General features: G+C 32.7%; 4 protein-coding genes and 1 non-coding gene across 10 annotated transcripts; 4 read left to right on the top strand and 1 right to left on the bottom strand.

The window, feature by feature from the left end:
- The first annotated feature begins 12,742 nt into the window (after nt 1-12,742).
- Nucleotides 12,743-113,642, top strand: LOC123701514 (ras association domain-containing protein 10). 6 transcript variants are annotated; one of them, XM_045649014.1, is made up of 7 exons: nt 12,743-12,901; nt 74,892-74,946; nt 98,008-98,063; nt 110,491-110,632; nt 111,388-111,512; nt 111,909-112,120; nt 112,523-113,642. In XM_045649014.1, the coding sequence occupies exons 4-7, from the start codon at nt 110,497-110,499 to the stop codon at nt 113,313-113,315; spliced, it is 1,266 nt and encodes a 421-aa protein (XP_045504970.1). In that variant the 5' UTR covers nt 12,743-12,901; nt 74,892-74,946; nt 98,008-98,063; nt 110,491-110,496; the 3' UTR covers nt 113,316-113,642. The 6 variants fall into 6 exon arrangements, with proteins under 6 accessions (XP_045504970.1, XP_045504972.1, XP_045504971.1 ...); XM_045649016.1 differs by having other exon boundaries at nt 74,892-74,959; XM_045649015.1 differs by lacking the exon at nt 74,892-74,946.
- Nucleotides 45,321-46,943, top strand: LOC123701548. The gene has a single exon (XM_045649052.1). The coding sequence runs from the start codon at nt 45,321-45,323 to the stop codon at nt 46,941-46,943; it is 1,623 nt and encodes a 540-aa protein (XP_045505008.1).
- A 1,973-nt stretch (nt 113,643-115,615) lies between the features above and the next one.
- Nucleotides 115,616-123,124, bottom strand: LOC123701513 (proteasome subunit alpha type-1). Its single transcript, XM_045649013.1, has 6 exons — nt 123,001-123,124; nt 122,456-122,706; nt 122,059-122,218; nt 121,200-121,409; nt 120,389-120,565; nt 115,616-115,792 (listed from the first exon to the last, which is right to left on the bottom strand). The coding sequence occupies exons 1-6, from the start codon at nt 123,001-123,003 to the stop codon at nt 115,772-115,774; spliced, it is 822 nt and encodes a 273-aa protein (XP_045504969.1). The 5' UTR covers nt 123,004-123,124; the 3' UTR covers nt 115,616-115,771.
- On the top strand, nt 116,354-116,425 carry Trnaw-cca. The gene has a single exon. It is a non-coding gene; the product is annotated as a tRNA-Trp (tRNA).
- On the top strand, nt 116,682-119,175 carry LOC123701512 (alpha-N-acetylglucosaminidase). The gene has a single exon (XM_045649011.1). It carries the CDS (start codon nt 116,726-116,728, stop codon nt 119,057-119,059), a length of 2,334 nt encoding a protein of 777 aa, XP_045504967.1. The 5' UTR covers nt 116,682-116,725; the 3' UTR covers nt 119,060-119,175.
- Nucleotides 123,125-133,181: the final 10,057 nt, after the last annotated feature.

Genomic DNA, 133,181 nt, shown 5'->3' with positions numbered 1-133,181 from the left:
AGTAAAAAAATCGAATATATCGATTAATACGAATGAATGTCTATATTTTATTTTTAATTTTATTGAATTCAAATGCTTTATAAATCAGAAGCAAAACTTAACTTATTTTTAACACATATCTTAATTTATTTAGATCATTCTATAAAATAAAAACATGTTTTACTTAATCAATAATAATTATAACATTTTTATTTAGGTAGCTGGCCATTAATAAAATGTCAAATTATTAATCATAATTGTGTCAGTGATGAGTGATTTGTTTATGTTTGTTGTTTGACATTTGAGTGAAGTTTTAGGCCCTTCTCCCATTACGATACGCATAGGCGATTCAAGTATCCTGCAAGTCTCGGCGACTAGTCGCCGCGGAGTATCTCACATACATTTTTATGTAGGCTCGCACACTACGCTACTGGTATCCTACACGTCCGCGACTAGTATAGCACTACTCACCGTGTCGGTCGCTTTTGCATCGCGTCTCGACTCTCGCGCGTATCTCTTCGTTAGAAAGATAAAAATATCTAATCATTATGTTGTAGTTCTCGATCGGCTACAAAAACTCTACAATTTATGTTTCTTTCAATATATGGATCAATCCAGTACTTCTTACACTTACGTTGGCGTTTTCTATTTCTATAAAAAAGAAAAACTGCAAGAGCTTCTTCGTCACTGGAATTGCTGATTGCTCGACATAACGACGTAACTGTTGTTGCAATAAATAAATGAATTATTATTATTATAACGTCGGTCCACAAAAACGAGGCACAATAATGATGAATTTAGTCATTTTTCAGTCGCATAATCAAATCTAAGTAGTATTCTACGCGAGTATCGTATTCTAGAAGTATCGTACCTAATGGCAGAAGGGCCTTAGTAAGGTTATATTCAAAATTGATCTTAATCAATATCCCAATATCTCTGCTATCCCATAGAAAAGATCTATAATTATTATATTCATAGAGTCTGTATATTTTTATCTATTTAATCACCCATAAATCATCAGTGTAACGATCAGGCCCAGAGTCCTATGGGAGTTTGCCATTCTCCTTTCTGTCCAAAAAGTAATGATATCCCACAAAAAACATTAATGTAAAAACTGAACTCGGCTCCAATTTTTACATTTATGTTTTTGGTGGGATATCAATTAGTATCAATAGCGGATTCTATTCTCTAGCGTTTCTGCCACTTGTCTACAGGCCCAGAGATTAAAGTTTTGTCACAACGCCCATATTAAAAGCTATTCTGTAAACTTAAACTTGTTATTAATTTTCATAATTCCGAAAATAATTCAAGTAAATGTCTGATAAGTTAATTATAATGGTATTCGAATAAATCTGAAAATGATCTGACGTTCTGGCAACGAGAAAAGTGTATTGCTTTTAATAAAATATTTTGAGATATATGTGAGAAAAATTGTCTCCAAAAATCTCCTCCAGGGGGGCCCCCAGACGATGGGGGGCCCTGGGCACTGGCCCCCTGTGCCCCTATGGTAAAGACGGCAATGAATAGAGCCCCATGACAAATGTTACACAAATTCTTTTATCCCCTTACGCACGATTTCTTTTACTTGAATATCGATATTTCTATGTATTTCGTTCGTAACGTAACTTCATAACGCTCTCACTGCCATCACACTCCGAGGATTTTCGTAAGAAATATCAGTATAAATCTAATTCTTATGCGAGACAATAAGCTCTAGCGTGTAACGTTTTATTGACGATTTCTTCTATTGTATGTATATTTAATGCGATCGTCAGATGTGAGAACTATTTCCTTTGTTGTTTCGATTATCCATTCGGGAGCTAAGTGATCCATCTGAATGACGTAACAATACATTTTGCGTCAGATAAAAAGGTATGAGTTACAATGTGTAGTGATTGTTTGATAGTCAAAACTAAAATGTGTAATATACTTAAGACATCCTAAGTTAACCACTGAAAATCAGTGTATTGCACTGAGTGGCAGGCCTATTGTGGCATACATCTATTATCTATTACCTACATAATATAATAAATCTGTAGAAGGGTCAATTCTGTACATTGAAAATATTGAAAAAATAAATAGCAGGGGGTGTTACTGGATCGATACCAAACCCAAATATGTGATTAAAAAAATTTTTGTCTGTCTGTCTGTCTGTCTGTCTGTCTGTCTGTATGTATGTTCAGGCATCACGTGAAAACAAACGGTTCGATTTCGATGAAACTTGGTATAATTATACTTTATTATCCTGGGCATAAAATAGGATACTTTTTATCCCGGAAAAATACGTAGGAAAAAATAAATCTTAACTTTTCTTAATTTTTCCGCGTGGACGGAGTCGCGGGCGGAAGCTAGTAGATAATATATTTAAGTTAGGTACTTGTTGAATTTTATTTGTATCTTTTTTATGCATCCATAATAAACGTACATTTTTCATTTCATTGCATTTCATATTACCTACCTATATGTACTGATTTGATAGTCTATAAAATGGTATAGAATGTATGTATAGTATGTACATAAGTAGAGGAAATTCCTTCATTTAGCATCTGCTCAACTATTTAGAAACCATTAGCGAGTTTATTCTGTTTGACATTGATTCTCGTACATAGATAATAATTAAACGATTGAACATAATATCACACATCATCACACACATCATCAACACGTTAATACGAGAATAAATACCTCTTCTATTCTTGTAAAACACAACAGAATAGCAATAGATTATAATAAAACTAACCAACTTTTTTGAAGTGTTATTAACTGACCTGGAACAGTTATATCAGTAAAGAATAAAGGTTTGGACTAACATAAAAACAACTAATGACCTACTCGGTAACTTTCCCAGAAAATCGATCAATAAAACAGTCGTCAATAAAGCCTCGAACTCTATATTTCTAAAACCGGGATTTTAATATATCAAGTATCATTAAAATCAGTAGGTATTTATAAACAAATATAACATTATAATAATTAATATAGTTTGTTAAGGTTAATATTATTTTAATTATCTTCGACATGAAAACCTCAGTTATTTCCGGAACGTCCGCGTCGGTTAAAAAACATTAATCATATTAAGGAATTAATCTTTTAGCATTATTTGTACAGCCTTGATGGAGTGTCTTTGAACAAACTGGTACAATTGTGAGGAAAAGCAATTTATTTATTGCTCGAAGCCGCAATCTGTGATGATTTGCACAACGATTATTAAATGTATTACGGTATATTTGTAGAAAACTGTTAATTTCTCTTTGATTTAGTTATATGGCTTCAGTTTTTTTTCCTATCAAAGGTTGTTAAATCGGTTTTCCATAAGCTTTGTTACTTTTTACTATATTATCTCCAGTTTTGAAACAATTGAACTTAGAATATATACTCAGGTGTATCCGTATAAATGTCCAAAAAGTAGTTTTGCTATTTCTAAAGTATTTTTCTGTTGTTATAGTATCTAAGCAATTTTTATAACATTATAGTTTAGTATTATTAATGTATTTACAATAGAAATGTGCTAACTGACTGCACATAATGAATGAGTTAGCGTAAGAGCTAACTTTACTTTTTTAAATAAAATCCGCAACTGTAAATTATGTGATGAATAGTATTTATTTGGTTTCTAGAAGAAATATTGGTCTTGTTTGTATAGCTAAATAATGAATATTATTTACAAGTTTTCTGCTTCTAACCTAGCATTTATGTAAGGTACGATATTTTATCCAACTAATGAGCGTTTTATACCAACTTACATTTGAAGATAAATTTTCAAAAATATACCTACTTACTTCAACGGTATCTCCAACACCAAAGGTCTCATTGGTGTCACGCCTTCGTAGGTTTTGAAATATAGCTATAATTTTTGTGATAATGTGTCCTGCATTATCTTTGAATGAACTTAATAATATCTTTAAACCTACTCACCACATAATATGTAATACATAATTTATAAACATATTTATCTTTAGAAATTTTATTACATACGCCGCCGATCCACCCTGACTTTGCTCATGTTACATGTACTACCCACAGCAAACAGGGATCACGTACGTATCCAACTCCAGTTCTTGATATTAGCGCGTTCAAACATACAAACTATATTTCTATTACCTATGCTATACGTATTATAAGTTATTATTTATCTTATCAGAGAATTATCAATTAAACTTATACCTATAAACATTAAATAAATCCTTCGCCAGCTCTTAACCTAAAAGGATCTACGCTAGGGCACGCGCAGTGACAGGTGCGCGCGCGCATCTGTCTAACCTAACGAGGTGAAGCCATTGACGCAGGTCCCGTCATAGTCGAATACATTCGAACCTTCCTACTAAATAGTTTTTGTTTAGTCACCTGATAGATAGACCGGCTATGTGAGGAACAAGATGATTGTACTTCATTTGTTCAAGTATAAATTAAGGACTAGCTGCGCTCCGCGATTTCACCCGCGTGGCTCCCCTCCTGTTGGTCTTTGCTTGATGATATATAGCCTAAAGCCTTCATTGATAAATGAGCTATCTAACAGCGAAATAATTTTTCAAATCAGACCAGTAGTTCCTGAGATTAGCGCGTTCAAACAAACAAACTCTTCAGCTTTATAATATTAAGTATAGATTTTCGTACTAGTATAGCTGACAATACAATCTTAGGGGCTTTAACCTGAAATATCTAGTGTTGTAGACACCAGTACCATATCCACCAGACCCCAAAATAAGTCCGTCATTATATGCTCCGTCGGCGATTTCAGCCAGCCAAGCGGTAACTTCCTATGTTGCAACTATGGTAGAAGATATCTGTCTATGTACCTTATTCGACAATCATGTATACTGATTTGTACCTTATGATTATGGGAGTAGGGTATACTCTTGAGTGTCTGATGTTTTATGGTATTAAACGTAACGACGATCGAATGAAATGTTTTATAGCACACTAGTGTGAGTATGTACAGTATTAAGATATTCACTTATAATACCACAAGAGCTTCAAAATTATCGGGTATTTTCCGATAGGTTCGTTGCAAACAAATGAAGGAGTCAAGTTTTTAGTCAAGGTTAAAAATCACGAGCGCGAAGCGCGAGTGATTTTTCCTGAAAAACTTGACGACTTTATTTGTTTGCAGGGAACCTTGAGGGAAATGCCAGATAATTTTGAAGCTCGTGTGGTATTCGGGGGATTATTTTTCCGTCCCAAATGTCGGCCAATAATTTCACAATTGAATTCAACCTGTCAGTTTGACGTCAACGACCAGAGAAAATTTTCAAAAAATTATCAGTATAATACCTACCATGTAGGTTGTACCACGTGACGTCGAATGGTGCAATTCTATTGGTCGACATTTGGGTCGGAAAAATAATCATATTTAAATGTGTTTATTTGCCTCCGATATTGATGGTAATCAGTATCGTTCAAACTTACTAACTACACAAATTCAAATGCTTGCTTCTGCGAACATTGTTTATTGTACGTAAATTGTACCTACCTTTGATTTCCGAAAATGTAAGAATTGATTTGAATTCGGACGGACATGACCGACATCTTAAAGATATAAAGGAATTCTACAGTTGAGTAAAATATATTTTTTGAAGCCGTGTCTTCGACATAAAGTGAAATATAGAGAAAAACGTATTTATTTAAAAGTGACAACATTTTTAAAACACGCATGTATAAATCACTTATTTTAATAAAAATGAAACATAACTTGACGCCTAATCACTTCAGAACTCTTGTATACAAACTAATTGCATGAGCAACAACATAAATATGATACATACGCATTATTTACATTACTGTACAAATGTAAATAAATAAATCACGCGTCAACCATTAAAGCGTATCGTTTCAAAGTGTTGAAGTGTCGGGATGACACGAAGTGTGCATTAAGTGAAAATTGGAGAATTACAGCACACGCAACACTTTCCACCATTATCAATTTTCAAACACACGGACGGTTGTTAAAGTTACATTAACCTACTTTAAATAGTTCCTATAGTGATTCTTGTGGAAATATAAGTATGTTTGTTTACTTAATAAGTCAATTGAGCATTATTTGTGATTTGTTTGATTTTATTGTAAGTAAATAGAGGCATCATTGATTTAAAAAAAAATTAACGATCCCTTGGTTATTGACCTCTTGAATGTAACCGACGCGGACGTTCAAATCTATACTTAGGTTATTATTATAAAACTAAACAAAATACTCATAATAATATAACAAATTGATCAAATAAGAGTTCCTCTTTCTTTATCTATTCTAGCTTAGCTTATGTAGTTACTTAGGCTAGTTAGACTTGAGATAAAATCAGCACTCACGCATTTAAAAATAAAATAATTGGCAATGCAATTTCCTCAAATTGAATTCATTAAATCTTAAAAAAATTACTTATTTCACTTTTTTTTCCAAGTTTATAAATGGCTTCTGCAGTTGACCCAATGCATAAATAGCGTGGTTCCAAGCCGAATACAATGCATATCCTAGCGCAGTTAACACAATGTATTTTAAAACATTCATTCACAAAAATTCGACGCTCGTTCGCGTGACTATTAATTTCTTTAAAAATATGTTGAGTCGCGTGTCCAAAGAAATGTTTCTAAATAACAGTGATTATTGTCCACGTCTAAAGCACTCAAAAATGATTTATTGTTTATACAGGTCCTTCGAAAGAAGTGGGAGGGTTAATAAATGTGTATGTATATCAGATTTTATTAGGTCAAGATAAGGCGGTTTGTTATAAGGCGGCAAAAAAAGGAAAAATCGAGGTGAAAGTCCTGGAGGATAAATCTGGAAGTCGGTGTGAATAAAGCATTAATAATAGCTTTATTTTGTATTTAGGAATAGTAATAACACAATATGAGGAATTCAAATCAGAACAGTTAGATTATATTAAGTATGCTTTCAGTATTCACATACTAGATAATGAGGAAAGTCAGCAGATTTTTATTAATACAAATAAATTAATTATTAAGATTAGTCGTGAATATACGTAAATTATTTACAATTCAAACACATTAAGGCTGCGGCGTTTTATATTCTCGTGTGTAGTAAACCTTAATCAGATTTATTTTATAAGTCACAACACGCAAGTTCTATTGCTTGACCAAACGACGGGAAGTTACATTTTAGGGTTAGCATCTTATGAATAAACAGTTCTTATTAAGAAAATTACATATTCATTTTCCTCTTGGAGGTTAACAAAAATCAAACTGAACAAGGAAAGTTAAATACTACTGAAGATAAACACACAAACTAAATGTAAAATTTAGATGGGCTTCTTGAGATTATCTCGAGACTAATAAAATATATAGACCGTATAATATTTTAGAGAATGCGTTAATTCGTTTAGGAGCAATTGTGACCCTTTAAATTTAATCCATACTAATATTATAAATGCGAAAGTAACTCTGTCTGTCTGTCTGTTACTCAATCACGCCTAAGCTACTGAACCAATTTTCATGAAATTTGGTATGGAAATATTTTGATACCCGAGAAAGGACATAGGCTACTTTTTATCCCGGGAAAATGACGCAATCCCGGAAATCCCACGGGAACGGGAACTATGCGGTTTTTTCTTTGACTGCGCAGTGCGCGGGCGAAGCTGCGGGGGGAAAGCTAGTAATATAAGATTTTGTAAAATAATATGTAACATGTTCACTGCATAAAATAGTCGCACAAATCTATTTAACCAAATGAGCAATGACAAACTTAAGAAGCTCAACATGATCTAAGTATAACTTAAGTAAACATTACACAAACCGCGGTCAAGTTGCGTAACTCACAGTCACTAACCGTAGATTAATTGTCATCCTAATATTATTTCAACATTCACAAAATTACATCGGCGTAATTTATTAACGCGAGTTAAAACAATATAAGACAATTCATCACTTTATTTTATGTAGTTGGTTGAATTCGCCATTATTGATAATGTCCAAATTGTAAAACATCTTCAGTTTTGACTCTTTATGGCAGAATGTTGTTCCATCGTTGCATAAATACACGCCATCAATTTTTACGAGGAAATTAATTACAATCTGTTCGACTTTAGGATTCACAGCGCGTACAGCATGACAAAAAAAATACTCATTACTCCTTAATAGTTTGGTAAAATGCTGTTCTTATGAAACAAAACTTTTCTCCACCGACCATGCGCCCCATGCAAAAGCATCGTAATGCGGTAACTGAAGTTGCTGTAAAAAAGAACAATAATATTTAAACTATTATATAATTTAATGCTATAGCTAAAAAGTATTTACTATCAATAAATCAAAAGATAAAGTTATTGAAAGTTAGGAAAAAAGCACTTGAATATCATTGTTGTCTGTTGATTTCAACATTGTCTACAAGATTAATTCCGGACAGTTTTTATACTACCTTACTTATTACTTTAACTGCTACATGAAAGTTCATGTCAAATATGTTATCACTTATATCTTTGAAGAATTAAAGATTTAATATTTTTTATTGATTTGGATTAATTGCTAATTGCACACAGTGGCAGCAAATTAACTACGACTTTGTATTTAATATTAAAGTCTATAGATATCATTTTGTTCGTCTGTTTGGTAACCATATTATGTGCACCGTCATCGGTAACATTTACATAGTATTCATATTAAATAAACACATCTATGGCGATGTTAATCGATCTTTTAGTTAGTGGATATATTCTAAATAATTCAGGATGAGTAAATAATAATATAACGAAGTTGATGCGATTGCGTCGGATGAAGTAGGTACACTGTCATATCCCAGAGAGTACATGACGCTGTCGATTGCAGCTAGTAAACACAGCTTTCCACATATCTGAAAATAACAACAATAATAATAAATAATAATAAATATTTCAGGACAATTTTCACACACGGCACGATCTGATGACTGATCCCATACTAAGCTTTCGCTTGTGTTATGGAAACCTGGCTGATAAACATACATATATATAATTTTAAATAAATACTTATATAGATAATTAACACCCAGACACAGAGCAAACATCTATATTCATCACACAAATATTTGCCCCGGGTGGGGATCGAACCCACGACCTTTGGCTTGGAAGGCAGGGCCACTACCAACCAAGCCGACCGGCCAGTCAACAATAAAAGAAATGTTAATATTTTTATTTACAATTTTACATATTGTTTGCTTTAAGCTGAAAGTATTAAGCAACCGATTTGATTATATCATTTTATAGTGAATTTTTAAAAATTATTGAAGAGAAATAATTATACAGAAATACACATAAAGTTAAAGAGAATCTAGATTCTCATTCATTCATTTCTAATTTTAAATATTATAATAAAGCAAAAACAAGTTTTAATTCAAGAAGCTTTTGATGTAATACAGAAGTAATTAATAGAGTTAGAGCGAAAAAATGTTATTAATAATTAATTACTATACTAACGAAATAGCTCGTAATTACTTATTTTGTAATTATTTTTAAATAATTTATTGTATTTGTGACGAATAGGTAGAGTCGAGATGTATTTCACATACTTTATTTTTCATGCAATTACAGGACTTTTTTAACATAAGAGGCCAAAATTATGAGGAATCTATCAACATTGAAAATTCTAGATGAATTAACTTTTGCTACGTTGTCATTCAAACTCAAACATTTATTTATTCAAATAGTCTTCTTCTAGAAGCACTTTTGAATCGTCATTACCATTGAGGCACAATATTGTAATTGTATAGCGTGGCATCTTAGCTTTGTCTGTGTGATATGACCCTAATTCTTAATCATTGTCAAAATTAAGAGGAAATACCAGTAGCGGCTATATGACGCTTTTAAGTTTTTATACGATATATCCGGTTCTAAGCCATTATACTAAATATTCATTGGAACTAATTTGTCTGTTTGTATGACAGTATCATGCATGTATAATTAAATGGAAGAAAACATTATATTGTTTTATTTTATACATTTATTATCATGTTGTAATTTATGCAATGAATTCTCGTGATCGAGTTTAATATATATTATATGGATGGTAATTTTCATGAGAATTAGTTTAAAATTCGTTTATCTATTTTGTGGTAGAGTACAATATACTTAGTTTTTCAATAATTTTGGAAATAATGTGATAGTAGGTTGTAAAACTGAGGTACCTAACCAAAATTTCTGAAGAAAAAGGAAAGAAAAATAATGTTTGATGATATCATTGGATAAAGCCTTAGTATTAAACAATTTTGAAATTTTAGGACAGATCTTTCAAGCTGCGCTTTTCGTGTCGTAGTATTGTATTATATTATTATCTGAGGTCGTAGGAAGAAAATGTAGATACATAATAATATTATGATTTTCGAACTACTGTCCATATTTTCCTGACAATTCGTATGCCATTATAACCTCTAAGCTTTTCTAATTACTCAAAACCGTTACAGTACTTCCGGAGCTTATTCCTATTAAAGTTCATTAAAACCGGTCGTATATTATACAAAAACACCAATATAGAGTGTTCAATTGGGTGTAAGTAATGTGATTAAATATTTTACCACATATGACATAATAGCTTTAAGAAACTATTAAACCGCAAATTGTTTTTTTTTTATTTTTATAAAAGTATGTACTTATACTTTATTGTAATTTTGTTGTTGCTCTTTAATTATCAAGTTTACTTACCGATTTTTTAAGTACATTTCTATCTTAAGTCATACACCACGAGATTTTTATCAATAAATAAAAATTGCATGCAAATAAAAAATACTGTTGATTGACACACACATACACACGTACTGTATATATCATTTAACACATAAACACGTTCAAATACAAGTACATGCATACCATAAAACACATAATTCGTATACAACACAATGGTCTATTATTTCATCTAATAGCGGTACCACATTGAGTGAGTCAGATTCATATATCTGAATCAGTACATTAACCCCTGGATAATCTTATTGACACTTAGTTGTAGTGATTTTGGAAGGCTGTATGTTATGAGTTAATAGTATCTATAATATTATAAAGCTGAAGAGTTTGTTTGAACGCGCTAATCTCAGGAACTACTGTTCCGATTGGAAAAATTCTTTCGGTGTTAGATAGCCCATTTATCGAGGCTTATAGGCTATATATCATTACGCTAAGGCCAACAGGAGCGGAGCAATGCGGGTGAAACCGCGGAGCACAGCCTGTTATATTTTGAGTGGGTTTTCCATTAGAGGTATCTATATACTGCTTTCCGAATCGGTGGTAAATGTTAAAACTGTTATGACGATTCATAAGTGCTTTTAGAAGAAGTAAGTATAATTGAAAAACGAAATTTTTGAGTTTCGTTTGTTTTGTTATTTGATGGAGTTTCGCGTTCGCTTCGCTCGCGTCGTGGACTCTATCGATATAAAATTAACTATAGGAAAGGTATATTTTTATAATCATTATTGAATAGATACATTTCCTCTGTCGTGTTAAAGTATGTAGAGATCACATTGACATTTTTGACTCTACAGTACGTTTATGGTACAATGCTTAAATGCAGCCTGTAGACTTAAATTTAGATTAAGACCAAACATGTTTTTTTTCTTTGACCAGGATTAGGAAAATTCGAGATTATTATTTCTTTAAATATGATCTCCTTTTCACTTGAACTGTTAATTCCACATAGTTAATTTATAAGAACCAAGCTTTTTGTTATCACTACATGGTATAAAACAAAGTAAGTAGCTTTTTCTGTCCCTATGTCCCTTTGGATTTTGATGCAGTTTTTTTAATAGATAGAGTGATTCAAGAGGAAGGTTTTAGTATATAATTTATTAGGTTTTAGACAAAGCGGGCGAAGCCGCAGGCGTTAAACTAGTTTTTCTATATTCACTATTATTTACTTACGACTATGTCTAACAAGAGTCTAATAAGGATCTTGAAGAATATTTCTAGATTATTCATTAAAATTGCAAACTACATTTAATTACAATTTAGTTTTGATGTAGAGTTCTATTAATGGTTAAAATTTATAATAAATAAATAAAAAACACTTTATTGCACACACAAAACAAAATCAAACAAAAATAATACACAAACAATGAAGCGGTACAAATAGGCGGCCTTATCGCTAAGAAGCGATATCTTCCAGGCAACCTTAGGATATAGGAAAAGTATGAAGAAAAAATTTATTTCACTAAAGCCTTAAATTTAGCCATAAATTATTTTGAAGTTAAGCTCTTGATACACATTTGATACATATTAATTATAATTAGTTATTTATAATCAATATATTCAATAATAAAGTAAAAAGACTGATTATGTATTTATTTATTTTAATTTATTCCCTAAATTGGACATAGCTCTTCACAGTATCAATGTGAATTAATTTATCTTATCAATCTTTTTATAAGCATTTAATAAGTGTGCCTATATGTTCATAATGTTTACTCTACAATTTCTAAGTTCCTTACAAAAATATTAACTTCATAATATTATAGATTGCTTTTACTATTATAGAGTATTTTAATTTATAAACTGAACACATTTTTCAAGAGCATTATCTCAAGAATATAATATCTCACCTACTTCTGCAAAACGAGGGTTCCCTTCATATTATGTTTTCATATTATTGATAAACTTACGTAGGTTGTGTCGCTCTTAGAGCCTCTATATATCCTCTACGCACCATAAAACAAAAATATAAATCCAAAGTGATATCTCTTGTAAGAGAAACTCAAACATTACGACAGAAATGTTCAAGCATCACATTAAACTTGGCTATTACTCAGCTACTATGGATTTTAGTGTTTGCTATTGTTTTTTATTAGTGGCAGGATGACAGGTGGCTAGCCGCGCCAGTCACCGACCGACCTGCGTAGGAGACGGTTGCGCCCGCGCATGTATCGATTTTTTTACGTTAAGTGTGTGACACCGTGATTTTAGTGTTCTGTGATTCAACTATACTGTGTGTGTGTGTTACAGACGTACAGATATACGGATGAACAACGGTTAGTTCTGGGTAATTTGGATAAGTTATAATTTTTATTGTTATGCCATTATAGTCACGATGGACCTTGCTTGGTTTTTTATTGTTAACCATTTCGGTTTTTGTTCTATAAATCCGAAATGCCTAGTGATTAATTGTGGTGTTAATTTTATTTTATAGTGTCGAAACTGCTTTGTTAGGTTATGTTTAATTGAAACTTAAATGCGTAGTTTTTTGTTGGTGCCTGCGTTGTAAATTTTAATAATTAATAAAAAACATTGACTTAAATAAATGTTCATATAATTTAAGATAGAATAATAAGAAAATAAGTATTTAAAATAATGTGCCGAATAGTAAATATATCACATATTTACTATTCGGCACATTATTTTATGTAAATATAAAGTGTATAGCAATACTTAATTTAAAGTTAGTTTTAATCCATGGTAGAGCAGTCTATAAAAATGTTTATAATCTATGGCAGATTTACGTCAGAATTAAGTGATATGCGAATGAGTGTTATGGTTTAAAGATTAAACCAAACATTTTCTGTTAATTGAAGTATTTACTTTGTCACAGAAATTAAATAATAAAACTCTATCAAGTCCTCAAATTGCTATCGGAAATTTACGTGTTATCATGTACGTAAAAATGTTTTTTGTTGTTGTATCGGTCCTATTATAAATATACTATCCAAACTTCACAACGACCAAAATAAAAAAAAATAATTACAAAATTTTCCAAAAATTTTTTTGTATCAAACCCGCAACGTCTAATACTTTAATTGGCTTCTTACCATTAAGCTTATCTTCTTTATGATACACATAAAAGTTTCCTTTTAGAGAGCTTGATCATATCTAACAGTTAAAATGGGTATAAAAATTACTATGTTGGTGGATGTTTGAAGAAAATTACATTAAAAATACCCAAAAAGTACAAATCAATAATAATATACAGGAGCCTAGTTCTCTCGAAGTAATTTTTTTTAATGTATTTCGCTCTATATAGTACAGAGTATATTGTAGCGTCGCGTCGTAAATCAATGCTTAGCTATACAGGGTGTCCCACTGTTGGTATACTAAGCGCGAAGGCACTTGTAGTTTTGCATGCACTGATCACGTAAAAAATACTTATACAACAAAATTACGTCAAAAAATGTTTGCTAAATTTTTCCTAAAAATCCATGTTTTCTTCTAGCTTCGCGCAGCCGGCATATACCGCTTCGCTAATGTGAGCATATTGTCTATGAAAACATAATCTTGTACGATAGGTCACGTGCTAGTAGCAAAGCTGGGCGGGTTGCTTGTTATGGTTGTACACATAGTTTTAAGAATTCATCTATTTGAAAAAAAAACTGCGTCTGGAATTTTATAAGTATTTTTTACGTACTCAGCGTATGCAAAACAATAACCTCCTTTGAGCTTAGTATACCAACAGTGGGACACCCTGTATATCAATTAATCATTTAATGAATTATGTTTTAGTATTCTGTAATTTATGAATTATTGTTCTAAAATTGACTAAGCCCTCTTAGTAAATAAATACTCTAGATATATATAGTTTGAACACTTTAGAATACACTTAATACTAATACCATTTTAAAGAAATTACATCGAGTATTTTATAATAAATCAAGTCATCACAAAGTGAATGAAATAGACACTAGAAAGGAAATAGAGCGGAACAATATTTGTCTTTAATATTAAATATAGTGTTTCAATCGCATTGTCTCTACATCGCATTTTATTGATTTTTCCTGTTGTCCATTGAATAATACTTTCGAATTAAATTAAATTATATATTGTGATTATTTTTTATCTATTAAAATGAGGTTTCCAGTTTCGTTTTAAGCATTATTATATTTTACATAAGAATATTTTTTGTATGATTCCCATTTTAAATTAAAGTGTGCTGTGTGTGTGTTTTGGCTACGTAAGTTTCTGCAATCAAATGTTTATTAAAATTATTTTTACTAAAGTTCAATACAATAGCTATTTAACAGCTATTTAACAATAACATAACCATGATTGTATCGCTTTTCTATTAATATTAAACTATGTGTGGCGCAATAACTTTCCCAGAAGGTCGTGACAAGTTTCATTTTAATTTTCTTGTTTTTAACAACACCACAATGTCACTGTGTCCTTTGATTTTTTGCGCATTGCTTAACTTGCGATGACAAATAATAACCTGTCTATATTCAATTTATGATAAGATTAAAATAAATATAATGAGTGACTACCTGACGACACACGGTTACTTCTCTTAGGACGAAATGTCAAACGCATGAAATATCAAAAACTGTATTGATTTTATTCATTTCATCACTACATATTAGTATAAAACAAAGTCGCTTTCTCTGTCCCTATGTCCCTTTGTATGCTTAAATCTTTAAAACTACGCAACGGATTTTGATGCGGTTTTTTTAATAGATAGAGTGATTCAAGAGGTTTAAGACAAAGCGGGCGAAGCCGCGGGCGGTAAGCTAGTACACAAATATAAAGCTACATCTTTACGTATCTTTACCGAGCAAGTGTAATTGCGAAAAACGAAGGTAGTTCTCAATTTAATTTGAATTTTTTTCGCTTTTGTTACTCGCTAACTGTCGGTCCAACGATTAACGTGATTCTTTAGTTTTCGATACGATTGTTGACATTTGGTCTAATTAAAGAATCTAATAAGGCATAAGGAACGTTGGTGAGCTTATATTTTCTCTTGGGTCAACCTACGCGAAGCAAGGCAAATAATTTCTTATTTAATAAGCAAAATTATAGTACATAAAACAGCATAATATAAACGTCAAAGGAATCTAGCGAACTCCAAAGCTGAAAGCATCCTATTTATCTCTGACCATAAAACTGAAGTCAATAATTGTCATCCGGGAAGTACAGTTAGGAAGTACAAAAGGTTTTACTGCTGCCACAGAAAATATATAATAGTATGGCTGCTACTGAAAATGTTTGTGTGATTGCTTAGTGGGACGTTATAATTGCAATACATATTCTTAGTATGTAAGGACAAATGAATATTTGCATATACAGAAAACCTGAATTTATTTAGCATTGATTTTTAAATAAAGCCAGTGCTAAGGTATGCCTTGGTTTTAATTGGATCAATGCTTGACACGTTTTTTTAAATAAAATGCTTTTTCTCAGGATGAAAATACGGAAAGTCGTGTAAAAATATTACTCGTATAATAGATGTTTTTTTCCAAACAGTCCTATATAAAGTAAAATAGAAAAACACGATAGCATCGAAAATATTAAAAGGAGAATGCCCATTTTTGGTACTGGTTTTTCTCATGCATCAAGACAACAATATATTAAAAAAATCTCGGCAATTTAGAGGCCTTCTTACTATCGGAAAATATATTTTGACCAGCGAATGTTTTGTAAAATCTAATAAGACATGTAATTGTTTAGATCCGTTACCATAGATTTAGTATCCATTACCGGTTACCACGGTAACCAAGCGATTATATTATTATGACATTTACTATGGTAAATAGCTAATATTGTTTTCATTGAATTACAAAAAAAACAATTAACATAAAATCACTCTGTAAGGTATTCTTTATACACTGTAGGTTGTTTTTACATATATAGTGAAGTAAAATAATATAAATATATATATAAAAAAATATTATTATGACATAGCTTGAAAGATAGCTTGGAAGGTAACCAGTTATTTCTTATTTGTTTCTTTCTTCGAATATGTAGTGAAAAAATGATTCAAACAACAACAACAATATGTAAACCGAATAAAAACTCTATTGGTATTTTTTAAATATATATTTAGGTTTTCTTGAAATCCGTCCCGGAAGATTTCTGGTGCCTACCTACACTAGCCGATGAACAGATAGACTTTGTCTGAAAGCATAAGCTCTACGCATAGATTAAATATTATGTTAAACGAAAAATAGCCTTCAGACGATAAAATACTACCTAAATCACACATAAACCTAACTAAATCGGGTTTATTTAAGTTTTGAGGTTAATTCACATTTTTCTCAATATCTTGAAAACCCCTGTTTTTATCACAAAAAAAATGTATTGGTAAAAATCTTTTGAATATCGAAGAACCCTCCAAAACCACTCTGGCATTGACGCAACACTATACTGTGGTCCATACTTTCATGGGCATTCTCCTTTGTCATAAAACAAGTGAACAAGAGACTTTGTTTGACCTGTTTGTCGTTCTTTTTTGTACAAATTGACCGAAAACCCATATAAAATAAAATGTGAAGTATTTATATGACAAAAGAACATGGCGCTACAAATATTGAAATTTGATTTTTATTTCTGGCCTAATGTTTGGTGTTTTGTGTTTATTTTATAACTCATAAATTAGTTCGATTTTCCTCGAAAGTTTGCGTTTGTGCGTTAATGATTACACCTAAGTACATGTCTTTTAAGTCAAATTAATATAATAAAAATATGGGAACAACTATTTTTTGTATGTTTGAAATGGATGAATGTAAAAATTACTTAATTATTTTTTCACCAGCAGGAAGCTGGCTATGGCTGCTTTTATAGTAAGGGCTTAATTTGAAAAGCATGCAATTTTTTTTCGCCAAATTATTAATTTTTTTAATGAAAAATATGTATAGTATTGTTATATTGAAAGATAGGTAATATTAGAATAAGCTACGATACTTTTCTATTCATAGTTTTCAACAACCTAAAAAAAAACGTTAGTATTTTCCTTCAAAAGCCAATGGTGACAAATAATATAAATATGTACTCATATAAGTGAAACTAGAAACGAATAGAGACCAAGAAAGTGAAATTTATATTAACAATTTAAATCTTATTACGTACGTTTAAATATTCATTCAAATCATCGAGGGAGTTTATGCAATGCTATTTGCAATAAACAGTTGCATTATCGATTGACGTATTTCAAATCAAATAAAACAGAAGATTGTTTTAAACGTTTTGCGTTTTTTTTTTAATTTTACTAAACATTAAAAAAATTGGAGCTTTTGATCGCTTTTCGAATTTTGATGTCTAGCTAGAGTTTTTACATAAAATAATTAAGTATACCAGTACATACATAGCACTGTTAAATAACTGATAATTTTAACACAGGTACAAGATAGATTTAAATATATATAAAAAATATATATATTTTTTTCATTTATATGCGGAGAGTCAACGATTACTTGCTGAATCCAGGAGCACCAAAATAAAAACGAGCTTTTTTAAAATAATCATGCTACTTTACGTATGAACCTCTGGAACAGCTAAACCGATTTTAATGAGACTTTAAATAGAAAATTGAACAATTTATAAAGAGGTATTATAAATTCTCATAGGACTAAGAATAACGAGGCTTCTATTCCTAGACGTAAGAAGTCACTTGCATACTAACTAAAATCATTAAATCTTGCAATATAAGATACTGCACCCATAACTTCACCAGATTATTAAATGTCAATGGAATCAGCGCGTTAATCAATTAACTAATAAAATAAACATCAATAATTCATATTGATGACAAATTATTTCAATAACATGGGCTTTAGGAGATGTTTATTGATATCTTCGCCATTACTCAACTGCGTGGTGAATAAATGCATGAGATTGCAGGATTGGGGTCATTTGCTTATATCGGGTATCTACACTAATATTATAAAGAGGAAAACTTTGTAACAGTTTGTTTGATTGTAATGAATAGGCTCATAAACTACCGGACCGATTTTAAAAATTCTTTCACCATTCGAAAGCTACATTATCCAAGAGTAATATAGGATAGGTTTTATCCCGGAACATTCGGAAATTGCTAGTTTTTCTTTGAAACCGCGGGCGGAGCCGCCGGTGGAAAGCTAGTCATTTAGAAATCTTGGCTTTTTATTTTACTGATTGTCCAGTAGTCAACTAACTATCATCAAGCAGTTTGAATAATTTTGAAATTGTCAAAGGTATTTTAATTTTTGAAGTGCAACTTCTTTATCGGGGTTGAAAAAATTTTTAGTGTTACATTTTTTCGTTACGCGTGACATTTTTCCGTTACGCGCCATCTTTTTCTTATCCCTACCTTAATAAATTATTTTTTGAAAAATAAGGTCATAAAGAAGTTTCACTTACGTGTGTACACGCACACATTTTTTTCTTGATAGAGTATTAGGAGAGTATTTTTTTTTTCAAGTTTAGAGGGAGAAACTTATTTATTTTATCACCGAATACTTTACTTTTGGTGACGGAGGCCAAGATCCTCTTTGGTTCGTTGCACCGTTGAAGTAAAGTAAGTATTAACGAATATTGACGCTAAAGGTTTAAAATTACATTATTAATTAATTGCGTATAATGTAAACTTTAATTAAAAATGACTACGAATTGATTATAGTATTTATTTAGATTACACCTTGATATTCTCCCTATAATCTACTTATAATTGAACCAAAAAACATCTACTACTAACCCTTAAACACTATACCGACTAGATAATCAATTAGACCTTAAAAACCACCCAAGTAATTTAAGAGGGGTTAGGCGGTCAACAAAAATTCAGCTATTCGCGCCTGAGGTGAGGGGTGAGGGGTCCGCGTTTAGTATGGAATCAACGTGCTCGAAACTAAAAATCGTAAGCGCCATTCACATTTTTATCAAAAAGCGAATGAAAATGTTTAGCATTTTCTAAATCTAAAACAGTCACGAAATCGAGAACGGAAAATACGGTTGTAATGAGCATTTATATGATATTTTATTGGTAACTTCAGGATTTTTTTTATCGAGCAAAATTTTTCCAATCATGTTTTGGAAAAAGTCATCTCACTTACGTTCTGTAATACATATTAGAAATTGCAGTGCGTAATAACTTAAATATTTTCAATTATAGCTCATAGATAACAGTCCAATTTGCCGTTTTCACCTACTAAGGGCCCTTAAAGGTCACAAGTAAAAGCACAGTATAAGCTACGTAATAATTTCAACACCTGTCCTCACAATTCCACAACAGATAGCTAAAATCTAGATTCTAGATAGACTTAAATGAGCTCTATCAGTACTTGTTACCGACAGACTAACAGACTTAATTTGATTTATAACCTGTACAAGTCGTATTCTATACTAATATAATGAAGATTTGTATGTATGTTTGTAACGAGGTTCAAAAAGTACTGGACGGATTTGGATGAGACTTCACAGGAATAAAGGTGCGTCCGTCCGTCCGTGGCTTCGCCCGCTTTGTCAAAAACGTAATAAATTATATACTAAAACTTTCCTTAGGAATCACCCTATCTATTAAATCGCATCAAAATCCGTTGCGTAGTTTTAAAGAGAGCATACATACGGACAGGCAGCGACAGCGACTTTGTTTTATACTATGCAGTGATACGTATCTGAATAATATCGGTTTGTCCGCGGGTAAAACCACGCGGCACGGCTAGTTTATAATACAATATTTTATTATGTATAGTGAATCTATCATGTAACATTTTATTAACCGTTTTTGTGACCTATAGGAGTTAAGACCTAGGTGATAAATGATCGCAGAGTGGGTGGTAGCCTGGGGGGCGGGCAAATTATGTTTTAATATTAAAGGAAAGCTGTTAGAGCGAGTGTGGTCTCTTAAAAATATCGTGGATTTTGATAAGGATTCAATCATTATAAACCAAAGGTAAACTATACATAGTAAATGTAGATTATTATTATTCAAAAAGTAGGTAGGTACTGTGCAGTTATTTTATTACAACCTAATAAAACTGAAGGTGGTGGTAAAACTAGCCTCATCAAATTATGGGGTTCAATAGGTCATTAGTTGTTTCCTTTGTGAAAATAATTATATTATTCAAATTTAAAAAGTTATATTTTGGAATAAACATTGTTCTCTAAGGGAAAATAAAACAATTTTTCAGTCAACCTAAGAACTTAATACATCTTTGTAAATAAATTTCTGGACTGTCTGCAGAACTTGGCACACATTTAGATCTCATTTCTTTTTTTGGCAAATTAAGTCAACGATTGAACTCGGCTCCAAATTTTAATGTGTCGTGTAAGTGCACGTTTGTCTGTAACATAGCTTATAATAGACTAGGTTTCCGCCCGCGGCTTCGCCCGCGCAGTCAAAGAAAAACCCGCATAGTTCCCGTTCCCGTGGGATTTCCGGGATTGCGTCATTTTCCCGGCATAAAAAGTAGCCTATGTCCATTCTCGGATATCAAAATATATCCATACCAAATTTTATGAAAATTAGTTCAGTAGTTTAGGCGAGAGTGAGTAACAGACAGACAGACATTTACTTTCGCATTTATAATATTAGTATTGATAGTGTGGATGTCAACGTATTTTTAATTCAATGTCTAAATTATGCAGTATCGAGATGGATGGCTTTGTGTAGTGGAAGTCTAGATCTCCACCAATGTTGAAGTGGTACAAAAGATATTTTTATTCCAATCGTGTGAGACTCTTATTTGATTTATAATTTAATATTGTTAATCACTCACTTACTCATATTTCACTTGATAATTAAACAGATAATTAAACTTGACTTGACTGTTTATTGAAGCTCATCTAAAATATTAAACAAACATCTTTGTATGGGAAGCTGATTAAATAAGGCTTAAATGATATGTAAATATACTATGTATTTCCGTAAGAGTTTGTGTGCAAACAAATAATTTACGCTACGATTTCATGTTAAGACTGCATCATGTGAACGTCGAGGCTATCCAGCTCCTTGACAACACGGACATAGTGAGAAGACTGAAAAGGACAAAACCTTTTGAGTTAGTTTAGTGAAGTGTTAATGTAATATAGTGAGTGCTATTCATAAAGAACACATGAACGAAGTGTCTTCGTAATGGACACGTTCTTAGACATACTTTACCTAGCAAATTAAGTTAGATTTATATTACTCATTAGCCTATTATATAGTGTAAGGCTAGATCGTAATTTTCAATAATGATACCCTAGTTAGGTTCATTATATTAGGTAAAAAAAAAAATGTTAAGACTAGCTGTTGCCCGTTGCTTCGTCTGCATGGAAAGGATAAATTTTCATCCTTCATTCCCTATTTTATCCATGGGGGTAGAATTGATTAAAATCGTTTCTTAGCGGATGCCTACGTCCTAACATCTACTTGCATGCCAAATTTCAGCCCTATCCGTCCAGTGGTTTGGGCTGTGCGTTGATAGATCACTATTGTCAGTCAGTCAGTCATACTTTGAGTTTTTTATATTATGTAGAAGTCGTAAAAATGTGTTAAAAGCTCCATAAAATGTACCTTCATAAAATAATTTTAATTAAAAGCGTGTTTATGTAAAACTATGTTTAACTTTATCAATTTCGATTGAGAGGTTCTCTCATGGAGAGAAAACGTAAACATGTACCACGGGCGAATCCGGGGCGGACCGCTGGTCTATCCATACTAATATTATAAATGCGAAAGTAACTCTGTCTGTCTGTTACTCAATCACGCCTAAACTACTGAACCAATAAGCATGAAATTTGGTATGGGGATATTTTGATACCCGAGAAAGGACATAGGCTACTTTTTATTGCGAAATATGTACCACGGGCGAAGCCGGGGCGGACCTCTAGTACTTATCTATACTGATATTATAAAGCTGAAGAGTTTGTTTGTTTGAACGTGCTAATATCAGGAACTACTGGTCCGATTTTAAAAATTATTTCGGTGTTAATTAGCCCATTTATTGAGGAAGGCTATAGGCTATATATTATCTCGCTAAGACCAACAGGAACGGAGCACAGCTGTACATTATAAATGGTAAACTATTTGCAACACAAAATCGATAGCTTGTCACGTGACGTAACATAATCACAAAAGAATTAATTTCCTTTCAGACTCGCGTAATATGACGAGTAACATGGCGTTTACGTAATTCATTCAGTTGATAGTCAGTCGCAAAATCAATTTCTACAAAGGCGATAATTTATAGTGACAGTTCAATCAAGGATTTCTTACATGTAGGTGCAGCTGACATCGATTAAAATAGCCTTAAGTGTTCAAAGATTTAAGGCGCTGTTTTTATGTGTTATCAATTATTGATTATTTTACCATTAAGTACTTAGGATGTGAAATGATTTCAGTGGGTAGTTAATAATTAATCAGTTAAGTAGTTTCCTACCTTTTCCTACCTAACTAATTAATGATTTATTGTACTAAAATAAATCATATCAAGTCATTAACCAGATAACTAAACATCACCAGTCGTTATGAAGTTTAAAATTTTAGATTATTTATTTAATTATATTTTCACACTATGCACACAATTATCTTTCGCTTTATATAAATTTCCTATATTATATGCATTAGAAATTTGTTCAAAATATGAAGTGCTACACTCTCTTAATAAATGAACCTACGATATATTTTAATTTTCAACTGTATACGTTACGTTACAGGTACAAAAATAATTTACAACTGGGATTTAATTATACACCACATTCGCTATTATCAGTGGCAACATAGTACCAAATACGTTAATATAATAGAGCCTTCAGATAAATCGTTATAATTGGAATTCAATGTATATTGTGAATACATCCCACGCGTTGATGTTATGTCGACGAACCGTGAAAATTTTTAGAATGCAACTGTTTTTAATCTTTGATCTGTTAACTGTTATTATACTATTCTTTTATGTTAATGTCGACACAAGGTTTTACATGAATAAAATGAGAATTTACAATAAATGTTGCAAAATATTTGTGTGCGAATTTTGAGTAATATTAATACAATATGTGGGTACTAAAACCACAGTTCATAAAGAATGTGTCTATGGGATATAATGCTGTAGCTAAATATTATATGCGCAAAATTATAAAAAAATAATACTTATTTTTCTCTCAAATGCTTTTGCACCGAACGCTATCAAGAATCTTATTTCTTTATTTACATAAATGTTGAGTAAACATCGCGGCAAGTGTTTATAAATGCTCATAAACTCAGTGTTATGAACGACTGAATACATACTTAATAAGCACATCACATACACATACTTATTTTCTGGCTAATTCCACACAAAATTCAATAAAACATTTCTCGAATAAAACGCTCTTGATATTACCAAAATCTAAAATTTACGGTGTTATTTTTTGTGCGCCGTCCATCGCTTCTCACATTCGAGGAAAAAATGATCCGACCTTAATTCTATGTACATAACGATCAATGTATTACCCCGAATGCTTCACGGTCACGTCTGGGCGGCATTCGATGCGCGTGCGCAGCATTGTAATCGGTAATGCATGACAGTGTGACGTCACAAGCTAGTGGGTAACGCGAGCGTTCGTGACTCACGCTGATTTAACATGACAGCGTAGGCTTACGTTCAATCGTGTATTCAAATAGACAAGGGAAGCAACTGTTAATAGACAATAATTCTGAATTGTTTAAATTATGACAGGAGATAATTTAAGGTCTACGAATTACCTACTACATACACTACACAGTATAAAACAAAGTCGCTTTCTCTGTCCCTATGTCCCTTTGTATGCTTAAATCTTTAAAACTACGCAACGGATTTTAATGCGGTTTTTTAATATAATATAGTGATTCAAGAGGAATGGTTTAGTATACATAATTTATTAGGTTTTAGACAAAACGGGCGAAGCCGCGGGCGGTAAGCTAGTGTAAAAAAAAATTATATCTTATTGACAATACCTTATTCATTTTATTATTCACAGTCGAAGTCACATACTATTACTACATAGTCTTTGATCAAGGGACGATCAGTAATTTAAATAAAGTTCATATTTCGTAAATCTTAATGGATTGCCAAAACAAAATTGAAATACTCTGACAAATTGAGAAGTTACGTCGTTTAAAGAAGAAGTTAAACGACAGTAAGCAAAAAGTTAAACGTAGGTAACGTACATCGAGGCTAAAGTAAAATATTTCGATTGCCCAATGTAAATACTAAATGACGAAATTAAACTTGACTAACACATGTTTGGTTTTGCATAAGTTAACAACTAAACCGTAATTGGCAATAGTTGATATATACCTACCTGACATTGTGAAAGAATGATGTTCGAAGAAAATGTTAAAGGGTATCATTTAAACTATCACCAATTTAATTAGTTTTGTGTTTCTTAAATAATAGGGTTTGTCCTCAAAATAGTATAGATCTGTCACCAAAATGTAGTCACCAAACAATGCAAAATCAGTTCCACAATAAATCACCTAAAATCCTGAGATATAAGGTCTAGTACCATATAAATGTTTTTGTATGTATTATAATAGGTGTGTCCTAATAAGTATTTAAGCAAAATAATTTAAAGAGATCACCAATAAATCATATTATGTTACTAAAAGTTAAAAATATAATCAATATTTATTCTTAAAAATAATAACCACTGAATCTGGTTTAATAGCTGACTAATGGTTAGCATAATTGTATATAAAACACTTAATTAAAGTTAAAATAATAAATGTTTATTGTTAAAAAACAATAATCACTGAATAATCAGCGCTGGTTTGAATTTCGAAGGGCGCCCCCTTTTTCTTTTCTGGCCGATAAGCACATTTTTTGCTTCTGGTGGGGGGTTGGCCAGCTTTAAGCGTATGGCTAATCCGTTAATGTTTGCACATGTCAATTTTTAAAGCGCGCCAATTTGTCTCCGCCCCTTTGATCATTTTTTCATTAAAATTATAAATTGATGTATTAAATTGATAACGAATACTATTAACTTATTATCTGAACGAAATAAAATGTTACTACTGTATAGGTGACAAAATATCAAATAAAAAGGAGTCGCAGTCAGGGATCGATAATCGATTTATTTGGTGACAGATCTACCATTCTGAGCACAGAGCTATTATTTAAGTAACAAAACTGTTATAATAAGAACGAAGTTTATATTCATGTAATGCAATATAATTTTATTGGTTATCGACCTCTTATTTTACACATATATTAACATAAATTTGATAATTCATATCTGGGAACAATTTTTGTTTATCTGAGAACGAAAATATTTCGTGGTGATAGATCTATTTATTAGGTGATACAACTTGATGACAAATATAAATTTTGGTGATAGAAAATATAGTTCCCAATGTTAAATCCTAGAAATATCATAATATTATTATGTTTAAAATCGAGATTTTTGTCTAATTTCTCACGTCATTATTCAATCGTCGTTATCCTATCCTACAAATCCTACTTCCTACTTGCTACAAATATTATAAATGCGAAAGTTTGTGAGGATGGATTTACGTGTATGTACGCAAATACTACTGAAACGATTACAATGAAATTTAGCACATATATAAAAGGTAACTTGGATTAACATACCTATAGGATAGGATTTATCCCGGAAATTCCACGGAAACGGAAACTATGCGGGTTTTTCTTTGAAATCGCGGGAGCCGGCGGCGGAAAGCTAGTTAAAATATAAAGCAAATATTAATATTTCAGTTATTTTCATGTCCTGTGGAATTTTTCCGCGTCCATCGAAAATCTATTGTGTCGTGGTCTCATACTCTCATTGGGCCGCTCGGTGGTCAATGGGTAAAATCACACGGAGTCTACAAAAACATTAACTTATTGCATTCATATGATTGAGACAAAACAACCAATAATTAATGATCAAAACCAGAAGCTTGAAAACAAGTATTAAAACACACCGCTCTAAATTATATTTTATTTAATAAAATAAGTTGTCTAATATAAACTGCCATGAATATTCATATCTCGTGACAAAACTATAAACACATGCTGTGAATATTGTCAACTTATTCAGTTTTAATTAAACGTTATTTATGTGTTTATTTATTTATTCATTGAATTTTCGACATGACGGTAACAAAAGAAAAAAAAAATTAAACGCATACAAGATGCTTACAATTTTATATTTATATAACGATCTTTCATTTATCCGTAATAAATAAAAATATACTTACCTGTTACAAAAAGAAAACTTGCGATTTTGCCTCGTTTTTGTTTGTTCCTTCAAAATATTTCAGCTATGCATTCCCGCCATTTTCTGTCTAGAAGCACGCAAATTATTCTGGAAAAGAAAATTTACACTATTTCACACAGTAGGTATACCTACATTTCTTTAATAAAGCAGTATTAATTATTGTATTAGAAATAAATATTGCTATTTGATTTAAATCAATTACTTCAAATGTAAACGAAAAAATGAAAAAAAAAAATCACGTTCGGAAATGTCACAGACTAAAAAACAAATTACTTTTATATGTATACACAGATAATAAATTCTGTTGACAAAACCCATCTCAATTTTACCTCGGCACAGATAAAGAAACAACCAGAATAATTCTACATTTATTATTTTCAACATGAACAGCAACAACTTTATTTTTTGAGTCTGGTAACTCAATTTTAAAGTCTTACATAGTTTAATGGAATGGCATGATATGTCTGTTTGTCCCCAAAAAACGTCATACATATTCATTTATACCATAAAGTGCGCTAAATTTGGTTTTCTATAATTATTATAATTCACGCATTGGTATGGCGCCATTCATGCCTTTAAAAACTTGTCGAGACTTTACTACGCGATATGGTTGTAGTGTAGACCATGTTTTATTATCTGCATTAAATGTCAAAAAATTGTATTGAAAAAAAAACCAAGAAGGCCATAGACAAGAAGTCTCGTTCTAGTTTTTTTTTCTGAAGGAGAAGAAAAAAATTCTTAATTTAAAATGTAGTAAGAACCTATTGACAACTTTTAAAATTATTTTTATTTTAATTACTGACGAACGAAGGAAATTAAGTGTGCTTCGGAGTAATTACGCGTGAAGTGCGTTTTAGAAAATCGTCGGACTGTAAGTAGATATCGTATACGACATTATGAAAATGATTACCTTCATTATAAAGTTTATAATAATCAGTACATACTACACGTAACACGAGTGCATCCGCGGGCTGATACATGTCAATATTTATAAATGTTTTAAGAATAATTGTTTCGTTCACTTTAACTCAATCCAGTTCAAAACAGGTGTTACAGTTTTTATTCACAAACTGGTCTATATTATATACGAGGGCTAATTTTAATGAAATAATCTTGAAAATTAAAAATAGAACCGTGTAAAAACGATAACTGGAAAGTTATTTCTTTGTCAAGTTCTTGTAGGTGTAAGCTGGGTAATAAAACAAAATTATTGTCCTCGAATATTCTAGAAATATTTAAAATTAAAAATGTACGTCTGTCTTTTATTAAAACGTTACTGCTACTGAGATGTAGGTACTTATTAGTATATTTGTGATGGATGATTAATTAATAAAGATGGTTCAACATAGGTTTAACGTAAGTAGATACTTAACAAAATTAATGTCTATTATTTACTTTTAAAAACAGATTCGTTAAATATATAATATAAAAATTGTGAGTTCACCGATTTCACTTATTATGATAAAAAACTTTTTCATGAATCCGATCTTAGTCTTTTTAGTCTTATTCCGAGCCATATAATTTATTTTAATTTAAGTCCGTATCAGAAAACACTTTAAGTGGAACTTGTATGATACAAAGTATTCAAAAACAATTTGTTGCGATTAGTGTCTCGAGACCATGTGAGGTGTCACATGTTTTTTGTAAATATAAATTGTATCAATTAAATTTGGGAATTTATTTGATACCTGCTTGAGGGAGTTGTTTTGAGTTAACTGTTTTAACAATTTAAATAAACGCAAAACGAATGAAGTAGTTAATATTATATTTAAATTATTATTTTTCAACTACGTCGTTTTCAAATTTCAAAATGACGATATTCCTGATTCCATGATGTGCGATTCCTATTAGTCGTAGTGAAATCTTATGTAGCCTCTTTTTCGTTAAATGAGATAAAGAACATACAATTATGTCCCTGATAACTAGTTCAGCGAAAGAGCTAGCAAATAAAACAGTTGTACATTTTTTTTATATTTGTATAATTTGTATATTTGGCTTGGCGTAAACATTTCAAAGTATATAGAGTAAAACAATAAAAATATAATTGAATTAAAGTTACGCAAAAAGGGCAAAATAAATAATAATATATCCAAATGAAGCTATGTAATATTATCTGCTGTGATAATGCATCTTTATAAAAATTGAACGGTGTTTCGTAATGACATTATTTATTATGAAAACTTTATTTTCAATAAAATGCTAAATAAATTAGTAATAAATATCTGTTTTTTCATGCTTATTGACCGAATTTTATGTTTATTTGGAAATTCAAAACTTTCAAAGAGATACGAAAATAAAGTCATAATCGGTAATATATTTAAATATGTAATTTTTTGTCAATATGTTAAGGTTGGATTTCAAAGTACAAACATGGATTTACACTCTTTTTTATTGTTTTGAGGTATAGGTTAAAAAAGGAGTTACATTGAATACGAATATGTATTATTCGTACCTATACATATATTGGTATAAAAAAAATTGAAAAATTACAAAACTGATTTAAATTTTTCAATTTTCCTTTTAACTTATATGAATGCAATGCACCCTATAGCCTTCTTGATTATCCAAGAAAAGGCAAAACCAAAACTCGTATTACTGTGTGTATGTGACTGTCTTTTACATTTTAATTCGTGGATATAAATAATCCAAACTATTGTTTACGTCTTGTTTAATAAACAATTGTTACAATTGCGCGCGTGTTTTTTATCACAAAAAGCACATTTAATTGACTATTATCTGGTAATAGATGTAAACCAGTTAACATAACACACCTTATAGTAAAATGAGTGGGCGTTGTGACTCAGCGTGGTTTATGTGTAACTCTTTGTTTTGAAGGTGAAAGTTCTATTAAGTTTTATAGATACCTACTCAATTAGAATGTGTAAGGAATTTTTGGGTCACGGATTTGGAGGTTTTTCCTTAAAGAAAGATGCTATGAATTATGATTGATATTTGGAGGTAAATTTCGATTATAACTTGAAGTATATAGTCATAAATCATAATGTATTGTAGGATGTTTGCATTTACTCACAAAAAAAAAAACTAATGTAAGTACTTACATTGTAGGCGCAGGCGCATGCTACGTGTATTTATGGATAGAATAAATTGTTCATAAGTTTCTATTCATACAAATTTCATAGTTTACATAGACTTATAAGTTGAAAAGTTGCTTTTAATAATAATATTGGTCTAGTAGTTTTCATATACGTAATTGAAAATTATGATATCACATTTATTTATTTACTAGCTTTCCACCCGCGGCTTCGCCCGCGCAGTCAAAGAAAAACCCGCATAGTTCCCGTTCCCGTGGGATTTCCAGGATAAAACCTATCCTATGTCCTTTCTCGGGTATCAAAATATCTCTATACCAAATTTCATGCAAATTGGTTCAGTAGTTAAGGCGTAACATTGATAACAGACAGACAGAGTTACTTTCGCATTTATAATACTAAGTATGGATTTATTGAAACAGAATTATTCTTTGTACTTACAGTAATAATACCAAAGCGTACATAGAATTTAGTAACAATATGTTAACAAAAATAAAAAAAAAACGGAGTTACATATTACGTGCCGCTACATGCATCCTAGTACCTGATACAGAGGCCTAGGACAGTATTTGTACTGCTAGCAAAAATATCAATTGTGGCATCGGAGGCCAGCACACGTAATAAAATGATTCTTATTAGTACTTTAAGGCCATGTTAAATTATCATCAAGTTCTACTAAAATTAAACGAGCGCTGATCTTTGATCTCTTTGCTGATTATACCTTAAAATCTTCATAAAATATACCCCGCGTTCACGATCATCGATTTAATAAGAAAAAGAGATGAAAAACAGACTCTCATTGCTTGAGGCGTGATCGAGAAAGTACTGTCAACAATAAATTCGTTTAAAAATCTGAATTAGCTCCGAGCTATCGCCGTGTTTACGACGCTTGAATTTTAATGTAAAGAATAAAGAACGAATATAGAGGCTTTGAATTTTAAATAGTGGATTCGATGGTATTTAGTTCTGTTGTACCTATTGTTTTAGCTTTTTGGAAATCATTGATACAGTTATGAGCTTCTAGACTCATTCGTGAATGATGATAATGCTTCGTCATAAAATTAAATACTGCTTACGATTTTGATTGATATAAAATTATCACAGTCGAAGGGTCCTATTATGTTTTAAATATATAGAACATGTACAAAAATTTATCAATTACAGAAACAACAAGAGGTAAACGTAAAGTACCATACTAATAAGATTCTTATAAGACATTCTTAAGTCTTTAAAAAAACCATAAATAATAATAATGTTAAATCTAAATTAAAATTGCATTTTGTAAACAACCTGTATAATGTGGCATAATTATTGTATCTAACTTGTCGCGAGCACACGAGCACGCTGTGCATTGAATTTTGTCGTGGATGGATTGCTTTGCATGCCGGACAAATCTTCGTGGTTTTTGGCATGTTCAATTATAATGTATTTTTCTTTTATTGATAAATAAAAAAAAATAAAAAAAACGTATATGAATAGCCTAGAGCAACTGTGAAAAGGCATAATTTGATTCATTCTTTTTATATGTTAATAGAGCTATAAAACAAAATCTTGTCAAAACATTAAAATAGCTAAATAAATGCAACATTTTGTTAGCATAAATACATCAATCATAGTGCCGATAAAAATACAACATTCAGGCAAGTTGGTGTAAGAGATTTATTAACGAACATTTAAAAGTCTCAGTTGATACTTGTAAATAAATCATACTTAGATTAATTACATAAATTATAAATGAAAGGGTGACAGTCTCGCAAAATTAATGTTGTCTATTTCGTTTGAAGAAATTGTTTACATTTTCCTATAGGAAGAAATTGCTTCAATCAGAAGGACATTTAATAAAGTTATATTATTTTGGTAAAAGTCGACATTAAAATATAATTATATTCGTTTACTTAAAAAATATCCCATCGGTCGATGTGTTTAAACCACATTGCTATATCTATTCGAAAACTTCAAATATGTATGATTTTCATGCAAATATGTTAACTCGGTTCAACATGCAGGAACAAAAATACCAAGAACAAAAACTTTCCTAAGTTTAATATTTATGCAACAAGACGACTTTGGTTAACAAATTGAATTATACATTGATTTCTAATATTTTATCTTATTTCAAATCCTTGTGGGTGTAAAATGAATAATTAATATATTTTATTTCCAATAGTTAGTGTTTCCTTGTGTTTTATTAGAATATTAAGCAATAAAACACTTTCATTTTATTATATTCAAAACTTTTAAATAAAGAAATGAAAGCTTCGAAGTCCTTATGTATTAAATTTTATACAATTAATGCTTAGAGCATTAAACCAACCGGAGACGACACGCGCAATTCTTTCATAGTCAAAAAGTCTGTCATTTCCTGCGGGGGGAACGAGTAAACACATTTAAATAGTGTTAACACAAACGCATTTTGAGATTACGTCGCTACAACACGCACACGACAAAATAATCAAACACCAGCATGACTATACACATACAAGTACAAACCTTGGTACAAACACACACATAGACACCGTGTCTGTATTCAACGTCAATGTAAACATCGATAGTGCGATAACGCGTCGATAATTTAAGTCGATAATAATTATAATACTTATCGATACTTTATGCTCAATGAATTTAGAATTTTAATTTTAATGATAAATTAAATATTTGTGATTTGTGACATCTAAGTATTCATAACGAATAACAAGTTGAGAGGTCGTCGTGACGTCGATTTGACACTTTCAAAACAATGAATATGCGTAACAAAAATAAAGATGTAGTCGTAGACCTCTATAGTAATTTTCTAGTTTTCAAAAATTCATATCTCAAAAACTAAAAGTTTCCGTCAATTGCAAATTTTAGATTTAGGTTCCGTAGGACAACAGCTAACCCCAAAAAAATTTACGCCTCTCAACTGGACGTCCCATAAAGTTTAGCCCAATACCATTTTTTTGTGAATGTCACAATTTACATATAAAACAAGAAATAGTGAACAAAAAGACAGCTTCGTCGTTCATTTACATCATTTATTTACAAATATTTACATTTATTTTAACGCAGAAACACTAGTTAGTGCTAGTCCGTTTAGGAGTCCATGAAACATGATTCGCTTTCGGAGATCGAATCCAAACATCCCGAATCACAGCAGCTTTTAGAAATCTGAAAAAAAAATGAGAATGAAACAAACTGATAAAATTTATCATCATCAGCCATAAGACGCCCACGGCAGGATAATATTTATATCGATATTATTCTTTTACCGTCCCATCCCTAATTTTTATGCAGTGATACCAGAATAACGAATTAAAAATGCCTTTTTACGTACATGTTACGAACGTAAGTAATTGCATTATAATTAATAAAATACAAACTTAAACTTAGTATACTATAAAATATTAAAGAAAAACATGTGTTGGAGATAAACAATAAATGAATTTGCAAACGGTATTTATCATTAATAATTCATAAAGTTTATACAAATTATACTTAACGTTATTTATGGTTTCTTTGGCTAAATTTTATTACTCTATAATAACAAATATGAACGGTGATAAAAGTTATAATTAAATATTAAAACAGTCTACGTACTTTAAAATTTACCCAAAAGTGGATGTAGTACCATTATGTGGCAACACTTTTACATTGACAATATATTTCAGTATTTTGCAAATTTGCTGCAATATTTCACAATATTTTGATGTAAAAGTAATTACAGATGAAAAGTAACATTATCCTTAATTACATTCCACGTTTCTGACCACTTCTTACACGTAAATTCACTTCAATTTGGCATATTTCGCTCCGGTTTTTTCACGTTCACTGACATTAGCAAAATGGCGTTGGGCGCGCGTCAACTAGTTTTATTTATCAGGTATGTAACGCGTACTCAAACCTTTGGCGAGCGGGGAACGCCTGCCAATGGCCACTCCGGTTGGTTTAATGCTCTAAGAATTAATGAGTCTTTTCTAGTGTTTTTATTTTTCACGAGTATTATAACATTTATAAATTAAAGACATATTAACTTGTAACGTCCGGAAAATATTTTAATAATCGCGTTTGAAATCCGTCAAAGATCTTTAAATTCTTAAAAAAAAAGTCTTAAAAATATTTGAAAATTGTAGTTAAACCTCAGTGAGGCAAGGTAAAGGTATAAAGTATAGTCTACATTTTTAACAGGTTATTCTTTGGCAAGAGGTCAGTGGGTCGGCCAAAGGCAATTTCTTATCATTTATCGCTTCCTCCAAATCTCACTTGGGGTGGTTAATTCAACGCTGCCACGCTATGTAGGGCTGTATTTTGTATTATATTTCGACAATAAAAACTTTATCGACGGCTGGATATTAAGGGAAATTGTTTGCATAATAATACATACTTTTGAGTGTGTTGTGCTTGAAATGATATAGGTGATGTTATGCTTGTGTGCGTCACGTGTGACCTATATGAGGTCTTATATACTTACTTATAGACTACTACTTACTTATAGAGACTTTTTTCCATCTATACCTACCTACACGAAAAATATAGAAAAATGTTTACAATTCGAGAGAAAAATCACAAACAACCTGTGTGAATTATGTTTAAATCTAACTGAATGAAAGCTATTAGTTGTGCTTAATTATCGACAACAGCTTACAACTAAATTAGAATTTACTACACCATATCTATATATATATAAAACTCAAAGGTGACTGATATAGTGATCTATCAACGCACAGCCCAAACCACTGGACGTATCGGGCTGAAATTTGGCATGCAGGTAGATGTTAGGACGTAGGCATCCGCTAAGAAAGGATTTCCCGAAATTCTTGCGAGAACGGGGAAAAACGGGGATGCACGTACAAAGTCGTGGCCGGAAGCTAGTCTTACATAATTCGCTATTCAATAATAAAACACCAAATAAAACAAGTAATTATTTTGAAAAAATTATGATTTATCTACTTCAACGTATACATCAATTATTTAAACATATTTGGCAGAAATATGAAATGATTTACTCGCTTGTCGGTATTTCGCAGTATTTCCAAGGAAATGCGAGTGATTAGAGCTGTATGTGGGCCGCAAGCGTAATTAGTTAAGTAATGGTGGCATAACCTACGATGTTTAAAATGTTTTGAGATTGATTTTTGTTGAGGCGTTTAATTTGATATTTCTAGAAAGAATGCTACTTAATTCGTGGCTTTTTACAGTAGGCTTTGTTGTACTTGATAGAAAGGTTAGCTTAGTAGTAAAACGCTCAATTTATTCGTGTTTTATAATTATTATTGAATGCTCCAGATGACAGTGGAGAATAAATAAGTCGGTTGCAGAGGACAAATAGACCTCCTGTTTGGTCACTATAAAATTGATTACTTGGATATATATTGTGAAATCGTTTGCCACATCTAATTAGGGAACATGTGAGAAAACAATAATTATTAATTACTAATACATGTATATTTGATCAAATATTTAATAAGTAAAAAAAAAAAGACGTGTGGCACTCGGGGACTGCCGCGGTAAAGCTATTGCAAACCATGCCTTCAAGCCATACCTCTGCCCGTCGGAGTGGGGAGCGTGAGGTTTTTTCGTTACGGAATTTCTGGATTCGGTCCCCGCGCTCAAGGCCCGCGATATAAGCTATGCAATAGCTTAAAAATATATCAACAACATACCTACAATGTTTGTACTTAAGTAATAAAAAATCATAAACATATTCCAGTCACCTAATTCTCTCACGTTAATTAATTATTCATAGATTTTAACGACTAATCTAAATAGGTGTGACGTTAACTTCCTTTAAAATTCTTTGACCCCACATCGTAAAAAAATGAAAATAATGTCTACCAGCTTTTATTTTCGTTCAAGTATGTAAGTCACGATTGAAGAACATTTGGTATTCATTTGTAAAACTTTTAAGCTTATTCGAATTAACGTGGGTCATTCATTGACCCGTGAGTCAGAGCTACTGATATTGTGTAATGTTAGTTTGAGAGATGACGAACAATTTCATGCATGTTTTAAATGTAAGAAATTATGCATGTGCTTCTAAATTTGTTTGTCATTGTTGCTAAGTCACATGACTGTTAATTAGTGACTATATAAATATGGCCGTTTTTGATTTATTATTTCTGAATATTTAGAGGATATAAAATTAAAAACTTTAAATTTTATTATATTGGGTTGACATAAAATATATATTAATATTATATACAATTATTTCTAAAATATTTTATTTAGCTTTATTTATGTTCCATATAATATAATACATTTTATTCCTTTTTTACGAATCTATTTTAATGAACTAAGTGAATAAAAGATCGATTTTTAATTCTTAATCCCCAAGGAAATGTCTATCATGTAATATTCTCCAGCATCTCTTAGACTTAACCTTCAATGCGCAAGCGCATACCTCATTGTTATGTACGGAACGCGTGTGAAAATATTCGCCAATGGATACCTGGCCAATTATTAAGTACTTGCTAAATCTACTAAAATTCAGTTCTGCAAGTCGAAAGTTTGAATATATAATATGGGTCATTATTTTACGTATTTCTAGGTGTTCCTTGTGTAGAAGATGCAGTTGTAGTATATTAAGTAAAAGTAGGTACTTAAATTTCACATACTTGATTTATGTTAAGGATTGCTACTTATGCATTAAATATAGGTACCTACTTTAAAGTATGTATGGCTCGTATTAAGGTTATAACATAAGTGATCCTCAATATCAAAAAGTTGTCTACCTTTGATTATTTACTTTTAGTTTCGCTGTAATGCTGCATATTTCCATCATTTAAACGTATAATGTGCGCATGCGCGTTGAATTCTTTCTTATCTCGACTGTGAACTATTAAAAGTTTCTTATAAAAGGACTACCTATACAATAATTACAAAATGAAAAGGGATGCTTAATTTAATTACAATATTTAATTTATCGGATCTACAACGTGAAAAATTGACATATCCAAAAATCTTAGCTGATTTTTTGATCTGCCAATTCACTATGCCAGCTCTACAACCTTAGGAGACCTATATCCTAGCGGCTAGCACATAATATAATAAATATAACTGCGTTAAAAACAACCGACTTCAAATTTGCACTTGCAACATTTACAAATACAGACAAAAATGCTCATAAAATAAAAACTACTGGGCCTATCCGAATAATTTTTTTATGGGACTAATTCGACACCATCCCGCATCGAACCAAAAAAGAATCACGTAAATCGGTTCAGAAACCTCGGAGTAATCGGTGTACATACATAAAAAAAACATACCGGCCGAATTGATAACCTCCTCCTTTTTTTTGAAGTCGGTTAAAAGAACAGACTGGTGACATGAATATCTCAAAATTCCTAAAAGCCTTCATTACACATCATTTGCAGAATATAATATCGAATCTCGAGGTCGATGCAGTTAGTCGATCATTGCTAGTCACGATTCATATTTACATAAACAAACAAACGTGATTGTTATATATTGTTCTGTTACAATACCATTTTGTTACTAATAATTAGGTTTATTACCTTGTTTTGTAATCTATTTAGTTGAAACAATATGGCGCTTGTACTAAGCAAATTAGGAACGTGAAAGGTTATTTTACTTGATGAAATAAATCAGAGTACCAAATAATGAGTGACTCAGTTTATTGAAGTGTGTTACCCTTTGGAAAAATATTTTATAAGTAATTAAAAAAAGGTTATTTATTCAAAATAGTGTTTTAGGTCGCATTCGATATTTGTTTAATGAATATGAATAAAAACATATTACAATTTTATTACCAAATAAAGTTCTTAACATTTACATATTTTGTTTATGTAAAAAGAAAATTTACGATATTATTCACAATACGGTGATAAAACCACAGAATCACTCGCTTATGTCAATTCTAAAGAACGAATGATTGAATGACCAACAACAGATAATATAATTTTTATTACAACATTTACATATCAAATAAAAGGAGAAATGAAAGATTGGTATAATTAAATACGGCACCATTAATGTCGAGCAGGGATATAAAATTAATATAAGCTGTGCTTTATGGATTTAGTTTTATTGGTATTTAGAAAGAACGATGAATGTAAGGAGTGAGTAATAAACTAAATCGGTCACCACTCGGTTTGTACAGGTTGCAGCGTAAGTTTTGTATATTTGAAAAATGAACGAAAAACTTTGTTCTATTTATTCTAAGTTGCCTCTTGCTCGCAAAACAGTTAATATAAACTACTTTTTGCTACTTGTTCGTAAATTAAATCTATGAAAACAAAGTTGTCTTGTATAAATTGCGACTTTATACGAATGTTTGAGCTTTTGAAAGAATTTTTTATTGTTTTTTTTGTTAAAATGTTGTTTATGTATGTAAATATAACAAAACATATTTATTCAATGTCCTGTGAAACGCAGAAGAAATTTGGTTTGTTTATCATAGATTTTTATTATACAAACTGTTATGAAATTTTGAAATATATTATCACCGTAAATAGTTATATTAATATATTCGATTATGTTAATATGTAAAATAGAAAAGCATACATTTTTCGTATTTCAGAATCACATATTTTGTACAAAACGTGAAATCTGTGATAACTAGATTATATTATTTTACTTATCACAAGCATGAATTGTAATTTACGTACCTGCGTATATTTAGTGGCACATGACTTGCTTTTAAATATTTAGAAACAAAGTGTTACTAAAAATACAACGTCATGAACATAAAATAGCCATCTTAAGACAATGTTGCGTTGTTGTGACCACAATTTGAGATTTTCGAAGTAAAAAAGGTTTTTTTACGATTGAAATTACTACATTGTAAGAATTATATATTATAGAATAACTTAAGTAGTATCTATACCTATTGTAATGAATAAATTCCTTAGAAAATATCCAAGGAAAATAGTTACATAAGGTATATGGAAAATTCCACAGCTAGATAAGGAACTGTTTTAATGTTATTTGTATTTCGTAATAATTTTTTAAATGATTTTTTTAATGCAATATGTTGATGTAGTTTGATTAATTATTATTGGTGTATGCCTATCTACTTATATATTTTTTGATTTAGGTATATTTTCTTAGTGTCTCTTTACATAGGTATACAATTTAGTATTACTTGGGAAATATCCTGAAAAGTCCGAAGCACGTGGTCACCACTTGTCAACAGCTTAAAACTGACGACATCATATTACACGCAATGCTTTTAGAAGTACTCAAGTAGTTATTTGAGATTTATACACCATAACTAATGGAAACCGCTACGTAATGGTGGAAGACATTTTTTACATTTACTTCTTAGTGGGATCGCTCATGTTATTTTTTATCGTTTATCGTCGGTGTTAATGTCGTACGATAATCGTGATTCGTGACGTGTTTGTTTAACCGTGTTTTTCACTTCAAAATTATAATGTGTTACGTGGTATGTAAAATTTCTGAACGATGAACGAAAGAATGGTTTGGGAGTTGTATCTTTGACATAGTAACATTCACATGTAACGCTATAACAACTCATTTCTATAGATATATATTTCATAATTCATTAAAATTAAAAAAAAACTCCAAAAGAAACATACACATAATCGCTACAATACTTTTTACAACATATTTAAAAATGTATGTAGGTTTAAAACCCTGAACATTGTTAAAGACTTTAATAAATATATCTGTCTATAAACAGAGATTGTCATAACTTTATGAAGTGAGAACTGCATAATTCAGCAATTTACTGCAAGCTATTATATAACTCGATATTTTATTTCTGCGATATAAATTCATAATTTATATTAATGGAGGCACATAAACGCTTATTCGTATAACAACTTCATATTGTTAATGGACATTCAATTCGTTTGTTTGTATTCATGTAAAGCATTAATCATAACTCATTCATCTTTGCTTTTATTTCTGATATAAATTAGGAGTTAATTTAGTTTCTGAAATAACTAACATTATTCTTTACTAGGTTGTTATAAAATAATATTATGTAGTACTTAGTAGTTATTAGTTTAAAAGTTTGTTTGATAGAAGAAATCTTTGGAATTACATAATTGACTTTGATAAGAGTTGTATAGAGCACATAGAGTACGTTGCGTAACTATAATTGACTTAAACATAGGTTTGTTATTCCTTTTTAATACCTTAACTTTCTATAAAAAAATAATTTAATCTCAATATTTCTATAGAATCTGTCAAAGCGGATTCGGATTAAATAAATGCCAGTTAAAATTTAACTCAATGAATTGCCTTAAAGGCCTTTTCATAAGTCAATGCATTATGTTCTAAATATATTTATGTATATGTCAAAGATACAAGTTTTTGTTACTTCAAGATATTCAAGGTAATATAATCGCATATGGCACACTTAACTGCGAGCGCTTGTCGTTACAAAACACTGGTTATAATAAACTAGTTTTAACGAGAGTTTTACTATTTTATTTTACGCTTACTTTTATTTGCTGTGTCGTTTTGGAGTTTTGGAGTTTGATTTCTGTCCTGATTCGTTAAAGAGATAAGATTAAATTATGTAGCAGATTTTGAGTAGTTAGAATTGTTTACAATCTTACATAGATGGTTATGCCTACGCGTAATTATAATTTTCCTGGAGAATAGTTTTCATGAAAAAAAGTTAAAAATTAATGGTTAGCAGAGCATTGACATTGACAGGCACGTATTGGTGTCGCGGAAGAATTCTAATCAATACCCGCGGCCCCATCATTAAAGCGGCTCGACGGAACACAGTGGGGTTTTAGTCGGTAAGAATCCGACATAACCCACGGCTCCTTCCCCGGGGGCCGTGGGTATCTTTGGAAGATTTCCCCACTATAAAAAAAAAGGCACGTATTGGCGTGTTAGGTAATAAATAGGGAAAGGCATCTGATTTTGTATTATAAATTCTTAAATAATTAACTTGCATTACAAAGCTAATTAGAGACAAATGACACAAGCAAGTCCATGGGCGTAGCCACGGTGGGGCAGGGTGGGGCGCTTGCCTCACCCTGGCTTTGACCTGGAAGGTACCTAACCACTAAGCATAATATCCGTAAGAAAATTCACACTCGATTCTCGAAAGTCGACAGTCGACATAGAAAATGCGACCTTTTTAAATTAGTATTATTTACCTCTAAATTGACTGACTAAAAAATTGTCATACGTCCAGCGACCAAACGGCTGAAGATAACACACTTTTGGATCTATTTCGTGGTGTTGTAGGTGAATAATTAGGTGCTTTGAATAAGAATAATTCGAATAACGAATTACACACAAAAAAAAGAAAATAGTTGAGGCTTCTATGTTACATGAACTGTAAGAAAAATGATTGTAGTAGTTACCCCACTATATTATCCAATTTCACTTATGTTGTGTTACACGTTCTACAACTCACTTATATACTTTTTACTTTTTACAATACACTTTTTTTTCTAGTGCCCACACTAGAAAAAAAGTTTAAAAAAATATTAGACAGAATAAAGTAAGTGTTATAAAAAAGTTTTCAAGGCAAAGAAGATGCGAAATTTTACCTTCGCAAATGCCTTCGCAAATGCCATCGCAAATGCCTTCGCAAATGCCTTCGCAAATGACTTCGCAAATGCCTTCGCAAATGCCTTCGCAAATGCCTTCGCAAATGCCTTCGCAAATGACTTCGCAAATGCCTTCGCAAATGCCTTCGCAAATGCCTTCGCAAATGCCTTCGCATATGCCTTCGCAAATGCCTTCGCAAATGCCTTCGCAAATGCCTTCGCAAATGACTTCGCAAATGCCTTCGCAAATGCCACCGGCATTTGAGGTTCGAAGACCTGGATATGACTTTGGGTACATACAGTTGCTAGTAACATATTATTACTTTTTATTGTTGCCCCACCTTGCAATATAAAACATACAAATTGCGTATTATTTGTCTCCAGCACAAGGAATTCACCTCGAAAGGAGTGAAATGTGATAATTAAGGGCGCTAAATGTTTAACATCGTCGCGAGAAGACATAACTGTTAAAATAATATCACATGCACTCTACACTCTGTGGTTTTGGCGGGAAATATTTGTTTGTTATGTTATGTGTTCTAGAACTTTTATCTTTTTGTTTCGGCAAAAAATGGGAGAAAATTGAGGGATTTTTATCGTTTATAATGGACAATAAAGTCAATAACATATAATAATAATTCTTAATGCGATTTTCGTTTGTTCTAAGTCGTTGTCGTTTGGGATAAAGTTACCTATTTATATAACGCGTTTCGTTGGAAATATCATCATTAACGTAATTTAATATTAAAGAAATGTTTTCGAGTTCATAATTACCTTCGATATGATTGTTCATATAATTCTATGCATATTGTTATGCATGATTGATGTTTAGGGCAAATGCCTTAATAAAATATTCATAATTCAACTGACCGGCAGTTTTTTGTGATGAGTAAGAAGAATACTCATTTACATCAATCATTAGAGGTTAATTCATACCTTGTAAGGACAGGTTATTGATAGAAAAACTAAAGGTTCTTGCTTTTTTAAACAATGGGTAACTTTGCGGTTATATATAACGTATTTATATTAATAAGTTTACGTATGTAAGACACTTCGTTTATATATTTTGTTGAATAGTATGTTGTCAAATAAATTATGCATTTCGATCCTGGAATTAATTATATTGCTTTAAAACAGCACATATTTTAATATTATCAATAAGTTGTACGCAGAAACAAATACATAAAATATACAAATTCAAACACAAACAATAATTATAGTCATCAGCCATCTGGTTTCCATAACACAAGGGAAACCTTAGTATGGGATCAGATCGTTCCGTGTATGAAAATTGTCCTGAAATATTTATTTATTTAATAAAAAATACTCCGAATACAATAATAAAAATTGCCGAAGGATAAATTGATTATCAACCAAATAAGATCTAAGTTTGTAGAAAACTTAGAGCAACAAAAGTAAATGCTAATCCTAGGTAAACAGTTATTCTGAAGTCATGTGAAGTAACAATATATAAAATATACATATTGTAATTTAATAAATAAGAGGATATATGATTATGAAATGTATTTCCATTCGACTTTTATTGTGCTTGTTAATACGATGTTAAGTTTCTCTATTTAACCATATAATATGATAGTTTTGTATCTCTCTAATATACCGTATAATATATATTTTATTATATTCTCAGCTATATAATAGTAGGCTACTATGTTGCCACATCTTGATTATGCAGAATTTGCGGTATATTTCATACTAGCGGTCCGCCCCCGCTTTGCCCGTGGTACATATTTCCCAAAATAGGTAGCCTATGTTCTTTCTGAGGTTCTTAAGATTGTCTGTGCCAAATGTCATCAAGCTTAACAGACAGACAGACATACAAAGTTACTTTTGCATTTATAGTATTAGTAGGGATTAGCTGTAGCCCCGCGGTTTCACCCGCATTGCTCCGCTCCTGTTGGTCTAAGCGTGATGATATAGCTTTCCTCGATAAATGGGCTATCTAACACCGAAATAATTTTTAAAATCGGACCAGTAGTTCCTGAGATTAGCGCGTTCAAACAAACAAACTCTTCAGCTTTATAATATTAGTATAGATAGCTGATATTCTAAACTAGGTATATAACGGTAGGCTACTATGTTGCCGCATCTTGATTATGCAGTATTGGCGGTAATTTTAATATTACTTACATGTTGATATCAAAAATACCGAACGATAAGTTTATTAGGGAAATACATGTTAATTTGTATAGATACATTTATTATAAATATGCTTTTTTATGAGTTAATTAAAGACGTTTTTGAATCAATTTCTATACCTCTATACTATAAGTTAGACAAATGAAGAATTAAACGTCATATCTAAATAAAATATTATTGTCACTAAGGGCCGATTTTTCAATGCCCAGATAAACAGTCTAATAACTACCCCTCGAATAGATTTATTCAATTGCTTATCTAACTCATAACGGCTCGCCTATTTTTCAATCGTGATTTATTTGATGAATAACTATCTGACCAAATATTTCCATATTGGCAGCTCTGCTCTTGGAGTGGCGAAACAAACATATTAAATTAGTCAGGTTAGAGCGGGATAGAGTCAACTTGCAATATGTCAACAACCGTCATTATGACTCACGTCAGGAGTGCATTTTAAGTTTATCTTGTGTTCTATGATTGTTGATTATTGTTTTGCTCCGAGTAAAGAGTTTTGATTAAATTTGTGTTAAAATTTATATATTTTACGATGGAAACGACATAAAGGCAGCGTCCGGCAAATTTTCAATGGCATGATCATCAGTAGGTACTATCAAAAACATCAATTTTAATATGATTTTAATTGATAATTATTTTATAGAAAGAGGCTTTATTGTAAAAATTCTACGCTCTATGTTATTACATACGAAAATATCCCAAATTTGACGCGTCAGTTGTCAACTCAAACGTCTAATCGTCGAATAGCACGCTATCTGACCGTTGGAGCAGCAGATAGATTTATTCCTCAAATAACGTAGTTATTCGATAGATAAGTCCTATTCGTCTATTGAAAAATTGAATATTTTGTTAACTGAAGAATAAAGTCTATCTAGCTGTTTATCTGGGCATTGAAAAATCGGCCCTTATAATACCACAAGAGCTTCAAAATTATCGGGTATTTTCCGATAGGTTCGTTGCAAACAAATGAAGGAGTCAAGTTTTTAGTCAAGGCTAAAAACTGATTGATTTTTCCTGAAAAACTTGACGACTTTATTTGTTTGCAGGGAACCTTGAGGGAAATGCCAGATAATTTTGAAGCTCGTGTGGTATTCGGGAGATTATTTTTCCGTCCCAAATGTCGGCCAATAATTTCACAATTGAATTAAACCTGTCAGTTTGACGTCAACGACCAGAGAAAATTTTCAAAAAATTATCAGTATAATACCATGTAGGTTGTACCACGTGACGTCGAATGGTGCAATTCTATTGGTCGATATTTGGGTCGGCAAAATAATCATTGTTATTTTTATAATTATTTCAGTAAAAGTGTTGCAACCCTGAGATTAAAAATGATACTTACAAAGTAAATAATTAACTGTTGGTTAAATTATGGAAAAAATTACGTATTCACTATGAATAAACATGTGGGATTTTATTCAATTTATTCAAGAAGCAATTGTAATAAATTGTTTAATAAATTGCATATGTGTGGTCTCCGCTTAGGATAATCTTATGAATTTTGGATTAGCTTTCAACATATTGCTGAGATAAAATGAAAATTTATACTATTTCTTGTTTGCTTTGCGAAAATTATGAGAAAATAAATGCAACGTTAGAACGGTAAGGTTTAAAAGTGAGCTTTCGACAGCGCCTGGTGGCCAGCCATAAAGGTGCGGTTGGCCGAAGTTGGGTGTCCGGTGAACTTGAGGCGGGTGATTAGCAGCTACCTGAGTGAAAGGGGAGTGAATGTAAGGTATGCAGGTGTGGAAGTGAGTAGGGAAACCAACAAGGGGTGCGTACAGGGGTCCATAGGTGGACCGCTCCTGTGGGACCTCTTGTTGGATCCCCTGCTGTGGATGTTAGAGGAGATGAAAGTGTTCTGTCAGGCGTTTGCCGACGACATAGTGTTAGTGTTTGATGGAGATACGGGTTTAGAAATAGAGGTCAAGGCAAACCGCATATTAGGAATAATTGACGAATGGGGTATCAGAAATAAGCTGAAATTCGCGCCACATAAGACATGTGCCCTGCTCTCGACACGAAAACTTAAATATGACAAGCCACGACTTACAATGGGTAGTGTGGACATCCAGTATTTCGATAATATTAAAATACTGGGTCTTATTATTGACGGCGGCCTGACATTCAACGACCATGTTGGGAACGTTTGCAAGAAGGCAATCGCCCGCTACAAGCTATTAGCGAGAGCAGCCAGAGTAAGTTGGGGGCTTAACCCCCAAGTAGTTAAGACTATATATATCGCAGTTATAGAACCGACTATCTTGTATGCATCAGCAGCGTGGGCACCCACAGCGGAAAAGATGGGGGTCCAAAAGAGGCTTAACACCGTTCAACGGGGTTTTGCCCAGAAGATCTGCAGAGCATATCGGACTGTCTCCCTGAACTCTGCGATGCTGTTGGCTGGGATTCTCCCTCTTGATCTCAGGATACTCGAAGCTTCGAGGCTTTATGAGATCGGGAGGGGTGTGTCGCACCCGGCGGTGTTGAGGGACAGGGAGGTGGAACGAATGGCACCCGCGATTGAGGATCCACATCCGGCAGAGCAGGTAGAGCTGGGGTTCGGCTTGGTAGATGAGGACACCTATGCCGACGTGGTTGATAGCCACGTCCACAGGGTCTATACGGACGGCAGCAAGATTGAGGGTCGCGTCGGAGCCGCCCTTTCCGTATGGAAAGGTGAGGCCGAGACAAAGGCCGTTAAGCTTGCGTTGCCACCGTATTGTACCGTCTATCAGGCTGAGCTCCTAGCGCTCAAAAGAGCAGTAGATATAGCCTGCAAGAGCGGAGCGGCAAAGGTCGGTGTCTTCAGCGACTCCAGATCGGCGCTCCAGGCGGTTACCCTGAGTTCCCGTCATCCCCTGGCTGTGCAAACACGGGCGGCCCTCCGAAACGCTGCATTGCAGAGGCGGGAGGTCTCCCTGTTTTGGATTAAGGCGCACGCAGGGCTTAAGGGGAACGAACGGGCAGACGAGTTAGCCAAGGAGGCCGCTCTGGGGTTGAGGAGGAAACCGGATTACGATCTGTGTCCTGTTTCATTCGTCAAGCGTATTTTGAGACAGGATACGATCAGCGAATGGGATAGGAGATACGATGTAGGAGGAACGGCCGGAGTCACGAAGCTCTTTTTCCCAAGCGCTGCTGCTGCATACAAGGTAGTCGGGAAAATAGACATCACACACCACACCACACAAGTACTGACTGGTCACGGTGGATTCGCCTTCTACTTGAACAGATTCAAGCTGAAGGATAATCCGTCGTGTCTATGTCAGCCTGGAGTTGAGGAGACGGTTCCTCACCTGTTACTCGAGTGCCCAATTTTTGCAAGCAATAGATATGCTATTGAGCAAAAATTGGGCATGGCGATGACGGGTGAGAATCTGCCTTCTGCCCTGGGGGACAAGTGTAGGGATGCGTTCCTTCAATATTGTAGAAATATTGTTGTCGTAGTCAACCAAAGGAATAGTGTGTGATATTAGTTAGCTCTTTACTGTGATATAGGATTAAGTTGAGTGTTTTTGTGCCGTGTTTTTACCGAATTTTTATAATAATTTTAATTTTATAGCATTTTAAGCAATTATGGTACATTTTAGTCATTTTATTTGTAATTTAATCCAGTATTTTTTATTTTTTTTTATCTTGTTTAAAGTAGTATGTTATATTGTATTTTTTTTATTGTATTTTATTGTATTTTAATATTATCCATACAAAAAAATAATTAAAAGCAAAAAATGTCTCTGGACTATAATCCAGAGGTGGCGCGAACACCCTGTGATGACGGGTGCCTTTTTAAAAAAAAAAAAAAAAAAAAAAAAAAAAAAAAGGTTTAAAAGTGGGTATTTAGTATTTACAGTTATACATTTTACTGAAACCTTAGAAAGGTTTACATTCCTATCATATAAAAAGGTTGATTTCTGATAGGACCTCATAGTGAACGTTCGCATATTTGAATATAAGGACGGTTGTATCCGTGTAAAATAATAAAACTGTTGTTATGCTCTCACTTCAGTTTAATTCAATCTTTTCTTGCCTTAAAGGTACATACTCAACAATATTTTTATTAAATTTACCTACATGAGATTAAAACGCGGAATTCGTATCACATCCTAGTTTTTGTCAAGACTCTTATCCTGCTATGTTTTATTATAGCATCTCTAATGCTTCCCTTTTTACGTTCTTTTTAATGTTTATAAAAACACCAACGATCTATATTCCGCACCTGACCAAAAGAGGCAGTTAAAAACGGTTTGCATAGCATATGTTAACGGTTTTGTAGGGATAAATTTGAGGGTTCCGTATCCAAGGGTAAAACGAGACCCTATTACCACATGAGTAAACAACTATTACAGACAGTGGACACAAAGCTTCAAAAAACCGCGCAACCACTACTACAAGCACATGACACGTACACACGCGTCTGTCTGTCACCAGCTTGTATCTCATGAACCGTGAACGTTTGAAATTTCAAAAGAGATGTATTTCTGTTGCTACTATTAAATAAAAAATAATAACAAAAATTAAATAAAAAATCTAGTTGAAGCAACAGTTGGTATTTTACTTTACGAATTAGGTCATAAAATTGATAGCTGACCTAATTGCAGATGCTTAGCATATTTGTACGGAACCGAGTGTCGTGAACCCACTCGCACTTGGCTGATTTTTTTAACAACGAAAGAGATTACTTTGACGTTGAGAATCAGATAAAGCTCTTTGTAAGGTTTGCGTGAAATTATAAAAATATTTAAAATATTTTGCACGCGAATACGAGAGGTCAATGTTACGGAAACAAAGGTGAATATGAACAATTGTACTGTTTGTTACATGAAACTGTAGAGTTCAATGACAGTCGTTATAAGTCACACTGGTTTTGGTGAGAATATTTCACTAGTAGATATGAAAGCTTTATATAGGTGTTAGGAGTAGTCTGTGGTATTTCAATATTAAGTTAATAATAGTTATACTTTACAGTAATTTACATAAGAAAATTTTTGAAATTATCCTTCTACTGATATTAAAAATTAAAATCATAAAGTTTAAAGTTTATCTGTTGTGACTAACACGAGATTTTTTCATTCTTACAAATTTTATCCAACTATCGACACTAACGTTACCCACGCCTTATGTAGTGTCTGTAACCAAAAAGGTACAAAGGTTTTAACCCTTTATCAATCTTAAACCAATCCATCGCATTAAAAGGGAAATCCTGTGTACAATTTAAATAATTACACAGTACTGCGATAATGTAACGGATGCAATAGTTGACGCGCTTTATCGTGAAATAAATTAAGTCCAATTACACTTATTAGTTACCGTTATTTAGTAGAAATGGGCTGACTTATGGTAATCAAGGAAGCATGGGAAAATACTGGTTTATTGGATATAAGGGACAGAATACAAATGAAAGTGTCTTTTAGCGAATCTCGGATGAGTAGAGAATTTCAATTTGTTTTATTATAGTTCGATAGCGATTAGGCAAAGTTAAATTTATATCTTTCTTTTGAAGAGTGAAATAGTTTCCTTATAAAGTCTCCCCAGAGTACCTATATCTTGCGTAGAATGTTAATTATTTCAGGAAGTAATAACTATTTAATAGTATACGCTGATTGATTGATTAGGGCGCGCGTCCGGGAAGAACTACGTTTATCACGTGGCCGAGGGTCAGCTAGTTCTGAAAATTACTGCTTTCCCAATCGGTGGTATATGTCAAAAATATGTAATGACGATTCAAAAGTGCTTCTAGAAGAACTCATTGATTAAATAAATGTTTGAGTTTTAACTCGTTTCAAATACCTACCAATCCTCTACCCAAAAAGAGGAAACCACAGCATTATCCTATACCTAGATTAGTTCTTTATACGTCAATCTTACCATCTTATCAGTAAATTTAGTAACAGACCATTGTCCGAAGATTCCTTGTACGCATTGCGTGTTCCAATCAAACACTTATACTATAATTTATAGTTCTATAACGAATGGCGGAACGTTCGGTACCCGTTAAATTAACGATGTTATTTGAGACGAATCTTTAAACGTTATCTACAATTACGCTGTTACAGCTGGCGTGACCCATTGATTTTAAAAGACTTGAGTTGCCATCGGACGATGTTTTTTGGTAAACGCCGCTGTCATAGTAGGTATAAAGAGATTATACTATGCCGCTGTGCTATGGTCGATTGACGGTAAAATGCCAGGATACCAATGTTTAAATCCCTAGATGAAATGTAAGCATGACATGTGTTAACGGTAATTATCATGCTACAGGAGCCTAGGTATAAGAATATCAAATCATACACTTTAAACAGTACGCGTCCAACGTGAGTACGTTGGTGAGTACATTGCATGACAGCAACCAATGTAAGCGATCATTCATGCATGACACCACGTAGCGCATGTCATGCTGTTTAACTGTCTAATTCATAGGTTACACGCTCAGTCTGGCGTCAGTTCAGTCCATCAGTTTGATCCGGCTTAGACTGATGCCAGAATGATGGATGAAAAACACGGGTATTCTGAACCATCAGTCCGTCAGTCAACAGGTTAGACGATAATTCTCTCGTCATTCTGAGCAGACTAATGGACTGAACTGACGCCAGACTGAGCGTGTAACCTATGTCTAAGGATGACATTGTAGTAGGGATAATATTTCCAATGTGGGAAATAATACTGCTATAAGACATCATGCCTGATGGTTGAGCTAAACTGTCATACAAGGACGAAATAACTGATGATATTTTAGTAGATTATTTTAACGATTTTGCTTAAACTTCTATATAGGTACATATAGTGTAAAAAAGAGTTATGAAATTTCTAATTGAGTAATGGTAAAAAAACCGTAGAAAATGTCTATAGTATCAGTAGATATGCACTAACATACCCCTTTATTGAGGTTTAATAAAGGAACTTGCTCATTAATGTTTATATTATTGTTGCTGTAGAATAATAATGGAAGTGACATTTTAAAGGTCCCGTACTAATAAATTACTGGAAGTTCTTTTGCTTCTTTATATTATGTAAAAGTAGTATCTATAGTATCTCTAGATATCTAGTTATCGCGTTCTATCCAAATTGATCGTGCCGTTTATTTTGTTTACGTTTTAGGAATAAATTATTCATTATTAGGTTCTTATATTAGAAAAACAGTTTCCGAATAAAAATGACTATACTCAAAACAGTTAAAATACATAAAAACAAAATCACACACACAGATCTCAGATCTTTTAATAAAATTATCATTTTTATGTATCGTAAAACGGCTAACAATATATTTGACCGACATTTAATCCATAAATCGAAACCATTACACCTTAATTAACACTTGGTTAACCAACTGCTGTCTATCCTCAAAACCGTTACGCTGGGAAAAAATATAAAATATAGTAGACAGGTGGTAGGCTTAGAGCTGGCGACTAATATTCAACTATAGTCCACTATGAATATTTTAATTGTATTTTGAGCTTATAACTTGTTTCTATTCATATCATTATCATTTGAAATTTGTGATAGGTAGGTATGCGATAATTATTAAGATTTAATCGTCTCTTCATATTTATCGATTTCCTGATACTTTAACAATCAAAATCAAACCAAATACAGTTAGTTCATGATTCGAAATTTGAATTTAACTTAAGTTCTTATAACTTTGTTGACATAATTCTACTCGTCCGCGTCGTATTAAAGCAAAACTATATATTCTTAAATCTTTAAGGGCTGATTTTTCAATCGTTGGTAGGTATAAGTTTTACTTATTCATCGAACAACGTACTAAACTACCAATTCAAAATTGTATTCTAGTTATCCGTATTTGACAGTTTTCAGGTGACATTTTAAAATGTTCGTGTAATACTTTATTGGACGGATAAATTTTAACCAAGGATTGAAAAATCGGCCCTAATTTACGTAAATCTATCAGTCGGTAAAATATCGTGAATAGTAAAATTTTCTACTTATTAGTTCACAACTCTCTCATTTTATATTATATTTTGTTAACCCTTTAATACTGTTTATTTCAAGCCTTAAAATATTATCCAGCTCTTACACTAAAACAGGTATAGGGCTTTACGGTCCGGCGCGCGCGCAGTGACGTCACTTCCGCTCCCGCCTGCTTCCTGCGGACATTCACCATACATCTTGCGTTGAATGCGCAATAAATACTAATCTTGTATTGTTTATTTTATTGTGTGTTATGAATTTTATTTGCAAATAAAATATTTTTTTAATGTGGAAAGTTAATTTTCAATTCTACTTTCGAAAGCTCTTTTCTATCTATTTACGCTATTGAGTTTGCATCAAGGATATTTTATATCTATACTTGTTGCAAAATTTTTAAATGTACCTAAATATAGAAACCTTTATTATTTGAATAAATATTAAGTTTCCTTAGTTGAACATTAGGTATATACCTACTTATATAAAAAATAAAAAATAAAATAAAAAAAGCCTTTCATTTCTAGACAGTGCTAAACAGTAACAAAAATAAATGTAAATTAAAAATAAAAGTATCTTAAAGCAAAATATGATTAAAAGTACAATCTACTGTGTATCTAAGTTTGTTCAGCTGCTAGAACCCCTCTGCGGGTGAAGGCCTCCTCCAAGGCTGTCCAGTCTTCTCTAGATTTGGCTAATTCCAACCGATCCACACCGGCTACTTTAACTAAGTCATCTTTCCATCTTGCGCAAGGTCTTCCTCCTTTTCTTTTTTGCATTTTCGGTTGGTGCATAAACTTGCATAAACGATAGGTGGGTGCACCCACCTACTTATATATAATGAACTATTAAAATTGTTATGCTACACTATGGTAACTACTAGACTTAAATGTATATATTATGTACATTGTAGGATACTATTACCTAATTGTAATCCAATTCTGTTGATTATTTGATTCCAGAATCGTATAGATATAGAACGAAAATATAGCTTTCATGTTTATTACAATAACCACCAGCTGCGTTAATTCTATACATTTCTTTTTATCAAACAACAGTGAAATTATTAATGTTAATTACTCTACAATATCAGAAATAACAAAGACATTTGTTTTTTTTGCTTATTTTTTACATTTTATAGCATTAATACTTTAATGCAATTTATTATATACTGGCTGTGCTCCGCGGTTTCACCCGCATTGCTCCTCTCCTGTTGGTCTTAGCGTGATGATAGCCTATACATTCCTCGATAAATGGGCTATATAACACGGAAAGAATTTTTCAAATCGGACCAGTAGTTCCTGAAATTAGCGCATTCAAACAAACAAACAAACTCCTCAGCTTTATAATATTAGTATAGATAGAGATTAGAATATTAAGCAGATAGAAAGATTTTTTGTTTCTATTTTTGTATTTTATTCAAATACATATTATCTTCTTTCTTCTCTTCTATTTGGCTAGTTTCCACTCAAAATTTCCGTGCCATGAGTACCTATATGCCTCTGCCAACAAACAGATTGGCCATATAAATTGTTTTTATTACGTTTTATATGATTATCTTCCATCTATGAGTCATTTTCTCATTAAAATGCAAATTTAGCTCGTGCTGTCGCCATATATAACAAGAGCACGCGAGCGGACAAATATTTTTTCTTTTATTTCATAATACCAAATACAATGAAGAATTTTTTTTATATTTATTAGTTTATTAAGCCATTTTATTCTAGAGAGAGAATCTTATTAGAATCAAGTAGATGTATGTGATGATGTTTTATCATTCATGCTATTTTATTGTCTTTCCAAAAATCAATTTTATTTTATTATATAACATTGTATAACAAAATTATTTTATTATATAACTATGTATTACCTATATTTGTATTATTTGCTTTATTTATTGTAAATTGTGTATTATCTATATTCTTACTTTCTTGGTATTACTATATTATTAATGTTGTATTTTGCCTGTGTATTTAAATTGCTTTGGTATGCACCACCTACCAGTATTCGTTCTTTGTTACTGTTTTCATTGGTTGGGTTACCTGGAAGAGATGGCTCTGTAGCCATAAGGTCGCCTATTGTGCAATTTATGTATACTAAATGTTATTTCACTATTTTGGTGTGTACAATAAAGCTTTCATTCATTCATTCATTCATTCAATCAATAGGCAATATTTTATACTTGGTTCTATTAATAGAATTTGTTTACGATTAGAACAAAATAATGTTGTATTTTCTTGATTTTTAAATGAATTAAATACTTATATCAAATACATATAGGTGCTATAAATAAAATGAGAAGGATTAGGACTAGAAAAGGATTAATTCCATAGAGTTTATCCCATGTCCATTTAATAAAACCATGTAGATACTTTAAATATAATGAATATGAAAAAGTACTGTTCCATAAATTCTATCCCACTTTGATAAACCATTAAAAATGGACTGGGAAAAATCAATAAATTGCAATTAGAAGCCTTTGATAACCCAACGCTAATCGTGCTAAAATATATTATTAGCTAAGTAGACATTTGTTGCTGCTTTACAATATATTCCTTCTCAGGTAAAATTAGATAACCTATATGAACCAGGTTATATTATGAGTGTTGAGTATGTCTCGACTTTTTTTTTTAATTTATTATTTATTTAATACTTCATTGTGCCAGCAAACAAACTGTACATAAAGGTAACTTATGAAATTTAATAAAAACACAAACGGCCTTATCACTGTGCAGTGATCTCTGCCAGGCAACCTTTTTATATAACTTTTGTGTAACTTCACACTCATTTCAAACGAACATTAAAATTTAATTTACGTTTAAAATTTAGTGCATTTGAATGTTTTTCCCAATGAATGGTGTGTTCTACCAAGCGTCACAAAAGAAAGGCCATTAACGAAATTTCCCACCATTTGCAATTTACAAATTGCGGTTTCATGGCTACGCTTTTGTCACTTCAAAGCGGTTGTTTGTCGTTGTGAATAATGAAAGGAGTGAGTTGTCGGATTTTATTGTTACATACATTTTATTTCACACTAATATTTTAAAATGGACACGATTTTTCGTGTGTCTGTTCGTAAATAAGCTCCGAAACTAGATAGCTCCGAAGCTACATCATTCATTATCTTATTTCATTTAAAATTTCGGTGTTAGATAGCCCATTCATCGAGGAAGGCTATAGACTATATAAAATCTGCGAGTAAAACCGTGGAGCACAGCTAGTTGTCTATATAGGATCTCTTTAGGATACATTTTTTGTTTTATAACGAGCAGAGCCGGGGCGAGCGCTTAGTTTTTTATACAGTACCTAAGCTCGTATAGTATTGAAGACGTAATCCTTTCTGACTAAAAAGTACTAAAATACACTAAAACAAAATGCTAATATGAAATTTTTTCGTCACATTGAACTCACGTATCGATATTTGTCCTCGTAACCATGGTAACGCGGAATACCGTTACACAAAGTTAAAAGTGAACTCGACAAATTCACGCTCTAATAGTTACTGACTAATTAGTTTACCTTTACTGTTAAATAGATAAAAATTTGCCAATGTTTCGCTGTTTACTTTAAAGTAACGTTAGAGGACCGTTCGTTCAATAAAATAAATTGATTTTACTGAAAATTAATGTGAAGGGGCAAACAAAATTTATATTAGTTACTTGATTTATGTGAAACAGAAGTCTTGTCGTGAAGCAAGGAATAAATAGTTAATTTGGGTGTTATATTTATTTTTATGAGACTTACTATTCTATTTATTTAAAAGATGATTTACTTAGTTCTGCTATATGAATTTTACTGAAGGTTAAGAATACATTATCACTACATAGTATAAAACAAAGTCGCTTTCTCTGTCCCTATGTCCCTTTGTATGCTTAAATCTTTAAAACTACACGCAACGGATTTTCATGCGGTTTTTTTTAATAGATAGAATGATGCAAGAGGAAGGTTTTAGTATATAATTTATTAGGTTTTAGACAAAGCGGGCGAAGCCGAGGGCGGTAAGCTAGTTTAATATTAAACTTCACATAAGTATAATGTCCACGGGAAGAGTAGAGTTATATATATATATATATATATATATATATACATCCTAAAGGTAACTCAAAAAAGAAAATTAACTATCTGAAATAACGCAAAATCAACATAAGAAAATTCCAAAACTGGAATATTATACATATTATATTATATTAATAATAGTGATATTATATGAAGCATTCTGCATTCCGCCTAGCGACTGGATTGAATATTCCTCAAATAACACTTCAATATTTATTTAATAAGGCGCGTGTTTAAATTATATGTGAGGTGTAAAATAAATAGCTAAACAATTATAACAGGTTTATTTTCATATATACGCTTTATATAATGAAAATATAGCATAGATTTATTAAACAAATACCATATAATATATTGCTTATAGCGTCACCACTCGTAACTCAAATACTAGACCTTACTAGTTGAGTTTATCACATAAAAATTGAATTAATATACCTACATGTACAAATGAATAAAAATAATATACATTTAACAAAAGTAACTTCAACATAAATGTGGGGCTTTTTTCTTATTATTAATCAAAATTATATATCACTTCATAGTATAAAACAAAGTCGCTTTTTCGGTCCCTATGCTTAAATCTTTAAAACTAGGTACGTAACGGATTTTGATGCTATTTGGTTTTAGACAAAGCGGGCGAAGCCGTGGGCGGAAAGCTCGTATATGATATTTTGTAATTTCTTTCTGTTGTGATATAAAACGGTGGGCTGAGATTAAATACATAAATAAATATCGTAGCAGCCCTAACTTTTACACTTAAGGCCACGAATCGACAAATTAATAATTACATTCATGATTTACACTTCATACAATTTGTGAAGCAGATAACATTAACTGAATGCAATAGTTAATTCGTTAAAACGATAGTTATCTTTCGCAATTTCTCAATTGTTCACATAGTACAGTTATTCCCTAAAGGTTTAGGTCAGGTGAGAGTAGATTTTGCATTTACAAGCTGGCAAACTACAATTATTTGCGCGATTAGACTGCTTATCTTATCTGGAGTATATATAGATGTTATAAACAGGGTTTCCAACATAAAATTTTATTAATATATCTGCGAATAAAACAATATAATATAAATACTAAGTAAATCGTGCCCTTCTAGGTGTGATGATGTTTCTACAGTCACCATATTTTTTTTGGTATTTTTGGTATTCTGATAAATAATTTATGTAATAAATTTATAAAGAGTAGAAAAAATTCGATCACGAGGTGGGACACGAACCCGCATCCTTTCGCGCCATTCGGGGGCGGATGCCTGACCAACTCGGCCACTCATGACCCGCCAGAGCGATCGAATTTATTCTATTCTTTCAGTTTTATGTGTCTAAGGGACACACCGCGTAACTGCACAACCATAATAATTTATGTTATTCAAAAAATATGGATTATCAGCGCCTTAGAATAATTATAATCTTCTAGTAAATCTTCTTAAATAAAAATTCCTGTCTATCGTAAAAGCTCTAGCTACTGTATAAACAAGTTACTTTTACTTCAAGTTTAAGGACGCTATAACGTATTTTTACAAAAACACGCTGTTTTTCGGTACCATTTTAACTTAAAGCAATTACACGTGAGAACATAGTAATATCTTAATTTAAAGATAATATATTCAGCTCTACGTTCATCTTATAAAAATTGTACGACGTCATACAAAATTGTCGCTGAAATACGTTTTTTCCATCACAATAAACGCATAAAATGCAAAAAAATGGGGTCTAAACCGGTACCATTTTAGGAAAATTAAGAGCCTAATCTATCTTCTTAACTATATCTTATTGAGGGATATATAGTCCTTTATATATGGTGTAATTTTTATGAATCTAAATCAAAATTTTATTTCAATAATGAGCTAAATTAAAAATACTTGTCGATTTCTTCATACATTTTGTTCTCGCGGTTCGTCAGACCGCGCTCAGAAGCGCTCTTGGAAGGACGGGTGTATCGCTCCTCGTGCCAAAAATAATTTAACGAAATAAAAAAGATTATTGTGCGTGCACTGTCTTTTTCGTGATTTGAAATATTTGATACTTTTTATGAGTAAACTGTATAAGTTTCATATTCCAATTATTTGTAATTTAAAATTATGTTTTTAAAATTACCTTGCCTGAGATCCTCTTTTTTATGGGTTGTTGAATAGATTGGTGGGGTAAAACAATTCAAGATGGCGTCGATGAAAATTTGGCTTTTTTTCGTGATGGGTGTCATTTTCATAGTTTTTGGGGTAGCTATTACCGAATATGAGGTCAAAACTGAAATCCAAGATGGCGCCGACGAAAATTTTACATCTTTTCGTCATGGGTGTCATTTTCATGGTTTTTGGGGTAGCTATTAACGAATATGAGGTCAAAACTATAATCCAAGATGGCGCCGACAAAAATTTTACAACTTTTCGTCATGGGTGTCATTTTCATGGTTTTTGGGGTAGCTATTAACCAATATGAGGTCAAAACTGAAATCCAAGATGGCGCCGACGAAAATTTTACATCTTTTCGTCATGGGTGTCATTTTCATGGTTTTTGGGGTAGCTATTAACGAATATGAGGTCAAAACTATAATCCAAGATGGCGCCGACAAAAATTTTACATCTTTTCGTCATGGGTGTCATTTTCATGGTTTTTGGGGTAGCTATTAACCAATATGAGGTCAAAACTGAAATCCAAGATGGCGCCGACGAAAATTTTACATCTTTTCGTCATGGGTGTCATTTTCATGGTTTTTGGGGTAGCTATTATCGAATATGAGGTCAAAACTATAATCCAAGATGGCGCCGACGAAAAATTTGACATCTTTTCATCATGGGTGTCATTTTCATGGTTTTTGGGATAGCTATTAACGAATATGAGGTCAAAACTATAATCCAAGATGGCGCTGACGAAAATTTGACATTTTTCGTGATGGGTGTCATTTTCATGGTTTTTGGGGTAGCTATTAACGAATATGAGGTCAAAACTAAAATCCAAGATGGTCGTCGAATTTCAAGATCGCGTCATGGTAATACTGTCGCGTTATGGAGCAAGGCGGCGATTTTGGTATCTATGAATCTCGCCAAAGAAGTTTCACTCCTGACACGTTTTCTCGGCACACATGTTCTTTTTTATTTTATTCTCTTCGTTTAAATGTTTTAGATAAACTTTATTTTAAATAAAGTTTAGCGAAGAATATATTTAAAGTTACTAATATCTGTCAGAATATTAACATGATTGCCACAGAGTTGCGTTTTATATTAAATTTCTAAATATGCATTTCAATGTTCTTTAAAATTGTTTTTTTTAAGACTTTCTACAAAACTGTGGTTGTTAACGTTTTTGTTATTTTATTTAAGTTTACTTTAAAGGAGTAAGAAAAATATACCTAATTATCGACGGTTACATTGGGGATTTGGTAATAGCTGTCTCAAAAACCTTGAAAATGACACCCATGCCGAAAAGATGTAAAGTTTCGTCGACACCATCTTGGATTTTAGTTTTGACCTCATATTCGTTAATAGCTACCCCAATAACCATGAAAATGACACCCGTGACGAAATGATGTAAAATTTTCGTCGGCGCCATCTTCGATTTTAGTTTTGACCTCATATTGGTTAATAGCTACCCCAAAAACCATGAAAATGACACCCATGTCGAAAAGATGTAAAATTTTCGTCGGCGCTATCTTGGATTTTAGTTTTGACCTCATATTCGTTAATAGCTACCCCAATAACCATGAAAATGACACCCATGAAGAAAATATATAAAATTTTTGTCGGCGCCATCTTGGATTTTAGTTTTGACCTCATATTGGTTAATAGCTACCCCAAAAACCATGAAAATGACACCCGTGACGAAATGATGTCAAATTGTCGTCGGCGCCATTTTGGATTTTAGATTTGACCTCATATTGATTAATACTTATTTAATAGCTACTCCAACTCCTTGAAAATGACACCCATGACGAAAAGATTTCAAATTTTCGTCGGTGCCATCTTGGATTTTAGTTTTGACCTCATATTGGTTAATAGCTACCCCAAAAACCACCCACATTTGCAAATGTGTTTGCTACTTAGGAAAAGTTCATATTTAAAGATATAATGAATGAATGAATGAAAAATTCTTTATTGTACACCATATAGGACAAATTAAAACACATAATAACTTAATTAACAATGTACAGAGGGCGGCCTTATCGCTGACAGCGATCTCTGCCAGGCAACCCAATCGACTAGGACAAATGCTGAGTATGGTGGACAGTGGTGCATAATAAATTAAAAATTAAAGACTTTATTATAATAATTTGTACTACAAATATAAACATTCCTCATGGCTTATACATATATTAATAAACATTTATATATACTAATAAATACATATATGTAAACAGATATCGTGGATAAATAAAATAAATACATAATAATATATACATACATATAATAAATACACACATAAATACAATGTACATACATACGTATACATATTATGAGCACGTAAGTAGCAAAACTAACAGCGAGCTTGAGACAGTGTTAAATAATGTGTTTTAACTTTATTTTTGAAAATGAAAATCGATTCAGCACGTCTTATCTCTTCGGGTAACGAATTCCAGAGATTAATGGCAGTGATAGTAAAGGAGGAGTGGAAGAAGTTAGTCCGGTGAGGAGGAATGCTTAAAGTTAGAAGATTAGAGGAACGGAGAGTGACACCATGTTCGTTCAGATATTTAAAATTTTCTTTAAGATAGGAAGGAGTCTTAGGATCAAATAAAACACCGTACAATAAATGCAGCATGTGAGCGTACCGACGGAAGCGGATAGGGAGCCATTTGAGTTTATTACGGAATTTGGAAACATGATCGTATTTGCGGAGACCAAATACAAATCGAATACAGAGATTTTGGAGGCGATCTAGAGAATCGAGCTGTAACTCGGTTAAATCGGGATAGCAGGAGTCGGCGTAATCAAGGATAGGGAAGAGAAGGGTCTCTGCAAGCGAGATCCTAGTGGGGATAGGCAAGAAATTGCGTAGTCTGCGTATCGAGCCTGCAGCTCCGAACAACTTCTTACGGACCATTTCCAGCTGGACCTTCCAATTCATGTTACTATCAAAGTAAATACCAAGGTTCTTGACAGAGGTACTAAAGGGAATCAAGGTTCCATCCAGACTAATACTCGGTAAGGCGTTCCAGTCGATCTTAGCTGTCAATTTAGAGCTCCCAATTATAATCGTTTGTGTTTTAACGGGGTTAACCAACAGACCGAAGTTTTTAGACCACTGATTGATATTGGCCAGATTGGTGTTAGTCTGTTCAATAGCTTCTGGAAGTAGGGGAAGTGAAGCGTGAGTATAAATCTGCAAATCGTCTGCATACATGTGGTAGGGAGAAGATAAATTGTCTGAGATAGAGTTGATAAAGATAGAAAATAGGATTGGAGACAACACGCTACCTTGAGGGACGCCAACAGTGATATTACACCACGAAGACAAGTGGTCATCAATTTTGATCCTCTGTCGACGTCCATGGAGATAGCTCCGAAACCAGTCAATTACTGCTGGAGATATGTTAAGAGAACCAAGCAAACTCAATAATATGTCGTGATCGACGGTATTAAATGCGTTGCTGAAATCTAACAACGTGAGTACAGTGAGTTGCTTGTCATCCATTGCAGAACGAATATCATCAGTAATTTTAATTAGAGCAGAGGTCGTGCTATGACCAGGACGGAAACCGGATTGAAATGGGTTAAACAAGTCATGTTTATTCAAGAATAAACATAATTGTTGTTGGACAAGACGTTCGAGGACCTTGGAAAGGAAGGGTAGGACACAGATGGGACGAAAATCGGAGAACAGAGATGGACTGACTTTTTTGGGGAGAGGAATAACAAAAGCCTCTTTCCAGGACATAGGAAACTCATGAGAGGATAAGGACATGTTGAAAATATGAGTTAAGACAGGAGCTATTATATCTAGGATGGGGATAATCATGTCACGACCAATGTTGTAGGTAATGTGAATGTGTGGTAACGAATTTAATTTATTTCATTCCGACTGTTTCTCGGAATAACATACATTTACTAAGAATTGCTTACAATGCCGGGTTTAATATATTGCCGGTAACATATAATATTATGTATGATAATAATTCTTAAAAAAGTATTTTATACATTTCTTAAAAAGCTTCGATATTGTATACAATAATACAATTCATATTCAAATTGTTGTAAAATAGTCACACTTTTTTTAGGTTGGTTGAATACACTAAAATACTTATAAGGATCGTACCTACTAATAATAGTAACAAAATGAATTTTTAAAGTTCCCAGTAATCTTCTGGAATCAATTTCAATAAAAATATAAAAAAAAATAATATCAAGTATGAAGATGGTCTATAAAATGGAATGCGCTATGTTTACGTGAGCGCGATGTTCCACGTAACCACGTGGCGACGTTAGATACCTAAATTTGAGTAACGCAGATTTGTGACAGCGTCCTTAAGTAAAAATCTTATATTCTAACAGTTTGCAACTTTATCATTGCGGTGTTGGAGAAACGCTAGCGTGTGTGATAACCTTTACGCAGATTTTATCAAAGTAGATCTAAACTTGTTTTTTACTGACTTTGAAAAAGATTATAAATTGAACAAGAAAACACGTGTAAATAAATGTATTAAGTGGATTATATTCAGGTGTTTTAGGGACAAAAACAGAGAAAACACCACTCTGTCTTGGTTATGTTATTAGTTAATCATTTTTGTTATTATTTTAAGAATAGCTCGTATATCAAAATCTTTATTAAGACAAAAGAGATAATAAAAACATACTTTTTATTAGTTGCATTTCCCATAGTAAAATTATAACGAGAAAGTAACTGTAGACTGTTATAACGTTTTAAGCTCTAAATAAATTTGTATGAATTTTCATTGATTCAACAATCCTTTGACAAGCAACAGTTTCTGTTACGTAAATAATACAAGAAGAACTAAAATAAAACATGAATTTTGTATATACCTACTAATATACATAAACTCCGCGAACAGAGCCACGGGAGCAAAGCTACTATAAAAATGATTCATCTCAATTTTTCATAGAGCAGATTATCTCATTGACATTGACGCGGCCAGTAGCTTACGAAGATATAATCTGTGAAGCCTACATGCTGAATCAAACCTTATCTTAATAAGCTTATGCATCATAATCCTTTGTAATTACTTTAAGGCTCTGTACTCACTGAATTACACGGTGATGACGTCACTATTTTGTAGTTTTGAAATTGGAATTTCTATATTTTTTAGCAGATGATCCGTTTGTTGAAGATGTTTGTTTTATCGCTGTCTGCAACTAAAGTAAATCTTAGAAGTAAATATTATAACAGTAAAGTGGTCGCTAAATAATGAAAATTTATGGCTAAGAGTAATTACATATTTCAAACTATTTTTCAACAATTGCTAAAAGTTAGATCAGCATGATGCGTTAATTTCAGACGAGATTTAAAAATACTAATCGTTGAAATGCAAAGTAAGTTTTTTTGGTATGTTCTATTTCTCTTCATAAATGAATTTAAATAGCAAATTCTGATAAAAAAAACGTTTGCGTACATTTATAAGTAAAGTTTTTTTTATACATTTCAATGCATTTAATTCATACGTGTGTACTAAGCTTAGCCCAAACTTCATAGAGAATCATAAGTCTGGGGTCATTCACCCCAGTGCTAACGACTCATGAATAGTGTATTAAGTACTTTACACACTTTTGGACCCTTGACTTCTAAGAATTACATTTATATAGCGAATTAGGTAAATATGGTTTTGTTTTATTATATTTTATATGACTTTGTATTTAAATGGTCTATTTATTTTTAAAATTAAAGTATTAAAACACCTACAAAGTTTTCACTTCATCTTGCTTATGGTGAAAATTCTAGTAAAGTTAATTCTGTTACAATTTGTTATTTATTTTATTTATTTTTTTATTTATTTTATTAAAGGGTACTTAAGTTTGAACTATATTCGTATTATATGCATTCTGTTATATTTTAACCTGGAATAATTATTGTACAATTTTTAGTGTGAAAAATATTACCATCAAGAGAAAGAACACTTTTTATATTATAGAGTAAAAATCCATATAAACGTTTTAAGTAAATAATGATATTTTGGGATTAATTCAAAATTATTCTGAGAATCAAAAATATCATGATTTTCTTATGTCACACATTACACAATACACAAGCTTCAAGAAAGCTTTCGTATTTACCATGAGAAACCGGGGCGAATTACTAGTGAAACATAAAACAAATATTGATTTGATTGTCGATTACGATAAAATAAAATCTTGTTCATTAAACTTATCCAATTTCGTGGGAACCGAGTGGTAGTTTGCGAGAAATCGGTAAAATGAGCATGCAAAATCCCATATTTACCTACAGTATGGATACACAACTTTTTGTTTCAATATTCATTTTTTAATATTGAGTTATATCTAAATGTATGGGCTTTCTTGTAATATGGGCTTTGGGTAGAAATATTATGATGAATGAAATGAAATTAAATGAAATTAAATGAATGAAATGAATGTATTTAATGAATGAAATATCACTCTTTCATTATAAATTACATATTTACATGTTATTTTCTAAATTTATTCGCCTTGTAACAGTATGCTGATCCGTATTGTTAATTTAATTAGACTGTTACGAACTTGAATAAAAAATATATTAATTGTTACTTCTATCTTTTCAGGTAAGACGACTACAGATTTTAAAATGCAGTGCATATGGGAAAATTTCATCTGGAATGGATCATAAACCAACCAAAAACCATCTGTAATCTTGGTAACTTTTATGGAGCTTCCAACTCTAATACTAAGAATTTTATATTGATTATTGTCAGTTAATGTTTTGTGGTTTTACTAACGTAATAATTATCTTTGGTAATCTGTGTTTTACGAGTTAAGCAGCCATAAGTGCGGTCAATTAATGGGTGATAGTGTAGTTGCTGCTTCTGAACTGCGTTGGTGCTAATTGATTCAGTAGGACTGAATGTACCACCTTGGCTTGATTAAAATTGATAATTATATAAGTAAATGATGGAAAACGAGATACCTAAATTCACGAGACAAGTTGTATATCTTAATTCTTTTCTTGGTATATGGTATTTATAAATAAAGTAAATTAATCTGTAATATTTAGATACAACGTTCAAATTGACTGACCGGTTGGCTTGGTTGGTAATGGCCCTGCCTTCCAATCCAGAGGTCGTGGGTTCGATTCCCACCCGGGGCAAATATTTGTGTGATGAACATAGATGTTTGCTCTGTGTCTGGGTGTTAATTATCTATATAAGTATTTGTTTAAAATTATATATGTATGTTTATCAGCCATCTGGTTTCCATAACACAAGCGAAAACTTAGTATGGGATCAGATCGTGCCGTGTGTGATAATTGTCCTGAAATATTAAAAAAATCATTAGTTTCGACTCCGCCCGAGTTCAATATAAAACTTATAATAATTATAACATAATTTATGAAATAAAAACTACTCTAGCAATTATTGTTCAATAAACCATAAAATAATAATTATACATTATACGATTATTCGACCACTTTCAGAAAATACATTACCACGCTTATGTAGCATCTACATACCTATACGTATTACAGACACAATAATTAATCTCCACTCATTAAAACAGTTAATTTAATAAAAACGTTACAAACAAGTTGTAATTGGAGACGATAGCCACGTCGAAACAAACACGTTTTACAAATATAAACAATTTTTCAAAATAGACATCACAAAAACAGTCGATTTCAATGACTAGACGTAGAAAAAAGGAAAAAAAACTGGTCAGCGTTATATGGGCAAGGCTTATTTTTAACAAGCTGTGCTCCGCGGTTTTACCCGCAGTGCTCCGCTCCTGTTGGTCTGAGCGAGATGATATGTATAGCCTAGCGTTCCTCGATAAATGGGCTATCTAGTACCGAAAGAATTTCTCAAATCGAACCAGTAGTTCCTGAGGTTAGCGCGTTCAAACAAACAAACATTACCGCTTACCATCGGGCGTCACGTCTGCTCTGTTGCCTCCTCTCATAAAAAAAACAAACTCTTCAGCTTTATAATAATGGTTTACCTACATAATTATGTATGTACCGGAGTAGCCCGGTTTCCCCTGACCACGGTCATGAGAACTAGGGATTACGGTAATCGTCGTTAATTGGAAGTGATCGTATATGCTTAAGTGGTTTCAGAGTAATGTGTAATTGATCATTGGTTCTGATTTTTTGTACGTGTTCGTAATTAAAATATGTGTGATGTTCTTGGTTTACAAGTTCTCTGGTTGTGTGGGGTTGGTGTAACGTTTAGTAATTGTTAATTGCTTTGTTTTGTATGAGACGGCGAATGTAATAATTTTGGAGAAAAGGTAGTTGTGTATCTTAAGTTGTGACGTTATTATGACCGCTATGTATACTATTATAAAGCCGAAAACTTATGTCATCACGCTAAGACCAACAGGATGAGCCACGCGGGTGAAACCGAGGGGCGCAGCTAGCTATGAATAATATTCAACTGTACATATTTAGTAATTAATTTTTTACATTTATATTGTGTAAGTTCACAAATTAAATAATGATTAGTATCAAACATTTTTTTTTTTTTTATTGACGATAGGGAAGAGCTTGACCACAATCTCGCCTGATGTTAAGCTGAGATGTGGTCTAAGATGGTACGCGCTTCCCTAGAAGGTACCTGTTCACTCTACGCTTGAAGACCCCCATATTGTATTCGCGGGTGAACACAGACTCAGGAAGCATTATTATTTATTTATTAGGTGCTTAATTACTTGCTGAAATAACCCTTAAAATAAACATAAGAAGGGTAACATAAATCTTTAATGTCACTATATATTTATAATCTATATTATCGCGAATAAATAAAAACACTCTTAACTTGAGTACCTAGATGCGAACATTTTAAGCACTGCAATCAAATTCGAACATGTTTTAAGGGAAGTCATTAAAAGCGAACAGGCAATGAACTGTTGTTCTTATTTAACGAATTAAACATCCAACAAAAATATGTTATATATTCAAATTGTTATAAATATGTATATAGATAAGTTTATTTCTTTATAACCAAAAAAGGTAATGGAAACTTCTATTCTTCAAATAATTATTTATATGAAAATTTTCAGTAAACTTTTTTTCTGGCATCTTGAAATGTTTGTCACAGACATATTAATGCAACTGGTTTATTTTTTTTACTATTATCTTATATCTTATATCTGTGTATAAAAAAACATCTTATTAAATCTATCTTCAGTATCATACGGTATGTTTAGTATTTTTATCGTACCTAGTATGGAGCGTATTAAAAATTACCAACTATTTTTTGCAATAATTAAATAACGTGTTTTGTGTTTGTTTATATTGTAGTTCATAAACACCGAGTAGAACAGAGTTTACTACAAGTTTACAAGGTCAATTTTATCGCATTATTTTAGCTCAATTTATCTAATACTAGCTTACCGCCCGCGGCTTCGCCCGCTTTGTCTAAAACCTAATGAATTATATACTAAAACCCTCCTCTTGAATCACTCTATCTATTAAAAGAAACCGCATCAAAATCCGTTGCGTAGTTTTAAAGATTTAAGCATACAAAGGGACATAGGGACAGAGAAAGCGACTTTGTTTTATACTATGTAGTGATTGTCGTTTGAAAAATCGGTTAAAATTCCGCTTCAATTAAATACTAAATGAAGTCTCATAATTTGTATACCTAACATTATTCTGTTCGAAAATTAAATTGTCTCTTTTTTTGTTTCAGACATGCATTATGAAAATATTTAAGAATTATAATCCCAACTACCTACTATCATAAATGCGAAAGTCTCATCACTCTGTCAGTCTTTTCTTCATGCCTAAAACACTCAAATGTTTTAAATAAAAACCTTTATATAACAGAAGTACAAGTATTTAACAAATACAAAAGAACGTGTAGCAATGTCTGTTAAAATATGCGATGGCACTTTTTTATCTGTGGACGTGATCGGAATTCAAATTTTATTGCTTTATAAAAACAATTTTAAAATGTTTTTTCAACGAGCGAGTTTTGTTTTGGCGCCCTACTTCGTAATGAAAATGTAAATAATTATTTTCTATCTAAGACTTAATAACTTTTAACCTGCATTAATATAATATTATATACCTACTTAATACTAAAAAACATTTTATGTTCATCAAAGGTTAAAAAAGAAAACTAACGGAACTTTCCCATAAAAGTAGGCAACAAAGGAACGAACAAAAACAAATCGATTTATTTTTTGAGTACAAATCGGTTTTGCTTATGAAGCGTAAGAAAAATTGGTGTCACAGTAAGAAATTTTGAACAGTCTGTTGCCAAGTGTTATTTCTAGATTTTATCTTTTAAATAGTCTTTGTCAGTTACCGCTTTGATTTGGCATACCTAATTCTAAATCAAAAGGGAAATTAAAAAATAATGAGCACTTAAAATCTATTCGAATAGTTTAATTCTAACCAATTAATTGTTGGTAAGATTATTTACGCCAAAAGCTTTGGTTATACATTGTTAGGTATATTTAGCCACGAAGGTATTTTTTGAGTTTGGCTGGCTTTCTTCATATAGCCGATATCAGCGAGTTACACGTGAATCGTGATGCATCATGGCATTGAATTTATCATAGTAGGTATAAAACAAAGTCGCTTTCTCTGTCCCTATGTCCCTTTGTATGCTTAAATCTTTAAAACTACGCAACGGATTTTGATGCGGTTTTTTTAATAGTTAGAGTGATTCAAGAGGAAGGTTTTAGTATATAATTTATTAGGTTTTTGTCAAAGCGGGCGAAGCCGCGGGCGGTAAGCTAGTCCAATAAGCTAGTAAACAATAAAATAGCTATTTTCAACTTTTCAGGGCAGACAGAAAAAAAAAGCATATGCGTATCGATAAGTTATCGTTATATTTGCTAATTAATTAAATGATTACATTATTGTATACTAACAATAGACAAAATAGAAAATGTTTTTTTCATGTAGCAACCCACGTTACGCAGCCATTCCACCGTGGCTCCGTTGTCTATTGAATATGCATGCAGCATTGTCCATTGTCTATGACAAATGGGCCTTATTCCCATCCGTCTGTCTGTCCGTCAGATTGTAAAGCGATTGTGTTAGCAAGGCCGAATTTTTGTAATTATGCCACTTTAATTGTTAATATAATGAGTAATAAACGTTTATGTAGGAGTATGTGTATGTAAAGTAGTATTTAATTTAGCGCCATCTATTGTCAAAAATTTGGAGCACCGAGCGGCCCGATCGGGCCACGACACAATAGATTTTCTATCGTGTCTGTTGTCGCCTCTACACATAGGCCAGCGCATTCGCCAGCGCGCTGGCGGTGCGCTTGCAAACGCGCTTGTGAGTAATCCACACATTGGAAGGTCGTTCAGTATGGTTTGGTTCGAGCCAATGTGCGAACGGATTCAAAATGGATGTAACAAACAAAGAAATAAACACACTTTCACATTTATAATATTAAAATAATATTAAAGTAGGATGCTCTTTGTGAAGTAAAACATTGTGAGGAAAACGGCATGTCCAAGAACCTTATTTATTTGGCACTTTTAATACATTTTTATTTTTATGGTACTTATATATTTATATACATTTTTATTTTTATGGTACTTATTTTTTGGGTTCCACAGACAGTTTTAACTCTGATAGAGCTCAATAAATTTAAATGTTTCCTCGTTACTCATATTGTTCGCCATTTTGTCAAGTTAGGTGTTAATTCGCCGCAAGAAAAAAACGTGCACTCCTGATCGCTGCTACAGTCAAACTGATCGCGCGGCCAATGTGTGGATGGTGCGCCAAGCTTGCGACAAGTGTCCTTTGATGTTTCCGACACCGCGCGGCAAGCTCGCAAGCGCGCTGGCCAACGTTCAAATACCTACCACCAGCGCGCGAACGCCCGTTCTACACATTGGACAAGTGCATGTGCCAACGCGCTTGCCAACGCGTTGGCCTATGTGTAGTGCCGGCATTAGATTCCGGGGGCTGAGTTATATTCTTTAATTGGCCATCTTAATTAATGTATTTCATTTATTTATGTAAAATAAATGGGTATAACCATAATAAAGAAGAATACATCATACAATGTTACGGTAACATTCGATAAAATTGTATGCGTCGAATTGTTCACATAGTTTTCACTTTCTTACGCATCGACGTTTGAATGGCGGCGAGAGCTAGTTTTTGTTCAACTACAACAAAAAGGGTATTGTTTTTACGATCAATATTGGGCTTTGTTGTACAAGAAGGTTAGAGAAAGTGTTGGTGGTTTTTACTCGACTAATTAATTATTTGTGGGTTTGAATTGAAAAATCTTGTTTAAATGTCGTTTTCTTAGACAAGAAACGCCTATATTATAGTCTGTAATAGTACAATTTTTTTTTATATTGATAACTAATAAGCCAATGCTCATGATACTTACTTTAATTTATACTAATAATATTATAAAGCTGAAGAGTTTATTTGTTTGAACGAGCTAATCTCAGGAACTACTGGTCCGATTTGAAAAATTGTTTCGGTGTCAGATAGCCCATTTATCGAGAAAGGCTATAGGCTATATTATCATCACGCTAAGACCAACAGGAGCTGAGCACTGCGGGTAAAACCGCGGAGCACAGCTAGTTGTAAATATTATGTTACTTTTAATTTATTTGTAATACCTATTGCATTCAATTTCATATTTAACTTTACCTTTTGAGTTTATTCAGAACTCTTGAGAAAAACATCTTTGTAGATTCATTTCGTTAACATAAAAATATCTCGAATCGTACGCAATTCCATAACGCCACAATACGAAGGTCTAAAAATAATATTTGGGTGTACAATTTGCATTTTTTATCAATATAGTGTTAATGGAATATGTCCTTAAATGTGTATGGTTTAAAGGCGTTTTTGCTGTAACGTTTAGAACATGGCAATGTCTCCCACGCTATTTACTCCATTCACGGGTAACTGCTAACGCATCTTACTAATGAATGCGACAAACTATCATGTTTATTTATCTACTACTGTACTTTATATATAAGTATATTTTTGGGAATCTTGAGGAAAAGTATACATTGTGTATAAGAATTACTATTGTTATAGTAGAGATTAATAAATCGGAAAAACAGTCTTTCGTATGCTAAAACTTTAAACAGTTTTATGTCGCTTACAACTAGAATTATAGGTCCATATTTTGCTTTCTCTGGTGCATAAAACTGCAAAAACTTTCCTTTTATTCTTTTGTGATACTGAAATTGAAACACGAATGTTATAGAAGATTATTCATGAAATATTTTTCTAGCCAAAAAAAAAATAATAATATTAGGTACCTGCTAATTAACTAACTTGCAACACATTATAAATTAAATGCTGAAAAGGCTTCTGAATTATTATTTTTCAATCTCATTCGTATAATCACTTAGAAAACGTGAACAATAATATGCATAATAACCCATTGACCACGAGCGGCCCAATGAGACCACGACACAATAGATTTTCTATTGTGTCTGTGATTCCGGGGGCTGAGGGAATAAATAATGAAAGTGATGGTGCGTATTGTATACTGTTTACCCAACAGGGTGACTAATCGATCGATTTTAATTATTTATACATATAAACGTTGGAAAGTGTAAATCTAATCAGTTTACTATCACTTCAGTAAATTAGTAGAGAAACTAGCTTGTTGCCCGTAAATTCGTTCATTTGACTACGAGTTTTTTTCCATTAGCTTTAAATATATGCAATAGATTTTTTTTAACAAAATGAAGAATGGAGATATTGATTGATTGACCTTAATGAACTTATTAATAAAAGTGAAACAGACATCTGTTTCACTTTTTTTAATAAGTTCATTGTAAGGTTTAGCCAGTAATTTTGGTTGTTATTAAGAAGCTAGGTGGTATGACCACCGTTATGAATTTCGTTATTTTAAATATTATAAGTATTAAGTACCTACAAAAGACGAAAGAATTTTAATGTCTTTTATATAAAATTCAGAGAAATAAAGACAATTAACGTTAAAATAACTCTCTCGTTAATCCAAAAAAGGCAGGTTCGAAGGAATTTTTGGAAATAAATTACAAAGTTACGATCGATACTCATTCGATAGTATTAAAATATGAGAGCGTTATCTGTTAATAAAATTTTAATGATTTTCCGTTAATGTGCCAATTTTATATTAGTAATTTTAAGATTTTATTAACCAATATCAAGAAAGGAGGTTATCATTTTTCCAAGAAAGATATTGTACGAACTGCAATATAGCCACATAATACATTATACACTACGTAATAATATTATAATATCTACATAACATTAAAAAAAAATGAAAATTATTTACATAAAACTGGTATGAAAAGAGATAAAAATCCACTGTGATCTTTTTTGGCATATTTGGCATATTTTAAATATATGTTCACGCATTTCTCCAAACTCCAGTAAAGACCTTTTTTTTTTTTTTTTATAGTGGAGAATGCATTTAAGCATACCCAGGGCACTCGAGGAAAGAGCCCTGGGTTATGTCGGACTCACCCTGCTGAGTGCAGGGACCTACCGACTAAACTCCACTGTGTTCATCAATAGCCTACATATCACAATTAATTTATAAAATTAAAGGTTTATTCACGTCTTAAAGAACAAATACGCACAATTAGTAGCTTAGGAGTTAGGTAACCAAAATCTTACACGTAGAACTGCATAACAAGACTATGATTACATAGTTCAGGATACATCGCCCATTTTTGCAAGTGACTACTATCAAGCTAATTTTCCGTTTGTAGCTTTATTTTGATGAGACGCCCAATAATTTCGTGTACGAAAGTCTCGATTGTGGTAGCTAACAGAGATAACAAGGATAAAAATTTTTGATTTGATGGTTGAGAACCATATTTATTACTAACTGAATTTTTTTTTGTTCAATCTCAAGATAATTACCTAAATTATTCGAAAAAATATTTGTCCTACAAAATCTATGGTTGGTTCAAAGAGTCCCCCTTTCCAAAGTGTATCGATAACGAGGTCATCATAAATGATTACTAACAAGCTGATTTTTTTGTTTTCACTTAGTTAATGTTTATATAATTCAACAGACATATTGTCCTACAAATTGCGTAATAAATATTTGAGAACCATCAAATCAAAAAATTTTATCCTTGTTATCTCTGTTAGCTACCACAATCGAGAGTTTCGTACACGAAATTATTCGGTGTCTCATCAAAATAAAGCTACAAACGGAAAATCAGCTTGATAGTAGTCACTTGCAAAAATGGGCGATGTATCCTGAACTAACAAAGGCTTGTTGAATAAACCAATATTATTTGACAAAACACAAATTGTCGTTACTTGTCCATATTCTCACGATATTTAGCTATCGATCCTAACCTTTAAGTAAACAATGTAACTGAAACAATTACGGGCTATTAGCTCATGAATAAGGCATCGTATTCAAAGTTCAACTTGCCAATTTTCTTGTTGACAGAAATCTTTTCTGCGATTTATCTATTTCTAACGGTGCATTTAGACCGAACGAACTTAGAGTTCTAACAGACGAACGGCAAGCCGTCGACGTTTTGACTGCTCCCGCCGACGCGTCGACGACTGTCGTCGACATGTGGCGACGGCTGAAGTAGCAGCTCTGCCGTGCACAACTTGCCGTTCGTCTGTTAGAACGCTTAGATCAAGAGAATTAAAACATTGCATAGAATCTTTTCGAAAGCACGCACTAAGAACAACGTAACTACTAACTACGCCTGAGCGCCGAGACGAATGTCAAAACGCCAAGGAATAGAATACGCTATCGATAGAAATTGACATAAGCGTACGATGTTTTGCCTAATGATTCGGTCACCCTACCAACGACAATGACGACCACGAACAAAATTTTCAACCAGTCGCAATTAAATAAAATTGTGCAAAACACCATTAAAATGACATTTAAGAATTTCCTGTCGTATTGGTGTTTGGAAACATTTTTTTTTTGAGATCAATGAATAAACAAACAGGTTTTTCATAGAAACGGTGGCTCCTAGAAAAAAATGTATTTAACATTTTTTATAGATAATTAGATGATCTACAATTTTGGTTCAGGTGATTGTATGATAAACTTATCGTCTCAGCGAAAATCGCAAAAAAACCTATTTTTTTATTAATTGACCTCGAAATTTTTTATTTCCGAGTACTAGAATGACGAGAGATTTAAATATTGATTTTGAACAAATTTCGGCAAGATTGGAATTTTGGTCGTGGTCGTCTTCGTCGTTGGTAGTGTGACCGAACCATTACCAAAATGTCATGAGCTTATGTCATAATTAGCGTTAGCAGTTTCTATTCCATGGCGTTACGTACGTTTGTCTAAAGGCCCTGTTCACACTTAAATTATTTGACATAGTGGGGTTAGAACGAGCATGCGCTCGTTTGATGTAAATGCACCGTAACGCTAATGAACTTTAACTTTACCTAGACTTAATATTATTGACTAGTTGTACCTGCGGCTTCTCTCACGTAGCATCTTAATAGAGGTCAATTTAGATTTTAGACTATAATCTATCCCTGTTCCTAATTTCATACAGATTTGATTAGCTGTTTCTCCATGAGATATGAATAGGAATAGATATAAAACAAGTGGATTAAGTTGATATTGTGAATGCCACTGAAATTGTTTTTATCTATAATAATAATCACAGAATAATAACTAGTTACTACACTTACTTATAAGCTAGCTACAATAATTAATCCATACTTATTATTATAAATGCGAAAGTAACTCTGTCTGTCTGTCTGTTACTTAATCACGCCGTAACTACTGAACCAATTTGCATGAAATTTGGTATAGAGATATTTTGATTCCCATTAGAGAACATAGGATAGGTTTTATCCCGGAAATCCCACGGGAACGGGAACTATGCGAGTTTTTCTTTGATTGCGCGGGTGATGCCGCGGGTGGAAAGCTAGTAAATAATATTTTATATATATAAAATATTTTATATAAGAATATTCTTATTACAATTACATTTAAATTATTTGGGAACGCGAGAATAGTAAGTTATGGCGAAATAAACGTAGTTGGTAATATATTAAAATATAAATATACAAATTATACATATAGCCGATGAAAAGCAACAAACCGTCACGAATGAGGAAGTATTTTAAGATGTTTAAATGTAAAATTTAATTATGATATAAACAAATATAGTCAACGATAGCTCACTAGCATAGTTATATACCGGAAAAGATAAATACCATTTACTTATATAGTACTATAATGAGCAATAACGAGGTAAATTAAAAATTATTTCAATTTGTCTTGTATTTTTTTGGGTTCCTTTCAGTCAAAATGGGTTCCGCTTATGTGATTACAAAGTTATTCCCTTGTAGTATTTAATAATTTATATCCTTTTGTTACAGATTTTAAAGGAGTGAATTAATTACGCCTAAATCGGTTTCTTCGAAAATATAAGTGGTGAGTCAATTATGTGGGTATTTTCTTTTTTTTTTATTAGTATAATTATGAACCCAGAAATAACAAAGGCAATTTTAATACTTACCATAAATTAAAAAATTCTTGTACATATTACATACTTACAAAATTAGATACTAGTTGCGAATCTCATTGTCACATACCGTAAGGTATTTTCTATTAAAATATTTTATGCGAAGAAAATATTGTACACTAGATTTCCGCCCGCGGCTTCGTCCGCGTTTGTAAAAGAAAACCCGCATAGTATCCGTTCCCGTGGGATTTCCGGGATAAAAACTATCCTATGTGTTAATCCAAGTTACCCCCTATATGTGTGCTAAATTTCATTGTAATCGGTTCAGTAGTTTTTACGTGAAAGAGTAATAAACATCCATACAAACTTTCGCATATATTAGTAGGATTTGCACTTTTGAATCGTAAAACTTGCTGTTAACATGTTATATACCGTTAATATAAGATACAATATTATTACTATTTACATGGTATTTAATTAATAAATAAATTTAAGTATCACTACATAGTATAAAATTCGCTTTCTCTGTCCCTATGTCCTTTTGTATTCTTAAATCTTTAAAACTACGCAACGGATTTTGATCCGGTTTTTCTTATGGATAGAGTGATTGAAGAGGAAGCTTTTTGTATATAATTTAGGTTTTAGACAAAGCGGGCGAAGCCGCGGGCGGAAAGATAGTTCATGATATAATAATACCTTTATGATACTAGTCCTTTCTGTACCTACCCGTGGCTTCGCCCGCTCTGTTTTAAACTAAACAAATTGTATACTAAAACCTTCCTCTTGAACTACCGTACTGCCCTCATAAGCCAAAAAGCGTCATCTCAAAAAAGTGAGACTCGAGAAAATTCATGTTTTAGTTTTTTTGATTTCGCGTCAACTTAGTAAAGTAGTTTTAAAATTATTCATTCATAATATTAGATACACATACCCATATTTCTTATTGATATGTTTAAAAAACAGGAAAAATAAGATTTTTTACCGCATTTTTGAGATACCGCTATTGGGCTTCGAATAATATGTTTATTAATATGAGTTACCGCTTTTAGTTATAGTGTGTTCATAGGAATTTTCATACAAATGTTTTTCTATACATTTTTGCTAAAAATCCATGTAAAAGAAAATAAAACCCGAAAAAAGTGCATTTGGAAATAATTTTAATTAACTTAAGATTAAAATAATTACAAAATTTAAAATTTTGAAAATCGGTATCTATGTCATAAATCAGTCAGAAGTAGGGAGCTCTCTCCATTATATTTTGAAGGGATTTCAAAATATTGTCCTTCTTGGCTTGCGAAATTTTCTTCTTTGGAGGTGGAAGAGCATTCGTTTTTAAAATCGTGATCAGTTTGCTTTTTCCATATGCACAACCTTGGTCCAACCCAATTTTGACAACAAATAAAGTCATTCTTTATATTATTTTTATCGTGTGTATCATCGTGCAAAAGAATTCCTTCACAAATTTATCAATAGTTCGCTACGCATTCAACAGATACCGCCAATAATCTTAGAAAATTTTGGCCAGCAATTATAAGAACATTTCTAAGCGATTCCACCGTAAGCGTAAATATACGGCCATTGTGTTTAAAAATAATGATATACCTCTCAGCTCCTTAGTAATATCGTATAAATTTGAGATATGCAATATTTTCTTAGTAGGTTTTAGGTGGTTTCTGGTTGAGATAGCGCCATGTAACTTCACTTAACATGTAGGGAATTTGTTAAGCTATCAGATGCAACAAAAATCAGAAATTGACATTTTTTTGAAATACCGCTTTTTGGCTTATGAGGGCAGCGTAGGTATATGTAAAAAAACCCTATCAAGATATGTTGCGTAATTTTAAAGATCAAAGCATACAGACAAAGACAAAAAAAGACAAAACGCAGGGGATAGCGAAGTTTTATACTATGTACTTTTATTGTTAATGATTTCTTATGTTAATATTTTGTAATTATAATTCATAAAATTATTAATCTAGTAGGTACACATTTTAAGAAATAAAATAATTATAAATGCGTTATTTTTTGCTACACACAACTTAAACGTTTCAATCTAACATAGACATGATACATATAAAGAAATAAAAATAAATAATTAATTGAATTAACAGCTATTACTTAAATGGAGAATGCTATTTCTGTAATCATATATTTGGGAAGAATGGTGAAACAAAAAGCTAATATCATAATATGTATGAAGCAGTAAAAGACAGATTAAATAAATAAATGTTTTAATATATTTGTACACGGTGTTAGTTTCTACATTTTTGCCAAAACAAGTTGAATAAGTTATTTATATCCGTTATGAAAAAAATCTAAGTCACCATGTTCAAAACTATAAAAAATAATAAGGCAATATATTATATACCTATCTTGAACCACTCTACCTAGTCGATCTATGTATTTATTATGAAAATTTTAAAAAATCCATCCCAACGAAAGAAAGAAATAAGAAATAAGATACCTTTACCATACAGAATAAGGAAAATCGACTTGACATGTAAACTGCTCACTGCATTCGAATTTATTTTAAACTAGCGGTCCGCCCCGGCTTCGCCCGTGGTACATATTTCGCAATAAAAAGTAGCCTATGTTCTTTCTCAGGGTCTAAAGATAGTCTGTGCCAAATTTCATCAAAATCGGTACAGTAGTTTATGAGCCTATTCGTAACAATCATACAAACAAACAAACAAACAAAGTTTTCCTCTTTATAATATTAGTGTGGATATATTATTGAAAACCATACATTGGATGTGATGATATACTATTTCCTAGCGACTTGTTAATAATATACTCATGTAAAATACTGCGGGTTTGCTCCGTAATATAATAGCTGTTTCCTTGATAATATCTCCTTAGAATAATCTAAGATTGTATGACTATTTCTAGAATTCAGTCACGACTCAGCTATTTTAATGAATTTAGCGGACAGTCATTTTGTGACAGATTTATAAAATTGAGAAATTACTGTTGTTATGTTTGTTTGTTGTGATCGGGTATGGGGTAAGATGTCTTCTATGATTCATTGTTTTATTATGTTCAATATGTCTTTATTCATTTGAAGGAACCTAATCGTTTAACACTGATTTATACTCTAAAATCTACAGTATTTGACATAGGTACATTATGATTTTTTTTACATTATAATAGATTTATTTATCAAGCCCTTTGTACAATAATTTATTTTATTTAAGGGCCTTGGAATGTGTCTTATTATGTAAGTATCTATTATTTCTCTATTTGTACCTATTGTGAACAATTGACTTAATTAATTCTAATGTCCGTTTTTATCAAGATTATGTCTGAATAAGACCCAATAAATTTATATAGGTAAAGTAGTATAATTGCTGCATTATTTTAACTATAGTATTCCTTTCAAACCTACATAATTAAATACGATATATTCTGGAGTAAAACAAACTAAAAAAAAACTATATAGTCCATACAAAATACAAATAATTATTTTAGCTAAATTATTTTCGCTTTCACAGAGAACAAAGGTGGGAGGCAACACCCATAACAACTGTTAAAGGCGACGCAGTCTGCTTACCACCAGCAGTCTGCCTCAATTGCCTCTTGCCCCCTCCTGCCTTCATCGCTCTATGTTTAGAGGGGAAAGACACACTTAAATAGATTTCATTATATTTATTTGATTTATTTATTTTGTTTGTGATTGACTAAAAAGATGATGTCGCGAGTTGCGACACCGTCGCCTATGGCATCTGCGGATCTACGCTTTTATTAGAATACACACGGGAACATACTTTGTCCAGCAATATTAAATACTTATAGGTAATCCTAGAATCGCATAATAATGTAATAGCTAAAAATAATTTTACTAATGTGATAGTTTCATAATATGTATATAGGTACCTAAGGAAAAATATATATATACGGGCCGAATTGAGACCCTCGACCCTCCTACTTTTTTTGTAGTCGGTGAATAGGTAATGTATTGGTTTTTCTCTTAAATGTAGGTAATAATTTCTTTAGTGATAATACTATTATGCTGTTGTCAATAAAGATACTACTCCATATAAAAACATAGTATGAGCATCTTATAAATAATAAATCGTGTAGTGCAAAATTCTCGTTGCGAAATATTGATGTGTTGCATTTGCGTGAGTATCTTTTAATTTAAATTCCAACAAGAAGGAAAAGTGAATATTATTTTTTGTTTGTGTGGCACTCGAAATTTTGCAGTTGTAAAATTTAATATACGTTGATTAAATATTATAGTGATTTTAAACCTTATTAATATAAATACCAAGGTATAATTATGACGAATCTATAGAAAAGACGCACAACATAATTAATCTATATTTTTTTTCAACTTAAAATCTCACAATTTTGATTTCCATACAAAGTTGCACACACGGCTTATCCGTGTGTCCCAATCGGTTCATTTCGCAAAGCTGTCACGGTATTGCCATGTGGGGCGGCGCGCTTCCGCCGATTGTTCGCTGAAAGTAAAATCATTCGTAATGCGCCTTTGTGCGTTTTGTTGTACGCAACGTGTGTCCGTGTGTAGGGGATTGCTTTTACTGTCAGTACAAGTTGTATATATCTGCGATATTGTGGAATTTGAAACTTTTATGGAGATTATGGTATGGGGATTTTTTGAATTGAAACTTTTTACTTTTTAGGTGCATTGAGTAGAGCATAAATTTCAATGTCTCGTCATGGCAATACCGTCGTCCGTCACGTCATGGAGTAAGGCGACGATTTTTGAATCTTTGAATCTTGCCAAAGAAGTTTCATTTCTGACAAGTGTGCTCGGACCACACCCTCGTTTTTTTCAATAAGCACTATTGAAAAAATACAAAAATTTCAGAATAGTCTTCACAAAGTATAAAGTATCAGCACTGGGCACCGTTATCTTTGGTGTGTATGTACTTAATATAAATATAAATAGTATGATGAAGTCAATATAATTATAGCATAACATTTATATAGATTTCCCATACTGCAAGGAGGATAAGGACATCCCATAGTAGGCACTATATTACGAACAGATAGGAATCTACCTCGTGATGATATAGATAATCTGATATAAGTTTTGACATAAGCATCAACTTCTACGTCAATACGACATTAAATAATACAGGTGCTTGTGCTTGCGAAACGGAATTCCTACAGATATGGCGATAAAGTTCAAACACAAATTGCTTTGGAGCAAAAACTAAAGTATAGTAAAGGAAACATTACAATGGTGCTTTTTTCGAGACATCTTTAATATTATGTAGAAGTTTAAAAAGCTAGTTGATATAAGCGATATTATTATTGAGGTTCTTAGAAGTGAACTTAACCAGGATGAGAATGAGGAATGACAGAAAGAAAATGACGTCTCATCATAATCATGATTCATGACGTCACAGATTTTGAGCGTCAAAACTTTAATGATGTCATTATGGTATAGAATCAGAATGGTAGAAGTGACCAGATTTTGAGTATAGATGATTTTAATGGTATAGAATCAGAATGGTAGAAGTGACCTGTGGCAGTGTGGCAGTAGTCTAAGGGCAGTAGCAAAATGACTTCATTTCTACTATGATGTAAGCGTCGTCATTCACACACATATCACACAACCATTGCATGATGTAGGTACGAACTTATTAATATTTTTATTTTCAGTTTAAATGTTTAGCCATGTTATTCTTTTGTATGTTTAAAGAGTGAATGCTTTTTTATAATTTGTGTTTATCAATGCTCTTAATAAGCTGCTTAATTTAGCTTAAGTAACTATGCGAAATGAATAATTACACAAATTTAAATACTAAAATGAAATAGGTATTCCAATGTGATCGCGCCCTTATTCCATCGAGTAAGGCCCCGTTCACAATTCTCTCACATAATAATTAGCATGCGCGCGTCAAGTAATAAATATATTCATTACGATTTGTCTGTCCGTTAATGAATTTGTCGGAAACGTGTAATAACTCTTAGATTATGCTCGTATCTGTGATACTGTCGTGTTGGTAATTAGCACATAGTATTTATGTTTTGTATGAGTTTTTAATGACAGCAAGTTGCCTTGTAAATATATTGTGTTATTGTGCGTGGCAAATGACACCAAATGCAAATATTTAAAAGTATAATAAGCATGGATTTGAGTAAAATATTTTACTGTAAACCATTTTATTCTAACGAAGCTTCCAATAGGAATACTTTTTCTCAATTATGCAAGATTTTTCATAGATGCATCATGCAACGCTAGAAGCGTCTAATTCAACAGCAGTTAAATTTTCTAATACCAGTACCTAATGTTGTAAACGCTCGAAAAATAAAATGGGATATCTAAAATCATTTATCAATTTAATAAAGGTAAACACACAATCAAACTGACCGATAAAAAACTCGACCACTAATATTGTATTATGTAGGTAGTATACTTACGAATAGGGTTTGCTTTCATTGAAATCCATTGGCTGTCATTTTTCAGTGTCCTATACGTAAAATCGATATAAAATTATTATTATAACATTACCAAACAAACTCCATTATTAATTAATCGAGTAATACCTTTTTCGTTACACAAACGATAATTTTATGCCCATTTACTTACAAATGGCTAATGAACTTTTCGTCAATAGATAAATTGACGTTAACTGACTTAAATCTAGACCAAAGCTGTAAATAACCCAACTAAATAGGTCTTAATATAAACAAAATATTGAAATTATATATTATCGGCTGTTAACTGTCAATTATTAAAGCCTGTTTCGTTCGTAAGCTTCTGGTTTTAATTAAATGAGAATGGATTAATATTGGACAAGTGTAAATAGCCAGCTTATGACAGAGTTTGTCGGCCATATTTGTTTTATAATCTATGTGTTATATGTCGAGTAGGTAATTACAATTAGTATTAGTAATACTGGCCGCCCGCAATGCTGTGGAGTGTTAGTAATTGACTTTAAAAATTGTAATTATAAATTCGTGGTTCTTAGATAGGTACGTGATTCATCACGTCTGTTAAGCTAGAAAGGTCAAGTCAGCAGAATCACTTGTATTATATTTCAAAATTTAGTGCTAATTTAGTGCTGATAACATATATTTGGTGCTGTGATAGGAGGACTAAAAATGAGAACACTGCTAACTTTTCATTAAGCTAGCAGTGTACCATTTGTGACCACGCTATGATACAGTTGGAGCGAGGGGCACATCTGCTAATAATTTAGTGCTCAATTAGTGCTGCCTGTACAAGCAAACAGATTTAAAAAAAAAAAATTTTTTTCAGTTTTTAAGTATACATAACTGCGGACACAACGATATGAGCAATCATAGAGCTGAAAGATCACTTTAGAATCGGTAGTGGTGAAATTGATTAGAGTTACTAATTAGTGCTCAATTAATGCTACCGGTAAATACCGCCGCTAGGTACCGACTTTTGAAAATCTTCGATTTTCTTAGCGGGCAGATGAAAAATGATTTTTTTGTTTTTTGTAATTTTTCTGGGTTTACCGGTAGCAATAATTGAGCACTAATTAGTAACTCTAATGAATTTCACCACTACCGATTCTAAAGTGATCTTTCAGCTCTATGATTGCTCGTATCGTTATGTCCGCAGTTATGTATACTTAAAAACGGATTTTTTTTTTGTAAAATCTGTTTGCGTGCAGCACTAATTGAGCACTAAATTATTAGCAGATGTGCCCCTCGCTCCAACTGTATCATAGCGCGGTCACGAATGGTACACTGCTAGCTTAAGAGGGCTTATTCAATTTAACGCAAGTCAAAATCTCCGCGATCTATTACGATAGATCGCGGCTTGCGCTATCCTTTTACTATGAACAGCATAGGTCCACAGGAGAGCGCCGAGCAACATGTCCTCTCTCTGGGAAGGCTCGCTGCCGACTGATTTTAATCGGGTCGCGCGCAGTGTTTTATAGTACTTTAAAAAAAATTGTAGAAAAATAATAGAGGTACCTTAGTTGATTTTTTAAATTTTATCTTATAAGTAATACGTTCTTTTATTGCAATATGTATAAATTATATTCAACTAAGTCAAATATCTTGGTGAAAATAATCATTTTGTCGACTATAATTTCTAAAAAAATTCACATTGTTCGGATTTTAATTTCGTAAGTTAGGAGTCCAAATTAAAAAAATCTTTTAACTAACTATTTTAATAAGGATTTTTGCAGTTAGTTAAAAAAAATGTGTGTTAGATCTGTCAGCAATTTCAGATATTTTTAGCTTCGAAATTGACACTAAAAGTGAAATCAAGTAATCATCGGCTCAGTTATCTTGATGGTATTCACAAATACTGTATTAATTGAAAAAAACTCTTAACTAACTATATAGACAATAAAATTTCCTAAAATTATTAGTAATTCATATGTTTGTAAGATAAGTGGTTGATGGACAATCTGGTTTGAAAAATCACATATTTGAGCCAAACAGCGCACGGACCGCGTACACGGCCTTAATGAAAAGTTAGCAGTATTCTCATTTTTAAAAACTGATAATTTTTTTTTTGAAATATCTGTTTGCTTGTACAGGCAGCACCAATTGAGCACTAAATTATTAGCAGATGTGCCCCTCGCTCCAACTGTATCATAGCGCGGTCACAAATGGTACACTGCTATAGCTTAATGAAAAGTTAGCAGTGTTCTCATTTTTAGTCCTCCTATCACAGCACCAAATATCTGTTATCAGCACTAAATTAGCACTAAATGAGCACTAAATTTTGAGATATAATACGAGTGATTCTGCTGACTTGACCTTATTTTTGAAAGTCTTCGATTTTCTTAGCGAGCAGTTCAAAAATGATTTTTTTTGTCATTTTTCTGGGTTTACCGGTAGCATTAATTGAGCACTAATTAGTAACTCTAATCAATTTCACCACTACCGATTCTAAAGTGATCTTTCAGCTCTATGATTGCTCGTATCGTTATGTCCGCAGTTATGTATACTTAAAAACGGAATTTTTTTTTGTAAAATCTGTTTGCTTGTACATGTACAGGCAGCACTAATTGCGCACTAAATTATTAGCAGATGTGCCCCTCGCTCCAACTGTATCATAGCGCGGTCACGAATGGTACACTGCTAGCTTAATGAAAAGTTAGCAGTGTTCTCATTTTTAGTCCTCCTATCACAGCACCAAATATCTGTTATCAGCACTAAATTAGCACTAAATGAGCACTAAATTTTGAAATATAATACGAGTGATTCTGCTGACTTGACCTTTCTAGCTTAACAGACGTTGATTCATCCATACTAATATTATAAAATATGCGAAAGTAACTCTGTCTGTCTGTCTGTTACTCAATCACGCCTTAACTACTAAACCAATTTGCATGAAATTTGGTATAGAGATATTTTGATACCCGAGAAAGGACATAAGATAGGTTTTATCCCGGAAATCCCATGGGAACAGGAACTACGGGTTTTTCTTTGACTGCGCGGGCGATGCCGCGGGTGGAAAGCTAGTAATAAATAATATCTAATAATTAAACAAATAAATGACATATTATTCTTATAACTAGTCTATTATTTAAGACTATAATTATAGAATATAATTTTTATAAAAAATACGTATGCACAAAATATAAGAAAAGAAACAGACACACCTATCAAGTCATTAACAAATCGCAAATTTCCAAATACGTTTGCAATTCTAAAAACAATCGATTTCTCAATAATATATTCATTCGATGTATATGGGCATCGTAAATGTGCGAGACTATAATTTGTTTTATTTTATCGAAGCAAATCACTATATAAATGATGTTTAATTGTCCATCAGTTTATTAATGTCTCAATCGCTTGCGAAATGTTATTTCATAAAACTGCAGATTGTGTTAGGTGACCTAACATTGAAATTATTTAATCGGATGTTTATTTGTTTATAATTTACTTGCTTTCCGCCTGCAGCTTCGCCCGCGTTTTCAAAGAAAAACCCGCATATTTCCCGTTCCCGTAGGATTTACGGAATAAAACCTATCCTATGTGTTAATCCAAGTTACTCTCTATATGTGTGCTAAATTTCTTTGTAATTGGTTCAGTAGTATTTGTGTGAAAGAGTAACAAACACACACACATCCTCACAAATTTTCGCATTTATAATATTAGTAGGAGGATAAGTAGGACTAGTAGGAAGGGCTAGTTATGAGGCTTGAAATTAAGAGATATTAATAAATATTATCATCTTATCCTTTTATGTCAAGTTATTCAATACGTATTTCCTATTATTAAATAGTTATCTTGACCAACAGTTCTACTTTATTTTGCTAATTGTGAGTTTGTGACAATTATCTGCAAATGAAAGTACTATCAAAAGCTGTCTTCCTTAGGAAATAAGATGATACAAACTTCATATTATGAGTACGAACGTATGTACGATAAAAATAATTTTTGATAATTTTGTAATTGATGTGGTAATTGATAAGCCACTATTAGATATATTTAAGCCTTGATGAACTCTTATATTATTAAAATAGGAAAAAATAGTAAAACAATGTAAAATAAAATGCCATATAAAATTACACGCTTTTTCGATCTCAATATCTAAAAATAAATCTGTCAGTTTTAATCCTAATGACAGATTAATATTAATGAACGAATTAATAAAATGAAATTACAATAATGGACAAATCGCGTGTTATAATTTATTTTATTTGATTGTTTTTACGACTATTATAAAACTATTTTAACGAGCTTGTTATCTTAAGTTTTATGCAGCTATTTAAATCATAAAGTAACTTTATATTAAAGCTCATTAGCTATGTGACTAGCCCGTCTATAAAATGGTGAATTAATTACATTATTTATATGTAAATACGTTTCAAAATTCAGTGCGTTTATTTTATAAAGATCAAGCAAAGCAATAATCAGATGTAAATAAGATTACAAAATTGTAATAAATTGGATAATAACGTATTTTTCAATTTTTAATGGCAGAAAACATGATGATAATGTAATTTCTATCTCAAAAACGGTGTGAAGTATAATATGAAAATGCTACTGTCCTTTTTACGTGCCGAAGGATTGTAATAATATCCTAAATTATAGCAGGCACTCTGAATACGTGTTAATCATTTTCTGAGAGATTTGCACCGAGTTACTTAATGATCTAAGGCACCGAGAGAGTTTTGAATGGATTTTTTAGATTTATTTTTTTATAAAAACAAACAAAATTAAATCAATCTTTCATTCACCTTTATCCTGGTACTAGCTGCTCCGCGCGGTTTCACCCCCGTGGCTCCCGTCCCGTTGGTCGTAGCGTGATTATATATACCTAGCCTATAACCTTCCTCGATAAATGAGCTATCTAACACCGAAAGAATTTTTCAATTCGGACCAGTAGTTCCCGAGATTAGCGCGTTCAAACAAACAAACAAACAAACTCTTCAGCTTTATAATATTAGTATAGATTACGAACAAAGAAATCCCACCCAAATTCGTACGAATACCATTTAACGTGTTTTGCTCTGCAATGCGAAGAAAATGCGAATTTTAATGGTTCATTATTTGAGTAAATGTAATTAATACGTGCATTCTTAATTGACAGGTGGTGAACTTACATAAATGGTAGATCGAGTATTTCGTAAGGGTCGTCGCTCACACGACGAGTAAAACGCTCAAGGTCGGGTGTCAATTATCTTGTCTCAATTGTGCAAGTTTTTATTTATTCCCAGTAAAGCAGAATCTATTTTAGTGAATATTATATGCGCCGAGTTATTTCACTTGCGATTTTTTTAACTATCAACAATAATATTTGAACCAATTCCATCCTATTAAGTGGAGTGAACTACTGAACTCCCCTTTTCCTTAATTATAATTTTACTTTTTTCTTTCGATAGGACTCGTAGTTTTCCACCCTCCATTCTTTAAACACTCCTACGCCTTCTTAACCGATGTATTGTATAGTTAATTTCCTTTTTATGTAAATTAGTTCAACGCACTATGAAATAAAGTTTATGTCTATTAACAACGACATTTCAATAGTAACTCAATAAGCACTCAAGCTGTTAATGAAAAAACGATGAAACATTTAAGTGAAAAAGCAAGTGTTTCTATCAACCAATGAACGCTCACAATTACCTTCATTACATATACAATTAAATCGTTTCTTAATTCTTATCTCGAGATCAAAAGAACACCGATCCGAGTAAAGTACAACGAATAAAATCAACCGGTGATTGTTGCAGGAATTCCCTTTTTTGTCTAATTTACAAGCTCAACGATCTGATCCATAGATAATGTACGCGTTGAGCGTTTAAAAGATTTATATGTTTAAAAACGTTTAACCAATCGAAACGTATGGTTAATTCATGACGTTAAACTCTTTTTATGCCTTTATAGTTACTGAAGCAATTTATATTTGCTAGCTGACCCGGAAACGTTTTTCCTGCTAGTGCACGACCTACTCCTACTCTGAAAATTCAAATTTAGAAATCATTATTAACTACTCTCTAACATTATATATTTTATTTTAATATCTGATCATATTATATATCTTTGATTTGAAATGAAATGACGATATTATTGTGCATAATTAATGAATACAAAATTATAACACAAACAGAAGGTATCTTGAAATGTATAGACATAATATAGAGGGCAGACTTATCTCTATGAACAATCCCAGATAACCTGAAAGAGGATTAAAGTTTAAGGGGTTGTGTGTACATATTAAATTATAACATGATTTATACGGTCGAATACATAATAAATAAATAATTATTTATTTGCATAATATGTACACCTACAAAAATTACATTAAGTATCCTTATTATTAATCGAAATAGGCAAATGAATATCAGCTCCAATAGGTTAGCCGTAGCACCCTTTTACCAATCTCATTAAATGATTAATGCTTTTTCCTTTAACTTCCTTATATTTACGTATGGGACAATGGTTTGAAGTTCTATGGCGCCAGGCGGTTCTATTTATATTGGAAAAACATTATTTACCTATATTTAATGCTTTAGTAGAATATATAGCTACCATGTTTTAAGCGGAAGGTATTATTATGTGTTGTTTATTTTTACTATAAGTTTTGCTTAGTTGAAAATTGTCAATAGCTTATTATGCATTAAACTACAATGTTAATCGTATAATAATTGTGTAATGAACATATAATTAAAGCCCCTTTTCTTACGCGAAAATTAGGATACCTACACGAGAAAGAGTGAAAACTTATTACTTATGCATCGTGTTTAATGCGTAACTTAGAATCTTATTCATTGTTATCTATGACTAGCAGTCGGCCCCGGCTTCGCCCGTGGTACATATTTCGCAATTAAAGGTAGCCTATGTTCTTTCTCAGGGTCTAAAATCGGTCCAGTAGTTTATGCGTGAAATCCATACATACATACAAACCTTTCCTCTTTATAATATTAGTATAGATATATTTTTAAAGGTTTAAAATTCAATTAAATCATATTGCTCTCTACATCTACAGCTTTCCTAAGTAAATCTAAAACATCTCAATTAAATAAAATACTACACATAAAAAAAAAACTTTTTATTTCCAACTTCGTACATTAAAAACGTAATAGTACTTTGTATTGTGAAATACAAAATGCCGCACTGCGCTTTACTATCGTCTGTGACAATGTGTGTGTCACGGAAAGCTATTGATTTTAATATTTATATTATAATACCTAGAATATCGAAAATGACCTTTATTAATCGTGTTTCTTTCCGGAACATTCTACATATAAAGCAGAAAGTACATAGTTATATTTATTACGCGTTATTCTTTCCGGAATATTCTAGATAATATTATATCCATAGTCATATATGGTTAGGCTTCTAACTTGATTTGTCTGTAAAATTACGTACATATAATGATATAGAAGAAAGAGCTAAAAGTTTGCGGCTCGAATTCTACGTCCTTATTAGATACTAACTGCAAGTAACAGCTACGCCCAGGAAGAGATTTTCTTGCAAGTTTACAAAGCAGTCAGAAAACATTTGAAAAACCACCAAACTTCGTCATGATAAAGGAGAATCCCTATGTAACAACTAACAAGTCTATATATATACTCTATACAATGTACCATATTGTACATTAAAAATAGTTGGAGCCTAACAAAGGATACCAAATCGGAACTGAAAATAGACCTGAAAATCGATCTCGATTGTCCAAGAACGTACCACCGGTCTATCTGAACGAATCCTATCAATCATTCTACCATACATAATTAATACCTTCGTTTCAAATCACCACCCCATACTAATTTGTCTACCTCACCATGAATAGCCTCCCTTATCGTTCAATCGTAATGGGGTACCTCGAAATAATCAATAGTTTGCCCCACCCGGTGGTGCGCATGCGTGGTGCTGTGGAAAAAATGGTGGTGGTAACCCACGGGTGCTTGTAGAAACCCACGAGCGGAACCCACGCACCATTCTCGTTCACAGCGCCACCAGGACAACATGGCATCGCATGTAAGTATGAATACTTTAGTGAAGTGTGTGCTAGTTCATCATCAATGTACCTATAGACTGTAGAACCTTCTAGAAACGTGTGTAACATTCAAATACCCTCATTTTGTATTACTTTTACAGCCAAGTTTCGTACATACGTAACGACTATCGATTAGTCACTTGATTTTTCTATTGTCCTAAAATAGTCCTTCATGTTACCTATTTAACTTAGTACACTCCTTATATGTATTGGGTTTAATTGTACTAAATACATTACATATTTGATTGTTGAGCCTTAACTAATATATTTAAATGAATTCATGACGTATATATTTGTCCGCAAGAAATATTTGTTATAGGATCTTGAATCTAATTAAGTGTCTAATTAAAATAACTTTTACAAACAAATCATTAATTATCGTGCGGTTGCGCATTGTTCTTTGTAAACCTTTTAATTTGAGTTGCACATTATAATTGTCACTAACCATGTTTTAATTAAAATATATACGTAGTCATATATATATAATATATCCATGATATAATAATCTTGTAAATAAAATAACTATTTTACTCAATTTAGGGCTGATTTTTCAATCCTTGGATAAAACTTATTCACCAAAAAACGTATTATTCCATTTCAAAAATGTATTCTAATTGTCCTTAGGTATATGACAGTTTACAGGTGACATTTTAAAATGTTCGTGTAATGCTTTAGTGGACGGATAAATTTAAACCAAGGATTGAAAAATGGGCCCTTTAATAATATTCTCAAACCTTACATTATCCAGCTATTGGGTATTTAATAAATAATAATCATTTCTTTCATATAATACTAATAACAAAACCCATTACTAACATCTCTTTATTTTGCAGAACGATCAAAACGGCGAAATGGTAAGATATTTGGAGGTTAGAGTGAGCTTTTTATATCAAACGCTAATATATAAAATACACAGATGTACGGACAAACATATTATGTACATAATACTGAATAAACACGCTTTGTAAACCAACACGCTATTTGTATAATGCCTCACCTATCCATACCACTGTTTGATGCTTTTTACCTCACGTTTTTAGTTTATAAGCTACTAGCTGTGCCCCGCGGTGTTAGCCGCAGTGCTCCGCTCCTCTTCGTCTTAGCGTGATGATATATAGTCTATAGCCTTCCTCGTTAAATGGGCTATCTAACACCGAAAGAATTTTTCAAATCGGACCAGTAGTTCCCGAGATCAGCACGTTCAAACAACAAAACAAACTCTTCAGCTTTATAATATTAGTACAGATCAGAATACTATCCATAAGTATGTCCTGACTTCGGAGTTTAGACTCTGCGATTCGTAAAAAATGGACAAATGTATTCTTACATTCTATATTGTTAAAAAATTCTACATTGTTCTACATAACCAGGAAAAAAGGAACAAGAAACTTACAATTGAAACGTTCAAAATGTTTGAGAATTTTTTAGATTTAGAGAATAAATGTTACGGGACAAAAGTAGTAACCTACGTGACCTGTTTGATCATTACCTAGTCTTACATAGTGACATTCTCTAGGACAGTACCCTAAAGTTTTTATCAAAGCCAAGAAGTCAAGTAGTTGACTCATATACCCAAGTAAAGAGCCACTAAAGCAAATACTTCGTCATACCAAAACTATGCTATTTTCCCTACTTGGTATTTCCCTTTTAAACTAAACATATAAAAAGAAAATAACCTTTAACAGCAAAGTTGACACGTCATGCTAAACATTAGTAGAGGGTGGTTTTTACCCTTTGCAATTTCATTAATGTTGGCAAACGAGGGGTGTTCTGGTTTTCCCCTAACGCCAACCTAAGTTTATACTGTCAATTTAATTATCTACGCACCTTTTTTATAGCATTGCAATTATTTTAAAGTTCTTTTATGTTTATCACCAACGGAGGACATATAAATATTATAAACTATTTCATATAGTTGAGTCAAAACAGTAGTTTCCATGTTTTGTTTGTTAATTGTTAGAATATTAAACTAAGAAAGAGAGAAAATTTAACTAACTTTTCCAAAAATAACACTATTAAACTGTGACTTTTGGAAATTACTGTGACCTTTTCGAGTAGTTCGATTTTAAATAATACTTTATTACGTTTTTATAAAAGAACTCGATTCAAGTATAAGTTCCTTTTTATTACTATTACTTTACGTGTAAAACGTATACAAATAAAATAGTTTCACTATTATACAAATCCAGGCAATTTCATTAATATAGATTCAGTAGTTTACCTGCATTTGAGGATAAAACTAAATATCGGATTATATTTCTAGACAGTATGTCTACAAATACACGTAATGAACCATTCAAACTTCTCCGTTAATACGGATTAAACGTACTAATATAAAACAGCAATATTAAATTAATAACTTGCGTCTAAGCCAGTCGTAAAATGGTAGTAAAGGGGATTATACATAGAACTTCAAAGTTTATTTAATACTAGCTTGCCGATGTGAGTTGAATTTGAATAAAATACAAATAAATTTTAAAATTTTACCGTGAAATAATATTCGATAATAAATACAAAATTGGGTCTTAAAAACCCTTAATAAAATTTTGTGTGCATAGAGAAGATATTACTTACTAATAATTATAAATAACTAGCTTTTCACCCGCAGCATCGCCCGCGCAGTCAAAGAAAAACCCGCATAGTTCCCGTTCCCGTGGGATTTCCGGGATAAAACCTATCCTATGTCCTTTCTCGGGTATCAAAATATCTCTATACTAAATTTCATGCAAATTGGTTCAGTAGTTAAGGCGTGATTGAGTAACAGACAGACAGACAGAGTTACTTTCGCATTTATAATATTAGTAGATATGGATTTTTAGCGCAGTTGCAAAAAAATATCGAGCTATTTATTATACAGCACCTTTATAATATAGTAAAATACTACACCACAGACTTTACAATTTATTTTTACGACATTATTTTATCTTTATTCAACTAAAATCAATAAAAATTGCTAGATATTCGTTTTTTATATTTCCTAACAGTCACAGCACAAAGCTATTCAAATAATGTACATTCATCTTAATTTAGCATTGCGTTGGCGGTCGCGTGCCGTCTCATTTCATATTTACGACTAATTTCAATAGGTTTTAGTAAACCCACTGCCTCATTAGGTCATGTCACGTGTGTGTATAAAAATATTAATTTGTAACGCCATAAAAAGGTTTTGACAAATGGCTTTTTGTCAGTCTCTGTGAATGGATAATGGCATGTAACACTCTGGTGGCATTTTATTGTTTTTACGTTTTTATCACATACTTTTTAGTATGGGTATTGTTTGTGAAGATAACTCGTTGTGTGTTTATTGAATCGTTTTGATTTGATAACTGTATAATTGTCTAACGTATACATTGTTTTGGTAGGCGGTTAACCTAATTATTTATTGTTTAGTTCTTACTAGCTTACCGCCCGCGGCTTCGCCCGCTTTGTCTAAAACCTAATAAATTATATACTAAAACCTTCCTCTTAAATCACTCTGTCTCTTAAAAAACCGCATCAAAATCCGTTGCGTAATTTTAAAGATTTAAGCATACAAAGGGACATAGGGACATAGAGGCAGAGAAAGCGACTTTGTTTTATACTATGTAGTGATAGAGAAATTAACAAACGACTGAATTAATTGACAATTTCATTTCATTTGTTAGCAGGATCTAATGTTTAATAGTTTCTAGTTTATAAATGTATAGAATATCTATTGAAGACAAACATATCTCATACATATATAAGAAAACAACGAATATGTATGTCATCGAGTCACAACTTTTTTATCAATTGAATATATACATCAAAATAATGAAAAGCAATTTCTCTCAAATTTAATTTATAGGTAAGGGCAGATTTTTCAATCCTTGGTAATTTATCCGTCCAATAAAGTATTACACGAACATTTTAAAATGTCACCTGTAATCTGTCAAATACGGACAATTAGAATACATTTTTGAAATAGTAGATTAATACGTTATTCGATGAGTAAGTTTTAACCAACGATTGAAAAATCAGCGCTAAATCAAGTCTAAATTTATTAAACGTTTCTATATCTAAGTAATTTGAATCAATATAAGTTTCGTGTCAAGACCAAACTTCTAAAAAAGGACTACGATTAAATAAATGATAATTCTGTATATTACAGAGTATAAATACACATTTCTCAATCCACATTATAATGAATCGTTTAAGTATTTGACCGATATACCCTTATATGGTAGAAGCTGGTAGCATTTACTGTATATCGTATGTTGGTGCTAAAAAATGGATACTAGTTTATATTACATTTGTGGATGAATTGCACGAAAAGGTTAGTGATGAAGAAAATAAGTATATTAAACAATTTAAGTGAGTTTTTATAATACATACGGTACATACTATAAAGCAAAAAATAAAATTTGCAAAAATATTTTTTTTGCGTGCGTTCTAAACGAGCTAAACGAGCGCTAAATACAAAGAAGATCAAATTATAATAAAAATAAATTGAAACACTTTATAAATAATAGTCCTAGAAAATACTCTAGTCACGAACATGCTAACATAAAAAAATGTTAGGTATGTCCTTATTTTATGCTAGAACGCACGGAAGTTGCGAATAAATATAATAATATAATAACACTATAATAAATTGACGTTAACCTCTACCGTATAACCAAATATAGTTAATTGTAACTATACTGAAACAATTAGCTATAAAAGATCTTGGCACCAATTAATTTATTCGTGTCACGGACGAAAAAATGATTTATTTAAAGCAATTTTACCGTCTATTACAATTAAAACATAATCTGTATTCCATTCATTATTATTATTAAAGCAATTTTGCGTCGGCCATTTTATTTTGACCCTCCGTTTTAAGTCTTGACTCTTGGTATTTGCAACGAATGATTAGAATGACGTATATTTATTTGTGTGTGTTTTTTAACGAAATAATGTCGGACTTTCAAAGCTAAATTCTAATTAAATAATTAAATTTTTTCGAAAGCCTTCTATTTTTTTTTATTTCATTGACGAATATTTGAAAGCACCGTAATCAGTATATTAAAATAGATATTTAAGTAAGTACCTACCTAAGTGTATTCTATGAATACTAGTTACTCATGTTACATGGGAAGTGCGAGTGGCAACTTTTCAATTTGACCAGAACATAATTTTGCATTCACATAAATAAAATATATGGTCGCACGATCGATCACGCTTGTCAGCACGTAATAGGTTAAATTTCCATAAAATGTCACGCGTAACAGTATTGCACCTTACCAAAAGTTTGTCAGAATATTAATATAATATTTATCGATATAATTATGAACAATAGCGTTGTTCAAGGGTTAATCTTTGCTTGTTTGAACCTAAGTTTTTTGTATTCCGTAGAAATAAATTTGTTTTCCATTCTTAATGTTTATCTACTTTTGGCATTCATTAACTTTAAAAGGGCATCAATTAGTCAAAAAAGGACTCTTCCTGTAAAAGTTTCCCAGACTTGCATATATTTAATTTACGTAGCTGTAGCTACCTACAAAACAGATTTTTATAACATTTGTTTCATATCTAGTTCCTACCATCACTTAAGGCGTTAATAGGGGCTAGCGACCTTGGCGACGATTTACTAGGCGGAATCGGGGGACCGGCGCGAATCTATCGTAGTAAAAGTACGTATAAAAATTATTTAAAAAGATATTTGGATATTGAATCAAAATTTAAAACAACCATGCCCTGTGTTTCAATTTCATAAACACACTGTAAAAACACTACAATAATTGGCATTATATTGACTTAGCGTTTTGGTTTAAAGTACAAAAATCGACCTCAGTTCATGATTTTTTTCCAAAAAACCTGATTGTAAAATAAACAAATTAAAACAACCATGCCCTTTATCATATTCGAAACTATAATATACATTTTTTTTAGATATGTACATAAAGAATCTAAGAAGGAAAACGGTTATAACTAGAGTTAATTTTCGGTATCAAAAGGGGATTCTACCCGATTCAGGCCTTAATTTCCCTTAAACCAGCTTAACTTGAAACTTCAATATAAAAAAAGCGTCAAGTATTCCTCAAAACCGCAGGTGTCAAGGTATACTGGTCACGATTAGATCTAGAACAAGATAAGCGTTACAAAACGTTCAACAATGTAAAGTAATTGACAAACAAGGTGGACATTGATTTATTCATATTACATAGACTATGTACTGGTTTTTATATATTCTTATAAAATATACTTACATGATTATGATTGAAAATGAGGTCTTTTATTATATTTTTCGTAAACTTTATGGAAAACAAAATAAAATAGTAAACTCTCCAATTATCGTGTTAATATGTAGAATTTTTTTCTGTATGTTTATTTAGTTAATGGTCAATTACGCAAATATAAAACGAATTTGAATTTGGCAATTTGGCACATTGATTACTGATGATAATTTGCCATGCGAAAATAATTCATCAAATTTAGAAGAGCCTTTGAGAAGTTATGTGCTGTAATGTGCATACTTATCGTCAATTCATTTTATTTACTTGTTCAAATACAGTTTAAACAGAATACCTACATAAATTTGATAAACTAACCGTTATTGTTGTAATAATCTATATGCATTCCAAACTCATGCAATCTTAAAACAATCAATTCATTTTAATATCCGCCAATAAATAAACAGCATTCCACTGAAATCTTAAGCTAATTCATCTATTTTGCGCTTGATATTATCATAATTAACTTCTAAGTATTTATGATTACTAAATTGACTTTATTTGTATCATAATTAGAGGCTTTGAGCGTGAAGGAATTAAATTTTAATACCGATTAAAATCAAATTGTTGTTTAAATTAAACGCGAAAATATTTATGTCAATTACCTCATAATAATAATTAAAGGGTAAAAAATGCAGTCGTGGTAAGAAGATTTCATAACACTCTTCTAAGTTTCCAACGCTTGTAATCTTAATATATATAAATCTCGTGTCACAATGTTTGTCCTCAATGGACTCCTAAACTACTTAACCGATTATAATAAAATTCGCACACCATGTGCAGTTCGATCCAACTTGAGAGATAGGATAGTTTTTATGAAAAAAAAAAACGTAAACATGTAGGTACCACGGGCGAAGCCGGGGCGAACCGCTAGTAGTGTAGAAAAATGAATTATTTTATTAAGGTTTCATTTTCAAATAATTTTAAAAATAAGAAAGAAAGATAGGTTTAAAAAGTATATGCTGCGATATTATATTAAAGCATGTACAAGTAGTGAAATATCACAATGTTAATGTTATTCAAATTAAAGAGAACGATTTACCCATTTCAGTTTCCCTCTTATTTTATAGTAAATATTTATAATAATATTAAAGTTTTTAAGGAATTACATTAATTACACATAGGCTTATAATACACGAATAGTATTGCAAAAAGCCAGCAAACTTTTCGCAATCAAGTTAATTAGTTTAAAACAGTAAAAAATGTTCAAATAGGCCTCCGCTATTTCTGCAGCGCGGCCCATGGCTGTCACTTATAGTAGTGGCAGCAAAACAAGCCTATTAATAAAATTAATTGCGCTATCTATTTTATATTGAGACTCGAGTCGTGATAACCTACTTGGGAAATAAAGTAATAGTGTAAGAGCATTTTGAAATTTCGCACACGATCCGACAGAACATTTATGTTATGATTTATTCATGGTTTGTATTATGCGCATTAGAATTGAATAATAATTTATATTATTCTATTCTTTTTTACCAGTACGACTTATGATTATTTGAATTTTTTGAAATAAATAATGATAAAAATAAAAACTAATAAATAACTGTTACTTACTACTAAAGTAGATACCTACTAGTCTTACCATAACTTAGCGGCATATTTCATAGATAAAAAACCGGTCAAGTGCGAGTCGGATTCGGCCTAAATCATGCAAAATATTGTAACAAACAAACAAAGCAATAATACGTAATCAAATAATGGCAAATGTAAGTAATTATATCAATTATTGGGAAAGAAAAACAAAATGCTCATTTTAATTGTTAAATTTATTTGCTGTCGCTACTCATAACCAATAAGAACTAGTATTCTGAGTATCTCCTAACTAAGTGGTCAGTTGAAGATACTGTAACGGATTTTAGTCATTCAAATTTATAACTTCTAAGTAAAAACCCGTTTAATCGTACTCGTTTAAAATAACTGAAGCATGTATGAAACACTTTTGTATGTCACCGGGTAAAAATCCGGTTCAATATTATTATGTACAGTGTGCATATAAAGCTAGTTAATTTGTAATTTACTTAATAATTTAAAGTGCAAGTTCGTTGCATATAGTTGTTAGATTTTATTCTTATATTGCAAAATATAATGTCGCCAACATGCGCGCATGCGCAGTAGAGAACATGGGACTTGGGAAAATATATACTTCAATAAATATATTTGAGGCAATGTGTGACAATATTCGGTGAATATTAAAAATACTTTCATACAAACCTTCCTCTGATGATCACAAAAATAACTTTGAAATATCCAAACTCATTCAAACATTTTTTTAATGAATTAAACTTCTTTTGAAAGAGCTTTTGAATAGTTTGAAAGCTGAAGCTACATACATTTTACAATGATATAAAAAATAACAGTTTTTCTCTTATTTACAGATCACATTCTTATGGATGGAAAGAAAATGTCCATTTGACAACATCGTGATTAAAAGGTAAGAACGTAATTATAATATAGAGACATTGTGTATTATGAAAATTGAATAAAAAGTTATTTTACTCAAATAAAAAGAGCCTTGGTTTTCTTATGAAGAATCCATTATTTTTATAACAATAGAGAGTATTATTAAACCACAAAGACAATGGAACTTATAGATCAATTAGCAACTAACTTCATTTTAACAAATATGTACTACAAAAATATCCTTTTTTCTAAACCTTATTAACAAAATCTTTGAGTGGATTTAAAAAAAATACAGACTTCACAATTAACAAGGTATAAATTTCATTTCATTCATTCATTCAATTTAGAATAGTAACATCTGTTAATTCCGACCTTTTCCCGAGGTCACCACATACATACAGAAAAACATATGAATTGCATCTGTCTGTAGTCATGCAATAGTTGTTACTACGAAAAAGGGTGCAATCGGTATAATTATCCTAGGAAGGGAAACTGGTGTTTTTGTACGAATAACTCGTTTGAAAGGTTGTGTTTTTGATGAGAATATAATATTTATTTAAATTGATACTTAACATTTATTTATTCAAGTAACCTTTAAATTCACTACTCGACAAATTATTATAAGTTACTAGCGGTCCGCCCCGGCTTCGCCCGTGGTACGTTTACGTTTTTTTTTTCATAAAAACTACCCTATCTCTCAAGTTGGATCGAACTGCACATGGTGTGCGAATTTTATTATAATCGGTTAAGTGGTTTAGGAGTCCATTGAGGACAAACATTGTGACACGAGATTTATCATTATACCTACATATTAAAGAAGATTAAGGATTTCTTCGAAATGCTAATGTTTTATTTTTCCGCGATCGTAAGTACGTAATCTATTTTTTGTTTCAAAACTTTAAATTTTTCGGGTGCGAAAATTTGTAAAAACGATACACAAAAGTAGAAGTGCATTTATTAAAAAAAAGTATTAGCTGGTATTAGCATTATGTACAAGTTAATATCAGCATATTAATGAAATAATAATTGCAGCCGAGGTTGATCCATAATCATGTCAATCAACTACTACTAAAAATACCTAACTGTTTTAAAACAAGTGCAATACATAATATAACTTATAATAATACACACAATTTTAACGAAAACAACAAAACGTCCAATAAAGATTTTGTTTTCTTACGCCAGTATAACGAAAGTCAGGATAAACACGTCATTTAAAGGTTGACAAATCATAACAAAGGGTGGGTCAGGTGGGGTAAGGTGACCTTTAGGAGCCGTGTCGTATGGGCCGTGATAGCTGCACGCGATTTTCGACCTTTAGGTTAATGACAGGATATGGGATAGGGTGAAATGTTAGGATAATGATGTAAGGCTCTTATGGCTATTATGTTGTGAAGGATATAGTCATTACGTGTAATAGGGACTTATTTAATATAAGGTACTCGTATGATAAAATTATCTAACATCGAATATCGTATAGATTTATATGAAAATTAAATTGGGAGTGCATTCATTAATTTTTGCAAAAGTTTCAGATTCAAGAAATTTAAGATGTAAGAAGTATTTAATATATAAAAATAAGATATACAAAAAGGAAAATGTCGTGTCTTACTTGATAAAGTTTTTTAACTATAGGTAGTAGTATAAGATTTCAGGAGCTTAAAAATAAGTTACAAGTACGTTTTGAAACTAACCCTATGCTTCTTTGTTATAACGTTCTTTAAAATAACTACACAACATCAATTTCGATCTTACATTAAATAGAACCCCAGTCTAATAAAATTAAACTACCACAGAAACATTATCGATTTTAGTCCCAATCACCATCTCTTGTAAAGAGGGTACTTTATAGTTTACACCCTCAAGATACATTCTAATTGGATCTCATTAGGTTATTCAGCTCAACCGCGTTTCCACGCAGTTTATCCTATAAAAATACACACAGAATAGAGTCTTCAAAGTAAGTTGTCTTGCATGTACACTATCTAGATTTACAAGAATGAACCGCGAACATGCCACAGGCTTATTAACTTAATTGTCTTGTTGAGTTTATCATTGCATTGTTAAAATGGCATAATTTTGCACGAGAATCCACTTTACGCTGCAGTTTTCTAATTATTTCCCTTCAATCTGTTTGATGGTTCCACAATCTGATTAAAATCGCTTTTAATAGGTTCATATAAGTATGTTAAATATATAATTAAGATAGGTGCTACATATGTAACTATAATTATTAGACTTCATTATGATTTTTATATCTTGAGCTACTTAAATTCATTCCATTTAAGTTTGGCAAAGAATCGCTCTGTCTTTACCTTCCTGTAATTCTAATAAACGCTACAAAATGTAACTATTTATATGCATGTGGTGAGAATATTGTTTTAGTCACGTTTAATTTTAAATTATTCATATTCACTTTAAATACCTGACCGCCTCCTTGGTACAGTGGTTAACGCGTGAGCGTAGAACCGAGGGGTCCTGGATTCGATTCCCGGTGGAGACGAAGAAAAAAAAATGTCTCGGTCTGGCAGGACCCAGAAGGCTGATCACCTACTTGTCCTAAAGAAAATCGATCAGTGAAACAGATGTATAATACACATTCTGCGGTCTGCCCCTTACCTCACTAAAACACACTTCACACTTAAAATACATAACCTTATCGATCAATATAGTAGGTACATTACAATATAGTTTGCTATATATGTATACTCGATAGAATATTTAATGATACTATGTATAGAAACAATATTTGTTCTCCGTAGTCGTATACTCATAAAACTAATGACCACCACGACAAAAATAAACATCAAACAACCTTCAGAAAACATTTTAATAATGTCCATGTAATTTGTTTTCAAAATCTGATAACCAAAGGAAATAACATGGCTGGTTTTTCACGTTACCATGGTAACGACCGTAGCAACAAAACCTTCAAACGTGCTAGAGGAATTTCAACCTTATGCACGAACTATACGATTCAATTTGACTTTACAACTTTTGAATTAGTATCGTGAAAAATGTATCGAAAGAAAAGAATTTCAATGTTAATTTACCTACTGCGTAATTGTTTTGCAACTTTGTATGGTTTTATTATTATTCATATAAGTAATGAGTACTTAGCGTTAAAGTGGTCCATTACTAAATAGTACTACTGCTATTAATTTTATATCCTTAGTTTATATCTTTTATGTAGATAAATAGATTATTGAATACTGACGTCGATGACTGCTTCCTAGATTTAAGTTTTACAACGAAGTCATAGTGTAGTTATCAGTTTATAGTCTCATAATATGAAAGTTAATTAACGAAACTTAACAGCTGTACCTACATACTAAACTATTAAAATAGATTTTTAACTGTTTAAATATTATTCAATAATCTCGTAAAAGCTACTTTCCAGTGTTTACAAGTATCAATGTTGAACAATGTACTTACATATTATTTTAATGTATTAAGTCTTAAAAAAAAGAAGTGCAAAGCAAATTGATCGAAAACAAATCTCAACGGTAACCGTACTTTGCGGATATTTGCGGTTAACCACAGTACAGTAACCATTGCAATTAATGTGACCATTATAGAAAAACTGTTGTAAATTGTGGGATATTGGTTACGAGCTAAGTGGTAAGATTGTATAGATCGAATGTCTGAAAAGGAATTTGTTTAATCGTAGGTCAGTATGTTTGTAATAGGTTGTTTGTTAGCTTGTTAAAATAGTATCAAGTAGTTTGTTAGTTGTATGTTTAATTATTGAAATAGTAAGAACTTTAGGCGCGTTGACAGTAAAATTTCAAAGTCGTGTCATGGCAATAACGTCATGGAGTAAGACGATGATTTTGGTATACATTTGAATCGTGCTAAAGTTTCACTTCTGACACTTGTGCTCGGCACACACGCTCTTTTTTAGCATGTAGGCTCTTATAAAATTTGACGTAATAATTTGTAGTGTGAAGTTTTCAAGATTTATGGTTCCAAACTCCGTAATATATGAAGAGAGTTCTAGAAGAAGAAAGAAGCAAGGAGAAGATCACACTGGGTCTTGGCACTGGGAGAATTCACAGGAGTTATGTAAATACCCGTGAATTTCCTGATGCCTTAGCTCAGGGTGGTCAAAATCTACAAAAATAAGACCATCTTGGTTTATTCGTCGAGCCAAGGAAAGCTAGGGAACGAGAGAACGAATTCCACTGTATCGTCGGCAATATCTCGGGAACTCCTATACTGTCTATTTAATATAAATTAGTCGAGACAATTGAAATGTATGTTATTTTAATTGTGTATATCTACTGTAAGTTACACTATTTACATATATATAAGGTACTAAATTGTTCAAAATAACAATGAAAACATACAAAAGTAAGAGGTTTAGCTGTTTAATTCAACCAATATAAGCTGTTTTACAATTCCAGATTAACAAAATCATGTACACATTAGAAAAATAAGCTCTTCTTACTAAATTACACATTCAAGTTCATATTCCCTTACACCTCGTATTAATTTGTTTCATTGTTATCTCATACATTATGTAACGATAGTGTCTCGTACACGCAATACCTTTGTCAATGTTAATTACATGACTACTCATTGTAGATACGAACAAGCCTTGTACTGTGGGTTGATTATTGTAATTTTAATTAATAACTTCTTGGCTTTAGGTCAACCCTTTTATGTACCTATTTGGATTGATACATTTACCTGAGTATATCAAAATGGTATATTTCTTTGCCTAAAGGCGGAATCTGTATGTCTGTAATATTAAAAGCTACCTCCATAAACAATGTGAATAAAATACTAAAAAATAAACGTTTTTGCGTTTGAAATTTTTATCTAGATTCAGTCAAAGCAAGTATTATTAGTCAAAGCTAGAATGATTTGTATTATTTTAAATCGATAAATCGATACGATAAGACACTAAGCTAGTGTTAGGGTTTTTTATAAGTAGGTAGATACTTATTTAAGGAGTTTGGTAAAATTTTATAATTTATTGCAAAGAAGAACAAAGACGAACTACTATAGAGATTCTATAATCTCTATTCTCTATAGATTCGTTTACTGATTAAACATCGATTAATAATAATTATTCTCCAAATTTGCTTTCCCATACGATAACTCGATTTTAACGACTGTGTGTACAAGTTATCTATATGCTTCCTGTCTGCTTTTATCACTGAGAATGGATGATTCCAACGAGCTGAAAGTTATAAGCTGAAGCGATTTTCATTTGAACAAATATAAAAAAGGTCATTTTATCATTACTTTTACGGTTTATTTAGAATGGAGAAAGCCTATTAATTGAGATATGCAAATACTAGATTTATATATAGATTTTAAGAGAAGCACAGGATTGCAAAATTAGTCATTTATTAAAAAATGCAGGCAATGACCTATTATAGAGATACATAAGTCGGCGGTTCTACATGTAAGAAAACGCAAGAAGAATCATGACAATTCCTTACAAATGCCAGAGCCTTACCTGAATCTAACTTACAATAGTGTTCTTTTACTAGACATCTAAACAAACTGACTGCTAAATGTTTCTAACTTGCACCACAATTATTAAGGTGACAGTTATTCCCGCATACGTATTGTTTACGCGGTAACAATTGATTAATCCATATGCAGTTCCTTCTGTGAAATATCACTTCTCTCTTATAAATAATTAACAGTAACCATTCCAAGAGAGAAGCTAGCTCAAGGATTAGTCCACGAACACAACTCAAAATGTTTATTCAGTTAGTCTTTTAGATATGACTTGATTTATTGACGTAATTTATAGAAATTAAAAAGCATCTTTTGTTTATTTTCTACAAATTAGAGCGGGCAACAAGCTCTGCCCCCCCTAGCCAAGTGGCTTTGAATGTATGAGATTGACGTAAGCTGTAGATACACGTAGTCTATTCTATTGAACGCTACGCTAACAGAAAGCCACCACGTATCTACAGCTTACGTCAATCTCATACATTCGTAGTCTATTCTATTGAACGCTACGCTAACAGAAAGCCACAAGGCTAGGGGCTGTAGTTGCTTTTCAAATAGTTTAACATTATTTTGAAATCAGCATAGTACACTTAAGTACCTTTACCAGTAGATGTATTATAAACCCTATATGTTTTCTATTTGGGTACATCTTCTTGAGAATAAATAAAAAAAATACATTAGTTATTACATATTAGTTCTATTTTATCAATATTGATACTATGTGCATTGGTGATCTTATTTCTTGGTACCTAAAGCTGTAAGTATAAGCTTTGAGAGTTAGACAAATGACTTCTCACAATTTTGTAACTACATTCCAATAATTTAATTTAATTTAATTTGCTGGTTGTAGGTGAGCTTCAAGAAATATGCAATATAATTTTACGGGTCCTTAAATTTTTTCATAGTGAAAATTAGTACAGTTGGTAATACTAACTAACACTCCACTTTACAGTCAATTACAGAAACATTAAGACTCATTGATAGATCAAATGAAAATGTATAAGTACCGCCTTTCTACTATTATCGCTTTCTCGTTTAAAAGAAAGCTGTTAAGTAAATTGATGACTAAATGATAGTGCGTTACTGTAACACCTTAGCTGTTACTAATAATGATGTAGAAACTTGTCACATTTTTATTAAAACATTTCTCTAGAACTCGTACCAATTTAACTTTTATTATGTACGGAAAAGAATCTGCTTTCAAATGGTTGTTATTGTAATTACAATACACAATACAATACAATACCATACACAATTGTGTTGACAAAACCCTTCTAAATAATAATATAAATAAAAAAATATTTTTAAGATAAATCTGTATCTTAAAAATTATTATGTTTATCTGGACGTCTCTTGAATTAATTTCCTACAAAACTTCCTCCAAAAATCAAAATTGACATCCACCTCTTGTTAAATACAAACTTCTTTCTAATCATCGACTAACACTAGTTTGTCGAAACTACAATTCATATCTCGTCAAGTACACAAGAACTGAGTTTCAACGCTATATTCCCGCAATCTTATATAACAAAGATAATGCACAGTCCCATCATTGTGTTGAAATGCCTTCAGTCACAAAAACTAGTGGGTAATGACATTTTAAATGCACATTTTGTGTGAACAAGCGATGATGGGTGTTTAGGAACTAAAGAGTAATGGTTTGTTTGGATAAGAAAAATGATAACAAAATATAAGTTTCCCATGTATGATATTAATCCAGCGCTCCGCACCATCTCCGGAGCACCACGCTTCGTACGGAATCAGGTCATCTCCAGGGACCTGCGCATGGAGAGCCTGGACGACTTCGTTCGTCGCCTGAGTTCCTCTATGTTCGCGCGCGCCGACGGAGCGCGATCCCAGCATTTGCAGGGCATCGCGCCATACCATCGGAGACCGCCGGACATAAGAGGCCTACCACGTGACCTAGTCTCCTAGGACACGACCGCTTCCTCGCCGCTGGCTGATGGGCGCCCCCCGGCACCTCGCCGGCGGGCTCGACCTCGCTAAGCGGCGGGTGGCTTCACCCACGGACATTCCTCCCTGCAGCAGCTAGCAGATCGCCCGCGATACACGCGGGCTCGATCGCACTGCAGCAGGACACCTCCCGGACACGACACCTCGGACCACTATAGGTCCCACCCAGTGCCCCGCCTGTAGTTGCAGGCGGCGTTGCCACCACTGAAAGGGGCCGTCGCCCCGAACAGTTACCCCGAGGCCTGTGAAGGTCTGCGTGGAAGACCCGATGATTGATTATTCATCATATCATAATATCGTGTTCTTGGTTCAATAGTACCGAGAGACGAATAAAAAAATGTGCATCGGTCGATTTTAATACTTTATCGTCAGTAAAGAAAATTGATCAGAGAAACAAGTGTGAAATAACAGCTCTATTCTTCATAAGGGCTCTTTATTTTACATCTTCTTATCTAAGCCGAAGTATATCTCTAGATAACATAATATAAATCCCTATTTTGTAACCAGAGGATGTCTTGCTTTTACAATCTGAAGGTAAAATAAATTTTCAGACATAAGGGCACATAGAAGTTTAGGTACTGATACCTATTATTGATTAATTGGTACCTAATTCATGGCTTGCTACAAATATATATAGTATTATTTTCAACATACCTTACTGCGGAAGCCTTTTAGTGCATTAAGATCTCAAATCCTTCTATAGAAAAAGAATAGGTGGGTAAAACCCAACCAAGTATGGTGGTGATTATATGCAAAGGTTGATCCTTCATCTAGATCTTTCTTAGAATCGATTCGGATAGCAATTTGGCCCGTGCCACCTAAACGATTTTGGAAACCAATTCCCTGGAAGTTATTAACACGAAATAATATAGTGAGTTATTAAGAGGATACAAAATGGATGTAAATTATTGCTATGCTAAATAACTTCGATCCTTCTGTAACAGTAAATACCAGTTGACGTCATAGCTTTATTTTTTGTAACGTTCCAAAATTGGGTAAAATGGGAAAAAAATAAACATCATATAAAAATATCATTGTCATAGTTTGTTAAGTCTTATTCCATATTCATTTATTTTTTCCATATTCGTTTCTGGAAAATACAAGAATTTCCATCTAATAACATCTACCTAATTGTAGAAACTGTTGAAATATATAAAAAAAAGTTTCGTTAGTAACAGGAAAATTAAGTTAATCCTCAGTATTGATTTTCTTTTATACTTAATCACCACAAGCGGATGCGAGTGCAGACGAGCGATGATTAAAAACTATATAAGCTTTGTTTACTATTTTGTTGTGTGATACATACAGACAGTGTGAACTGCGAGCAATCGTTTTTAACCGACGTTTAGGAAAATTACTAAACTATGGGGATTCTTAAATATTAGCGAATTTTTATAAGTTTCAGACACTAACCTAGAATGTATGATGAAAATGTAAGCCGATTAAGTACTCTGATTTTTAATATTTTGTGTACTAGTCATGAAAAATACCTATGATTGTCTACATTATCAAATTAATGTCAAACCCCTATTAAACCTCATTATGGTCTATAATCTATATGAATAACAAACATATTTCGTGTTTAGTATCTGTTTTTGATACTAACAAAAGATAGCTAAGAAATATTAGAATCAAAATAACATTACGATTAAATTTTAGACAAAATAAATTTATGAAGAATAGACATCACTACACACACACAGATCTTGGCTCACCTTTCTTACGAACAGTGTGTATAAACTAATTTCATACGTCCTTTCGTGCCGCTCGCCGGCGTTCACGTCTGTAATTAGGTACCTGCGCTAAGCATGGGCTACTGATAATTTGCCTATTACCCTAGTGATGTGCCTTTATCGATAAAAACAAATCGATACGTGGAGAGAATAAGGAACAGCCACCCATGCAAGATTAAACAGGGAGAATATCGATGATTGAAGAAAAACAGTATTTCTAATATCGCTATTAAAAAGCCTACTGAAGAGAATAACAATTTTAATGCACAATATTTAATCGGGAAAATAAATATCATGCCTTGTTCTAATTTTTTTGGACGACTAATAAGCAAAATGATTTAAACAAAGCCGGTTCAGATTATCAGAGCATAATATGCTCTACATATATAACTTACATTTCATATTAAACATACTCAAAATTAAAGTGGTAATAATTGCAATTGACCCATCGACCTTTCTATCGACATCCGCACAACACTAGTGCTACCGTGTGCCGGCAATCAGGCTATATCGCGTGTACACTTCATAATACCTAGGCCCCGGGCTATTATATTATATATTTTGTTACATTTAGATTACATTTGTGCTTAACTGTTACGTTTGGTTAACATCTGGTATCGGCTATGTTCAATACAAAATTAGTGTTGTAATAATTGCAGGTTATTTTAACGCAATAGTAAATTTTATGTTTAAATGTAGAATTGGGGTGCTTTCAATGACCTATTATACTAGTAGACGCGGCATACGCCAACATCATTGCACTAAAAAACAGCGTAATTAATACATACCTACTTACTAACGCATTATCACCAATACAGTTGTTCTCTCTTTCACTCTCACGCACGAGACATAATACATGTCTCACTCATGTACTTCGTAATAACAACCGCCGATTAAAATACAAAAAGAACGTCCAGCCACGACGCTGAATGGTGCGTGACTAAGTGAAACTCGGGCACTTACCTGAGTTTTTTCTTGCCAAAATAGAGAGCGGGTAACGTATCTAGCTCTTTTATATATCATAGGGTGCTTTAGATTCTCGTGAATGAGTCATAAAGATTGTGAATATAGAAGGTAAATAAATTAAACTGTAGATAGAGTTCGCTCTATAAAGGAATTTAATTTTTTGTATTCAGTGTAGCTAGTACTAAGCGCACAAAAATATTGAACTGATGTATCACAAAAAGTAATCATAATTATACATAGATCCTTATTTTAATTATAAACGCATTGCGTTTTAAAAATTAGTTCTTCTTTTGTCTTTCATGCAAAACTATTTGCCTAACCTTTTTAACATTTAAATTTTAATAGGGAAGCTTTATTCATACAACCTAAAACCATGGATACCTTTTTTCTACACTATTATCGAGTTATATCCCACAACGTCCTTAACTTTACCATACGAGTATTATGCCTACCATACATTATACTAAAAATAACACGTTAAAAACAACCGACTTCAAAAACAGAAAAGTAAAAAATAAAAAAGGTTTGATGTCGGTGCTCGGGCTTAATACTAAGTGCTTAGTGTTTGGCACCGACCTAACCAACATAATAAATAACACATCTAAATAATATGTAGTAATTAATAATATCAAATCTTTTTTGAAAAAACCGGCCGAATAGATAACCTCCTCCTTTTTTTGAAGTCGGTTAACAAAAGGACTCGCCTAGAAATAGCCTTCTGTAAAATCAATAGTCCCTACACACTCACGAGGCTAAAATAAAAAATTTCGTAACAAGGCGCGGCGACTAGAGGGTGCCACGGGGTTGAAACGCCTAATGGCTTCCAGTCACGATATCAACTAAAATTACTTTGATATAACCGTTGATATGGATACTATGCTCTTATAATACGTATAAAGTAAGCTATGAAGTTTTAGGAATAGTTTGCGATTTGATAAAAATCGTTTGATGACTTTTGCGCTGAAAGCTAGGTGTCTAATGAAAACTTAAATCACTACATAGTATAAAACAAAGTCACTTTCTCTGTCCTTATGTCTCTTTGTATGCTTAAATCTTTAAAACAACGCAACGGATTTTTATGCAGTTTTTTTTAATAGATAGAGAGGTTCAAGAGGAAGGTTTACGTATATAATTTATTAGGTTTTAGACAAAGCGGGCGAAACCGCGGGCGGTAAGCTAGTAAGTATATATTAGAGAACCTGTCGGCATGAGTAAAACAATATTTGAGGCACTATAAGCTGAATTATATACAATAGCTTAACATTGTATTTTATTGTATAAATCAAAAGTTTTATAAGAATTGTGCATAATAGGATTATATACTATCTTTACATTGTTTTTTATTATATTAATCGTATCACAAGTTTTATAAGAATTGTGTCGCTCAGAAGTGGAAGATACATAATATATTTTACATTCGAAGTAGAGTTGTTACCGCATGTATGCAAATCTAATTTATAATGTAAGTAATACAAAACACGTACCTTAAGTATTTCACGTCTATGGAAATACATAACTAAATCTATTTATGCAAAATAGGCATATTGTTGAAAGCACTACGGGGTTTCCTGTCGTGCCTGGTGCTAGCCGCCCCTAGATAGTGCAAACTTATGCAATCGTTTGCATGTTTTGCGTTGCTATGCAACGGTAGCATGAACCATGAAATAGATATTTAGATATTAGGTTGGTATATAAAATCTACGTATTTGTAATGTGTTTAGGATAGTCAGTCTGTGTGATCAACTTAGGCCAAAAACATTAGACAATCGTGACTACTACCACAATTTGGAATGTCGCTTGTACGAAGGAAAATTTATTAAATTACTTAATAATAATTAAGAAACATAAATAAAGGTGTGTGATACTTACTAAATATACCTTCATACATTATTAAACCTAATAATGAAATTTGAAAAGTAAAGATATTGGCACATGAAACATTTTATAACAAAATAAACAAGTTTATTTTTTATTGAATTGTACAACGATTTTAAAATTTGAAATAGGTACAAATAGTTCTAAGGTTACTAAATAGACGATGGATATAGTACGAATAGCGTGTATTTTATCTAATTATAAGTAAGCTATTTTACGCGAGCGAAGACGATTTCCATCTTCCTGAATACATCACATTTTCAATCAGTTGTACCTTGTACCTATGTAATTTCAATTTCGCTAAAAGAAACTACATACCTACTTTATTCAATGATTTTGGTATCTTTGAATCTTGCTAAAGAAGTTTCACTTCTGACACGTGTGCTCGGTACACACGCTCTTTTTTGTATACTAACTATGGGCCACTCATTTCAGACGACCATGGAGGCGTCATCATCGGACTACAGTGACGAAGAAGTGGGGGTGATAGCACGGGGTCAAAAGCTGTGGGTGCGGGGGGTCAGGTCGCACACCACCTGTGCGGATATCGTGAGGGCTTTGCAGGATGCTCCTGAAGGTACGTGATGTTTATTTATTTTATTTATTTACTAGCTGTGCTCTGCGGTTTTACCCGCAGTGCTCCGCTCTTGTTGGTCTTAGAGAGATGATATAGCCTTCCTCGATAAATGGACTATCTATCACCGTAAGAATTTTTCAAATCGGACCAGTAATTCCCGGGATTCCCGGATTCCCGGGCGCGTTCAAACAAACAAGCAATCAAACTCTTCAGCTTTATAATATTAGATTTACCATAATATTCGGAAAACGCAGATCCATGATTAGTGTAGATTTTCGTTTTTCTCTAAAATTAATTGCAGAAAAGCATCTTTTGAAACATTTCATTTCGCAAAAAAGCTCTTTATGTATTTGCTACAAATTTTATAGTAATCGCAAACCTGTAGAGGCTATGATATATTAAGTATATATATTAGCTGTGATATTATGAAAGGTCAGTTTTTACTTTTTAACATTGCACTATTTCGACACACATGCAGACATTATAATTGACTCTAGCTGACCCACGCGACTTCGTCTGCTATCAAAATGTTTCAAAGCTGATGATTTTTGCGAAATAAAATGATACTCCGCTCATATTCCGCCCCTGCGTTAGGAAAAAAGACATATATCAGGGCAGTATTGCTATAGCCTTTTTTATAAATGAACTTTCTGTACGAACCAGTAGTTCGTATAGTGTCAGATTAGTATTAGTATAATAGATAGCTTTATAATACCAATATAGATTTGACTATTAAGCCATTAATATCCTTACAGCGGAATGTCTAAGCGAGCCAGGGGAATGGGTGCTAGCGGAGCGATGGCGCGGTGTGGAACGGCCTTTACCGCCCGATGTGCCCGTGCTACACGTTCTGGCGGCATGGGGAGATGCGAGGCATGAGGTAAATCATTGCTACATATTATTAATTTAAAATAGGATAAGGTCTTGATTAATATGTACGCAATGAATTAGATTGAACTGCCTGTAAACCTGATAAAAATATTTTCGATGAGCTGTAAAAACTGTGTTTTACCTGTTAAATATCTGTTCTTTCTAATCATTATCACTAACAATGACAAGTAGGTAGAAATCGCATCGGCTTAATCAAACCATCTCGGCTAATAACAGCGTAGTTGAATAGTGAGCTCTTATTTTGTTTACTGCACAGCTTACGCATTTTTTATTACTTGGTATCATGGTTGTTTACTTGGTCGTTATTACCTAGGCATAACTTATAGCGTAACTCTCGGTTTGCTTCTTGATAATGAACATAATTTATACCAATCTCTTTCTACAGGTCCGTCTCTCCCTCCGTCGGCTATCCAGCGGCGGGGAGGACGACTCCGGGCGCGACAGCGACGGGCGGGAAGCGAAAGAAGCGCGGGGCGCGCGGCGCGGCCGGCCGCGGCGACGCGCCACCACACCGCCGCGGGACCACCCCGCGGCACGGCTCGTGTCTGTCATACAGCACCAGAGCAGGACTATACACCAGCAGCTGGACAAGCTTAGGTAACTATAAATACCTACATCATTACCTATTTTTATCAAATAGAAGGGTTAAGAGGCGCGGGAGATGTAGGGCGTGCCGCGAGGTTCATGTCTGTCATACAGCACCTGAGGCAGACTATATAGGTATCAGCAAATTGACAAGCTTAGGTAATAACCTGGTATACACCATTATCAACATCAGTTCATAATATGTGTTTATTCATAAAAATATACTAATCAGCAGTAGGTGCGATTGGGAAATAACAGAAATCACAAAACATTTTTAGCTCAAATTGTACCAAGACTAGGTATACAGGTATAACCCGTAGAATGAAAAATATGTAATTCGTCGAGTGAGCTTCAATGACTACATAATGGTCTCATAACAAGTTTGAATTAATCCAATTTATTATTCCTTTACAGGGAACAAGAGAAACTAATCGACCAGCTAGAAGACCAGACGCACAAGAGCAGAATGGAGAAACACGGAACGAATTACCTCCTCGAATCTTATTTACGAGATCTCGGAAGATGCAGCGAAGTCAACGACAGTCAGGCCGCCAACAGCGACAGCGGCGTCGGCGTCGGCAGCGGGACACCTCCCAGGAGACACACCAAACACAAATCAAGGAGAGAACGGCACCTCATGAGAGAACACTACTTTACGAAAGAACTCACAGACATATGCCAAGTTAACTCCGAAAGACTGACACAAACCCACAACGACACAGATTCAGACGCGTCCTCCGATGAACTAACCAAAATACGAGAAGAAATCGAACTCCTTGAAAAACTCGCAATCATCAACAAGAGGCTGCACCGCGAAGAGGAACTCGTCGTTCGACTGACCGCCAAAGTGAAACGATATACGGATGAAAATAAAGCGAACAGCTGCGAAAATGTATCACAAGTTGCAATGCTGATCGATAAAATAGAGGAGGACTTAGCGAAGACGGCAAAAGAAATGCAAGATAACACGATAGAATTGGAAAAAGCGGACAAAGAACTGGAGTATCGGATGAAACTGTTGGACGAATTGACGTCACAGCTAGAAGAGGAAGAGTTACAGAACACTATCTTAGAGCGGCAACTGAACGAAGCCTCGAGTCGGCAGCCCATCGCCTTACAAGATAGCTACATCCCCGTCCTGGATCAAAGCAATCCTCCTGTCTTCACGTACACGGGCAACGGCTACGTCCTGGACACACTCGTATGACAGACAGTACCACAAATTTTGATCCCAAAGATGTATTGAAATTACCATAAGCTTCCAGCGTGATTAAGTCCAAAATCCGAGATATATTTAGTATTATTTTAGCGTAGGAATACATGGTGCTAAGAGTTTATTGTTTATATAGCTATAATTAGTTTGTAATTGTATTTATATATTGTGTCCCATACCAAAAATGTACAACAAAACCACCAATCATCGATTGTAATTGTTAGACCTAGTCAATTGGTAATACGACAATAAGTTAGATCTTCCACTTGTTAAATAGACTAGATTTTACTTATGTATGAAATAAATTTATACCTATACAAACAGTGGTCTAATTTTCTTTAATGCATATTTTTGCACTTTTGCAATAAATAATAAAGAAAAATATTTATAATATAATATAAAAAGGAACCCTAAATACTGAATTCACAAACGAAGCAATCATAAAGGTCCTCCATTAATTCCATACATTTTTGAAAAACTTTTTATTACACCATCTCGCTATCGTTTGCTTATCAGACAGTAGGTTCATATCAGAATGAAATTCAGAAAGTTGTTTTCTTTTTTCACGCCCAGTTTTATAAAAGATCCTTGGTTCTGTCTCATTTGTTATTTATTATAATACAATAATAATTAAAATGCACATGTAGAGACATCCATTAAAAAACCGTACAAAATCTGTATTCAGTAAAAACAACTTCATACTGCATGTAGTAGATAGTAGATACTGTATGTTGTTAAGTTTTCTGTCACTTACACTAGATGGCGTTGTAAAAAATTGTAGTGTACAAGAGACGTATGTACAGAGATTCGCTACAGCCTACAAGTTTGCTGTTTCATATCCAGGCGCGGTCCCAGCCTGACATTTTGGGGGGGGACACGCAGCTGGAAAGGTATGGAATCCCCCCCCCAACCGTACTCGCCAAATATCGTATTCACGTGAAGAAGAAGTGATAAGCAAAAACTTGAGAAAATCGTACTCGATAAAATAGAAAAAAAATTCTTATAGGTACTGTACAATATATTATAATAAAACCGGCCAAGTGCGAGTCGGAAGCCGTTAGCTGCAAATTTTCGCAAATTTCAACATTTGCAAGGGATTAAAAACAGGTTTAAACAGAACTTTAGATGTGCGAGTGACTCCGATTTGCACCAGTTTTTTATATATTGTACAGTATAAGAATTTTTTTCTATTTTATCGAGTACGATTTTGGGTCATGTCCCCCGTGACCCTGGGACCGCGCCTGTTCATATCAGTCCTATAAATAACTTTAACTATTAATAAATGCAACATAATTTTATATCAGTGATACATTAAATGTTATCTTTTTCATACATTTGTTATTTGGCTTAAAAATACTATTCATAAGAAGATCTACTAATTTATGCTACTAATATTAAAATGCGAAAGTTTGTGAGGATGTGTGTGTTTGTTACTCTTTCACGCAAATACTACTGAACCAATTACAATGAAATTTAGCACACATATAGAGGGTAACTAGGATTAACACATAGGATAGGTTTCATCCCGGAAATCCCACGGGAACGGGAACTATGCGGGTTTTTCTTTAAAAACGCGGGCGAAGCCGCGGGCGGAAAGCTAGTTTTTTAATAAAAGAAGGGTGTTCTTTCTTTTGAATAATTATTTATCCAACAAACATACTTTAAACCTGTATATATTGTATAAACAAAATACTATTGTTACCTTGTTACACAAATGTACAATATTATGTCAAAAAGTATTGTAAATATAACATTAATGATGTAAAGAAATAAAAAATACAACGATTAAAAGCACAGAGTTTTATTGAATAATATTAATAAGAAAAAATACATATTTTTGAGTTATTCCTTGAATTGCCTTGGCCAGTGTTTAGAGAACTATTTCAACGAGCCGGATTTAGTATGTATGCGCGTCGAAACAACAAAGACTACTGATTCCGATACTATTGTACTTTAAAGAAGATACTTAAACCTTTTTTTAAAATGATTTATTCCGTAAGGAAAAAAAAAGGATAAAAAAAATTGGTTGTCTGTGAAGTTGGTTTACTGACGATAGTTGAACGTGACAACGATTGTGCTTCTTTGTCGCTCGTTCCGAGCTCTCGCTCGCACTTCCAGCCTTACATGGAACGCCTCAGGTGAGTCAGAGCGAGGTAACGCCGCATGAGTCATGTTTTTTCGTGCGTGCAGCCGGCTATATCGAATTATAAGACGTTGTCACGTCAAAAATACAGAATATACAACAAATTATTTATTGTATATTTTCTATAAATTTTGACCAAACATTTATGCGGCTCTAGAACAAATCCTAAACACTGGCCAAGGCAGACCTTTACAAGCGTAAACCGAGGGGGGAAGAAATATTAAAGAGAAACAGGAGTGGGGAGGAGCGTCATTGATCTTCAAATCTTCTTTTATTTCCTCTCCTTCCAGACTGTCTTGTAGTCTTGTTACTCCGTATCCATGGCAACCTGGAATAAACAATTCAGTTAAAGATTGGACAATTTAAGTTGAAATAAATAGTTAAAAAATAAACAGTAGTTTTTTTATAAAATGAGATTATATGAAAAAAGGGGCAGATGCATTATGCAGAGTAAGTATATGATAGTAGGCATCATAGGTAATTAATTTAAAATAATTGTAGAGCGGCTATCAATGTAATATTTACATGGGCATTATAAGATATAAGATTAATAATAATTAATATAATAAAAGTCTATCTTTAGAGGCGAGCCTTAGATCTAAAATTTAATACTATATATAGGATGTGTGTGTGTGTGTGTGTTGGTTACTCTTTCACGCAAATACCACTGAACCGATTACAATGAAATTTAGCACACATATAGAGGTTAACTTGGAATAACACATAGGATAGGTTCCTACGGGAACGGGAACTATGCGGGTTTCTCTTTAAAAACGCGGGCGAAGCCGCGGGCGGAAAGCTAGTTCTGTATAATGACGAATCTCTTACGTATGCTATGCTTTATAAGATTTATCTGTATCTAATGGACAATTTCGGCTGAAGTCTCAACGACTCCGTGGCGCAACGGTAGCGCGTCTGACTCCAGATCAGAAGGTTGCGTGTTCAAATCACGTCGGGGTCATACAATAACTTTTTTGTTTTTTTTTTTTTGTTTTTAAATAGTTTGATACTTCACCATTATTACCAATTTAAATATTAAATGATGTTATAAGATATTTATTTAGATTTCAATGAATTTTATAACTTGGATAAGATGAACAGAGTTCTTTATTTAAACAAGACAAACATCTAAACAAATTCAGATAACCCACTTGTTTGCTTATCTCACACACCGAGACGCGGTCATCGGTCACTGGCCATTATTCACTTATACCGTTTATACGAACCATTCATTCGAAACCCGTATACAAATACAGTCGCTATGCACTTCGCAATTCTACCATTTATAATTTACCTTCTCCCGTCTACAGCTCTAAATTTAAACTATCTCGATCCTGTAAAATTGCAAACGAAAACGTCGGCCGAGGTGCAAAAACAAGCCGCCCAAGAGATAATCAACAAGTACCTTAATAACGTCGACGTGTACATTAGTCCAGTTTTATTTGTTAACCACAAAGATGTGTTTGCGCTACGGACGGTGAACGGACAGCTGCATATAAGAGCGAGCACCGGCGTCGCGGCAGTATGGGGCTTCAATTATTACCTAAAGAAGTATTGCAAGAGTCAAATAGCGTGGCAAGTACAGCACGTCAATATACCCGATCCGTTACCAGAAGTCGACGAAACTGTTATAGCCAATGACAGGTTTCGCTATTACCAAAATGTGTGCACCGCGTCGTACAGTTTTTTGTGGTGGCAGAGCCCAGATTGGACCAGCCACGTCGAGTGGATGGCGTTGAACGGAATTAACCTGGCCCTAGCACCGATCGCACAAGAAGCCGCTTGGGCGAGCATTTACAAACAATTAGGAATGACCGACGACGAAATTAGCGAACATTTCACAGGACCCGCATTTCTCTCGTGGCTCCGGATGGGAAATGTACACGGATGGGGCGGACCACTATTTCAATCTTGGCACAATGGTCAATTGGAAATCCAATCGAATGTCGTGGACCAAATGTTTCGTCTCGGAATGGTCCCCATATTCCCCGCATTCAATGGCCACGTCCCAAAAGCGTTCGGACGTATTTTTCCCGGTTCCACATTCTATACAGTGAGCACTTGGAATAAATTCAACACCGATTACTGCTGCAATCTATTTTTGAGCCCGTTAGATCCGCTATTCAACAGAGTAGGTAAAATGTTTTTGAAAAAAATCACCGAAGGTGTAGGAACGAGCGGTATTTACACAGCCGATCCCTTCAATGAAATCAAAATCGAACCGTGGTCTACACTGTTAGTTCAAAAAACAGCATCAGCAATTTTTACAACGTTGACCGAACATGATGAAAATGCAGTTTGGGTGTTACAAAACTGGATGTTTGTGCACAATCCTTTACTGTGGCCTTTGGATCGAGTGCAGTCCTTTTTGACCTCAGTACCCTTGGGAAGAATGCTCATTCTGGATCTCCAGTCAGAGCAATGGCCTCAATATAATCTCTATCGTATGTACTACGGTCAACCTTTTATTTGGTGTATGTTACACAACTTCGGAGGCACCCTGGGTATGTTCGGGAGCATTAATACGATAAACAACGATGTGTATGAGACTAGAAAGCGAATTAACAGCACGATGATCGGTATTGGGCTGACACCTGAAGGGATTAATCAGAATTATGTTGTTTATGATTTAATGTTGGAGTCTGCGTGGCGCGCGTCACCGGTACAGGATCTAAACAAATGGGTGGCCGATTACGCAGAGCGGCGGTACGGATGTAACACAACAGCCAGTGCGTGGCGATATTTATTCAAAAGTGTATACGATTTTAATGGTTTGAACAAAATGAGAGGTAAATACGTGGTAACACGACGGCCTAGTTTCAAAATACGACCGTGGGCTTGGTACAAGAGCGACGACTTATTTAATGCGCTTAGAAATTTCGTTTTCTCCGCCACTTCCGATTGTAGAGATGGTTTTGAACACGACCTCGTTGACGTCACCAGACAAGCTTTGCAATATAGAGCCGATCAATTATACCTTCAGGTGTTGAACGACCGATTTACAAACACTTGGACATTCAATGCATCGATAAACAGATTTTTAGACGTAATGGTCGACATGGAAAATATTTTAGCTTCGAACGCCGATTTCACTATAACAAAATGGCTATCGGATGCAACAAAATGGGCGGCGAATGTAAGTGAATCTTATGTGTATGAATTGAATGCTAGAAATCAAATAACACTATGGGGGCCGAATGGAGAAATAACAGACTATGCGTGCAAGCAATGGGCTGAAGTTGTCCGCTATTACTATCGCCCACGATGGACAACTTTCTTGGAAATAGCGATGGACGCGAAGCTTAGGAACGAGACATTCGACGAGCGAAGCGCTCAACGCGCTGTGAGATCTTCCGTCGAAGAGGCATTTCAAAGAGTCGACATAAATTCTATCCCCAGTAAGAACGCGCGCGATACCGCTTTGTATATTTACGAGAAATGGGCATATGTATCCGATTTGGAAGATTTACCAATGGATATTATACCAAGAGACCCAGAAGGTAAAACGACACTGGCCGACGTTGACGACGAACCAGACAGCAGTTTAAGCTACACCCCCTCTGTCGTTATGTTGTTTTCTACAACGCCGACGTAAATTTACTAATTTATAGATACATATACATATTTTTTTTTAATACCATTTAATGTATTCATTATTATCATGATAACATAAAAATATTATATTTTAAAAATACATAATTGTACAATTTCTCTAATGATTTTTATTTTATTGCTATGCCCCATTTTTCATACTGTGATAGAAAACATTTAGATTTTCGTACCTATGTTCCTAATCGAATTTCAATTGTATTAATACTTTTCTTGTTGGTTTAACTCATCTAAAAAGATACAGTATAACTTTTAGCACTTCCAATGTCTATTTTCAACTAAATTTATCGTCAACATTAAACAGACAGGTCGCAATTATTTTAGCTCTGAATAGCACAGGCTACAGGGATCCATATAATACAAGATTCAGAGTTGAACAAGGACACAACTTAATAAAAAGGTTATAATAGCACAGGCGGTAAGGTTAGCGATAAGGCCGCCCTTTGCTGTTTCTGTAAAGTCTTGTCTTTGTTTTATGTATTTTTGTTTTTTTCAAAGCAATAAAGCATTTTCATTCATTCATTCATAGCATAGTATATCAGAATCCATACTAATATTATAAATGCGAATTAGTAACTCTGTATGTCTGTCTGTTACTCAATCACGCCTAAACTACTGAACCAATTTTCATGAAATTTGGTATGGAGATATTTTGATACCCGAGAAAGGATAGGCTACTTTTTATCCCGGGAAAATGACGCAATCCCGGACATCCCACGGGAACGGGAACTATGCGGGGTTTTCTTTGACTGCGCGGGCGAAGCCGCGGACGGAAACCTAGTATGTATATAATATTCTTGTATACTTACATAGGAGTATTGATGTACAATAATTACAATTAATCTTGTTTTGTTGTACATTGATACTTGTCTCTAAAGAAAATCGATCAGTGAAACAGATGTATATCTGCCACTTGGGGACACGGGACTTCACCCCAGTTATAATAATTAGCTCATAATAATTGTTAGTGAAACTTTTTTAGGCGCATAATTTCAAGGTCGGGTCATGGAAACGTAACGCCATGGAGTAAGGCGACGATTTTTGTATCTTTGAATCTTGCCCAACTCCCAAGAAGTTTCAATTCTGACACGTGTGCTCGGCAGTTCGGCACACACACTCTTTATTTATTTTATTTCATTTAATCATCTTAATTTTTATAGGTACTTAGACATACACTTGTCAACATTAAACAAATTATCAAATCATAGGTACATAAAAATTGAACACCTGGGTAAAATATACAGTAAAAATATTTAGGATTTTTTATATGCTGTGGAGTCAAAATATGTTCCTTTCAAATGCTCAGGGCCCTTACCTGTGGCTGCGGGGCCCCCTGGTCCCCCGGGCCCTCGGGCGCGGGCCCCGCGTCGCCCGTGGCGGCTCCGCCCCCGCGTCGCTCTTCGCCCTCCACCAGGGACAGGTATCTCGTCAGTTCTGTTTCATCGGACACACGGAGAGGCGTTTTGGGGCCGACTATGGCTATTGATACGTTCTGTAATCAAATAAATACAGTTTTTTTTATTTCTAGTTTTTATCCATGTGGAAACATACTGAACGTTAATTTTTCTATAAAGAATGAGCATCAAGCAATGAATTACTCAGATACTATAGAAATTAATATAATTACATAATCTTTGTTTTTTAATTTAGTGTATAGATTTTGTCACAACCTGAGGTACTAGTAGCATTTACAATATTTCTTCTAACTATTTAATTTATCATCAATCCATATGCCTCCTCTACACTACTCGCGAAGTTGAACGAGGTTAGACGAATAGAATAATGTAGAGAGGCAGTTCGGCTTACTTCGTCCAACTTTACCTCGCCTCGGCCCACTTCCGTTTGCTGTCGGTTTTTGCGCCCGAGTCAAAGGGCACGAAGTTACCAGAAGTGCGTTCTGAATATGAACGAATGCGCTCCTCGCGAAGTTGAACGAGTGTGTAGTGTAGCACCGCGGACTTCAATCAACTTCGGCCGAGTACTTCACCGAGGAACTTCGCGAGTAGTGTAGAGGAGGCAACAAGGTACAACAAAGGCAGGGCAAACCCTCTCCAAATACATTCATTATCTCATTCCACACTTGTAAACATTTTACTGCATACATTATAATATCCAAAATCAATTACCTTAGTATTCAAATCAACTTCATTGGGCAGTGTATCACGCAATGCTCTAAGACCATGAGCGACCAACTCCTGCAGATCACTATCTTGGAAGGTGTTCAAATGTTTCTCCAGATAGGTCCTTGCTGATTGAGATCTCGCACCGATGGCCATAGCCCGACAGTCAAAGAAATTGGCTGACGGACAGGTTTGGTAGATGTGGGGACCTTGATCCTGTAATGAAGGTGTTAGAATTAGATGACTTGTGTACAATAATTAGCATATTTGTGTAGAATTTATAGTTGTGCGATAAATTCTCAAGGAATTTAATTTCAGTGATCTTCACATCAACTCACTCATATAAAAGTGTCATCAAACCTGTACATTTATATAAAACATTGTGCAAAAAAAATCAATAACATAGTGTAATTTAATTTGAAATAATTAAGTTAGACATACATAAATATCTGACTATTATGCCTGTAGCTTCATCCACATTACCTTTTTTTTCCTACCTACAAAAAAATTCTGAGTAACCTTTTGTTACAAAAAAAATTGGTTGTTTGTAAAGTAGGTTTACGATCGAGATGTTTACGTGATAACGTCTTATGATGAGATGAGATGGGAGATCGGTCCGTCTCTCTCTCGTTATACCTGCAATAGTGCTCGTGAGGTTTTGGTGTGACACAAGTTTCTGAACATGTCACCCGACTAAAACGATTTTAAAGACGTTATCACGTCAAATATTATGTATTAAAATGTAGTGTTAGAACCTGTATAATAAATGGACCTTCCCACACAAAATTAATTTTACAATTTGTCCCACTCAAACATACAAACTTTACAGCTTAATTATATTAGGTTACATTAAATTCATACTTACATCATACCCAGCCACCAACAGACCAACACCAAGAGGCCGCTTGTCGTATCTCTGAGTACAAATCTGCATCTTATTACCCACAAGAGAGATAAGTCTGCCGACTGGCATTGGAGCGTCATGGGCGTAGCGATGGTTGAGGCATTCTGTGCGCATGAAGCGACTGAAATGTATAAAATTGAGTTGTATTAGTTACAATACAGATATGTTTGTTAAAAGATTGTTACAATAACAGCAGATAAGGTTTTAGAAATTATTTTCTCATAATCATAGCAGTTAGATCTATTAAATATTGATAGCATTCATAATTAAACTGACAATTTAATGCATATAAAACTTAGTTATATATAGCTTACAGTAACTTTTTATGGACATAAACTATATTTAAATTGTAATTTACCTTAGCATCCTAGCATCAGCTGTTAATCCCGAAATAGAAATACCAATATGTTCATCGATAGGTATGATTTTCTTCTGGTAAGCCGACAATTCACTAACTGCTCTCTTCAAAGCTATGAGCACAGCAAATTGTTTGTTTTTCAAACCCACAGTTGCTGACCCGAGTTTCACAGCTTCCATGGCATACTCCACTTGGTGGAGACGACCTTGAGGGCTCCATACTGTGACATCGCTGTCGTACTGATTCCGAAACTGAAATTTACCATTGTTAATGAGAGGTTATGTTTTCGGTCCATCATCAAATTGTAATACAGACTTTTATAAAATATTTTAAACAGTAAATATAAGGCAATATGACAGGAAACATTATTTATTAATAGAACTCAAGTTATTACTTGTTAAATGCATATTTATGCAGTGTTACAAATGAATGACATTGCAATTATAACACCGACAAACAAGCTATACGTTTGTAAAAAATACTAAACAAATTTAACATTAGTGAAGTAAATTTCCTAATAAACTTAAATCTTAATTCAATCTTACCATTTTATGTAATTAACAATAAAGTTTATAATATTAATAAACAGAAACTCTACGACGCTAAGTGATTTGAAATTTTGAAATGTCAGTGGTCGTATTATTGTCAAGTCACAGCTTTCACAGATTAACAAAACAAAATTTTATTTGTACAGATTACCTATACTATTCGAGAAATGTTACAAGACATGGAAAATAAACCCAAAAAATAAAACTTTTCAAATAAATCTTGAGGTTTTGGGTTTTGACGTGAAAAAATTATGTATAAACACAAAAGTTGTGGATCTTTTTACTATCTCCAAATTTGCGATCTAAGTAACTTTTTTCCATAAGTAGGACTTGTAGGTAGCTTTGTCGAAAAACGAGATAACCATTTTTTACCCTTAAAAACTCCCATCTCCCACTTCTCGAACTCGATTCGACCGTAATTTATTTTTCCTTTCATTTTTCTCACATGAATTTCATTTTTCCCTCCTTTTCCCTTATGGTTTCATCCACAGAGTTTCATCCTAGTTAGTTACTGTGTTTTTTTTGTCATTTTTGAAATATATTATTTTTAGTGAGGTAGGTACATACATACAATATAATATTTAACATGTACATGTAAGTTATATTACGAAATAATAATATTTCAGTGTAAATTTGAAATATCAGGAGAGAAAAGCGAATCTTAAAAGAATTTATCCGTTGAAGAATATTAAAATAGGATTAGTCAGCTAAAGTTAGGGTAATCTCAATACGCAGTCTTACAAACAACATTATCCTGTTTATATTTTGAGTTAATTTGCAAAGCTAAAAGGTTTTGTTTTCTTTATTAGTGACGTTTGATTAATTTTGACAGGTATAAAAATATACCTACGAGTTTATCTATTATGTAATTTTTAAACCAATGGCTTGTAAACATTTTACAGCATTTTACAAAGAAGCTCGAAGTCTATAGGTACATTACTCATTAATATAAAAAAGAGAGTTTGTTTGTTTGAACGCGCTAATTTCAGAAACTACTGATCTGATTTGATTAACCTCCTCCTTTTTTTGAAGTCGGTTAAAATTTCGGTGTTAGATAGGTAGCCCATTAATAATTATTCTAAAGTAATGCAAATTAATTAACCGACTTCAAAAAAAAGGAGGAGGTTATCAATTCGGCCGGTATATTTTTTTTTTTTTTTTTTTTTTTTATGTATGTACACCGATTACTCCGAGGTTTCTGAACCGATTTACGTGATTCTTTTTTTGTTCGATGCGGGATGGTGTCGAATTGGTCCCATAAAAATTTTATTCGGCTAGGCCTAGTAGTTTTTATTTTATGAGCATTTTTGTCTGTACTCGATGACTTAATTTCAATGTAGCAAGTAACTTTGATTCACTTCCCGGTAACCGATTGAGCTGAAATTTTGTATACGAATGTAAATTGGATAGCGATGAAACATTATCATGACATGGAGCTGATCTGATGATGGAATCGGAAGGTGGCCATAGGAACTCAGTAATATATTGACTCAACTTTATCGAGTTTGGGCTCGTTTGATTCGTGTTGAAAAATACACTAAAAAGTATTAAATAAAAATAACTGCGTTAAAAACAACCGACTTCAAAAACGGAAAAGTAAGAAATAAAAAAGATTTGATATTATTAATTACTACATATTATTTTTATGTGCTATTTATTAAATAGGTTTGAAGTCGGTGCCAAACACTAAGCACTTAGTATTAAGCCCATGCACCGACATCAAACCTTTTTAGTAAATAGCACATAAAAATAATATGTAGTAATTAATAATATCAAATCTTTTTTATTTCTTACTTTTCCGTTTTTGAAGTCGGTTGTTTTTAACGCAGTTATTTTTTTTGTTATGTTATGTACCTATTCAGAATTTATACTTAATAAAGAACAGTAGGGGAGAGGGGGGCATTACGGGGACGCGGGGCACGACGGGGCCATCCACACTTACAGAAAACTATACGGTCTAGATGTGTTTTGTTTTCGCTAATAGGTAGCCAATTTGTATCTCTCTTAAGTCTGAAAGTGACCGGCGAAAGGCTGCGCACGTTTGATTTTTAATAGGAAAAACGATTTTCAACGTAATTTCATGTAATTTTGAGTGACTATGAATACGCTTATAAAATGGTAAGTGTTTATGTTGCTACTATCATGTATTTACTTTGTTATTGCAGATAAGTTATTTATTGATATGTTTTGAACAAAAATACTCTAACCCTCACTCATTTTATTTGATTTGTTATTTAAAATAATGTGAGAATTGGGGCATAACGGGGACATGGCTACGGGGTACGATGGGGTATCCCGTTATGTTAGAAAAAACGAGAACAATTTAAGAGAACGAAGATATGTTCTAATCCAAATGACCCCAAGTTAAAGAAGAACTCTAAGAAACAGAAGACCCAAAAAGACTCTTCTGAAGAGAATACCGACGAGGATACCATGTGCATGTACTGCCTTGACGGGAACCACACTATTTAAGGTCTTCGGAAGGTTGGGTGGCTTGTCAATTATGTGGACGGTGGGCTCATATATCTTGTGCTGGTGTAGATGACGACAATACAGAAGAAATCCACATGTGCTTGTATTGTGACGCAAAATAAATACGTACCCCATTCTGCCCCTACCCTGGGGCACGATGGGGTTTTCATAATAGTTTCAAAAAATTAAAATTATAACGTGATATGATTATTTACATCACCAAATTCTATGCCAAATGATAGTTTAATAAGTAACCAAAGTGTTGTGATTCATTTTAATTAATAAATACATTGCGTTGATCATGTTACTGTGTATTTTCCTTAACGTCCCCATTATGCCCCCCTCTCCCCTAAGTAAGAACAGAAAAGTAATTAGTAGGTAGGTGATACAACAAAGCATGCAATAATAAGACGTCTATGATTCCATATTATTATTGATCTTAATCAACAAAGATAATTTTACAGTCAATACAGATAAGAAATCAGCAAAGCTAAATTCCCACGTAGGTAATTTATTTATTTATTTATTTATTATGCAATAGTTGCATTCAAAATCTGTAAGTGTTTAATCAACATTCTAACATCGTCTTACACGTGGCTCGCAAGCGTATCGGAGATCTTTTATACTATCCGATCCGATTTATATTATCGGATATCGTATTGGATCGATATCATTTGAGAATTCGTTAAATGAATTGACAATAATTAATGTCATGTGGATGTTCATGTCTCAAATTATGTATTGGTATAGTACACACATCAACAACGATTTTGTTGTCGTTAAAGTCGAATAATTTTATGCCTATAATATAAAAAAAAAACTTAATGGTTTTGGTAGATAGGTTTGTGTTCAATGCAATATCGTATCGGATACTTATAAAGGTCCTTCTGTTCATATCTCAGGTTGAATGCGTCTTACTATTACTTGGTCAGGTAATAAACAGTATTAATGCAGTCATTTGATCGGACTACATTGTTTAATTTTCCTATATTTACTACCATTTGCATTTTGCCGATATCTAAAGGCCCTATTGCTGATCAAGTTTAGACGTTAGCAGTTTTTAAATAAAATACATAGGTATATTATGCACCTATTGGTTAGACTGAACCAATATATTATTTTAACCAATATAATAATTATAATAGAGCTATAAGTATTGCGAAAATAAAACAAAGTTGAAATCTGAAGACATTTATGAATTTATCTTAGCTATAGCTTACTTACCTACTTGATCTCACTGTATATAGATAGGGAGGCGAAGAGGGGAATTTTCTGCAATAGTCGAGCGTGGCAGTTTAAGATATGAGAGATATCTTAGACCTAATAGAACAACCTTGTTAACTATTTAGCTCTTTAAGTAGTGACGCGCGCCCAGGATAGACGATCAGATTAGTAAAAAAAAATCGATAGTCTGAAATACTCGAGCGCGTCAGATTAAGATATTGGGGGTTGATTTTAGTGTTTTAAGACTAAATTTAACTAATCTGACGATAAGTCCTTGACGCCGCCAAGTTATAGGGTCGCGAACTTGTAAAAAAAAAACGTTAATCCGGCATTCTCGAGCGCGATTGTTTTTATTTTTATTTTGAAGAATATAATCTAAAACTTACTAAAAATACAAAATCTGCCGGTTTCCGCGTGACCGGAAGTCTGGAGGAGCCATTTCGTCTTCCGAAAAACGCGTTGCAGTATATAAGTCGCGAACGATACATTTTACAAAAAAAAAGTTTGAATAAACAAAAAAGGTAATTTTATTTTACACAAAAAAGGTCTCTTTACATTTTTGTCCAAAGTTAAAACTTTTTGACTTGAAGCATCATAAAAACTCAAACTCCCGGTTTTTTGAGTATATCTCGAAAACTGAGGGTGTTAAGAAAAATTGATATGAAATAACGATGATTAAAAAAAAGAAACTCTCAAACCTTTTTCGGTCAGATTAAGAGAACCCACCAACATTTTTGTCAGATTAAGAAAATATGCTTTCAGGAGACCGAGATAAACCTCCCCTATGAAAATCTGACGCGCTCGAGTATTTCAAAAGGACTTTTTTTTTCTGCATTTTCAAAAATTCATTGTAACTTTTCGTCACGCCGAAATCGTCAGTTTTTTTAAGGGGAGCTTCCTTGGGGCCTACTTAACACCCCTTCCGAAAATCTGACGCGCTCGAGTAAATTTTTTTTTTGTGCATTTTTGACGAATTAATATGCCTAGCCCCACCACGCAAACCGGCAGATTAGTATACCGTTGTTATCAGAGGCACTTGGGGCATACGTAGTATGAATATCTGACGCGCTCGAGAATGCCCAAGTAACTATTTTTTTTTACATTTTTGAAAATCCGTACACGCTAAAACCACCGCTAAAATGGTTTTTACCATAGAAGCTTTTCTTTTCGAAATTATTTTATCTATCGATTTTGATAAGTCTCGACGGCGCCGTTTAATTACGCCATTTAGCTACCTCGCCTCCCTATCTAATAGATGAAATACAATTTAATCAATTAAAATTTTAAAGAAATATTAAGGAACTGCCCCTAGTAGTTATTCAATTGATGAAATAGGATATTCAGACGTAATAGATACCTATTAATATAACCTTCAATCTTCCGATGTCCGCTTATACTTTGTCTTTAAACGTTCGTTGTTGTTGTTGAGCTTGGACATTAAAATAATGGTCAATGAAATCCAAGATGATATGTCCTTGGTCACTAACGACTCATCTTTGACCTTCTACAACGAACCGATAGCAAAAAGGTATAATTTTCTATAATATTTCTTACACTATAGCTCAGGCTAAACAAGAGTTTACTGTCGGAATGGGCGCTAAGACGTATAATTAACGAAATAAATAATAGTCGCTAGCGGGTCGCCTCGGTGTCGCCGGCGGTGTCTTGTAGCACGGTGGGATTTATCTTATAACCTTCTTTATCTTGTTATACTTTTTAACGAGCTTTTATTAGCTTCAACTGTTTGTAACCGACTCCTTCAATTAAAAAACTACTACCTTCGATCAATCAGTAACAAACCCTTAAAAGCTGTATAAATTTAAGTTTTCGTTTATATAATTTTTATTCTTGTACTATTATGTATCCGCTTATGTTTCCTTCTATATTTAAAATAATTTTCTGTGTTTCCTCTTTCCTCTTCTTACTCGACTACTCTTTAATTCTTGCTCACTATATATCTGTCTACATAGAGTTGCTTGGAAGAAATCGCTCACGAGCGATAAAGCCGCTCTTTGTATGTACAAATTTATATATATGTAAGTATATATATATTTTAAGTTTGTTTTTTTATAATATCATAAGTTAACTTATTCATAAGTTATCTCAACCATGTAACAAACTGTATTTCTGTGTATGTTTGTACCTATGTACCTAAGCAACTAGTTTGGACTCGATTCTATCCCAATTTAAACGAACAGATCTAATTCAATCTTTGAACACTAATCGAGAATTGGTGACAATACAATCATTTCAAGAGTGTTTTTTATTTAAGCGTGTTTTGTAATTTTCCTAAACTAGATATTATTTAGTTATCACTAGGAAGTTTTACGATTAACTCTATGGAAGAATTTAGGAACTAAAATAAAGTTTCTGGGTTGAACTGCAAGGATTGGCAAAACTCGATAGATATACTTAGTACCTACCTCAGATTTAAAATAAATAACCTAATAGTGGGAGTGTCTTGGCTTTGTAAATCTGAAGTTAGAAAGCTGCAGAACTAGAGCCAAAATTGATAAAACTAGTACTCTAAAGGTCAAAGGTAAAGTAAGTTGTATATTTTATTGGTGTATAAAATTAACCCTAGAACCCTACACTGTAATTGCCTATCCGATTTTCCTACATGGGGTGCTGTGGTACCCCAAAGTAAAAAAATATTGGAAAAATAAATAAAACAGAATTTGTTTTAAGTGTTTTATTATTAATGTAAGATAGGTACATGCGATTACAAATCAGCCTTTAAACTTAAACTAGATAATTAATTTGAGCACTTTTCACATACTTTAATTTGATGCTCCAAACAAATTGGAATTTGGCACTTGTTGCACCTTGTCTTGCTTTTTCGGTCCCTTATTCTAGGACAGAATCCACAGCGTCCTTGTGTATGATGCACCTGAACTGCGCTTTGGTTTGATAGAGGTTTTTTTAGAATACCTGATATGGATTCTTTTATATCCCGCCTCAAAGTTGGCTTTTGTAAACGGTCCTCCAAATGTTTTGTGATTAGACTCAAGGCCAGTTGCTTTAAAAAAGTGCGACGATATTTTATTTGTGGCTTATTGTTTACAGTTGAACACTTGTATAAGACCCAAGAATTGCACCAGTTGCATTAAGCAACCCATAAAAGAGGCAAAGTGGCCATCGTCTTGTTTTTCTCTGAACGGAATATTTTTTAGCCATCGCGTCAAACACGTCCACACCCCTTTTAGTTTTATTATAATATTGTATTATTTCAGGGAGCTGTACATCATCTGTCTTGTCTTGGGTGTCGTGAAGAGTAGATAACATGATAACTACTTTCTTTTGCTTCGATTTCGGTATTACAATTTTCCTTCACTGGGGTGTAGGAGCACCCCAACAACCACCTACACACGACTATGATGCACAGTGGTCGCCGCAAGACTGACCAATCAGAGGCTAATTAACCGAAAAGAAAATACACCGAAGGCCGAAACCTGTGAATTAGAAATAACAAAAATCATAGACTAAACAAAATGCTGTGGGGTGCTCGAGCACCCCGGGTAGGGTTCCAGGGTTAACGTGGGAAATTTCAAATTGCTAAAAATTTGGTCGGAAAACCAATACTTTAGGTTCGTGTGAAGTTAAAGTTCTATTTGTTTGGGCTAATCTGTGAAACAGTTGAACCGATTTTAGTGGAACTTTTACCATGAGATAAAGAAAGTATGGCTCAATATAGAATCCTTTTATTTTAGAATTTCCACAGAATCGGCATTAACGTCCTATCGACTCCTATATAAAATCGCACAGTTATTATTATAAGACTCAAAATATTAAAAATATTATGTATTGCTTAAAAACTTCTGCTTGTTTAAGACAATATTAATTGATAGAACAACAAACTTCGCGACAGTGCTGATTTTCAGTTATCCGTTTGACTTGAAGACTGGACCGATTTTTACTATATGCGAATGTATGTATAACACTGAACATATACCAAAAAAGTAATCTTTACAATTTACCTCTGTGTGTCTGCCTGTCTGTTTGTTCCGGCAAATCACAGGAACAGCTGGACCTATTTTGACGGAACTTTCTCGAACAGATAGCTGGTGTTATGAGGAGTAACTGTGTTTACCACCGATATTATTAGCTAATTATAGCTTCCTTTATTGCCTTTATCATTTTGTTGTTTAGTTTAGAATTAATATGAAGAGTTCTATCTAGAAATAAAATTCTCGAGTTACGCCAACTACGATCCATAAGAAGTCCATAAGTAAAAATTAACTTGTAGCTATTAAAGGTATAAACTATACCAATACAAGTATAATACTTTTTTAAGATTTCTAAGAGTTTTATTATGCAAAAAGTTTAGTCTCATTCTTGAAGCTTCTTGAACAAATTGAACTAAAGAGATAATTTACTAAATATGTTCACTATTAGATGCAGAATGCATGAAATTGCATGCAAGGACTCCTTTTTTGTATACTTAATTAGCAGACAAATAAAAATAAAGTGTACCTAATTGTGTAATTATCTGTGCACCTTGCTAAAATGCTTGTTGATATTGTCATTTTATCCCGTGATTAAGCGAAAAATTAAAAGGTCGATTATTGAAAAAAAATTTGACTTATGTTTGCCCTTAGGTCAAACTACCTAGATACGCATTCGTTCAATCATCATCATATACTAGGTATTATTGGAATGGGCAATGAAATCGTTATGCGTGATACTTAAATAAATATTATAATCATCTATACACATAATAAATCAGCTGTAGAAGGGTCAATTCTGTACATTGAAAATATTGAAAAAATAAATACCAGGGGGTGTTACTGGATCGATACCAAACCCAAATATGTGATTAAAAAAATTTTTGTCTGTCTGTCTGTCTGTCTGTCTGTCTGTCTGTCTGTCTGTCTGTCTGTATGTGAAGGCATCACGTGAAAACTAGCGGTTCGATTTCGATGAAACTTAGTATAATTATACCTTATTATCCTGGGCGTAAAATAGGATACTTTTTATCCTGGAAAAATAATAAGAAAAAAATAAATCTTAATTTTTCAGTTTTATCCATAGACGTTGTTCCGTAGAACCGCGAACACACGTTGCGTATTATTATAGGCCTAGCCGTATTTGGGAATTGGGTCCAATAGATATTTATAAGATTTTATTGTCAGAGGTACCTACTCAAAATGGAGAAATAAATCATCCACGCGAAGACCGACATCCGCGCGGACGGAGTCGCGGGCGGAAGCTAGTAAATTAATAATATTATGTACCTATATATTTACTACGAAACATGTTCCAAGTTACTTTTCCTACTTCCAGCTATACTGTTTTTTATTTTTTAAAGACATTTGCATATCCATACATACCTATTCACTTACATTATCTAGAGCTCATTTCCATTTGGCTTTATTGAATAATTCATTTTATATGTTATCTACGCATCAAAAAAGTTGATTTATACATTTGTTGGATATAAAAATGAATCTGTACTTTCATTTACTTTATAATTATGGATAAACTGGCTCCAAAAAGGAATTTTACAAGCACTACTACTTATTAAAGGGACTGGCCGGTTGGCTTGGTTGGTAACTTGGTAGTGACCCTGCCTTCCAAGCCAGAGGTCGTGGGTTCGATCTCCACCCGGGGCAAATATTTGTGTGATGAACAAAAAAGTTTGCTGTGTGTCTGGATGTTAATTAATTATTTAAGTATTTATTTAAAATTATGTATGTATGTTTATCAGCCATCTGGTTTCCATATCACAAGCGAAACCTATGGGATCAGATCGTGCCGTGTGTGAAAATTGTCCCGAAATATTTATTTATTATTATTTATAGGCAAATAACTTAAAGAACAAGCTGCAGTGAGTCATTCTTGATGTAATAATTTATTATTAAGTAATTGATTATGCCCGTATACTGCTTATAAAACACGTACTTTCGTCCTTCTGTAAGTTTGGATGTCATCCAAAACCGTAGGTCTTATGAATGAAACTCCCACGCTTTTTACATCGACCTATCTTTTCTATTGCTTAAGAATTACGTCACAATGTAGTATTTGCTTCAATCGGGTTTAAAAATACATAAACTGAGTCATAAGCCATTAAATTGCTAAATGTATTTGTGGTCTTAATTTGGTTTGAGATCAGGAAATGCAATATTATCAGAGATTAGGATTTTTAAATGGGTTTGATTTTAATTAATTGCGCAGTTATGTTTTAGTTTGATAAAGTATGTAGAGATAGCTATATGATGGATATAATAAAGATGGGAATTGGAATTGTATTATGTAAGGAATGAAGGGGATGTATAATTTTAAACAGATTTAGAAAAATTGCAAATATATAGAAGAAAGTTTTTTCTTTAAAGATGTACCAAATAAGACTACCGATTCTCCGTTATTAAAAAAAATACATGTACAATTCTACTAATGGATATTCATTTGTTAAATATAATTTATTTGTACATACCTACATACATTTATTCAACTTTTGTACTTATTCAAAAATGTAGATATTT

Source organism: Colias croceus, chromosome 21 (genome assembly GCF_905220415.1).
Source record: "Colias croceus chromosome 21, ilColCroc2.1".
Lineage (NCBI taxonomy): Eukaryota > Metazoa > Arthropoda > Insecta > Lepidoptera > Pieridae > Colias > Colias croceus.
This window is presented reverse-complemented; position numbering and strand designations above follow the sequence as displayed.

Bases quoted from the DNA above. Each gene is read 5' to 3' on its own strand.
- LOC123701548 (XM_045649052.1), top strand. From the start codon at position 45,321: ATGAAAGTGTTCTGTCAGGCGTTTGCCGACGACATAGTGTTAGTGTTT.
- LOC123701514 (XM_045649015.1), top strand. From the start codon at position 110,497: ATGGAGGCGTCATCATCGGACTACAGTGACGAAGAAGTGGGGGTGATA. The intron at 110,633-111,387 runs GTACGTGATGTT...ATATCCTTACAG, and splicing joins TTTGCAGGATGCTCCTGAAG to CGGAATGTCTAAGCGAGCCA. The intron at 111,513-111,908 runs GTAAATCATTGC...CTCTTTCTACAG, and splicing joins GGGGAGATGCGAGGCATGAG to GTCCGTCTCTCCCTCCGTCG.
- LOC123701512 (XM_045649011.1), top strand. From the start codon at position 116,726: ATGCACTTCGCAATTCTACCATTTATAATTTACCTTCTCCCGTCTACA.
- LOC123701513 (XM_045649013.1), bottom strand. The intron at 120,566-121,199 runs GTAATTGATTTT...ATTTGATTACAG, and splicing joins AAGTTGATTTGAATACTAAG to AACGTATCAATAGCCATAGT. The intron at 115,793-120,388 runs GTAAGGGCCCTG...TGTTTATTCCAG, and splicing joins AGGGGGCCCCGCAGCCACAG to GTTGCCATGGATACGGAGTA.